This window comes from Microcebus murinus, chromosome 4 (genome assembly GCF_040939455.1).
Source record: "Microcebus murinus isolate Inina chromosome 4, M.murinus_Inina_mat1.0, whole genome shotgun sequence".
Lineage (NCBI taxonomy): Eukaryota > Metazoa > Chordata > Mammalia > Primates > Cheirogaleidae > Microcebus > Microcebus murinus.
Window position 1 is genome coordinate 104,158,700 of NC_134107.1, and position 144,179 is coordinate 104,302,878.

General features: G+C 37.9%; 5 protein-coding genes and 1 pseudogene across 15 annotated transcripts; 2 read left to right on the forward strand and 4 right to left on the reverse strand.

The window, feature by feature from the left end:
* Nucleotides 1-31,632: 31,632 nt before the first annotated feature.
* LOC105881600 (olfactory receptor 10D1B) lies at nucleotides 31,633-32,568 on the reverse strand. The gene has a single exon (XM_012783295.2). The coding sequence runs from the start codon at nucleotides 32,566-32,568 to the stop codon at nucleotides 31,633-31,635; it is 936 nt and encodes a 311-aa protein (XP_012638749.2).
* Nucleotides 32,569-41,283: 8,715 nt separating this feature from the next.
* LOC105881616 (von Willebrand factor A domain-containing protein 5A-like) lies at nucleotides 41,284-72,671 on the reverse strand. 11 transcript variants are annotated; one of them, XM_076002639.1, is made up of 20 exons: nucleotides 72,485-72,671; nucleotides 69,953-70,010; nucleotides 69,631-69,833; nucleotides 68,485-68,707; nucleotides 68,197-68,372; nucleotides 67,807-67,921; nucleotides 63,996-64,165; nucleotides 63,644-63,732; nucleotides 63,301-63,445; nucleotides 62,793-62,872; nucleotides 55,772-55,886; nucleotides 54,863-55,027; nucleotides 54,483-54,583; nucleotides 53,952-54,181; nucleotides 46,552-46,683; nucleotides 46,077-46,205; nucleotides 45,954-45,986; nucleotides 45,453-45,583; nucleotides 42,792-42,918; nucleotides 41,284-42,306 (listed from the first exon to the last, which is right to left on the reverse strand). In XM_076002639.1, exons 2-20 carry the CDS (start codon nucleotides 69,993-69,995, stop codon nucleotides 42,227-42,229), a joined length of 2,487 nt encoding a protein of 828 aa, XP_075858754.1. In that variant the 5' UTR covers nucleotides 69,996-70,010; nucleotides 72,485-72,671; the 3' UTR covers nucleotides 41,284-42,226. The 11 variants fall into 11 exon arrangements, 10 of the variants coding, with proteins under 10 accessions (XP_075858754.1, XP_075858749.1, XP_075858750.1 ...); XR_012919014.1 differs by lacking the exon at nucleotides 41,284-42,306 and adding an exon at nucleotides 43,042-43,176 and having other exon boundaries at nucleotides 42,848-42,918; XM_076002634.1 differs by lacking the exon at nucleotides 41,284-42,306 and having other exon boundaries at nucleotides 42,360-42,918.
* An 11,196-nt stretch (nucleotides 72,672-83,867) lies between these two features.
* On the forward strand, nucleotides 83,868-84,800 carry LOC105881587 (olfactory receptor 10N1-like). Its single transcript, XM_012783287.2, has one exon. The coding sequence runs from the start codon at nucleotides 83,868-83,870 to the stop codon at nucleotides 84,798-84,800; it is 933 nt and encodes a 310-aa protein (XP_012638741.1).
* An 11,249-nt stretch (nucleotides 84,801-96,049) lies between these two features.
* Nucleotides 96,050-96,985, forward strand: LOC142870507 (putative olfactory receptor 10D4). The gene has a single exon (XM_076001339.1). It carries the CDS (start codon nucleotides 96,050-96,052, stop codon nucleotides 96,983-96,985), a length of 936 nt encoding a protein of 311 aa, XP_075857454.1.
* Nucleotides 96,986-107,883: 10,898 nt separating this feature from the next.
* LOC105881590 (DENN domain-containing protein 1B-like) lies at nucleotides 107,884-110,204 on the reverse strand. The gene is given in 3 exon segments (XM_020286768.2): nucleotides 107,884-108,228; nucleotides 108,231-108,334; nucleotides 108,382-110,204. Coding segments are annotated over 3 exon segments (2,160 nt in total). The 5' UTR covers nucleotides 110,159-110,204; the 3' UTR covers nucleotides 107,884-107,949.
* An 11,635-nt stretch (nucleotides 110,205-121,839) lies between these two features.
* Nucleotides 121,840-122,661, reverse strand: LOC142870649 (large ribosomal subunit protein uL30 pseudogene; annotated as a pseudogene).
* Nucleotides 122,662-144,179: the final 21,518 nt, after the last annotated feature.

Sequence of the window (144,179 nt, forward strand, 5' to 3'; positions counted from 1 at the left end):
AGAATTTATTTATAGGCAATGACAACAAAAACAATACCCTTGTGGCAAATTAGGAACTAAAAAAAATGTTTTCTTTAACTTGATAAAGACGATACCTCTGTGACCTCCCCTGCCCCAAACTCCTATGGCAAACTTTGGACTTAGAGACATTTTAGATCCATTCCTTTTATGATGGGAAATAAAAAAAAAATCCTATTGATAAACCACCAGAGTGTGTTTCATATTCAGACTGTCAATAAAGCTCACAAAACACAATTGGTTTATCCAGCAAAATTTACCTAGAAATGATACAGGACAGGGAGTGTACGAGCTTCATCGTTAGCAGCATTACAGCAGCTTTGAAACTCAGAACCATATTTCTTTGTCTGCAGTCACCACACATATGAGACACTTTGGCCAGAAAAATTGGAGTTTTCTAGTGGACATTTATATGGCCTCTTTTAATTTTTTTTCCTTGGAACTCTTCTAGGAATTTTTATGATTTTATTATTTTTATTTTCCAATCGTCCAGGGCCACATGCCTCACAAAACAGCAGGACAATTATTCAGGGCCAAGGAGTCTGTACATATCGAGACATGACCAGGGGGATGAGAACCCAGTCCCACCTGCACTGTCACACATGCGTCACTCTTCATTCTATTTGTCATGTGGGTGTATACTTCATCCTTTCTCCACAGCTGAACTATCTTCAGGGAAGAGGACAACAGAATTCCCAACCACATTATGTTCTTCAGTTTTGGAATTTCCAGAATTCTCCTATCAGGAAGAGGATCTCAGGGGTTAGATTATTTGATAATAGAAGTTACAAAAGAAAATACAAATGATCAATAAAACTAGTATGCCTGTATCAAAACATCACATGTACTCTCTAAATATACACAACTATTATGGACACATAATAGTGAAAAAATAAAAGAAAATTCCCAGGAGTTCAATTGTTGAATCATATAGTAATTACATGCTTAGTTTGATAAGAAACTTCCAATTTGCCAGAGTGACTATACTATTTTAATTTCCATTAGAAATGTATAAGATTTTGTTTCTCTGTATTTTCACGAGCATTTGGTATTATCACAATTTTTTTTATACTGACCATTCTGTAAGTATGTAGAATGTGGTTTTAATTTGTAATTCTATATTGTTTAATTATGTTAAACATCTTTTCATGTCCTTATTTCCCATTCATATTTCCTTTTTTTTTTGCTTATTTTCCAATTGGATTGCTTATATTTTTTATTGTTTAATTTTGAAAATTTGTGATATATTTTCGATATAAGAACTTTGTCAGATATGTGGTTTACAATTTTTCTCTCAGTCTGTAGCTTATTTTTATCCTCTTAATAGTCTTTTGCAATGCAAACATTTTTAATTTTAATGAGTTAAAATTTGTGAGTTTTTTATTCACGTATATGTTTTTAATGTCAAGAAACTCTTTACTTCGTCCTAGCTCCTAATAATTTTTTTTTATTTCGGCATATTATGGGGGTACAGATTTTAAGGTTTCAATAAATGTCCATTCCCGTCACCCCCCACAAGTCTGAGTTTCCAGCATGACCATCCCCCAGATGGTGTACATCTCACTCATTATGTATGTATATACTCGCCCCCCTTACCCCTCCCACCTGCCCATTATCCTATTACTGTAGTACCTATATGTCCACTTAGGTGCTGCTCAGATAATACTAGTTTGCTGGTGAGTATATGTGGTGCTTGTTTTTCCATTCTTGGGATACTTCACTTAGTAGTATGGGTTCCAGCTCTAACCAGGAAAATATAAGATGTGCTATATCACCGTTGTTCCTTAGAGCTGAATAGTACTCCATGGTATACATATACCACATTTTATTAATCCATTCTTGGATTGATAGGCACCTGGGCTGTTTCTGCAGCCTTGCAATTATGAATTGTGCTGCTATAAACATTCGAGTGCAGGTATCTTTTATGTAGACTGTCATTGGATCATTTGGGTAGATGCCCAACAATGGGATTGCTGGATCAAATGGTAGATTCACTTGTATTGTATTGAGGTATGTCCATATTGCTTTCCACAGAGGCTGACCTAGTTAGCACTCCCACCAGCAGTGTAGGAGTGTTCCTCTCTCTCCGCATCCACGCCAGCATTTATTGTTTGGAGATTTTTTGATAAAGGCCATTCTCACTGGAGTTAAGTGATATCTCATTGTGGTTTTGATTTGTATTTTCCTGATGATCAGAGTGTTGAGCATTTTTTTATATGTTTGTCGGCCAGTCTTCTGTCTTCTTTAGAAAAGTTTCTGTTCAAGTCCTTTGCCCATTTTTTAATAGGGTTATTTGATATTTTCTTGCTGATTTTCGTGAGTTCTAAGTATATTCTAGTTATCAGCCCCTTATCGGATGTGTAGGATGCAAATATGTTCTCCCATTCTGTAGGTTGTCTGTTTACTTTCCTGACTATTACTTTGGCTGTGCAGAAGCTTTATACTTTGATCATGTCCCATTTATTTATTTTTGTTGCTGCTGTGATTGCCTTTGGGGACTTCTTCATAAACTCTTTGCGCAGGCCGATGTCTAGGAGACTGTTTCCAACTTTTTCCTCTAGAATTCTAATAGTTTCATACCTTAGGTTTAAGTCTGTTATCCAGCGTGAGTTGATTTTTGAGAGAAGTGAAAGGTGTGGGTCCTGCTTTAGCCTTCTACAAGTGGCTACCCAGTTTTCCCAGCACCATTTATTGAAAAGGGATTCTTTTCCCCAGCGTATGTTTTTGTCTGCTTTGTCAAAGATTAGATGGCTATTGAGGATGGTTTTATATCAGGATTCTCAGATCTGTTCCACTGGTCAATATTTCTATTTTTGTGCCAGTACCAGATTGATTTAATTACTGCAGCTTTGTAGTATAGTTTGATATCTGGCATATTGATACCTCCCATTTTGTTTTTGTTGCCTAGAATTGCTTTTGATATTTGGGGTCTTCTTTGGTTCCATATGAAGCGTAAAATTATTTTTTCTATATCTGTGAAGAATGCTGATGGGATTTTAATAGGTATTGCATTGAATCTGTAGATCAGTTTGGGTAGTATAGACATTTTAATGATGTTGAGTCTGCCGATCCACGAGCATGGTATGGATTTCCATCTGTTTACATCCTCTGCTATTTCCTTCCTCAGTGTTTCATAGTTTTCCCTGTAGAGGTCTTTTACCTCCTTGGTTAAGTATATTCCCAGGTATTTTAGTTTCTTTGTTGCTATTGTGAAGGGAATTGAGTCTTTGATTTGGTTCTCAATTAGATTGTTGTTGGCATATATGAAGGCCTCTGATTTCTGTGTATTGATTTTGTATCCTGAGACTTTACTAAATTCATTGATCAGTTCCAGGAGTTTCTTGGTTGAATCTTTGGGGTTTTCTAGATATAATATCATATCATCAGCAAACAGTGAAAGTTTGATCTCTTCTGCCCCTCTTTGGATACCTTAAATTCTACTTTCCTGTCTGATTGCTATAGCCAGGACTTCCAGCACTATGTTGAACAGAAGTGGAGATAGTGGGCAGCCTTGTCTGGTTCCAGTTCTAAGTGGGAATGCTTTCAATTTTTCCCCATTCAGTATGATGTTGGCTATGGGTCTGTCATATATTGCTCGTATCATTTTTAGGTATGTCCCTTCTATGCCTATTTTCTTAAGTGTTCGTATCATGAAAGGGTGTTGAATTTTGTCAAAAGCTTTTTCTGAATCTATTGAGAGAATCATGTGGTCTTTGTTTTTGCTTCTGTTTATGTGGTGAATTGCATTTATAGATTTACATATGTTGAACCATCCCTGCATTCCTGGGATGAAGCCCACTTGGTCGTGGTGGATTATTTTTTTGATAAGTGTCTGGATTCGGTTAGCTAAGATTTTGTTGAAAATTTTTGCATGTATATTCATTAGGGATATTGGTCTATAGTTTTCTTTTTTTGTTGCATCCTTTCCTGGTTTTGGTATTAGAGTAATATTCGCTTCCTAAAAGGTGTCGGGGAGGTTTTCGTTCTTCTCAATGTTGTGGAATAGTTTCTGTAGGATAGGTACTAGTTGTTCTTTGTAAGTGTGGTAAAATTCAGGTGTGAAACCATCTGGACCAGGACTTTTCTTTTTAGGGAGATTTTTAATTGCTATTTCTATTTCAGCAGTTGAGATTAGTCTGTTCAGGAAATCTATTTCTTCCTGGTTGATCCTAGGGAGGCTGTGTGTTTCTAGAAATTTGTCCATTTCCTCCACATATTCCTGTTTGTGTGCATAAAGATTTTTGTAGTATTCATAAATTATATCTTGTATCTCTTTGGGATCAGTTGTGATATCTCCTTTTTTGTTCCCAATGGAGTTTATTAGAGATTTCTCTTTTCTGCTTTTCATTAGCTTAGCCAATGTCATGTCAATTTTGTTTATTTTTTCAAAGAACCAACTTTTTGTTTTATTAATCTCCTGAATAGCTTCCCTGTTTTCAGTTTCATTTAGTTCTTATTTGATCTTGTTGTTTTCACTTCTCCTCTGGGTTTGGAGTTGGTCTGTTCTTTTTCCAGCTCTTTGAGTCGTTTCGTTAGATTGTCTATTTGTGATCTTTTTGACTTTTTTTTTTTTTTTTTTTTTGAGACAGAGTCTCGCTTTGTTGTCCAGGCTAGAGTGAGTGCCGTGGCGTCAGCCTAGCTCACAGCAACCTCAAACTACTGGGCTCAAGCGATCCTTCTGCCTCAGCCTCCCTAGTAGCTGGGACTACAGACATGCGCCACCATGCCCGGCTATTTTTTTTTTATATATATATCAGTTGGCCAATTAATTTCTTTCTATTTATAGTAGAGACAGGGTCTCGCTCTTGCTCAGGCTGGTTTTGAACTCCTGACCTTGAGCAATCCCCCCGCCTCGGCCTCCCAAGAGCTAGGATGACAGGCGTGAGCCACCGCGCCCGGCCTTTTTGACTTTTGATTGTAGGCATTTATGGAGATAAACTTTCCTCTCAGAACTGCTTTAGCTGTGTCCCAGAGGATTTGATAACTTGTCTTTCCATTGTCATTTTGTTCATAGAATTTTTTTATTTCCATCTTGATTTCTTCATTTATGAAGTAATCATTTAGTAGGAGGTTGTTTTATTTCCAAGTTTTTGTGTAGAAATGTGAGTTTCTGTTAGGGTTGATTTCTACTTTTGTTCCACTGTGATCTGAGAAGGTACATGGTATGATTTCTATTTTTTTAAATTTCTTGAGATTTTCTTTGTGTCCTAGGTTATGGTCAATCTTAGAGAATGTCCCGTGAGCTGATAAGACGAACGTATATTCAGTAGATTTTGAGTAGAATGTCCTGTAAATGTCAGTCAGGCCCAATTGTTCTAGAGTTTTGTTTAAGTCCATTATTTCTTTATTAATTTTCTGTTTGGAGGATCTATCTTGTGCCGTCAGTGGACTGTTGAAATCTCTGGTGATTATGGAGTTGCTATTAATCCATTTGCTTAGCTCCAGTAAGGTTTCCTTTATGAAACTGGGTGCACCTAAGTTGGGTGCATATATATTTAAAATTGTTATCTCTTCTTGTTGAAGTGTGCCCTTCACCATTATATAATGACCCTCTTTGTCTTTTACTACTTTTATTGGTTTAAAAACTAAATCGTCTTAAATTAGAACTGCCACACCAGCCTTATTTTGGCTTCCACTTGCCTGGAATACTGATCTCCACCCTTTTATTTTTAGTCTATATGCATCCTTGCAGGTTAGATGTGTTTCCTGAAGACAGCATATACTTGGCCTGTATTTTCTTATCCATTCAGCCAGCCTATGTCTCTTGAGTGGAGAGTTTAAGCCATTCACATTTATTGAGAAAATTGATAAGTAAGGTAGATTATTGTTCATTCTGTTGAGTTGGATGTTGTTGCTTTGATTTCTCTCTTGCGTCATTGTATTATCTGCCTTTAATCTTAGGGTTTTGGTTGTTTTTATATTCGTGAGTTTTTATTTTGGTGTTCCATCGTAATACTGTTTTGAGTACTTCTTATAGGGCTGGTCTTGTCTTGGCAAATTCTCTGAGCTTTTGCTTGTCTGAAAATGTCTTTATTTCTCCTTCATATACGAAGCTTAGTTTTTCAGGGAATAATATTCTAGGCTGGGCATTGTTTTGTTTCAGAAGAGTGAGAATGGGGCTCCAGTCTCTCCTTGCTTGTAAAGTCTCATTAGAGAAGTCTGGTGGTATTCGAATTGGTTTTCCCTTGTATGTTACTTGCTTCTTTTGTCTTACAGCTCTTAGAAGGGCCTCTTTAGTTGATATTTTGGTTAGTCTGATGACTACATGTCATGACATCTTCCTGTTTGCATTGAATCTCCCAGGGGTCCTCTGAGCTTCTTGAACTTGTATATTGAGATTTTGAGCAAGGCCTGGGAAATTTTCCTCTATTAGATCTTCAAATAGCTTGTCCAACCCTTTAGTGTTGTCTTCTTCCCCTTCTGATAACCCTATGACCCTCACATTAGGTTTCTTCACATAATCCCACATCTCTTGCAAGCTTTGCTCTTTTCTCTTGTGTCTCTGCTCTATCTCTGTGACTGATTTATTTAGTGGGAGGTTGTTATCTTCAATCTCCGAGATTCTTTCTTCTGTTTGATCTACCCTGTTCTTGAGACTTTCCACTGTATTTTGTAGTTCCCTGAATTGATTCTTCATTTCCCGGAGTTCAGTTAAACTTTTCTTCATTGTGTCTATTTTTTTAGTGAACTTTTGTTCTAGGTCCTGGAGGCTTTTTGTGGTTTCTTTGTGTTGGTTACTGAGTTGTTCTTGTAGGTCGGTGAGTGTTCTTATGATCCACGTACAAAATTCCTTTTCTGTCATTTTGGTTGCCTCGTTTTGGTTGCTGTTCATTTCTAGGGGGCTGGTGCTCCTCTCTGGGGGTGTGTTTTCTGTTTGGTTCTTCATATTTCCGGAGTTCCTTCACTGATTTCTTCCCATGTCGATCAGTTTTTTTTTTCTTTCCTTTAGGTTTTTGTTTGTGTATTCACATGCCTTGTTTGATTTCTGAGCCGATAGGTGGTGTCTGTGGGTGAGATTTTACCACTTCCTGTATAATGAGTCAGTAGGTGCAGTGAAAAGGGTGTGCAGAATGTCCTCCCTGTCAGTAGATGGCGCTTGATTGGAGGAACAGGCTACGCTGTTGTTTTTGTGTCCTCTTACCAGCTCTTGTTCCTGTAGAGAGGCACTCTAGTGCCTCAGGTGGTGGGTGGGGCCCTGGGACTTCCAGGTGTGTCCATTTCTTCCCTTCAGTGAGGGCTAGTCTAGGAGAGAGTCTGGGCAGAGCTGGGTTGGGTAAGCCTGTCCTCAGGCACCACCAATGTCATTAGCAGGGGTCAAAGTTCTGTTCTCTGCTTCCAGAAAAAGCTGTCAGGGAGGGGCTGGAATGGCCCCACTCAATCAGAATATCTCTGTGTGAGGGTGGGGCTGTCTGAGACCCACAGTCTGGAGGAGGCCTGGCTTCTTTCCACCCTCCCGAACTCTGCAGCTACTACTGGACATCTGCCAGCAGACCAGACCACACGCCACCAGGCCTCCCGGGACTATGATGCCAGTCGGGAGGTTCCCTGCGTAGGAATGCCACCTGGGTTGGGCGTATGGCCTCCTTTTGGGAGGAGGGTTGCCCTCTAGGACGCTAATCTGCCCCTGGAGGCACACACACCTCAGTAGACTGTTCACATATATCCTTTCTGTGCCCAGGGCAATGGGAGACCTCGGTGCATGGGATCTGGTCTGCAGGTCTGACCTCTGGGTCCCCGAGTTCAAACTGTATCCCCACCAGGGAGAGGAGTTCTGGTCCCAATTCACCCACAGGGAGCCCAAGCTGGGTCTATGTCTCTCAGCCTCTGAGTCGGCACTGTTCTCCTAGGAACACTGTGCCAGCAGCACCTGGGAGGGCGGGCGGGTAGGGAGCTCACAGTCTGAGTTCCCCTGAGTCAGCTGTAGGGTCCCAAAAAGGGAAGGTCCTGTTCCCTGGAGGTGCCTCTGGCTGGTGGCTATATTGTCTCTCTGGGCAGCCGAGGGTAGGGTCGGCGGAGGGGAGAGGGAGGCAATATGGCGCTTGCTGCGCTGCTCGGGTTTGTGCACACGAAGGTGCCACGAGGGAGTTGGGAGCCTGGTGCCGCATCCGCTACTGGCTTAGTGCTCACTGACGGTGGTCGTCTCTGGGCAGGTGTCCACAGGTCTCTCCACCCGCTGGGGAGCCCACCAGCAGTTCCAGATGCAGGGGAGGGGAAAGGTGACTGATCCACCTACACTTCCCGCTGGTCTCCAGGCTGCTCCGGCGGTCTCAGCTTCCAGTTCTCCTCCGCAGCCTCCTCCCATGGAGTCTCCCGTGGTCTCAGGTACCCCTTCTTCCGGCCCTTGTCCACTGTATGCTTGTCTTCTTACTTCTTTCTTCTAATTTCTGCTAGAATCTGTCTTTTCTGCAGAGACACTCTGTCTGGCGGTGTTTCTCATCCGCCATCTTTGGAGATCTCTACCGCTCCTAATAATTTTATTATATCATTTTAAAAGTTTTATAGTTCACATTTTATATTTAAGTCAATGATTTATTTTGAATTATTTTTTATATTTGGTAAGAGGTTCTGCGTGAGATTTATTTTGTTTTGTTTTATTTCATTTTGCCTATGGAAATCCAATTGTTCCAGTATCATTTGTTAAAATGGCCTTTGAAAAATTTTCAAAATCACTTGAGCATATTTGTGTAGGTATATTTTAGTGTTCTCTATTCTTTTCCATTGATCTTTGTCTCTATGCCTCTGCCAATACCACACTTTCTTGATTAATGTAGCTATTAAGTTTTCACAACAGAGTGAATCCTGCCACTGTAGTCTTCTCTTCAAAATTGTTTAAGTTATTCTAGTTTCTGTACCTTTTACATAAATTTTAGAATAAGTATGTCCTTATCTACATAAAAAGCATTTCTGGAATTTTGATGGAAACTGTATTATGCCCGTATATCAATTTAAGGAGGATTGACATCTTAACTATGTTGAGACCTCTTGCTCATGAACATAATATAATCTTTCCATTTATTAAAATTTTCTGTTATTTCTTTCCCTAGTGTTTTGTATTTTTCTGCATATAGATCAGTTGCTATATGTTATATACCTATTATTTAATGTGTTATAGTGATTATGAATGGTATTGTGTTTTCATTTGTATTGTTCATGTTTATTGTTAGTAATAGAAATGCAATTGATTCTTGTGTGCTGATCTTACACCCTGAGATCATGCTGAGCTCTTGTATTATTAGTTCTAGTTTTATTTTATTTTTTGTCAATACTATGTGATTTTCTATATAGGCAAACATGTCATCTTCAAAGAAAGACTCATTTCTTTCATTATAATCTGGATGCTTTTTATCTCCCTTTCTATCTTATTGCACTGGTTGGGAGTTCCATTATTATGTTCAATGGGAGTGGTGAGAATGGGCATCTCTGCATTGTTTTCTATCTTATGAAGAAAGTATTCTTCTATCATTAAGTATGAAACTACTTGTTGGTTTATTACAGATTCTATTTATAAAGTTGAAAAAGTTTCCAAGTTCTATTCCTATTTTGTTGAAAGGTTTTACCATGAATGGGTCTTGAGGTTTATCAAATGCTGTTTTTGCATCAACTGATAGATCACATGATTTTTCTGAGGTGATAATGCTGAGTTCTATAACTTCTGAGGTGAAAGAGTTTGTATTTATGAGCAAGAGTAGTGGTCATTTACCTAAGAAAACTGGGCACAAGCCATCTTGGGTACAAGGACCAGAGGAATGAGTACATTTCTGGGCATTATTAGCATGGATCCCAGGCAGATAATCCTACAGCATGGAACAGTTCTTGCTGTGTATACTTGGGATATTGTGGAGTGTTCCTTAGGGCACACTCACTGTGTCCCTCAACATACACCATGATACCACCTATTGCTGATCAATAATTCAACTCGTGTTCTAGTGGGACCCAGCCAGCATCAGAGTCCACTCTTAAGTAATTATCAACATTGCTATGAAAAGAGTGTTTTCAAATCCTTTATGACATGGGTAAGTAAATTATGGCTTGTGGTGCAAATCCTGCCCACCACCTGTTTTTATAAATAAAATTTTATTAGAACATGGCCTCACCCATTTGCTTATAGATTTTCTGTGGCTATTTTCATGCTACAATAGCAGAGTTGGGTATTTGTGACAGATTAAATGACCCACAATGCCTAAAATATTTACTATTTGAACCTTCAGAGATCTGGTATTTGGTACAGGAGATGAGGAAGATGTCACAGGTTTGTTTCCATTTGAATTGCTTCCCAGCTGTTTTTATGTCTCAAAGACCCTTACAACTGGCAAATGACAAAGAGACTGGAAGTGCTGAGGACTAATAAAGGCAGGGAAAGGCAAAAAAAGGAAACACAAAGAAAATGGAGAAAGCATAAAGAAAAAGATTGGGATGCATTCATAGTTTACATACAATTTTTACAACCATTTTCTAGTTAATCCTTAATACAATTCTGTAAGACAGGTGTTAATATTTTCATTTATTCAAGATGGATAAAAGACTTTAATGTAAGGCATGAACCATAAGAATTCTAGAAGAAAATGGGCCAGGTGTGGTGGCTCATGCCTATAATCTTAGTACTCTGGGAGGCTGAGGCAGGAGGATTACTTGATGTCAGAAGTTCAAGACCAGCCTGACCAACAGTGAGGCCCCATCTCTACTAAAAATAGAAAAAATTACCTAGGCATGGTGGCACACACCTCTAATCCCAGCTACTCAGGAGGCTGAGGAAGGAAAATTGCTTGAGCTCAGGAGTTGGAGGTTGCTGTGAGCTAGGCTGACACCACAACACACTAGCCCAGGTGACAGACTCTTTGAGACTCTGTCTCAAAAAAAAAAAAAGAGAATTCTAGAAGAAAATGCAGGAAAAACTCCCTAGATATTGGCTTAGGCAAAAAAAATTTATGACTAAGATTCCAATGGCAATTACAGCAACAACAAAAATATTAATAAATAAATGGGACTTGATTACATTAAAAAGCTTCTGCACAGCTAATGAAATAATCAACAGAGCAAATAGACAATCTACAGAATGGGAGAAAATATTTGCAAGCTATACATCCAATAAAGGGCTAATAATGAGAATGACAAAGAACATAAGCAAATCAGCAAGAAAAAACTAAACAACCCCATTAAAAAATGGGCAAAAGACATGAACAGAAGCTTTCCAAAAGATAGACAAATGGCCAACAAACAAGAAAAAAGGGTCAATATCAGTAATCATCAGGGAAATGCAAATTAAAACCACAATGAGATATCACATTACCCCAGTTAGAATGGTTTTTATTAAAAAGTCCAAAAACAATAGATGCTGGTGTGGATGTAGAGAAAAAGGAATGCTTATATACTTTTGTTAGGAGTGAAAATTAGTACAACTTCTATGGAAAACAATAGGGAGATTCCTCAAATAGCTAAAAGTAGACTTACCATTTGATCCAGCAATCCCATTACTGAGTGACTACCCAAAGGAAAAGAAGTCATTTTATCAAAAAGACACTTGATATGTTCATTGAATGTTTATTGCAGCACAATTCACAACTGCAAATATGTGGAATCAACCCAAGTGCCCATCAATTCATGAGTGGATTAACAAAATGTAGTATATGTATACCGTGGAATATTACTCAGCCACGAAAAAGGATGAACTAATGTCTTTGGCAACAATTTGGATGGAACTGGAGACCATTATCTTAAGTGAATTATCTCAAGAATGGAGAAACAAACACCACATGTACTCACTATTAAATGGGTATATACATACATAGTGAGTGAGATGTGCACCATCTGGGGGATGGTCATGATGGAGACTCAGACTTTTGGGGGGAGGGGGGGAAATGGGCATTTATTGAAACCTCAAAATCTGTACCCCCATAATATGCCAAAAGAAAAAAAAAAAAAAGAAAAAAAAAAAAAAAAAAAAAATTGGAACTAATCAATGAGCACACATGTGCACAGAGGGAAAAATGTAAATCATTAAATAAATAGATACAGTATAATAATTATATAGTTAAAGGTATTTGCATGGCATATTTTTTGAAATAATATTGAAGGTTTGAGGAAAGTCTTCCCAAAAGAGAAGTAAAGTATCCAGGGTCTATATTCTATGCAGTGAAAGGCCTTATATGAAGTAATAAAACTGTGGCTTTATTGAGGGATGCAAAATGATAAGCTTTGTGTTTGAGAGAGATGACTTTGGTAGATATATCTAGTATGTTTTAAAGGATGAATATTCTATAGCTGGAGAGACAATCTAAGCATATAAATCAATCATCCAAAAGAAGAAGAAATGATAAATTCGCATACACCTATGAAGTAGAATTTATGTCTTAGTAAATAATAGAAAAACTAGGTGGGTGACTGTGCTATTAAATGATATCTGGAATCAAGTGAATTATAGATTGAATAATTTTTTCAAGATAAATAATAATATTTCTTTTATACCCATTTATTTTGAGAAGTCTATAGTCCACCTGATTGGTGATGTCCAAAAAACAATTGGATAGGTGACTCTGAAACTAAACAGAGGACTTAGGGGTAGATATGTACCTAAAATCATGAAATTAAATCTGATTACTTCTTAAGTATATGAAGAAGAAGAAGAGTGCTGAAGAAAGAACATGAGAGAAGAGCTGAGAGCACTTGAGAAATGTGAAGATATCTGAACACCCCCTTCACTCCCTCCCCTCGCCAGTCCTCATATTATTCTGTGGCTCAGATGCAGTTAAATCAGTACATTTAAATAATTAAGTAATAACAGCTAATATTAACACTTATTTTGCCCTATGAGCTAAAAAGACACCATTTAAGCCTTTTTTAAAAATTAATTTGTTTGATTCTCTTAAAAACAAACTATAGTGAATACTATCATTCTCAATTTATAGAAGAGTAAACTGAGCAGTAGAAGGTTAAGTAATTTGCCCATGATTACCACACAGTAATTTCTGAAACCAAATAAAAATAGAAATCTGGTAAGATCTCAGAGTAAGAAAGAGTCATGTAGCTGCAGCTGCTCCATTTTAGAATTATAATTTTTTTCTGAGTTTTTTTAGAGCCTTACTCCAGATGCTAACTATCCAGGCATGTTGGAGGTAAACAAGCTTCATACAATTTTGTGAATGAGATTTCTCATTCACAATTGGATACAAACAATGTAGTGGTGTAGGAAGAATCAGCCTCATCTTAGAAATGCTGGAAAAACCAACATGAATGAAATTGTCCATGAGCACGTGTGTGGGAAGGAGGCTGTATGTTAGAATATGTATGTTGCACTCATGATTAGATTTTCTTTGGAATAACCAGGTCAGAGAGAATCCAGGACAGAAACACTGTAACAGGCCTTCTTGCGTTGCCTAAACTAATCCACTTTGCCCCCGACACAGCTCACAAATAGGGGATAAAAATTAGAGGGCAAAAAAACCCATCATAATGAGCATGAGAAGCATCTCATAGGAGTTAATGCCTTTGAGATTAATTAACCAAAAAAGTTTTCTTCCCAGTGATTTCCTTAGAGAGATCTTGAAGCTTGATGTAAGAGGTAAAAGTTTCTGTAAATGGGTTTGTTCTCAGGAGTTTTCCAGTATCTAATTTAAGAAACAGGGACCATTTTCTGAATGTTACCTAATGATGTTAATAGAGATGGCCGTGGAAAGCACATGCTGTGGTCAGTGGTGCACATCCTACATGGCACATGAGACATGTTGGAGCACAGCTGGGGCTGCAAGTGAGACAAACTCAGGGCTGAATGCTGGCAGGACTGAGTGTGTGATTTTCAGCAACTTGCTCATGCTTTCAGTCTCATTTTCTAATCTGTAAATTTGAGATAATAAAAATAAGTATTCACCTCATAGGGTTATTGTGAGAACTAAATGAGATAAAAATGTAAAGGATTAAGCACAGCACTTAGCACATGGTAAATGCTCTATAAACCTTAGCTAACCACAACAAAATTTCACATTTTCTTGGTTTCCCTAACAATTCCTGATGGTAGCTTTAGTTTATCCTGTTCCATCTAGAGTTATAATTAAATTAAATCTATCAATTTGCTCATCTAAGTCCAGTTCAATTTAATACAAACTTAAATTTACAATTGAAAAGACTACCACTCAGTATTGTTGATTCTGTTTAATTGCCTTGACAAATTCTTGATTTCTGGTAGTAGTTATAAGCATTAGTATTGTCATTTCTTATGTTTCCTGAGAATTTTAGACTAATTGGAAACAGGGTCTATTCTTCTGTGATTTTTATCCTATTAAGTCTTTGTTTATATCTATGTATAATTTGTTAACTTGCTCTAATTGCCAAATATACATTGACACAAACTGTTTGATTTTAATATCTGCTACTTTTGTGGGGTCATATGTTCAAGAGTTCAGCATTTCAGTGACTTGACATGGAAGAAAAGTAATTGTGAGAACTATAACAGAAACACAGTTCTATTCAATTTTGTTTCAATGTAACACACTGCATAAGTAAAATTAATATATAATGTATTTTATGTTCAATTTTCAATTCAATTCAAATGCTTTCTTATACACAGTATTCAATATGAGCTGTGATGATTACTGCTATGTGTGAATAGGCCAATGTGAATGGGCCACAGCATACCCAGATGTTTGGTCAAACATTCTGGTCATGTTTGTGAAGGTGTTTTTTTATGCGATTAACATTTGAATCAGTAGACAGAGTGAAGCAGATTGCCCTCCTTAATGTGGGTGGTCCCCATCCAATCAGTTGAAGGGCTGAATAGAACAAAAAGACTAAGTAGGAGAGAACTTTGGCGGCTTGACTGATTAAGCTGGAAGATGAATCTTCTCCTGCTGTCAGGCTGAAACTTACACCATTGACTCTCCTGCTTCTTTCTTTCTTTTAATTTGAGAGAGAGTCTCACTCTGTTGCCTGGGCTAGAGTGCTGTGGCATCAGCCTAGCTCACAACAACCTCAAACTACTAGGCTTAAGCAATCCTTCTGCCTCAGCATCCTGAGTAGCTTGGACTACAGGCATTTGCCACCATGCCCAGCTAATTTTTTTCTGTATATTTTTAGTTGTCCAGCTAATTTCTTTCTATTTTTAGTACTGATGGGATCTTGCTCTTGCTCAGGCTGGTCTTGAACTCCTGAGCTCAAATAATCCTCCCATCTCAATCTCCCAGAGTGCTGCTCTTCTGATTCTTTGTCCTTAAGACTCAGATTGAGGTTACACCATTAGCCATCAGTTCTCCTAGGTCTCTACTTGTGCGCGTGCACACACACACACACACACACACACACATACACCATAGCTATTAAGAGAATAATTCAAATATTTTTAGCATAAAGAAAAGACTAATATTTAAGGTAATGGATATCTCAAGTATACTAATTTGATCTTTACAAATTACATGAATGTACTAAATTATCATATACAAGTGTAGAATCCAAAATATGTACAACTATTATGTATTTTGAAATATACAATAAATTATTGTACACTATAGTCACTCCGATAATCTATTCAACACTAGGTCTTATTTCTTCTAACAAACTGTATATTTATACCCATCCTTCTCTTCATCCTCACTGGTCCAACCCTTCCCTGCCCCTGGTAACTATCTATAGACTGTCTGTCTTCATGAGATCCACTTTCATACCTCACACATATGAGTGAGAACATGTGATAGTTGTCTTTCTATTATTGGATTGTTTTACTTCACATATTGACCTCTAGTTTCATCCATGTTGTTGCAAATGATAGGGTTTTTTAATGGATGAATGATATTTCATTGTGTATATTTACCATGTTTTCTTTATCCATTCATCCATTGATGGGCACTTAGGTCGATTGCATATTTTGGTTATTGTGAATAGTGCTTTGTAGCACTATTCACTGTTGTGAATGTGAGTGTAGATATCTCTTTGATATATTGATTTTCTTTCTTTAGAATATATACCTAGGATGGAATTGCTGGATCATATGGTACTCTAATTTTAATTTTTTGAGGTACCTACATACAGTTTTTCATAGTGGCTGTACTAATTTATATTCCCACCAAAAGTGTATGAGGGTATTTTTTCTCCACATGATTGCCAGCATCCATTATTCCTAGTCTTTTTTTTTTTTTTTTTTTTTTTTTGAGACAGAGTCTCATTTTGTTGCCCAGGCTAGAGTGAGTGCCGTGGCATCAGCCGAGCTCACAGCGACCTCAATCTCTTGGGCTCCAGCGATCCTACTGCCTCAGCCTCCTGAGTAGCTGGGACTACAGGCATGAGCCACCATGCCCAGCTAATTTTTTGTATATATATTTTTTAGTTGGTCAATTAATTTCTTTCTATTTTTAGTAGAGACGGGGTCTTGCTCAGGCTGGTTTCGAACTCCTGACCTTGAGCAATCCGCCCACCTCGGCCTCCCAGAGTGCTAGGATTACAGGTGTGAGCCACCACGCCTGGCCTATTCCTAGTCTTTTTGATAAAAGCCATGTTAACCAGGATGAGATGATATCTCATTGTGGTTTTGATTTGCATTAATCTGATGCTTACTAATATTGAGCATTTTTGATATACCTATTGGCCATTTGTATGTCTTCCCTGGAGAAATGCCAATTCAGACCTTTTCCCCATTTTTTAAACAGAATATTTGGCTTTTGGTATTGAGTTGTTTGAGCCCCTTGCATATTCTGGTTATTATCATTCTGGTTATTATCCATTCTTGTCAGATGGATAGTTTGCAAATATTTTCTCCCATTCTGTGTTATCTCTTTACTTTGTTGATTATTTTCTTTGCTACACAGAAGCTTTTTAGCTTGATATAATCCCATATGTGTATTTTTGCCTTTGTGGTCTGTGGTTTTAAGGTCTTATACACACACAAAAATCATTGCCAGTACAATGTTCTGGAGTGTTTCCCTCAATGTTTTCTTCAAGTAGTTTCATAGTTTCAGGTCTTCATTTAAGTGTTTACTCCATTTTGATTTGATTTTTGTATATGACAAGAGATAAGGATCAGTTTTATTCTTCTGCATATGATTATCCTATTTTCCTAGCACCAGTTGCTGAAGTGATTGTCTTTTCCCCACTGTATATTCTTGCCACCTCAGAAAATGGGTTGCCTCTAAGTGCATACATTTATTTCTGGGTTCTCTATTCTCTTCCATTGATCTGTGTGTCTATTTTTATGTGAGTACCACACAGATTGGGTTACTATAATTTTGTGGTATATTTCAAAGTCGGGCAGTGTGATGCCTCCAGCTTTGATCTATTGATTTAGCTATTCAGGGTCTCTGTGGTTCCATATAAATTTTAGGATTATTTTTCTATTTCAGTGGACTGTCACTGGTATTTTGATAGGATTGCAATAAGTCTGTAAATTTCTTTGAGTAGAATTTTCATTTTAACAGTATTAATTCTTCCAGTTCTTGAGCATGGGATATCTTTTCATATATATTTTTTGTATGAGTGTGTTCCCTTCAATTTATTTTAGCAGTGTTTTATATCTTTTTTTGGATAGATCTTTCACTTCTTTAGTTAAATCGATCCCTAGATATTTTATAATCTTTGTAGCTATTGTAAATAAGATTGCTTTCTTGATTTCTTTTTCAGATTGTTTGCTGTTGTCATATATAAATGTTACTGATTTTTGTATATTGATTTTGGATCCTACAAGTTTGCTAAATTTACTTACCATTTCTAACAGTTTTTTTGGTGGGGATTTTAGGTTTGTCTAATATCACGTCCATAAACAGGACTAATTTGATTGCACTTTAGTTCTTTCTCTTGCCTCATTGCTCTGCACAGGACTTCCAGTATTATGTTAAATAAAAGTGATGAAAATGGGTGTCCTTATCTTGTTATAGATCTTAAAGGAAAGGCTTTCAATTTTCCCCAACTCAATATGATGTTAGCAGTGAGTTTGTCATATATGGCCTTTCTTATTTTGAGGTATGCACTGAAGTTGTTGAGGTCTTTTAGCAAACATAAATGTTGAATTTTATTGAATGCTTTTTCAGCACTTATTGAAATAATCATATGGTTTTTGTTCTTGGTTCTGCTAATATGATGTACCACATTTATTGATTTGCATACATTAAATCATCCTTGGTATGAACTCCACTTGATCATGGTGAATGACCTTTTTAATGTGCTCTTTAATTCAGTTTGCTAGGATTTTGCTGAGGATATTTGCATCTTGTTCATCAGTGATATTGTCTCTAGTTTTCTTTTTTTATTGTGTACTTGTCTGGTTTTGGCATCAGGGTAATGCTGGCCTAGTAGATTTAGTTTAAAAGTAGTCTCTCCTCTTCATTGTTTTTAAGAGTAGAATTGATATTAGTTTTTCCTTAAATGTTTGTTATTAGCCAACAGTGAAGTCCTGGGCTTTTCTTCGAAGGGAGAATTCTTATTATGGATCCAATCTCATTATTCATTGTTGGTTTGTTGAGATTTTCTATTTCTTCATGGTTCAATCTTGGTAGGTTGAATGTGTCCCAAAATTTATCCATTTCTTCTAGGTTTTCCAATTTGTTGGCATATAGTTACTTATAATTACTTATAATAATCTCAAATTATTCTTTGTATTTTGTGGTATCAGTTGTTATGTCTCTGTTTTCATTTCTGATTTTATTATCTGGGTCTTATTTCAAAATTTTTTCTTTTGTTAGTCTAGCTAAAAGTTTATTGATTTTATTTTTTATAAAATCAAGTTTTTATTTTATTGATCGCCTGTATTAGTTTTTAGTCTCAGTTTCATTTATTTCTGCTCTGATAGTTGTTATTTATTTCCTTCTACTAATTGGGGTCTAGTATGTTCTTATTTTTCTAGTTCCTTGAGGTACATTGTCAGATTGTTTATGTAAAGACTTTCAATTTTTTTGCTATATGTGTTTATTGCTATAAACTTGCCTCTTATTAGTGTTTTTCTGTATCCCATAGATTTTTATTTTTCTATTAATATTTCTATTTTCATTTGTTTAAAAATTTTTTTTAATTCATTTCTTTCTTCATTGACTTATTGATCATTCATGAGCATATTGCTTAATTTTCATATGTTTGTGTAGTTTCTGAGGTTCCTGCCATTCTATTTTTATTTCATTGTGGTCAGAAAAGGTGCTTAGTATGATTTCTACTTTTTTGCATTTGTTCAGACTTGTGTGTAGTCTATGATATGGTCTATTCTGGAGAATGTTTCATGTGCTAATGAAAAGAATATATATTTTACAGCAGTTAGGTAAAGTGTTCTTTAAATGTCAATTAGGCCTAGTAGGTCTAGTGTACAGTTTAACTCTAAAATTTCATGGTTGATCTTTTGTCTGGATGAACCACTCATTACTGAGAATAGGGTGTTAAAGTCCTCTACTATTGTTGTGTTACAGTCTATCTCTCCCTTTAGATCTTTGAATGTTTGTTTATATACTTTGGAGCTCCTGTGTTGAGTGCATAGATATTTACAATTGTTATATGCTTATGCTGAATTGACCTCTTTATCATTATACAGTGACTTTGTCTATTTTTACAGTCTTTGATTTGTAGTTGTCTCATCTGATATAACTACAGTTGTCTCATCTGATATAACTATATGCCAACAAATTGGAAAACCTAGAAGAAACTACTCCTACTTTTTTTTCACTTACATAGAATATGTTTTTCCATCCCTCTCCTTCACTTTCAGTCTATGTGTGTCTTTATAGGTGCAGTGGGTTTCTTGCAGTCAGCATATAGTTTGGTATTAATTCTTCATCCATTCAGCCACTGTATGCCTTTTTATTAAAGAATTGAATCCATTTACATTCAGCATTATTATTTATAAGTAAGGATTGCCACTTCATTGCTTATTTTGGTCATTTTGTAGCTCCTCTCTTCCTTTCTTCTTTTCTTACAGTCTTCCATTGTGGTTGAGTAATTTTCTCTGGTAGTATGTTTTAATTTATTGCTTTTTTTTAGTGACTCTATTATAAGTTTTTATATTGTGGTTATCATGAGGCTTACAAGAAATCTTATAGATATAATGGGTTATTTTGAAGAAATGATAACTTAGATCACAAAGAAAAGAATAGAAATAACAGAAAAAACAAAAAAATCCTCTACAATTTAACTCCATTGTCTCCACATTTTGACTTTATGTTTTCTCAACTTATATAGCTTTATATTGCCTGTCTCTCAACAGGTTTCTGTAGGTATTATTATTTTTGACAGATTTATCTTTTGGGCTTCATACTAGAGTTATAAGTGGATTGCATACTACAATTACAGCGTGAGAGTATTTTGAATATGTCTTTGTATGTAATTTTACCTAAGTGTTCTATTCCTTCAAATGTCTTCATTCTGTACATTAGTACTTTTTTTTTCAGAGTGAAGAACTGTCATTAGCACTTCTTAGAAGATGGATCTAATAGTAGTGAATTCTCTCAATTTTTTTTTTTTGTCTGGGAAAGACTTTATCTCCTCTTCACATTGAAGGATGGATTTGCTGGATACAGTATTTTTGGATGGTAGAGATTTTTCCCCCCAGCACTTTGAAAATGTCATTCCACTTACTCCTGACATGTATGGTTTCTGCTGAGAAGTCTATTGGAAGCTGATTTGGAGGTCCTTTGAATTCTTTTGATGCTTTTGGGATCCTCTCTTTGTTCTTCATCTTTGAGAGTTTTATTATTATATAACTTATATAGTCTTATTTGATGTACTCTGACCTTACTATACCAGGATATTTCTCTATTTCTTAAGTTTTGGAAAGGTTTTCATTATTATTTCTTTGAATAAGTTTTCTACCCCTTACTCTTGTCCAACTCTATCTTGAAAAGTAATATTCTTAGATTTGGTCTTTTGACATAGTTTCCTGTACCTTGTAGGGGGTCTTCATTTCCTATCATTTCTTTCCTCCCCCCGCCCCAACCCCGACTGTGTATTTTCAAATAGCCTGTCTTCAGATTCACTGATTCTTTCTTCTGCTTGATCCTTGCTGCTGTTGAGAACCTCTACTAAATTTTTCACTTCAGCTAATGTATTTCTCATTTCCCAGATTTCTGTTTGATTTTTAAAAAATATTTGAATCTGTTAAAGTTTTCTGATAGATATCTGAACTGATTTTCTGAGTTATAATGGAGATATTCGAGTTTCTTTAAGACTGTTATTTTCAATTGTTGGTCAGAGAGTTCACATATTACTGTCTCATTAGAGTTAGTCACTGGTTATTTGTCAATTTGAGATCATGTTTCCCTGTTTGTTGTTTCTTCTGGATATAGAGCTGTGTCTTTGCATTAAAGAATGAGTTATCCCATATCTTCCCTCAGGCTTGTTTGTTTTTACTTTTGGATATGTTTGCTTAGCTATTCTTTGACACTTACCTGTTGATTTTCTTTCTTTCTTTCTTTTTTCTCTCTAGGTCACTGCCTCCTTTTTGTCTTTACATAGTGTTTTAAGCCCAGGTTTGCCCCTGTTTTAGTTAACAATCAGGATGCCACTCATCACTAATGGGGGTGGTCCCAAAAAGGATATCTTAGAAGTATGGGAAGGTTGGCTATGGATTTGTGGCCAGAGGACCTGTGGAACATATCTCCTATAGTGTGGTGCTACTGAACGGCCACTCTGGTTTAGTGTCTCCTTTGGTCAAGTTATAGAGGAACATTTCCAAGGCTGGGAATGGTAGTCCTACCTTCTGCTTTATCTCTGGTTGTCCTCAGGGATGTTTCTCCCTTTAGGCATGCCCTATGCTTTCCATGTGTTGAGGCAGGGGTAAGTCTCCCGTCAGGGAACCCAAGGGGGTAGGAAAGCTGATTGTTCACTTCTATCTCACTTTTTCCAGAATAGAAACTGATGGGGTGGCAGTGGAGGGTTATCACACTTATGGAATACTGATTCTCTTACTTCCATATGAGTCTTACTGTCTACTTTTAGCATTTTCACTTCTCATTGGCCCTGGGCCCTGTCTTATCCTCATATCTGAGTTCTGGGATATTGCTGGTGATGATCTCAGTGCTGTATATTTGTTTTTGGTTTTCTGTGGGGTGCTGGAAGAAGTGAAACCAGGTTGCCTCTATACTGCCATTTTGGAACCAGCAATTTCTCTATTACTATTTATTTATTCATTTATACTATAAATTTATATAGAACTCAGGAAAATCAGCAAGAAAAAAATCAAACCCATCAATAAATGGGCAAAGGACATGAACACAAACTTTTCAAAAGAAGACAGACTAATGACCACAAAACATGAAAAAATGATCAATATCTCTAATCATCAGGGAAATGCAAATCAAAACTACAATGAGATATCACCTAACTCCAGTGAGAATGGCCTTTATCAAAAAGTCCCAAAACAGTAAATGTTGGCATGGATGCAGAGAGATAGGAACACTCATACACTGCTGGTGGAACTGCAAACTAGTACAACCTCTATGGAAAGTAATATGGAGATACTTCAAAGAGCTAAAAGTAGAATCCAGCAATCCCATTGTTGGGCATCTACCCAAAGGAAAAAAAGACATTCTATAAAAAAGAAACCTGGGTTGTTTCCACATCCTTGCAATAGTGAATTGTGCTGTCAAAAACATTCGAGTGCAGATATCTTTATAATAGAATGTCTTATGCTCTTTTGGGTAGATGCCTAATAGTGCTATTACTGGGTGGAATGGTATTTCTATTTTTAGCTGTTTGAGGTATCTCCAAATTCTTTTCCACAAAGGTTGCACCAATTTGCAGTCCCACCAGCAGTGTAAGAGTGTTCCTGTCTCGTCAATTCATGACTGGATAATTAAAATTTGGCATATGTTTATAACAGAATATTACTCAATTCTAAGAAATGACAGTGAGCTAACACCGCTTATATTATCCTGGATTGAGCTTAAGCCCATTATCCAAAGTGAGGTGACACAAGATCAGAAAAATGGGCTCCATATGTACTCGCCATCACATTGGTACTGACTGATTTTCAATATGGTGCTCAAAGGGTGGTGGTGTTCACCAGGGATTTGGGGGGTGGGGAGATAGATCCACACCTGAGAGATGCAGCGAACAGTGTGGAGGGAAAGGGCATACCTCTAACCTTTGGTAAGTAAAGGCAAAATTATAAAACCAAAAAACAAAAAACATTTATCGGGTGTCGGGCAGGTGGGGGTGAGGGGATGGGTTTATATATATACATTATAAGTGCATTGTGCATTGTCGGGGGCATGGGCATGCTTGAAGCTCTGACTTGAGGGGGGAGGGAAGGCAATAGCAGTGTACGTAACCTTAACATTTGTACCCCCTTATTATGCTGAAATAAAAATTTAAAAGTATATATATTAACAAATTCAGCATTTTTTAGAATTTTTCTGTTTTTATCTTCCATTAAAAGAAGATTAATATGCTATGCTAAGACACATTCCATTTTTATAGATTAAATAAAACAGAAACTATTAAGATATTTTCATTTCTTAGAGTACTTATTGAATACTAATGAAATTGAGAATTAATAGAATTGCTAGCTATTAAATAAAAATCTTTAACAAAGAAATTAAAAAAAAAACTTGCACTAGAATGTTTATAGCAGCACAATTCACAATTGCAACGACGTGGAAACAACCCAAGTGCCCATCAATACATGAGTGGATTAATAAAATGTGGTGTATGTATACCATGGAGTTCTACTCAGCCATAAATAAATAAATGGTGATATAGCACATCTTGTATTACCCTGGATAGATCTTGAGCCCATTCTACTAAGAGAAGTATCCCAAGAATGAAAAAACAAGCACCACTTGTACTCACCATCAAACTGGTATTAATTGATCAACACTTATGTACACATATAGTAGTAACATTCATCAAGTGTCGGGCAGGTGGGCGGGAAGGAAGGGATGTGTATATTCATATATATGGGTGTGAATGGGTGCAGTGCACACTATCTGGGGGATGGACAGAACTTGAAGCTCTGACTCAGGCATGGCAAAGGCAATATATGTAACCTAAACATTTATAACCCCCACAATATGTGGAAATAATTTTAAAAAAACAGAGAAGGAGGGAGGTAACATGTTAACCAATCTTTATTATATTCAAGATACAATGTTACATGGTTTAAAGAACTATCTAAATCAATCTTTACAATTCAATGAAGTAGACTTTAATATCTCTATTTTACCAATTAAAAGTAAAGCAAATCATATTAGTTAAGTAACTTGGTAAGATCATAAATCAAACCATGTCTGCCTGATTTCATTACTCTGTCAGCATAAACTCTTACTATTATTCTCAAAGTAGAGCATTAAACTTTTCCTGAAAGATGCTTAATAACACTTCATAAATGTATATCCTGAGGTCCTGACCATCAGTGAAATGTTCCCTAGAAATCATACTTTCATTTACTTTCAATGAAAGTTTGGACAATTCTAAACTGTGAGTGCTCATTTGTCTCCTTTTCTTTACATCCCTGCATCTAGTTAACTGGTATTCTTGAACGTCACTTTGCCAATCTTACTTAGACATCATGGGATGATAATTTATGCCATGATATAAAACTGAAACACAGAGAAATAAGAAATTATGCCTGAAATAGGAACATCTTACTAAAAGATGACTTCTTAGAGGGATGGGTATATACACACCTATTGGGTGTTGTGCACACTTTCTGGGGGATGGACATGCTTGAAGCTCTGACTCGGGTGGGGCAAAGACAAGCTACATAAACTAAACACTTGTACCCCCATAATATGCTGAAATAAAAAATTTTTTTAAAATGACACGCTTGAAGCTCTGGCATGTCAGGGTCAGGGAGGGGTTGCAGGGGCAATATATGTAACCCTAACAATATTTGTACCCCCATAATATGGGGAAATAAAAGGAAAAATTATTTTTAAAAAACTCTTATGTGGCACTGGGCTAGGTATATGCACTTTCTCACTTTAAGCCTGAAATTTTTTTTGTGTGTAGGTATTATTATAATCTGTATTTTATAGATTAAAAAAATGACTTGTCAGTTTGCATGTAGAAGGATGAGTAGAAGTTTGTGTAGGAGTGCAGTCAGGGAAGGGCATCCCAGGGTGGGGGAATAAAATTTATAAAGGCAGAGAATTGCAAATGAATCTATTTTAAAGGTTTTCTGAAGTCTTCTCCAAAATATGCACAGGATTAATCATTTCTGCCTTTGTTTCACTAGTCTACATTGTATGCATTTTTATTAAATATTTATGCCATATTATTGTAATCATTTCTATATTTGCTTCCTATCTTTAGCTTTAAGCTTCATGAGAATAAGATGTACAGATCTTTGTAACTCCAGTGCTTAACATCATAAGCAGTCAATAGATACTTGTTTATTGACAGAACAAGGCAATGAATGCATAAAAAAATGCAAAGTGGTATCTTTAAAGAATGGCAAGAATGAGAGAGATGGGTGAATTTATGGCTGTGACGAGACTAAAGATGTATATTGGGTCTGATTGTTAATTCTACAGATACTATAATAAGTAACAAGTTATTTTAATTCAACCTAATCGTAACAATTATTGAAAATCTTAACCATTTCGGTACCAGTGTCGACTATAGTCGATAGCCACGGATGAACGCGCACAGCCAAGCATCGACTTTAGCCGACAGCCATGATATGACTTTTCTAATTTTTCATTTATCAAAACAAAATTGTGAACATTTAAAAATAATGTAATGAAAACATATATGTATATGTTACGTATTCTGATTGACATTACAAGTAAAGCTGCCTGTAAAGTAAAACAAGCTTTCAGTGCTTTCTAGCTTTCCTCATCACACAAGAGCAAAACGGATTCGTCCTCAATGCACGGCACAAACTAAGGTGCAGACTGTGAGTGCCGGCTGTGGGCAAGGGTTCGGGGCTGGTGAGCGCTGTACCGAAGTGGTAGAAGCAAAGTAGTATTATGCAGTTTGCATTTTGGAAAAATACTACTTTAGAACATGAATTATGACTGTAACATTTTTTAGGACCTCTATGCACATCCTGTCTGTACACTCCAGAGGTCACCTTCAGAGAGTGTCTATGTGCTGAGGGAGCCCCATGTCCTCTGCCTGAAGAAAGTCTCTTGCCAGGGACATCTTTTTAGTCTACATATATGAAACAGACCAGAAGTGCCTGATGATTAATGTTCCCAAGAACACCCACCAGCCAATGCGAGGCAGGAGTTGGTATATAAATACCGCAGCTCCCTTTGCTCCCAGTGGTACAACTTGGAGGCTGTTATGCACCACCTTTCTGAGGATCCCCAGTGGGCTTGAGCCTCAGTTCTCCACAGTGGTGGACCATAGACAATTGTTTAATTGGCTGCCCTTTCCTGTCTCACCTTCCCACTAACTTATCATGCTTCCTGGGATCATCTTCCAGATAAACTGCTTATACCCAAATCTTTGTCTCAGTATATGCTATTAGGCAAATCCAAACTAAATAAAATGTTTGTTTTCTTTTTTTCTAGTAGAAGGAAATCTCGAGGAGAGGCTGGTGATGGTACTTTTGTGATAGATAGATAGATAGATAGATAGATAGATAGATAGATAGATAGATAGGAATAACTCACCAAAACATTTTGCTTATTTAAAAAGAAGAGTTCTTATATTTTGGAAGTTCATATTTATATATGAATAAAAACAACATCAGGAAATGTTTATATATTCATACACTGGAATACTACACTTTGGCAATATGTAAATAGCTTAGTTGGGCAAAAAGTCAGGCACAGAAAGATAAATACCATGTGTTTGCACTCACATGTGGGAGCTAAAAAAACATGAGCTAATAAAAGCAGAGAGTATTATTGTGATTATTATAGGATGGGAAGAGTAGGAGAGAGGGAAAGATGGGAAGAGGTTGGTTAACAGAAAATTACAGACTGATAGGAAGAATGAACTCTGGTGTTCTATAGCACCATGGGGTAAATGGGTTTAACAATAATTTATTGTATATTTGCAGAAAGCTAGAAGAGAGGACTTTGAATGTTCTCAACACAAAGAAACAATAAATCTTTAAGGTAATGACTATGCTACTTATACTGATTTTATTATTACACATTATATACATATAAATCATTTTGTATCCCATAAACATATATAATTATTACAAGTCAATTAAAAATAAAAGAAAAATACATCAAAAAAGTAATATTTAAGTGAAAAAAGCCAATTTCAGCGGCGTTACATTAGTAAAAGTTCAAAGTCTTGTGATATGGTGTTTAGTGACACCACAGTATGAGGTAAAACTCAAAGAAAAACAATGTAATAGTATACACAAAATTCAGGAAAATGATGGTTTCTAGGGAAAATCAAGGGAATGGAATCAGGCTGGGACCCACTGGGAACTCCCAAGGCACTAGCATTACTTTTTTCCTTGAACTGGGTAATGGGACACATGTGTTCAATGTCTCATAGTTCTTTATACTTTACATATTTCTCATTAAGACTATTTTTCTAATTGTTTCATATTTCATAAAAGCATATTTTTTAACAAAAGACATCCAATGGGACAATGAAGAGTAGCTTTCTGATGGTGTCATTATTATAGTATATTACTGATCCAAGAATTATTATAAAATAACATTTTAGATAACAAAATAAATAAATAACAGGCTAGATTGTTTTTCACAAGCTTAGCATTCCATTAACTATAGGTATTATTTCCTTTCTTACCCTAAATGAACTAATACAACATATATTAATGAATGCAATAATCCTACTCTCGAAGCTTGAATAATTATTTTCATAAAGATAAAGTCAATATTCTTAACCAAAACAGAAAAATTGCAAATTGCATGATTGAAAACTTTATTTCTGGCTGATAATTTATTCATTTCAATCAATTTGATTTAGAACAAATTGGTAGGGTTCCGGGGAAAGCAGGAAATAAACACAACAGGCCTCCACTCCTGTGAACATGCATTTGAAAACCCCTCTTCACAGTCTTCCCCATGTCGTGTCACTGACCATCATCATTAGTTGCACTTTTATTATCCATATCATAGGTTTCCACTTTGGATGCCCTCATCATAGCTGTGCTCTGTGCAGGTGCTGTAGGTAAAGCAAAACATATAAGTGAAATTCAGAAAAGGCATCAGTTTTGTAGCACATTCAGAAAGAAACAAAAAGGAATGATAACTGGAGAACACAGGGATATCTTGCAGAAATGTTGGAGGTGAATAGTGAACCCTTTAAAGAAATCAGAATCCACCTGGGGGCAGGTCTTAGATAGTCCTCTTAGGGTGTGCTTGAAGGCAATATCTCAGGAAAGGCTGCTGCTGGAGTCCACTCTACTGAAAACATCCTCCGAACCTCTGCTTCAACATTATTTTATCGTTTTTATTTCAGAATATTATGGGGGTACAAATATTTTGGTTACATGTAATGCCTTTGCCTCATCCAAGCCAGGGCTACAAGTGTGCTCTTTCCCCATACGGTGCACTCCGCATCCATTAGTTGTGAGTTTACCCACTCCAACCCTTCCCCACGTGACTGGCACCCAGTGAATATTATCACCATGTGAGCACCTTAGTGTTGATCAGTTAGTACCAATTTGGTGGCAAGTACATGTAGTGTTTGTTTTTCCATTCTTGTGATACCTCACTTCAAAGAATGGGTTCAAGCTCCATTCAGGATAATATAAGGGGTGCTAGTTCACCATTGCTTTAATAGTTGAGTAGTATTCCATGGTATACATATACCACATTTTATTAATCCACTCTTGTATTGATGGGCACTTGGGTTGTTTCCACATCTTTGCAATTGTGAATTGTGCTGCCATAAGCATTCGAGTGAAGATGTCTTTATTATAGAATGTCTTTTTTTCCCTTTGGATAGATGCCTAGTAGTGGGATTGCAGGATCAAATGGTATTTCTATCTTTAGGTCTTTGAGGTATCTCTAAATTACTTTCCACAAAGGTGGTACTAGTTTGCAGTCCTATCAGCAATGTAAGAGTGTTTCTATCTCTTCATATCCACACCAACATTTCTTGTTTTGGGACTTTTTGATAAAGGCCATTCTCACTGGAGTTAGGTGATATTTCATTGTGGTTTTGATTTGCATTTCCCTAATGATTAGAGATGTTGAGCACTTTTTTATATTTTTGCTGACCATTATTCTGTCTTCTTTTGAAAGTTTCTGTTCATGTCCTTTGCCCACTTTTTGATAGGGTTGTTTTATTTTTTCTTGTTGATTTTCTTAAGTTCTATATAGATTCTTGTTATCAGCTCTTTATTGGATGTGTAGAAAGAAAATATTTTCTCCCATCTGTAGGTTGCCTATTCACCCTAATGATAGTTTTCTTGGCTGTGTGGAAGCTTTTTAATTTGATCAGTTCCCATTTATTTATTTTTGTTGCTGCTGTGATTGCTTTGGGGGTCTTCATTCTTGTACTTCTCTGGCCTCCCTGGTCTTGAACTTGATTCTTTGCCTTGATCAACACCTGTGCATTAAACATTCTGCTGGATGGACTACCTGGTTTGAATTTCTCCTGTTGACGCCATTTTCAAGTCCTTCTTACACTGCCCCTGAAATTATGGAGCATAGAAAAGTTTCATCTCACCATCAAACCAACCTGGGCCTTCACACCCCTAGGTGAGGCCTGGAATTCTACACTCCTGCTTAGGTGTAAAGAAAGCTTGGACACTACCTGGAGACATGAGAGCTTCTAGCATCACTCATAACCTCTGGGACAAGCAGATGGGCCAATTTGTTTAAGGAGATAGGGACAGAGGCTTTTTTGTCCAATGCATTTCTCCAATCCAAGAACAAAGGTCTGACCTAGAGAAAAACCCTGAAAACAGAAGATATATTGAATTTTATTTTTCCTGCAAAGACATTCCCTTATAAATAGAAAATAGTTAAGATATATTTGCCCAAGAATTATCTCTCACCCCCATCCCCTCCAAAACAAAAGATTGAGAACTATGTTGCCTCTCCCTAGAAAACACTTCTCAGCCATTTTTCATCCGGAAAAAATAAACAACAGTGCATCCTCAGTGTTCACCTTCTTTTCTGTAAGCCCCTTCCTTTAGCCCAGAAAATTGTACTCCATACTTTCTGTTTTATTGTATATCTTGATCATGGTACTAATCATGTGATATCCTAGTTAGTTGTCTATTTCTCCAGCAAACTCTGACTTCCATTCAAGGGGGTCTTCCTCATCTTTGCATTCCCCAGCCCTAGCACAGAGTTATTCATCAAATGACATCTGAATGAGTGAAAACAACAAAAAAAGGAATCAGATTCCATTGTTTTTTCTTGCAACTTGTTCTGTTTTTACTGTCTGAGCAGCTACATCCAGGATGTCAAGATGTAAAAAAAGATCTTCAGAGCAGACTCAGAGAGGCTTGAGAAGTATTTGGGATACACCAAATTTGAACTTTGAGATGTACTTCCAGATTCACTATTAGGATTTTGTTTACTGAAAAATAAGAAAAAAATAGCATTTAGATGGTTTGTATGAGCTTAAGAGTAGTGAATAAGGAAAAGTTGGTCTCCCTTCCAGGAGCTGTGCAGGCTAACTCCAGTAACTGAGGCAAGGTTTCTGTTTTTTTTCTGGCAGGTTTCTTGGCTGCTCTCTGATTCTGAGAAGTGAGGACAACAGAAGAGTCCTGGTATCTGCCTCTGCCCCCTCCTCTTCCATCACCCCTCTTCCCAATGTCTTTTCCTCTTTACATCACTGTTAGAGCAAACTTCACAGCAACTACACTTCCCAAGCATGATAGGATTCTTAATGAATTCAGTCATGAAAATAACAGCTCACCATATTGAAATAGCACATTTCTCATTCTTAGCATATTTCAGCCAAAAAATAAAGAATTATAAGAAGGATGACCAAAGTCAAACTCTTTCTGTAAACAACAGAATTCAAGAACACACAACAATGACAGCTTGGACCTAGTACTTCCCCCTCGTTGTACTGGGCAAGACAATGCCAAGTCCAGACTTGCTAACACAGAATCACAGCACAGTCACTACTCCATGGATTCCCTCACCTACATTCTGCTCTGATTCACATGCTGCCTCTTCACAGCCAGAGCCTGTTCACAGGTCTAACCCTCGTGGGCAGGGTTTGGAAGTGATGCAGCCCTGTGGTACCTCTGCTTTGCCTATAAGGGACTTGCCTCAGGTCTTGGCCAGAAGTCTTTCTCTCTGTACATCTCTATGGTATAGAAGTAACAGGATGCCATTTGAAGGTATGGAGATGCACTTCTCCCACTTTTTCACAAACTCTGAGAACAATAGATGAGGGTTCATCCAATGCAGCCATTTGAGGATACAATAACACAGCCAAGTTAAAGATGTGTCATGATGGAGATAGGGAGAGGAGGAGGGGATGGAGGAGGATGAAGAAAATACATATTGAGAAGCGGAAGGTCCAGGTCATTCTGCCTACTGGGAACAGTCCAATCCCTCCATCTTGAGCAGTACCATGCCCTCAAGAGAACACAGGTCCCAGAGTCAGAAACCCAGCCCTAGAGTCTTCATTCCACCATTCACTCCTTACATGTCCTTAGACAAGTTACTTTAACTCTTCGAGTTTTAGTTCCAACATTGGAAAATGGAGATAATAATAATACCTGTGTTCTCAAGCTCAAAAATATTCGTGAGAATAAAAGTGTTTTCTATGCTACAAAATATGGTGGAAGTGTTAGTTACTTATCTGTCTCTACAACTGCTCAGGAAGGAAGACCAGTTGATACAGAACCTTCCTCAGTGATGATTTCACCTCCTTGTTCCTGAGGCTGTAGATCAAGGGGTTCAACATGGGGGTGACCAGGTTATTCAGGATCTGAACAGTTGCATCTAGCCAGGGGCTTGGGGTTGGCCTCAGGTATATGAGGACCACCGGCATGTAGAAAAGCAGGATGGCAGTGAGGTGGGCACTGCAGGTGGAGAAAGCATGACGTCGGCCCTCGGCAGAGCGGATCTGCAGGATGGAGCAGACGATGCGACTATAGGAGGTCAGAATGAGAAGGAAGCAGCTGAGGGGCATGAGGCCCACACTGATGAACCCCACCATCTCCAGGGCTGAGGTGTCTGCACAAGCCAGCTTCAGCATCACTGGGATATCGCAGAAGTAATAGTCCACCTCATTGGGGCCACAGTAGGGCAATTGGAAGGTGAGAGTGGTGAGAAAGGTGGCCTGAATGCAGCCAAAAAATGAGGTCCCCGTGGCTAGGATGGTGCACACTCTGTGGCTCATGATGATGGTGTAGCGCAGAGGGTAACATATGGCCACAAAGCGGTCATAGGCCATCACCGTGTAGAGGAAACACTCAGTACAGCCCAGGAAATGGTAGAAGAAGAGCTGGGACACGCAGCCTGCATAGGAGATGGTGCGGCTGTTCCCTGAGAGGTAGAACAGCATCTTGGGGGAACTGACAGAAGGGAAGAATATGTCAAAAACAGACAGCTTGCACAGGAAGAAGTACATGGGAGTATGAAGCCGAGTGGAAGAGACAATAGCAAGTAGGATCAGCAGGTTCCCCATAAGTGTGAAAATGTAGAAGGACAAAAAGAAAACAAAAAGCATTGTCTCCAGACCCTCTGTGTGTGGGATGCCCAGCAGGATAAATTCAGTCACCCCCGAGACATTCCTCATAGCTGTGAGGAAGTTCAGCCTTGAAACCCTGGGGACTCAAGACACCGAAGTCTAAACACCAATGTCAGATTATCAAGCTTTCTGTTGATGAGTGCAATGGGTATGTTTTTAACAAGCAACAACCTACCTTCTTTTGAAGAGCAAAAGTGAGATCTTTATAAAAATATTGGTAATAAATTCCTATTTCAGAATCACAATCTGTTCATCTCATGGAAGAAATGTTTTATAAAGGCAGATACTTGTATTCTATAGCAAGATTGGAAGTTTACAGGCATTCAGAGCCTTCTCAAATTAGAAACCTTTTTTATCATGGATTGATTCTCTTTGACCACATTCATATTTTAAACATTCATGTCTTTATGTAATAAACTTCCACTATTCATTACCCTTTGAGCAAAACAAGAGAATAAACAATTGTATTAGCAATAAGAACACTTAATATGAATCCTGGCTTTGCCTCTTATTAGCTACACAATTTAGAAAAAGTCTTTAATAGATATAGTTTCATTGCCCATGAAAATTATTGTAACATCAGCAACAAAAATATCCTGGTAGCATAGTAAAGTTTATGAAATATCTGTGAAAATGTCTGGCAAAACTATAAATCTTAATGAAAAAGTTTTTATGTATCTTAAACTTAGTTCTTTATGTGTCATCCTTTAATGTTTGCATTCTGTAATTATGGCAGATAAATGTTTTATTAAGTAACATTATTGAATAGACTTAGATCATATCCTCTTCAGATTACATCCTTCCAGACTTCTTGAGAGGTCTAAGATCCCCAATTCTATCAGATGATGGTGCTCTGGTTCTTCTGGTTCTTTTAATTTTTTTCTAAGTGGACTTAATGTGACTCTGAAATATTAAGCAAAAGAAATAATGGTGGTGAAGAAAACATCCGATTACTATGATGTAGTAAGAAATACAGTGTCCCAGGTAAAGAAAGGCAAAAAACAGCACTAATGAGTTAGGTTATACAAGAGCAAGGTATGGCACCTGGAAGGTACAGGGACCTCCTCATCTCATTACTTACTTAGTAATAATAATGTACATGTAATAATTATATATATACACACATATGTGTATATATGCATATACATGTGTGTATATATGTAACATATATATGTATATATACCATTTAACAAATATTTTCTGAGGTCTGGCTCGGCACTTTTAAATTTAGTTATTTTTAAATTTTTTAATAAAAAACTATTATAATATCATTACAATTCCCATCTACAGATGAGAAAGTGAAGCTTAGAAAAAATTAAGCAAGTTGCCCAAGGTTATAAAGCTATGTGACAGACCTGTTTCATTCCATTGTTGGTACCCTCAATCATTAGGAAAAATCTCCCTCTGCCTCTGCTTTTTTAGGCAGCCTGTTCCGCTGCTGACCATGATACCCTTCCAGGTGGGTTTACATAAAGTTTGCTTTATATTAAGGTGGGAAAAGTCTTCATGTCTTACTTCCTCCTCTTCATTTCCAGTCTTGACTTTAGAGAATGCATGGTTAACATCTCATTTAGAATATATAACAGGCTTTTTCCATCTCTTTGACACTAGACCATAGTATCCCAGCTACAGTCCAGGAGTTTTCAAGTTGTAGAGCCACATTCAACAGAGGATTTCAATCATAAGGTGTGGCAAGTGCCACTAGACAACATTTCTAAAGAGAATGAGCAAGCCAGAATGAGTCACATGTCTACCACCCTAGAATGGGGCAAACGTGAAGATAATAAAGAGAAAACAGTGACATTCTAGGGGAGAGATGCATCTGACAGTCTGCCCCTGGTTACTAATTCTAGCCACACTTGAATAGTCTTGCTGAGCAACTCAAATTCCTGGGGGCTCTTCACCTCCTCCCCTTGGCAGCAAAGGCTCTCGGAGATTCCTGGTTCTTGCCTATGATCAGATACCATGATATTCTGTGATTTTATATTCTTTTTTTTTATTTTTAAGTCCATTTCAGGAAGAAGTCCCCAAAGACCAGAAAGATCCCCATCTATGGATCCACTAATGTATAAGGAAGGGGAAGAGGCTAATGGTTTGACATGGGGAGAGGTTTGAATACTTACACAGTCACCTGGGAACATAGTCACATTTTCAAAGTATTATAACATGATATCACATTTATGGTTTCTGAGCAGAGTACCGCATGCTCCAGCCAAAGGAGCTTTAATTCTCCTATTTATAAAGAATCAAGTCTCTTAGGGTTTGTACAATCCACACATACACACACTCACCCTCCCTGGATTGCCTTTCTTGTACGTTTTTTTCAGATCCCCTTAAGCCCTACTTGGGACTCAGTGATAGCTCTGAGGGAGCAATTAGTTTTTCAACTTTATTCATCATCCAGTCATGAAACAATAGTAATGATGTCATCAGAAATAGATGCTCTGAAGTGGGACATATGTTCCTTCAAGATTGTTTGCATAGTAGAACAGACTCCAATTTTAACATTAGATCACCTGCAATGCTATCCCTTTGTCTGGTTACCTTTTACAACTTCAAGCCTTTGCTGATACCATTTGTCTCATCACTTTTTAAATTACCCATATATCCATGTGACTATATAGTTATCTCTAATAAACATCAATATTCAAGATAGAAACCTAACCAGTTAGTAATTCTTTATTACGCTTCTGGTATCATTATGTCCTCAGGCTATTACTCCTAAAGAAAAATATTCACATACTGGACACCCTCCTGGGAGAATTATCATTAGAAATAAAGGAGCTATAAAACATCTCAAAAGAAAAATAATCAACTAAATAACTTATATTTAGTTAACAATCCACTGTAAATAGCTTACCATATGCTGTGTCCTGATAAATCTTAAAATTCATTATCACATTTAATCTCCAAGAGAAATTTTATAAAGCAGGTGATATTATTTGACAAAGACACTGAAAAACAGATTAAATAGCTTAAAGATTACACAACTAAACTTTGACTCAAGCAGTACAAAAGCAATCCATGTAACTAAAACATTTATATCCACATAATATTCTCAAAAAAAAAAAATCACACGACTAGAAAGTAAATGAGCTGAGACTCTAATTTCAAAGCCAATGTCTTTAATCCTGTGCAATGATGAATTCCAGAGATTTAGGTCTTGAATCCAAAGAAGAGAAAGAGATATAATATGGTCTTCAAATACTTACAGAGCTGGTAGGTAGACTTAATCTGAGCTGTTTCAGGCAGAGACTTAAGAATCATTGGTAGATATAATAAATAGATTTATTTTCAATGTAGAAAGGAATTAATTATTAGAAAATGTACATTTATGAAATAAGCAACCTTATAATGTAATTACCACAACACTGGAAATATTCAGGAAGATACAGAGAAAATCATCTTTCAAGTATACCATTAAAAATATTCTCAAGTTGAATGAATAACTTGAGTTGAAGTTCTAATTGTGAAATTATTTAATTTTATTTTTACCATAAGACTTTTCAATGATACTGACCTAACACAATAAAAATGGAGTTTTATTTTATTTATTTTTTATTTTTTTTAATTTCAGGATATTATGAGGGTACAAACATTTCGGTTACATTTTATGTCTTTGCCTCACCCAAGCGAGGGTTAGAGGCATGCCCTTCTCCTCTACAACGCTCACCGCATCCTTACTTGTGAGTTTACCCCTCCAAACCTCCTAATCCCTAGAGAATATTACAATCATGTGAGCACCATAGTGTTGATCAGTTAGTGCCAATTTGATGGCGAGTACATGTGGAGCCTACTCTTCCGATCTTGTGATACTTCACTTCAGATAATGGGCTCAAGCTCAATCCAGGGAAATATAAAATGTGCTAGATCACTGTCGTTTCTCATAAGTGAGTAATATTCCATTGTATACTTAAATCGATGATGATAATTCAACTAACCATTATAGCAAAAGCAATTATGAATAGGTCCATACTAGTTACAAAATTTACAACAGTGTTACTATTACAATACCAAGAATGTTGTTAAAGTATTTTAAAAGAGGAAAAACACAGGTTGTGGAGGGAGCACAGATACTACTCAGACAGGGCCTCACAGGATGAAAGTGGCCTGTTGGGATGTCTTAGTAATTAGACCACAGTTTTAATAATAGCTCACATTTACTGTGTGTTTATTACATACTAGAATTTTGTTGAGGGCTCTGCATGTATTCTCTCTTTCAATTCTTACCAGAAATCTATAAGGCAGGTGATATCTCCCACATTTTTAATAGTAGAAAATTTAGTCTCAAAGAGTTTAAGCAACTTAACCAAGGTAACAAGTTGGTTAATAGTAGAAATATATCTCAAATCCAGAATGGTATGACTTCTCTGTTTGAGTTATTAAAAAAGTAAGCTTATTATTAGTTCTGATTTTCAAATATTCAAAACTAATATCACCTAACATTTGTAGTTTCCATAATTTTTCAATGCACTTTTATGTGGTTTTAATTAATTTTTAAGAACTACGTAAGGTGGCTCTTCTTAACCTTATTATATAGATAGATAGATGATAGATAGATAGATAGATAGATATGTTTTATTTCAGCATATTATGGGGGTACAAATGTTTAGGTTATGTGTATTGCCTTTCTCTCCCCTTCCCCCCAACCCAGAGTCAGAGCTTCAAGCGTGTCCATTCCCCAGACGGTACGCATTGCACTCATTATGTATGTATATACCCATCCTCTCCTCCCCCCTCCCATCTGCCTGATGCCTGATAAATGTTATTCCTATATGTCCACTTAGGTGTTGATCAGTTAATACCAATTTGCTGGTGAGTACATGTGGTGCTTATTTTTCCATTCTTGGGATACTTCACTTAGTAGAATGGGTTCCTGTTCTATCCAGGAAAATACAAGAGGTGCTATATCACTGTTGTTTCTTATAGCTGAATAGTACTCCATGGTATACATATACCACATTTTATTAATCCACTCATAGATTGATGAACACTTGAGTTGTTTCCACATGTTTGCAATTGTGAATTATGCTGCTATAAACATTCAAGTGCAGGTGTCTTTTTTATAGAGTGTCTCTTGTTCTTTTGGGTAGATGCCCAGTAATGGGGTCATTGGATCAAATGGTAGATCTACTTGTATCTCTTTAAGGTATCTCCATATTGCTTTCCACAGAGGTTGAACTAGTTTTCAGTCCCACCAGCAATGTAGGAGTGTTCCTATCTCTTCACATCCATGCCAACATTTATTGTTTTGAGATTTTTAATGAAGGCCATTCTCACTGCAGATAAGTGATGTCTCATTGTAGTCTTGATTTGCATTTCCCTGATGATTAGAGATGTTGAGCAATTTTTCATGTTTATTGGCCATTATTCTGTCTTCTTCTGGAAGTTTCTGTTCATGTCCTTTGCCCACTTTTCGATAGGGTTGTTTGATTTTTCCTTGCTGATTTTCCTGAGTTCTAAATTGATTCTAGTTATCAGCCCTTTATCGGATGTGTAGCTTGTGAAAATTTTCTCCCATTCTGTAGATTGTCTGTTTGCTCTCGTCACAGTTTCTTTGGCTGTGCAGAAGATTTTTAATTTTATCATTTATTTATTTTTGTTGATGGTGTGATTGCCTTTGGGGTATTCGTCATAAATTCTTTGCCTAGGCCAATGTCTAGAAGAGTATTTCCAACATTTCCCTCTAGAATTCTAATAGTTTCACACCTTAGATGTAAGTCTTTTACCCAGCGTGGGTTGATTTTTGTGAGAGGTGAAAGGCGTGGATCCTGTTTCAGTCTTCTACATGTGGCTATCCAGTTTACCCAGCACCATTTATTGAATAAGGATTTTCCCCCAGTGTATGTTTTTGTTTGCTTTGTCAAAGATTAGATGGCCATATGAGGATGGTTTTATATCTGGGTTCTCTGTTCTGTTCCACTGGTCAATGTCCCTGTTCTTGTGCCAATCACAAGCTGTTTTAATTACTATAGCCTTGTAGCATAGTTTGAAGTCTGATAAATTGATACCTACCATTTTATTTTTATTGCCTAGGTTTGCTTTTACTCTATGGGGTATTCTCTGGTTTCATATGAAGTGTAAAATTATTTTTTCTATATTTGTGAAAAACGATGGTATTTTAATAGGAATTGCATTGACTCTGTAGATCACTTTGGGTAGTATAGACATTTTAACAATGTTGATTCTGCCAACCCAGGAGCATGGTATGGTTTTCCACCTGTTTACGTCCTTTGCTATTTCCTTCCTCAAAATTCTTAATTAAAACCAAAGACAATGTCTTTCATAACGACATCTGCACTTGAATGTTTATGGCAGCACAATTCACAATTTCAAAGATGTGGAAACAACCCAAGTACCCATCAATACATGAGGGGATTAATAAAATGTGGTATATGTATACCATGGAATACTACTCAACCATAAGAAACAATGGTGAACTAGTACCTCTTATACTATCCTGTATAGAGCTTGAACCCATCCTTCAAAGTGAGGTATCACAAGAATGGAAAAACAAGCACCACATGTACTTGCCATCATATTGCTACTAACTGATCAATACTAAAGTTCTCACATGGTAGTAATACTCATTGGGTACCAACCATGTGGGAGGGGGTGGAGGGCTACATAAATTCATAACTAATGGAGGTGGAGTGCACCATATGGGGGAAGGACACACTTATAATCCTGGTTTGTGTGAGGCAAAGGCATTATATGTAACCAAAATGTTTGTACCCCCATAATATTCTGAAATTTACAAAAAAATAAAAAATAAAAAACCCAAGGCAAAAATCAGATGGGAAAAAGTTAAATAAATGCAACAATATAAAACAACTAATATGGTAGATATTAATCTAATTCTATCAATAATTACTTTAATTGTGAGTGGTATAGACTTATTTAAAGGCACTGATTGTCAGAATGGAGTAAAAAGAAAAACAAATGAAAAATGAAGACTTATATATTGTCTATAAGTGACCCACTTTAAATATAAAGACTCAGATAGTCTAAAAGTAAAGGGATGGAGAAAGATATGCATGCTAACACTAATAAGAAAAGAAAGCTGAAGTAGCAATGTTAATTTCAGACAAAGCCAACTTCAAAATAAAGAAAATCATCATGAATTAAAGTTGGCACTAAATAATGATAAAAAAGTCAATTTTTCAAGAAGCCATAAAAATCCTAATGTGTGTGCACCTAACAAGAGAACATCAAAATATGTGAGAAACAAACTTATAAAACAGAAAGGAGAAAATGGAATACTTAAAGTTAGTTCATTGCATGGGGTTTTTTGTGGTTGTCTTCTGGTCTATCAGATATTCCAGGAAGCAGGTGACCTGTTTTTAAGGAAGCAATGGCTGTGAGTTGGGAGACGTCCAGCAGATGCCAAATGACCTCCAGTGTGACTGGGTTGGAGTTGGGGAAGGTGGGCAATGGAATTTACTAATAAGCCTATGTAGTATGGGGTGCCCTCCACTGTAGCTCCTCGGCTCGGTTTGAGTGGAAGAATCTTGAGGCAACATTATCTGCCCTCCTTCCTGTGGCCAAGTTTGCAGCAGGTGGGAATGAGGGCAACCAATGGGAGATGAGAACAGCTTCTCTCCTGGGCTCCTTGCCCAGACCTTGATTTCTGAAAACACAGATGGATTTCTATATTTTCCTAAAACACAAAAGCACCAGACTTGAAAAGGGGTTTCAACAAATGTTCCGAAACATTATTTGCTGATTATGAAGACTGATACTTGCTTAGATTTGAGAAATTTACAGTTGGCACATTTCATTGTATGGGAGCTCAAATGGAGAAATAAAACCACACTAATTTAAAACTGTAGTTGGTTCTGTATTTTAAAGGAGAAAATTGATTTTGTGCAAGTGTGTTTTGATTTGTTACTGGTCTGTTTTCATTTTTGCTTTAGAAGGCTCTCCACTAAGCCTGCAAGCCGTGTCCCAGTCTGGGAGCTGAAGGATGAGAAGAAGAGAAAAACCATAGGTGTAACAATAAATGTTCTGCATAATGAGTGTAAAGTGACATCTTTTTGTGCAGAGGGTAGTTGTACAAGTTCCATGGTCCTTAGTAAATTGTATCTTGTTATATTACATAGATAGTGCCCACCTAGATGACAGACTTCAATATAAACCTATTTCATGAAAATACTAAAGCCCTTCTGAAATTGTAACTGCACACAAATTAGCTGGGGGCTTTATGTTAAAATGCAGGCTTTATTATAGTTCTTGGTGTTGCCTGAATTTCTGCATTTCTAACAAACTTCCAGGTGGTGCTACAGCTCTATTCCACGGATCACATTCAGGATAAACAAACCTGGAAGAAAGACCTGGGAGATTACACGCCTCTAGTACCAGTTCACTCCACAGCTTAAAGAAACTCAGGCCTAGACCTACTGTCTTAGTGAAAGGCACTAAGGCTCTTCTAGGAATTCCTGAGTATTCAATTTGACACTGATAATAGAGCTCTAGTTTAATCTTTAGTTTTACAGATGAGGGTAACCAGCTCCTCAGGGATTAAACCATTTGGTCATTATTACATAACTATTGAAATGTATGGGCAGGATTCTAGCAGCAGTCTTCTGCCCAGTGTGCTTTACTGGCTTCATGGAAGACAGGAAGTCGCCCTACAAGAAAGGGACAGGGACAGGACACGGTGTGAACAGTGGAGGCATCAGCAAAGCTGGGGCAGAAAACTAAGGATGATGAAACCGGCGTAGGTTCAATAAATAAATCTATGAAAGACCAGATACAACAAAGTGCAGAATTAGTAATTTAATATTGATATAACAGCTATTATGGAGGACCGCACATCAAACAGGGTCATTTGCACTTGGATACAGTATGTGAGACAAGGGTCTGGGGCGATCACGTGAGCTCCTTTCTTCCTCATGTGGTGAGGGATCCAGGTTCAGGTCTCAGGTAAAACTGCCATGATGCCCTCCTTTCCCTTTATTACACTAGGTCAGAGCCTGACTTAGAGGCCTCCCAGATTCAGGCAAGGACTAAGGAGTCCATTCCATAGCCCTTTAAGATGTTTAACGATTAAGGAGAAACATCGGTCTCCAATAGATGTCATTCAACCCAAGTCTCATAGGCAGGAAGGAAAGGCACGCAGGGGTGGAATTAATCAACAAGGTCCCCAGTAGTGCCAACTCTCGCAGTGGACTTCATGAGACTCTCTTTGTGATCTTGAAGTTACATCGATCCTGATGTTGGCTTTCTACCTCCCTCTAACTCCTCCTCCTAAGAATGGAAAACTTCAAAGCTTACCAGTATGGTTCTGATAAGTATATAAGATTGAAATTGAATAGACAAATATAATGCAGAGAATTGTCTAATTCATGCATTTCCTTACATCAATGCTGCTACCTTTAGGATGAAATCCTTGTCACCTATTTTTCACATTGTCACTTTGGAAAACCTGGGAGGAACATTACCGCATGTGAATGCTTTGAACTCCTCCAAGGAAGGGAGTAGGTTCTAGGACCACTGTCACTTGTCCGAGTGGACATGGTAAGGAAAGGAGGATCACATGCAAAGGGAACCTGGAACAAGAAAGCAAGGTGGGGTGGGCACCCTTTACTTTAATAGCAAGAAACTGTCAGGAGAGGTATAAACACAAAACCACATCACAGCAGAAGAGATGGTAAAGAAAGTGGCAGTAGCTAAGGAGAGGCACTTCTTTCCCTGGACGATATTCTCAGAAGGCAAAGACAGCAGGATCCACAGATGACTTCAGGAGGGCGTTAGCGGCTTTCACAAGTGCTTGCGTGGCGGAGCCTGCGGTGAGGGGAAACACGCGTCAGGGCTGAGGCATAGCAGGGAGAGTCCTCTGACCCTCCCTGACCATCTGCCCTGAGTCCTGCTTTTATCTTTCCTCAGTATCTCTGATTTTTCTCTTCTTACCACCCAGATTCTGCTTTAATCTTCTCTGGCCCCGGAAACACCCAACAGCAGTGAGATAAGGAGGAGTACGTGTGCTCTAGTCCAGTCTTGCACTCAGGACTGAGACAGCGAGGAGAATAAATGCCACTTGTCCTCCTTGCAGTTCACACTCCCCATCCACGTCCCTGTCCCTTTCTACTCACCTCCCCCTACACCCCCAATTTAAGATTCCACACTCATCCTGCCAAGGGAAGAACTAGCTGCAAGACCAGAATAAGCCTGCACCAGGGTGGTGGAGGAAGGTGACAGGGAGACTCTCTCTGGGAAGATAGCTGGTCTCCTAGAAGGGAAGGAGACGGGTCTCAGGATTGTGCTCCTACCTGCATGGATGCGAACCCAGGCCACAGCCTTCCTTTCCAGGAGGTCCCACTCACACTTCAAGTCGTTCACATTGGTATGCAGCCAGATCACCGCCAGGATCGTGGCCCAGCCTGAGGAATCCACAAGCTGTGCAATAGACAGAGAGTTCCTTGCAGCCCCCAAGTTGGAGAAGGAAGCCCCCCAGAGCATGCAAAAAGCTTCACTCCCTCTCCACTCACCATCCTTCAGACTGCTACTAAATGGAATTACCTGGTCTCTCTTTACCTCCATTGGGGCAACAATCCACTAAGTCTTAGAGTAGACAGGTCTCAAGTTTTAAATCCAGTGTAACCACCAGGACAGTGCTGGAAACCCCTAAAATACCTGGACAAGTATTACCCAGCTCTGGTAGGAGAAACACATACATAATCACTTTATAAAGTGCCTTAATATTTTTTTAAAAATTTGAACCCCCTCAACCCTGAACAAAATCATGAGAAAATATCAACCACATCTGTAAGAAAGAAAACTGATTCATACAGAAGTAAAATGATTTCCCAAAGTTAGCCTTCTAGCACTGATGGAGTGGAACCGAAGGTCAAAAATTGAGATTCTGGGCATGTTGTTCATATTTCGCAACACAAAATCTTAGCCACAGAGCAGAAAATTGTCTCCCATGAGTTTTCAGAGTCAACAGATAAAGGGAAATTCCTCCTTTGTATCATGACCTTTAAACTCTGGAAACAGCTATCATGTCCTCTCTGAGCACTCTTATTTCAGGTCAAAATTCTCAATTCCTTCCCTTCTTCCTTATAAGGACTGCTTATGTCAAAGCAGTAAGAATCTTCACACTTGTCATCCCAAATATCATAATGATTTTAAAAATATATCTCCTTAAATGGGCACACCTGGAGAGAATACTGTAGCTTTTCAACTAACTAATCCTGTCGCACTCTACTAATCCTGTTTCAAATATACTCATTTATATTGTTCGTAGTCATCTAAAACCTCCAATTTCCATGTGCAAGTGCTTGTAAGTTATTTTGCTTCTCTTCCGTACTTTTACTTTGGAACACAAAATAGTACCTGAATTGTGTTCCTACTAAGTTTTTTTTCTCATGGAAACTGCAATTCATAAGTCTTTTGGGCATTCTGATCCTCTTATCTAACACTTTATCTCCCAGTTTTGTCATCTACAAATAGGAGAGCCTTGATCTACATCTTCTTCTAAATCTTCACTGAAACTATGAACCTCCAGAGAATTCAGAGCCTGGTAGGTCTGAAATTCTGTTTCAAGTTTGAAATCAATTTATTATTCAGAGTTATGGGTTTTCAACTGGTTTGTACTTGGTCCATGTACTTAGTCAATATTTAAAAAAAAAATTCAAATCCTTATTGAAATTCAAATACTCCAGGTCTATTTCTTTGATTCACTAGCCTGGTTACTATGACAAAGAAGGAAATGTCAGCCTGACTTTTCTTGTCAGTGAATATAAACTAAAATTTCATGATCCTCGTATGCTCCTTCAAGTGTTTCTAAATTATTGTTTTAATTACTTGTTCTAGAACAGCATATTATAATAAAAACATAAGGGTAGGTACAGATGTAATTTTAGATTTCCTAGAAGCCACATTTAAAAATGTAACAATAAAGAGGTACAATTATTTTACTAATATGTTTTCTTTAATTCAATATATTAAAAATATCATTTTAATAGGCAATTGGTATAAAATAAATACTGATGAAATATTTTGTGTTTTTTTGATACTCTTGGAAATCAATATGTATTTTATATCATAGCACACTGCCACTCAATAAAAAATTTAGTTCCTCATTTGCATTAGCCACATTAAACAGTGCAATTATAGAATCTTTGAGGTATATTTAATTACTTTCCACATGTGGAACATTCAGAATGATTATTTGTCCTTCAGGTTTTTGCACCTACCTCATATTGAACAATTTCTCTATGACTATGAGAAGTTTTAGCATATCACTTTGAAATTCTGAAATGTAATTCATGTCAGCATATTTGAACACATTTGAATAACTAGATGGTCCCTATGAACACTTCACCTATCCCAACTTTAATGAACTTTTTCTAATATCTGGACTATTTCCTTTAGTATGAAGAGGACCAATAATGGCGTTATCACTTTGTGGTTTTGAAGACAAATAATCGTAGAATTGAACCTGGCTCTGCCACTGCCTGGCTGGATAAACCCACATGCATTATTACACCCCTCTAAGCTTCAGGGTATGTATAAATAGCAACACAAAGAGGATCTACTCTATTTAATTAATGTGAGAAATAAATAAGATCATGAATGTTAAAGGCTTAGCACAGTGCCTAGCACAGAGTAATTGCTCATAAAATATTAGTTATATAACTAAGATGATTGATAGGGAATATAATTAAAGTGGAAGAGTATTTTTGCTTTCCCTTTGCCATCCATTGCCACTAAACCATCAACTCCTATTAGCTAACCCATTAATTCCTTATTCTTTCTGCTCTTATATAAGTAGAAAAACCTTCAATCTCTATTGATTGCAAATTCATTTAGTCTATGGCCCCCTATATTCTCGTTCCTAAGGTGGGTCCTGACCCACTCCAATTCTCATTACTGACCTCTCTCCCTCAAAAACATACCTATTCCTTTTTTTGTCATTTGGATCTTACCTCGGTAGGGTGTACAGCTGTTATATCTTCCAAACTCATGTCTAGGGCCTTGGCCAGATCTTCATTCAGATCCCAAGAACCATTTGCATTTTGTAGGGCTATCAGCTGTATAAGATGATTCTCTCTATCGTCTTTGGGAGGAAAAAGAGAGAAGATGGGAAATTACAGAGCTACTGGCCCCTTAGCATACGCCAGAGAGGGTGCCAATTTCAGAGGCAGGCTATAGCGAGAGTGCCACAGAGAGAAAGCCAAAGACAGCATCCAGAAGAGCTTCAGACTCAACTTGTCAAAGGAAGATCAGTGCAGAGGGACGCAAAGAGGGTGGCACCAGAGTTCTGCAGGTGGAAGGCTCCGCCCGCAGGCTAGCTATGTGAGCAGAGATGGCAATGGGGTTTGGTCAACGAGGGGTCACCCCAACTCCACTGCATAGGCTTCAAGATCCTATATTAATGAAGCTAGCGGGACTGACCCTTATAAACATAGAGACTGAACAAATCTCACCTTCTGCCTGATGCTTTTCAAACAGATTACCTCCTAGGTAGAGAAAGACAAAAGACAGGAGAGCATTGAAGCTGAGTTCTTGAATCCCTATAGATCACAGCAGTGAACTGAGGCCCACCTCACCTGTATTGTGAGTTTCCAAGTTGTTCTTGTTGGTAGAAAAACAAGTTTTTTTCATCTTAAAGTAGGACTTTAGGAAAGGCATGCCTTTCTTCTTTGGGCTACAACTAGGAGCTTGGGCCGTGTCTAATCCTATATGTGTGACACAAATACTGGTGAGAAAAAGTACTTGTAGACATGATGCAGTAGCTCACACCTCTAATTCTAGCACTCTGGAAGGCCAGGCAGGAGGATCAATTGACTTCGAGACCAGGTTGAGCAAGAGTGAAACCCCATCTCTACTAAAAATAGAAAAAATGTAGGCGGGGATGGCGGTGCCTGTCTGTAGTCTCAACTACTTGGGAGGCTGACGCATGAGGATCCCTTGAGCCCAGGAGTTTGAGGTTGCTGTGAGCTAGGCTGATGCCATGGCACTCTAACCTGGGCAACAGAGTGAGACTCTGTCTCAAAAAAAAAAAGTACCTGTAAAGATGCTTACCTAAACCTTGCCGGCTATTTTCATTTATCCAACTTCTGCCCCGGCAACCTTCTTCCATGTATGTCATGCATTCATTATAAACAGGGAAGCACATACTCCTATTCCTTGGAGAACACATACTTTTGGGAAAAACTGAAAAATACCAGTACGAACATTAGGACTGCAGTGGGTAAAGGATGCAGTGGGCAAAGGATGCAGACAATTTCAGACATACCTTCCCATCCACATTGGCTTCAGTCACCACCCTTATTGGACCATTCTTATTTCATAATCCCAGCTCCTGCACCCACCCTCACCCTCTGAATTCTCTTCCTACTTTCTACTTTTGTCCTCTAGAACCCCTGACACAGGCTAAATAAACAATCTTTCGTGCATCATTAGTTTCAGGACAAGAGGTTCTCCCTTTTAAGTCTTAATTTAAAACCAATTCATATCTTCCTCCCAAAACTGTTCTCCCTCTCTCCCTCTCAAATGGTTGTTGCTCAATGTATCACACTCCAAGTACTCAGCTCCTAATGTCGGTTGCATCCAGACCATTACTCTTCCACCCTCAGCTGGGCTACCCTCCACATGTCCTCACTACTGTCACCTTCCATACTCTTTGTCCCTTCCCATCATCCACTAAAATTTCTGAAGGCTAGACTGTAGACTTCCACTGCCTTGCAAGGCCTGAATCACCTTGAGAAATTTCGGCACCCACATACATAGCCCATCCAACACCCTAATGCAAAGCTTCTTGACTTCCTCAAATATGATGACTCTCACTCCATTCTACTTCAGCCACTTCCTCCCAAGCCGTAACGACCTGGTTTTCATGAAGAATATTTCCACTTGGAAAAAATAAATTTGAAAAAATACGACCTTTAATATATAGTACCTGATTTTTCCAGCTTCTAAAGTCATGGACTCCTATTTTTCTGATCTTTGACCTCATCTTTACCACTAAGACCTTGATTCCACTTCTTTTCTTCCAGGTCTCAACCTCCTTCCATCTTATAGTTCCTTCTCTAGTAGGCCTAAATCTCAGGCCAAAGACTGTACCACTCTCTTATGAAGATTATCAATTCTATGTACCTAATTTCTGTTCATCACAACTTTCTGGCAAAACCCCACTGTTGAAATTAAGGCACACTCTAACCCCACCATTTTTATACCGAAGCTGCTGAATACACTGAAATGCATCACATAAACCACGATTCTCTTTAGTAGTTTGGTAAAGTATGCAAACGAAAGCGGACCGTGAACACTCCTTGACAAATGTGTCTGTTTCTCCCTGGGCCTTCCACTCTTCAATTGTCCCCAATGGCTGTTTCAAACCTTCTACTTTTCTTCAAATTCTCTCTTCTACCAATTTCAGTCTGTTATAGCCCATTAGCTAACCTTGATGTCTACTTCACTAAAACTATAGAAAAGTCATCAGAAAGAAACTCCAAAGACTTGCTCCTCAGGCTATGAGCTACAAATCTATCCTATAACATTTCTGCACCTCCTAACAATAGTGGGAGAATGGACTGGTCCTACTGAAGTGAATCCTTCAAGTGAGGTTCTGGATCTCATCCCCTCCCACCTCCTCAAACACCCTTCCCACTCAGATACACCCCCTGCCCCTCTCTATTGGCACCTTCCTATGAACACTGAGCCATTCTCAAAGCTCCCCCATTCTAATATTTTAAAGAGATATAACATACAAGAACCCACCTGAACCCTACAACACCTTCTATAGATATCACCCTCTATTCCCTCCACTTTTCAGCTTAACATTTGTAAAAAGTTCCCATGCAAGTTGCTTCTTATTTCCCACCTCTCATTTACTCTTTGGCATTTTATAATGTTCTCTCCTGACCACACTGACGAAACTGTTCTTCATAAGGTCAGCAAAGAGTTCTTTGATATAACTCAATATTCCCTTTCCAGTTTTTATTTTGACTTCTCTGTAACATCTCATACTTTGATAACTCCCTTTGTTATAACACAGTTTCCTTTAGTTTGAATATGCACTCCTTTTATTCCCACCTCATTGGTTCCTTTTTACTTCTTTTGTGGACCCCTCTGCTATCCACCCCTTACATACTGGGTGTTCTTCAGGGTTTCAACCTCAATCCCCTTTTCATCTCACTTTATACTTGCCCCCTAAATAATCTCATTCATTCCCATGACTTTAGTTATTACCTAGATGTTAACTACTGCCAAATGTGTATCTTCACCTCTGACATGACTTTGAACACTCAGTCTGTCTATACCCATTTCTACTTGACATGTCTCTGTGCATAATCTGTAGGCATCTCAAATCCAAAATGCTCTAAAAATAATTCAACATTTTACCCCCTATACTAACGCCTGTTTTTTTCCTCCCAACTTAAATAAATGATACTATAATCTACTCAGTTAGCCAACCAGAAGTCTGGGCATCATCCTCAATGACTTACCACCTTCACATTCAATCAATCCCTAAACTGACCCTCTTACAATCTGCAATACCTGTTTACTTCTTTTTTTATACTCATTGCTAGTACTTCAGTTTAAACCACTTCTTCCTCCTGGTTCAATACAATGCACTGCTATCTAGTCTCCCTAGAAACTTTGCTTCTTCTCAAACCATTCTCACATTGATATAGGTGTGATGATTATAACCCAGTTACCACATCAACCCCCTGCTGTAACTCATTCAATCTCCCTCAAAATATGGTTTAAACTGTTTCATGCAGTTAACTATAAAAATAAAGTTAATAACAGTATCTAACTTACAGATTTGTTGTGAGGCTTAATTAACTTAGTATATGGAAAGTACTTAGAAAAAGACCCCATAAGCTCATGCAAATTTTAGCTATCATTATTATCACCAGCATCATTCACCAGTCTCTTGGTCCTTCCTCATCATTCACCTAGGAATTTGAGACCTGGCCCATGGGGCTTCTTGCAAAGTCTTATGATTATCCTCAGTAAGTTCCATATCAAATGAATGATCATTCCTACAGTTTAACTCAACACCCCTAGACCTCTGTTTTCTTCTACCTTTCCTCATTCTCCAGTTGATCCTGTATGTTCCAGCCAAAGTGTAACACCTACATTGCTTGTATTAATGCTTATTCTTTCTTATTTATGCATCTTTTCAGATGCTGATCCTGATACCTAGAATGTTTTTGTTCCCTACTCCTTGAAGCATAATCTATCCAACTCTTAAGGTCTCAGTTTAGATGTCACCTATTTGGGGAAGATTTCTTTGATTATCACACCACCACTAACTGGGGCTGAAATCTCCCCTGGCTGGTCTCACATACCTTGAGCTTCCCCATGTTGTAGTCCTTGAAAATCCATTCATCTGTTTGCTGCCCTCCCTTTATGTTCACCCTTTACCACAGTCTATAAGCTTCTTGGGGACAGGAACTGCATTTTTAAATCACTGTATATCTCATAATAAGTACTATAATGTATAATAGGTATTAAAATAGTTAAATGTTTAAAGAAATAAATGTTGCATGAATGATATAAGACTCAACTTGAAGCCTGCCTCTAGAAATAATATATTTGCATATAGTTGTGGGGTTTTGTCAAGGGAATTTCTTTACCTGACCCAAATCCTCAAGTCCCCAATCTCTCTAATCAAGACAGCTTGTTTATGACAGATATACTCCTGGCACTTGGCACCCATTCCTTAACACTACCAGCTTATTCATCAGCCAACTGTGTGGTCGTTGACCATCTAATTATCAAGAAGGTTAATCAGGATGTCAGCAAGATAGCTGACTAGAGGTGACTAACAGTCACCCCCCACCAAAATAAAATGACGAAAACAACAAATAAATGATGACATTTGACTAGAGAATCTAAAGAGGAGTGCTGGAGTACAAACAGCAAAGGAGTGGCAAAACCCTGTGGGGCACAAACACTCAGGATGGCTGCATAGAGAAGGTAAGAAAACATCCTGCTTCTGCCACCCCCCCCCCAGTCTCCTAGTGAGGATCAGCTCAGAACCAGGAAGTATTCTCTATGCAGGGAAAAGGTATGCAGGAGGCCCCCCACACTTCCTGTTACCTCTACAGATGCCTACAGTCCTTAGAAGCCCTGAGCCCTGTTTAGGGAGCTTCCTAGAGTTCATATGGCTGCATTACTGCACAGAAGGACCTATGTTGTGCTGCCCATAACTCACATTGCTACATCACAGCATCAACTTGAAACTGAAGACACCTCTAGAGTGCATCCTGCTCCAGCGGCCAGTAGACACTGTGCTTTTCTACCCCTGAGGCTCTGCTGTGATGGCACCACACTAACACAGGGTGCTGCTGCATCTTCAACTGAGCTGCTGCATCTCCCTACTCTGTGAAAACAAGCTGCCTAGGAAGTAGCAGAAAAACTAAACAGAACAATAAAGAGGAGAGAATACTTCCAAACTCATTTTACAAGGCTAGCATTACCCTAATACTAAAACCATTCAAGGACACAACAAAAAAAGACAACTATAGGTCAGTGTTCCTGATAAACATAGCTGCTAAATCATCAACAAAATAGTAGCAAACCAGAATCAAAAACACATTCAAATCATCATTCACCATGATCAACTGGGATTCATCTCAGGGATACAAGATTGGTTTGACATACACAATTCAATAAGTGTAATGACATGAACAGAATGAAGGACAAAAACCATATGACCATTTCAGTAGATGCATAAAAAGTATTTGACAAAATTTAACATCTCTTGATGATTAAACTCTTAACAAATTATGTAGAGATGACATGTATCTCAATATAATAAAGACCATCTATGACAATCTGGCAGCAAATATTATACTGAACAGGGAAAAGTTGTAAGCTTTTCCTGTAAGTTCAGAAATAAGATAAGGATGACTACTTGTATTCAGCATAGTACTGAAAGTCCTAGCCAGAGCAATTAGGCATGAAAAAGAAATGTAAGTCATCCCAATTAGAGAGGAAGAAGTTAAATTGTCCCTGTTTGCAGATGACATGATCTTATATATAGAAAACCCAGAAGACTCCACCAAAAAATTATTAAATGTAATGAATGAATTCAGTAAAGTTGCAGGATCCAAAATCAACATACCAAAATCCATAGTGTTTCTATACACCAATAACAATGTGAAAAATAAATCAAGAAAGTAATCCACTCATAATGGCTACAAAATAATTAAAATACTTAGGAGGAAATGTCACCAAAAAGGTGAAAGGTCTCTCTATTAAAAACTATAAAATACTGATGTAAGAAATTGAAGAAGACAAAAGTAAATGGAAAGAGATCCTGTGTGCATGGATTGGAAGAATAAATATTGTTAAATGGCCATACTACCTAAAGTGATCTACAGATTCAATATAATCCCTATCAAAATACCAATGACATTCTTCACAGAAATTTTTAAAAAAACCTATAATTTGTATAGGACCATAAAACACCCAAATTACCAAAGCAACATTGAGCAAACAAAACAAAATAAAACAACAACAACAACAACAAAACAGTCTAGAAGCATCATCCTACCAGACTTCAAAATATTCTACAAATATTAGTAACTACAAATATCTAGTAACCAAAACACACACATAGAACAATGGAGCAGAATGGAAAGCCCAGGAGTAACTCTATACACCTACAACCAGCTAATTTTTGAGAAAGTTGTTGAGAACACACAATGGGTAAATGACAGTCTCTACAATAAGTGGTGTTAAGAAAACTGGATATACACATGCAGAAGAATACAATTAGACCCTTATTCCACATCATATACAAAAGCTAACTCAAAATAGATAAAAGACTTAAATGTAAGATTTGAAACTAGGAAACTACTAGAGAAAAACATAAGGGAAAATCTCCATGACATGGGTGTAGGCAATACATTTTTGGATATGGCCTCAAAAGCACAGGCAACAAAAATAAAAATAGACAAATAAGTTTCATCAAACTAGGAAGTCTCTGCATAGGAAAGAAAACAATCAACAGAGTGAAAGGACAACCTACAGAATGGATGAAAATACTTGCAGAACAAATGTGCAATAAGGGGTTATTAATATATCCAAAATGTACATGGAACTTAACTCAATAGTAAGAAAAAAAAACTTTAATTAAAAAATGAACAAGAGACTTGAATAGACATTTCTCAAAAGAGGACATACAAATGGCCAACAGGTATCTGAAAAAATCTTCAACATTATCATCAGGAAAATGCAAATCAAACCCACAATGAGATATCACTTCACACCTGTTAGACTCAAAGAAACAAAAGATAACAAATGTTGGTGTAGATATGGAGAAAATGGAACTCTTGTACACTGTGTGTGGAAATGTAAATTAGTATAGCCATTATGGAAAACATTATGAAGGTTCTTCAAAATATTAAAAACAGAATAATCACATGATCAAGTAATCCCTACTGGATATATAGCCAAAGACCTTAAATCAGTATGTTGAAGAGATTTCTGCACTACCATGTTTATTGTAGTCCTGTTCACAATAGCCAATACCTGGAATCAACCTAGGTATCCATCACTAAATAAATGGATATCAAAAATGTGGAATATATACACAATGGACCACTAATCAGCCATCAAACACAATGAAATTCTATCATTTGAACCATATGGATGAACCTGGAGAACATTATGTTAAATGAAATAAGCCAGGCACAGAAAGACAAACACTGCATGATTTCATTTATTCAAGGAATCTAAAAAAGCTGATCTCATGGAAGGACAGTAGAAGTGTGGTTACCAAAGGCATGGTAATTACAGAGTAGGGGAATGGGAAGATTTTGGTCCAAGGATATAAAATTACAGGTAGATAGAAGGACAAAATGTCTAGAATAGCCAAATATAAACAGATAGAATAGGCAAATATAGAGAGACAGAAAGCAGGTAAGTGATTGCCTGTGATGGGAGAAGTGGTAAGTGGGGTGCAGGAGAGGAAAGATGGGGGTCAGGAAGAGAAATGGAACATGATTGTTAACAGTAATGGACTTTCTCTCTTAGGTGATGAAAATGTTCTAAAATTGTATTGATTGAGGTGATGGTTGCATGACATGTTAAAATCCTTTGGATTGTATACTTTAAGTGGGTGAATTGTATGATATGTGAATTATATCTCAATAATACTGCTTTTAAGAAAAAGAAATCCACTTCACATTTTGAGAGTTTGATTACTCAATGTTTATGTGCACTTTCTGTCTTAATGTTTGGGTTTTTCTCTTGGATTATTTAAAACCTACTTGCCAATGGGATACATTGTAGTTCCCTAGGACAGAAAAGTTTAACACTAGCCAGAAATCCTATATGTGGAAGGACAAGAAAAACAAGGCAAGTTAAGAATGTATCACCACCTTTTCCTTTAAACAGTGTGCTCAGATATTCAGGACCATTTATTTATTCCATATGAGTTTGGATGAGATAAAACTCACCTTGGGAATGTGGCCGCAGAAATGGCCTTGGAATGTCCATATATGTCAGGGGCCCCTGCACTGGCTTGTTGAGCTCCTTGTTGACAGCAATGAAAGCTGTGAAGGAGCTTATGACTCCAGACTCAAGGCTGATGTTCAATACCTCGCTTTTATGACTTGCTGGAGTCTCTGTGAGGCCCATGTCCTTGGTCTGGATAAAGGACTTGGCAGCAAGGCGGTGAATGGTGAGGCTGAAAGAAAAAAAAAATTCCTGAACCTAAAGGAAAATCATCCACATGCCAGTTGCTCTGAGCTCTTAAAAGTTAGGAATAGCAGAGGGATGAAAAAGTCAGATAAGAAGAGATAAGACTTGGGTGGCTTAGAAATAAAAAGTGATTGTAGGGAAACATTGAGCCCAAATCCAACCTCCAAGGATGGCAGGAGAGGGGGAGGGGAGACAGAAAGAGAGAGAGAGAGAAAGGAACAGGGAGAAGAGAGGAAGGGGAAAAGGGTGGGATGGAAGAAAATAGCAAAAGAAAACAGAATTCTCACTTGGCATCAGGCTTGGGTTGCAGAGAAAATGTCACCTTATCCTCAAAACTCTTGCCCTGCAATGCATACTTGAGGCATACTTTTCCTGTTGTCTCTGCTGGCTACAAATTAGAGAAAAGTAAAAGTGATGGAAGGAAGAAATCTCCAAGAAAATGATTAGAACAGGGGCAGCTCCCTAAGACAATACATTAAAATATCAGACTAAGAATCAGGTAGCCCAGGAAACCAGAGCCCCAGATGATGAGGAAGGGTGTAGGCTGGCTCTACCTACAAGCGCAATCTCTTCCTGTCATCCAAATCCACCCACCAGCTTTAAAGACATTGTCAGCACAGTATGGTAGCTATTCCAACTAAAGGAAGGAAAAAGAATGGGAACTCACTGGCATCACCCCAGTCAATTGAGCGTAGATGATTAACCTCTGACCCTTAAAGATGACAGTTGGTTCTGGGGAAAGTATTTTAACAGACAGACCAGGAGGCAAATCCCAGCTCACAGAGACGTCCCCTACCACGGGCTGCAGAGAATGTTTCAGGGTCCTAAGAGCCTAATGGAAGAAATGGAACAGAACGAGCAGAAACAATGAGAGCTACTGTTCACTGAGTGCGTATCACGTAGAAGGTGCTATGCTGTGTAACACACGGCATGCCTTCTTCTTAATGCTGTACTAGGAGACGGGCATTATTTCTCTTGCTTTACTTATAAAGCTGAAAGATTTAATAACATCAATGTGAATGAAGAAAATGTTTGAGAGACAAGGCCCCTGGAGAAGGGCATTAGACAAGAGACAGCATCAAGTGGAAAACAGGAGCTCTGAAATTTAACCAGATGTCTTCTCCTCGTGCAGACTGATCAAATGGAATCGCCAATTTACCACTTCTTCCAATCTCTTAGACATATCACAGTTGTTCCTTCTCTTCTTTGTACCCTTGCATGGAGGACGGATATAGTACCTCTTTCGATCCTAAAGTGCAGACCTAGGACCACAATCATGACAGCCAAAGCTCTTAGTTTCTGTCTCTGGTCTTCAATACACAGGCCCCAATCTCTTTCGGCATCTCTTTCCTGGGCTTTCAGCTACATATAGACCAGATACCATTTCTGCAGATGGTACAGGGGCCCCCTTTACATGAGGCCAAAAGTACCCACAGTAGGTACATAGTGCAAGGCCTTGGGGATACAAAAAGGCATCCCAGAGGCAAGCTGCTGCCCCTTGGCCTTGTGCAGTTGCCCCTCCCTGTTCCACATGTTGTCTGGAGTGTTACCTCTGGACACACAGCCCTTCTCTCACCTTGGATTGCATCCTGTCCTTCCCTGTGATGAATTCTGAAGTGCCCCCTGAGGCCAGGGCAATGCCTTTTATGAGGCTGGTGGAGGCACCTTCTCCAATACCAAAGGAGAAACATCTGCAATTGTAAAAGTATAAAGGTTAGAGACAGGAACTAAAGAGTGAAGTTATAAAATTGACACGTGATAGTAAAAAATGCATCAAGAGATAATCTGCTTTCTTGATAAAAGTATAATAGCTATCATTTATTGAGCATGTTCTACCTTTTAGGAGCTATAAAAATACCTTAAATTAATAATACAATCTAATCATCACTAGACTCCTAATAGGCAGGCTTCTACTTCAATTTGTAGATAAGGAACTGAGGCCCAGAGAATTTAAGAAATCTGTCCAAGATCACACACCTGCTAATGATAGCGATGGCACTGGAGCACAGACCCGTGCGACTACAAGATCCCCCAGAAACATGAAGGAAACGAGATAAACTATCACCAATGCCCGCCTATCATTGTTCTGGTGCCATGTCTGCCCTGGCAAGGCCGTCCTTAGAGTGGGGAAGCGTGCCTCCTCTTCTTCTAACTGGGGAGTTCTCACCCTGCCTTAGTCCCAGTGTACCAAATAGCTTCTTAACCACAATTTAGTCTCCTAAATAGGAGTATCTATAAAGAAAGCATACATTGGTAATACTAAAACAAGAATTTTTAGAAGGCATGACAGAGATAGCTTTCATTTTAAATTAATACACTAAAAGTGTAGCTTATGTAGCAGTCTCTTTTGAGATAGGTTAGTGTGAGTCATCATTTCCAAGTCTAGTGATGTCAGCATTACGATTAATGCATTACACATTCATAAAGCTAAGGACCAGACTGCAGTGATCTGTTATAATACTCCCTAAATACTACAGTCTGCCAACATATTGAAACCACCACCTTCTAATTTCTGTCTAAGATGGTCTTTGAACTGTACCCTGTTATAAAGTACTTTTATGTACCTTTTATAATTTTTGTATAGAGCCAAAATTAAACAATACTTCTTAGTGGCTAACTGTATGCCTAGAACTCCCTAAAATGCTAGATGTGGGTGATAATAAAAATAATAATTACAATAATAGCTACATTTCCTATAGCCCTTATTTTCTGTCAAGTGCAGTTCCTAATACTTTACATAGGTATACTCTGTTGAGCCTCACAGTAACTCTCTAAGGCAAGTACTATTAGTATTCCCATTTTCAAGTGACAAAACTAAAGCTTAGAGAGCTTAGTTGATTTGTCCAAACAGCCAGCAAGCAGAACGATAACTTAAATATATTGTTCCAGACTTAAAATATAACACCCCTGGAAAGTTCTGCTTACAGCAATGCCAGAATGAGTTGTTTGAAGACAGCAGAGAACTAGAAAAGCTGTACACAATATTTTTAATAATTTGTTTGCAAGCATCAAAGGGATACCAAGATAAACAAATCTACGAGCTGAGACCTGGGAGAGGAGGGAGGGCAAGAGAAATGCTCCTAGCATCTGGTGTCCCTTTACCCTTTGAAGCAAGTGCCAACTACAAAACGGACAGCTGAAAAGCTAAGCAGTTTCACATAGGTGGAAGGAAAAAAAGTAGCAATTTGGCCTTCCAAAAAGGAGGTGCCCTTGTAAATACATCAAGTTTTTGAATAGAACCCCATACTACACACTAAAGATAGAGGTGATCAGAAATAAACCAACCCTTGCAATGACTGAAGTTTATTAGACCCTAACGGCATTAAAATGATCTGCTCCTAGTCTATCAATCCATCAGAAGCAAAGAATAAATCCTCTCAGAGGGAACATATAGATGCTCAAAGAATTGCTATAATATTTTTATGATATATCTGACAACTAACCAAAAAATAGAAAATCCCCAAATATTGGGAACTTAGGTACTTACTTATGAATTATACAGGCCTAAGAAAGAAAACATAATAATAACCAGAAAATATTCTTAAGTGAATGTCAATGGCAAAATGGAATATCCAAATTTAGAATTCAGCGTAAATCTATAGCTCTGAATACACACATTACAAAAGAAAGTCTAAAAATCAACTATCAAGCATGCATTTCAAGTTGTAAAAAAAGAATACTCAATAAACTTCAGGAATGTAAAAGAAAGAAAATAATAAAGTCAGGAACAGATATTCATGGAACAGAAAACACTCAAATGATGGAAAGTATCAACAAACCTAAAAGTGTTATTTTGAAAAGATCATTAAAATTGATAAACATCTAGGTAGGACAAGGAAAGAAACAGAAAAGGAACAAATAACTCACATCAGGATTGAAGAGCTAACATCACTACAGATTCTATAAAATTTAATAACAGTATTAGGCAACATCATGGACAATCTAATGCAAACAAATTTGAAAATTTGGATAAAATATACAAACTTTCATGAAACACAAGAATACATAATACTAAAAGCAATGAAAAAATAAAATCTCACAAAAAACTCTCCAGGCCCAGCTGGCTTCACTGGCAAATTCTAATCATTTAAGAAAGGAAATCTTTTAGAGAACAGGAAAAAAGGCAAATTTTGCAGCTTATTTTATGATACTAGAATAACAATGATATCAAAACCTGACAATATGTAATAAGAAAAGAAAACATAAGTCAATATTTCCCATAAAAAGATATTCAAAATCCTCCTCCAAAAATTATTAGCCATCTGAATCAAAACTATTTGACACAGGTTAATATATCACAACTACTTTGGGTTTACTTCAGAAATTCAAAGTTTGTCTAACATTAAAAATAATCATTATGTCATATATTAAAAGAATAAAAGATCTGAAAAGATACATAAAAAGCTTTTGATAAAATTTGACAATTAATTATTCAAAAACAAGATAAAAAGAGAGAAAAGAATTCTAAAGCCAGAAATGAAAAAGAATTTTCTTAACCTGATAAAAATATTAAAAAATTTTTAAAAATTTGGAAAGAAAAATAAAATATTTCCTTTGCAAACATGAATATCCATAGAAAATCTGTAGATTTGCAAACGTAATTGAATTAATATATAAATTAATCAAGGTCATTAAATACAAGGTCAACGTAACAAAAAGCTATTGAAATCAATTTCTTTATAGACATAAACATCTAATAAATAAAATGATTACAAAAAATACTATGTAAAAGATTAGTAGCATCAAACACCCAGGGAAAAAACTGAATTAAAAAAATTGATAAAGACCTGCACACAAAGAGTTATAAAACATCACAGAGAGATTTTGTGTGCACAGAAGTCTCACCTTATCTGCAGTTTCAGATTTGACAGTTTCAGTTACCTGTGGTCAACCACAGTCCAAAAATACTAAATGGAAAATTCCAGAAGTAGACAATTCATAAGTTTTAAATTACACACTGTTCTGCATAGTGTGATGAAATCTTGTGCCCTTCTGCTCTGTCCCACTTGGGACGTGAATCTTCCCTTTGTCCAGCGACTGTGTGCTGTCTACCCTCCCCACTACTAAGTCAGTCACTTGGTAGTGGGCTCAGTTGTCAGATTGACAGTCACAGTATGGCAGTGCTCGTGTTCAAGCCACCCTTATTTTACTTAATTGTTCTATTTTATTATTAGTTATTATTAATCTCTTGCCGTGCCTAATTTATAAATTAACCTTTATCATAGGCACATACGTATAAGAAAAAAACAGTATATATAGGGTACAGTACTAGCCACTGTTTCAGGGTCTTGGAACAAATACCCCGTGGATAAGGATGAACTACTTGTTTATAGACTAAGGAAATGAATAAATTTACTGACTTTGTGAGAAACTGGGCTTCTCATAATGGAGAAAAGATGACATAAATACGGAAAAAAAAAAGAAAGAATGTTATGTTGTTACCTTTGAAATAGGGGCATGAATAAAATTTAAGTTTTTTTTAAACATTTGCCAGTTCCATCTGCTGAAAATGCCTAGAATCAATAACAGCCTGATAGTAAGAAGCACACCGAGCACTCGAACGCTGATTTCTAGTTATCATTGTCACGAAAAGCAACCGAGCTTCCTGTAGAAAACAGCAGACTGCAGGGCTGGGAAGGACAAGTGAGTCTAGGCCACCGTGTGGCAGAAGACAGGCAGTACGCATAAAGCAAAGATGCACGAAACAGACACGGGAGGATGTTAAAAGGCTCTCACTGGCCAATCCTGGAAATTTTGAGAATCTAAATGAACAAGTTGACAATAATGAAAGAATCTGAGAAGACATATTGATACAACACAAGGAAAGGAAGGAGGGAGGGAAGAGAAAAAGCTTTTCTTTACAGGAGGTCAACTAAGAAATGTGGGGAAGCCAACAGAATTTTAAAAATCACCATTTTGTAACTAGGAGAGTAATCACTGACTTGGGCAGTAACCCCCAGAGAATGCTGGAACTACAGAGTAACCATTCTGCTGAGAACAAGGAGGCTACACAATTTTAAAGTTGCCTGTTGGACACTTGCCTAAGTGGCCAAACTTAACATCACCAAGAGGGACGTTACTTTTCAAATATTTCTGCCCAAATGTTCACCATTACCCTAAATGTGAATCTAAACAGTCATACAAACACAAATGGAGGCTCTACACTCTTTCAAAATGTGAGTGTCATGACAGAGAATGCAAAGCTGAGGAACTGTTCCGGAGTAAAGAAGACTAAAGAGACAAAATGACCAAATAAAATATTCGTTCTTGGATTTGTCCCCAGACCAGACAGAAAAACAGACAAAAAACTACAAAGGATATAGAAAACTATAAAAGATGTAAAGAATAAGTGGCAAATATAGCCTACATTAAGATAATGGTATTATGTGAACCTTAAATGTCCTTAACTGAGTGTTCTTATGGTGATTTAGCAGAGTGTCCTTATTCCTAGAAGATGAGCACATAAGTATTTATATAAAAGCATTACAGTATCTGTGACTTTCTCTCAAATGTTTCAGACAAAAAATAACAGGCGAAGCAAATGTGATAAAGGGTTGACAACTCATAGACCTGGGTAAAGGGTACACTGAGTGTCTATTGTTCTATTCTTGCAACTCTTCAAAGGTTTAAATTTTCTAAATAAAATATTGGAAATAACATTTCAAGAAATAAAGAAAGACCAAAATAAATGCAAAGATATGTAAATAACTGGAATCCTCAATATAGTAAATAACAAATCTTCCTAAAATTGATCTAATAAACTCAATGCAATTCTACGTAATTTCCCAACAGGTTTCCTTTTGTGGTAAAAACTGATAAGCTAATTCTAAAATACAAACGCTAAGAGCCCAGTAAAACTAAGACAATCTTAAAAATGAACTAAGTTGAGGACTTACTCTATTGGAAATTGAGATTATTCATAAAGCTATATTAATTTATATGATTTATAATTTATATGATTTTATACAGGCACATGTCTGTATAAAAAAACCAATGCAATGGAACAGAAGACCAAGAAAAAACCCACATACATATATATATAGGTGCTCATTTGTGATAAAGATAGCACTGCACATCAGTGAAGAAAGGACAAATTTTTCCATAAATGGTAGAGTCAATTTGATATCCACAGGTGACAAAACAAAAAAATGAAACCTGACCCCTACATCACACAATACACCAAAATAAACTGCAGGTGAATTCTAGATCTAATCGTAAAAGAAAAAATAAAACTTCTAGAAAACAACAAAATAAAAAACCTTCACTACCTTAGGTAGGGAAAGACTTTTGAATAGGATACAAAAAACACTAACCATAAGGAAAAGACTAAAAAATTTGAACTATATTAAAATTAAGAACAGCTATTATTAAAATACATTTTGAGGGTAAAAAAATAAGCTATAGACTAAGAAAATATATTTTTAGACCATATAGTCAAGAAAGAGCTTGTATCCAGACCGCAGAATGAACTACAGATCAATGTAATATAAATAAATAATTAATAAATAAAAATAGGAAAAAGACTTGAAAGCACATCACAAAAGATAACACCCAAATGTCCTACAAATATGAAACAGTGCTCAACTTCATTCATCATCAGAAAAATATAAATTAAAACCATACTAAGATATCACTATACATGCACAAAGTTGGCTAAAATTTAAAGACAAATAATACTAACTTTTGGATAGAAAATGAGGCAATTAGAATCCTCCTACAATGCTGAGGTGAATCAAGTTAGTACAATAGCTTACAGAACTGGTTGCCATTCCCCAGAAATTTCACAATTCTGTTTACTCAAAGAAATGTATATGTATATAAATATTTCTACATGCATACACATGTGTGTCTGCAAAAAATACCTATACAAGAACACAAGAATGTTCATAGCAGTATTATTTTTAATAGCCAAACCAAAGTCCATCAGCATTAGCATCATAGATATGTTATGGTATAGTCATTCTACAGAACACCACACACCAATAATAATTAACTATGGCTACATAAAAAATATGTATGAATCTCTCAACATAATTCTGGGAGAAAGGAAAGAAACAATATACACAGAAACAAAAACATACTGGATAACTCACTTATTTTCATTCAAAACCCAGCGCAAACAGCCATGGTGTTACAGGAAAGGAGAGCTCTATGTGTGTAGTGACTGTAACAGGGCATGATGTAAAAGGCTAGATGCGGAGAGGTCTTCGTTACATTCCAGTGTTGGATCTGTGTGGCGATTACACAAGTGTGTTCACTGTGGTAATTCATCTAGCTGTATACAGATGATCTGTGTGTATCCTGTGTATTATTCTGACACAAATGTTTACAGTAGGAAAAAATATTAACATCTTACTATTCGATTCTTGTTCCATTGTGGTTTAGAAAGAATGAGGGACAATGATTTTTCTGTGTTGATGTTATCTGGAAAATTACTTTTGATTTTTGTAGACAGTAATAAATTGTCAGCTGATACAACTAAAATTCTGGAACCATTGTGTCCTCTGCAAGGAATATCAACACTGGTATCATGTAACACCAGATGACATGTGGCACTACTTGGATCCAAGCACCCAGAAATCACGACCTCTTCCTACCTGTGTTTCTGCCTGTTGATTTTAACTTCTTTAATTACAGTGAACGTGTCACTAACTTCTCCATCTGTGAAGACAAAAAGCTGCACAAAGAAAGAAAATACTCGTCAAGCTTCTATCAAGTTCATTTTAAGATACCAGAATTTGCCTTTGAAAAACTCAACTATTTCAATCTAAAAGCGCTGACGCCTCTTCAAACAGCCACGAGATCCCTAATCTTCCACTGTCACTAGCCCCACATTACCACATGGTCTGATCAGAACCCTGGGGATTTTCAGCACCTCCCCCGACTAGCTTCACTTAAGCTTTTGTGGCAATCCATAAAAGAACTTCCATTGCTTATCATCGCATGGAATTATAGAAAAAGAAAAACGCCTCTTGTCTTTTTTTTTTTTTTCTCTTTACTATATGATAGAAGACTCTGGATTACCAATCATATTTCAACAATTTGATTCTCTAGCTGAGATTTCACTCTCTGTGTCCCTTCAGTTAGCTCTGTCCCAATTCTTACCTGTAGGGGGTGGCCTGGGATGGAGGGTGCCTTGTAAATGTTCTGGAGTGGTGCCAAGATTTCAGTGCCCCCTAGGTCTGCCTGAATACGCTTCACTCTCCCCAGTGCCTCCTTCATTGTTTGCTGAGTGTACTTCACACTTTCCCTGAGAAAAACAAACACACCCAGTCACAGGATGGCGCTGGACATTGTCCAGTGTTGAGTCCCTGAACTGGATACCCCCGTCAAAAGACAATCTTACCTGAAATTCCCAAAGCCAAATGCTGTGGTAGTTCCTTTAACAACCTAGGCCCTTTCTTTAAAGTATCATTTTGGACTCTCTATGGCCTTTCCAGATACTTACTGAAAGAATGCCTCATAGGTAGAGCCGAATCCATAGATGTTGAAATAACAGCCTACAGGTAAACTCTTCAGCAGCAAAATCAGTGTTTTCTGAAGGTAAGAGAGTATGAGGGGACAGAGTGAGAGAGGATCCTCTCACACCCACAGACCCTGCCATTCTAACTCTTGAGGGTGTGGGCCATCACCCCGCCTTTGTGCCTCCTGACATTCCAAGGCCAGCCTCACGGTGGTCTTTCAACTGGCTGTTGCTCAGATGAAAACAGACCTACAGTTCTGAATGCACCATAATTTAACCCGTCAGATTCATCCTCCCTTGAGCATGTGACTCAGAAAAAGAAATATACTAGTTTTACCTTGGCTGCCTCTATACGTGGCTGAGATTTACTCTGGCTACTCAAGGGGCTCTCCATACTTCCTGAGCGGTCCATGAGGAAGATAAATTCTCCACAGGTATTTGGTGACTTGTCTTCTGGGATATTTGGATAGAAACTCACCATTGCAGATGGATCTCCCAAGAAACACCCTACACAGAAAGGATACAAAAACTGTAAGACAAAAAAGAACTTAAAAATCCTAATGTCCCCAAGAATCAATGGTAGTAAATTTAATAGAAGCTGAGAAAATGCAAATGTATAATGCTGTGTTTGATCCTTATACCATATCTGTTTGCAAAGGGTATGACTTGAGTTATAAATATTTAAAGGAGACAAAATCAGAATAGACAAGAAAGACAAGAAAGTGAGTAGAGGTTAGCGTGCACAAGCAATAATTAAAATATTGCCCCTGAATGCAAGTTTCAGCGCAGCGAGGCAAATAAGTAAGACACATTAGGTTAACATGTTTCAGCATTTGCAAAAAGAATCAGACAAGTTTTTCTGCAGAGGCGAACCTTTTCTTCAAATCAAATCAATGGAGGAGAATTTATCACATGGGGTCCTTGTTTAAGTCTTTAATTACAGCTTTGAAAAAGTGATACATGAACAATTTTTAGAATGACAATTTGCAAGAGTTGAGTATAGCAAGTGTTATACACACCAAGGTGAGTCTGCCTGCTTTGGATATGAGGCAGGCAGACTTCATATCCACTGATGGTCTCCAGGAGAAAGAGAAGCACTGGGATCTGGATTGGATTCTAATGGCATTATCCAAACAACAAAGTGGCAGTGACCACTGGAGTCCAGACTTTGTGGCTAAGTTGTCAAAGTCAGAGCCGTGACTTTATTTTTAGGAGCAAGTGAGAGCTGTGCAGGAATTGAAATGATGTGGTTGAGATAGATATGAAAGGAAAATGGCTGGGTCTATCACCTCTAGTTTTACAGTTCAGATAATATAAAATTAAATTCAATCATCTTATCTTTACAAAGTGTCTTAAGGATTATAGGGTTTACTCTCAGTAGCCCTGAGATTCAGTATGACCACAAGACAGGGCTCAGTTTAATCTCTTACCCGTGGGGTACTCTAATAACCAAATGGTTTCTAAATAAAATGGGTGTGACCCAGCAAATATCTAATGGAACACTAGTTCAAACGTGGCATTTACTTAATCCAGATGTCTGGATATTTGACAGAATAGTAGAATTTTTTTGATGGGCAAGGTAGATTCCTTTTCATGCTGAGAGAGAGCTGGTTATAACAGAGCTGGCGTTATACTCAGGAGTTGGGAAGGTTGCCATGAGTGTGATGAGTTAATGTACCTAAACTGTTTAGAATAACACCAGATAAATAGGAAGCACAATACGTGGATTATCTACTGTAATTTTGGCCTGGCTCAACCTATTTGTACTACCACGAGTCTCGGCTTCCTTTGTGTTTAAGGAGGCATTTCAAACCTTAGCTCCTCCGCTTGCTGGCCTCAGTGTCCTCATGTGAAGAATCACGGTAGTGACACCTGCCTCAACATCACTGTGAGGTCACGTGGTATAATATACTTAAGGAGCTCAGTCTAGTGCTCAACTTAGATTAGGCTCTTAGTCACAATTTTATAAAAGTTATTTCTAAATTTTATGTTTATACAATTATTTTATTAAATCATGAATTTAATTTTAAAAGAAATCACATTTTAAACATACTAAGTATGTCTGTTCTAAGTTTGTAAAAATAAGGCACTGTGTTTTCCTCATGTAGTGCCATGTTTCATTTGGCAGAACTCTACATGGTTTTAATGAGCCAAGCTGCCACTTAAGGTTGTCAGTTGCTTCCTTGTGTGGCTGAGAACAGCAAGTCATGCTGACCAAATATATGTCTTGGGAAGCAAGACTCGAGTGGCCCAGCTGGAAGGAATTCCCAAGACTGACACGGGCTACCTCTGATGTCCCCCTATGGCCTGCAGAACTGGTCGTGGGGAACAGGGGAGAAAATCTGCAGAGGGGCAAGGAAACTTCTTAGCAGGAAAAGGACTGAGATCTCTATCTTACCTTTTGAGATCCAATATGATGAAACTTTCTCTGCCGTAAATAATCCTTTAAAATAATGCTGACTAAAGATAAGGTTACTGTTACAGGAATATTTTGTGGGCACCCAAGGAGATACCGACAGGCAAGGAAAAAACAGGTAACTAATGTAAAAAGACAGAGCATGGAACTTCATGGAAGAGGAGCTGGTTATAGCAAACCTGGTTGAGGCGTGGACCCCTCTAATGTCCTTAGCATGGACAGCTGCCCCTGAAGAAGAATGGTTGAACAAGTGAGGGCAAACTAAAGAGTCCCAATTTGTGAGCACAAATATGCATCCACTTGGGCCAAACATTAAGGATGAGAGAGTGGGATGGCCCGCTGAAAACCAACTACCGGGAATGTGTTCCTAGCAGCTATAGTTGTAGAGCGAGAGCCTAACCAAGCCACATCACTTTAACAATCACTATTAACAATGACTGTGAACAAGGAGGCTTCCACTCCATCCTGTGCAACATGCTTTGTAAGTGGCAGTATCCCTCCAGTCCTGCTTCGTGGTCCCTGAAATCCACTGGCGTGGCGGCCCAGGAAGGCCCCAGGAGCAAAACAGATCAACATGGGATACAACAATTTTAATTATAAGAAAAAATACATATATATTTTTAAAAATACATTAAAAATAAGAAACATTACAATTAAAAATAAGAGACATTAAAATAAAGTGAGAAAGTAGGACAGGATAAAAAAGTTTAGATATGGATGATGGCGATGGCTGTACAAGATGAATGTACTTAAGGCCACAGAACTGTACACTTAAAATATCTAAAATGGTTAATTCTGTTATGCGTATTTTACCACAATAAGAAAACAACTCCAGGTGACACTACATGTGTGATGAATCAATCGATAAAAGTTATTTATTACAGAAAGAAATCAAGGAACTAAACAGTCTTAATCTAATCATAATTACTACTTGCATACTTCCTGTGTTTTTAAATGTTTTTCCTAATGCATAAGTTGTTTTATTGTGGTAATTAGCCTGTATAACTTACTTTTCTTTTACTTAACATTCTTTGGAGGTCTTGTTTCCAAATTATTTCAAGTATACCTTGAAAAGTACATTTAGCCACTTAAAAACATGATTGTTTACTACTATTTTATATCATTAAAATGTCAGGGGACAGCTCAGTTCATATTTTTACCTATATTTAGGTTTATTTCCTTAGGTAAGATCCCCCAAATGGACATAACCAAAATGAACACAGATTTGAATCATAGGGCCAAATTTCTCCTCAAAAAGTTGATACCAAATCATTTTGCTTCAAGCAATCTATGACAGTGCCAAATTCATCATAATTTAAACCATGAGGGATTATCAGATTTGGAAATCTTTGATAATTTGAAAGGTGAAAATGCCATATGATTACTATTATTTGCATTTCAAATGAAATAGAATTTCATTGCAATTTCCATTATAAGACTGATCACTGTCCCACATGCTTATAAACTGGCTGTGTTTTCTTCTGTGAATTATTTGTTTCAATCCTTTGCCCAATTTTCTACTGATCTTGTTAAGTTTGCCTACATGTCATGACTACATGATATTCAATAAACCTAACCATTTTTGCATGCCATAGTGTAAGCTATTTGAATGTTTATGTGGGTATGTTTTACCTGCTACTCGAAAGGAGAAAAAAGTGAGAGTAATTTGAGGATAACTCCAAGACAGGAATTTACGCTCTAGAAGGTGACTACAAAAGGAGAAAGAAAATACCTGGCTTCATTTTCGGCAGCCCCATCTCCACAGCTACGCTGGGGGCATGCACCTCATTGTAGTAAATCAGGAGTTCCACGTCCCGATCATACTTGTGTCCCTCAGCCAGGGAGACCTGAGTTGGGGACAGGCAAAGGAGCCACATTAGAAATATCACTGTTTGCTTCCTGGAGCTGATGTCAGAGCTGGGGGCTACAGGCTTCTTCCTTGAGTGAACACTGTCAGGAGCAGAAGCGAGAATGGAGAGAAGGCTCTGGACGTTAAACAGGGATAAGGAAGGAGCATCAACCGACTCTCTCTGGGTTAACATTTGAGATAAACTGGGTGAGGACCAAGCCAAGACCCAAGGAACAGGAGTACTGGCAACAGTAGTACTCTCTCATTAATTACCTGAGCAGAAGTCTTATCATCTCCAAGGTACTCAGTAGGACTCAAGGGGCAATTGGATTGGATTTTCTCAATGCCATGCTGGGAAGTGATGGTGGCGACCATACTGAGTGTGTAGGGCACGTCCTTCAAAGGGACTATAGGAATCTTCCTATTAAGGCAGCTGTCCTGAGAACATCCTACAAAAAGTTACCGTAGTTGTGTTTTCCTTGCCAAACCTTTTTAGCACACCCACACACAACCTTAAGGGGATTTCCCCATGACCAGCATTGAGAGGGGAGAGGGACTCACCAGACAGCTGGTATCTAGGGTTCAGGACAGTTGGGAGCACGAAGCGCAGGGCACCATCTGCTTCCAGGGACAGCTCCTGCACATACCTCAGGGTGAGTGCCACCTTCGCCCCAGGTTGGAGGTTCCCCACATTGCAAGAGAAGACATCCCTGGAGCTCACGTCCTCCTCTAATAAGAAGGCCTGGTGCCCCTGGGAAATGGCATTCTCATAGTTTGTGTGGGCCTAAGGAGAACAGGGTGAGGGTGGAAAAGAAAGGTAACATCAAAGGTGCCATGGTTGATGCAGCCACAAGTAGGGCAGAAAGCAACCTGAGGGGGAGGGACTCTGATGGGTCTTGTCAAGTTCACAGCTGTACTTTGAATGTCTCTGATTGATCCCCCCCCCCCAAGTGACTTTAGGAAAACAGCAGTCAGAATGGAGTGGAGGAAAGAGCTTGCAACATCAGCATGTTTTGTGAAGTTGCATTTGACAGGTATCCTAAATGTTAGGGACAGGTGCAGGTTGCCAGCCCTAACCACAGAAAAACAAGAGGAAAGCAAAACGGAGGAGACCAATATGCAGTTAGAAGCCAAATAGCAATGTCAATAATTGGCATTTAGGGACGTTTTCCTGGCCAGGAGCATGAGCAGAATCTAGGAGCTCATGTCTAAAGGTGACCTTTTCCCCTGTAACATATATTAACATAGTAAAAATCACACCCATCAGTGCCATGGCAGTTTGCAATGTCATGGGAACCCCTGGAAGTTACCCTATAAGGATAAAAATAGGGAGGGTCCTTAATTCTAAGAACTCTGTACCCTTTTCCCAGGACAGTAATGAATAGTCCACCACCCCCACCACCCCACCACCCCCGTAGCATATCATAAGGCATAGACATCAAAGTAGGTTCTTCTCCACTCTTGGAGCCGGACCCATTTCCCCTCAGGAAATGTACTTTCACTTTCTATTCTATGCTGACAAGCCTGCAATAAAAGCTGCTTGTGCAGAGACGCTAGTGTCTGTCATCTCTCTGTAGCACCATCTGGCTTGTAATTCCTTCAAGCCAGGAGCCAAAGAATCAGGGCAACAACTCTAAAAACTCAAGCCTGACACTAAAGACGATGCACCAATAAGAAGAGAGGAGCTAACGTACTCATCCCTAGTACCTTCGCCTTGTCCTGTAATTCTGCTACAACTCTCTTCCCATCCACCAAGGCTTCGAAGCTGTAGACAGCAGAGTCTTCATCCATGGGGAAGATAAAGGCGGCCTCCAAAGGAACTTTCTGCTCATTCTCATAGTTGAGGGTTGCAGACACACTGGTCACAAACTCATTAATGGACAAGCTCACAGAGACACTCTTAAGTGGCACTGGGGACAGACCAGAATTCAAGAGTTCAACAAGCTTTAACGGAATGCCTCCTGCAGGCCAAGCCTTGTGCTAGGTGCCAAAGATACAACGGCAAGTGAGAGTCACAAATTGGGCTTACCTGGCTCCTGTTTGTCACTGAGTAGGCCACAGGGGGTCACCATGGTGATGCAGAGTTTCTGCAGAAAAGACACATCACAAACAGAGTGACATGTTGGGAGCTGTCCATTCCAACACCAGTACCTTATGCGCTTCTGTCTGGAATAAGAATACGTTCAAAGGGCTAATGTTTGCACTAAGAAGGAACCCGGAAAGAAGGGGGCAAAGATTCCAAAAGTAAGGCTCCTCCCAAAGGCCAGTCCCGAGTGGGGAAGCTATCAGATTCACTAGTCCCCACTAAACAGGAAATTGTTTAAACACCCGAGGCCGGTTCAAACACTGATCCCACTTTTCAAAAACTGTAACACACACCACTTCTTATACCACTGAATAGGCGTCATTAACCAACCCCTCTGAACTCAGAATTCTCTTTCTAAATTGAGAACCACAACACCTATATGTCATATATGAATTAATTTATATGAAGTCCCTAGAACAGTGACTGGCCCATAGGAGGCATTTAATCAATGAGGACAAACATCTGTATCGTTCCTATTACTGTAGTTACTGTTGTTCCCCATAAACCTCTGCTCTAATTCCCTTAGGACTATGCTGTTCAGAGACCTGTGTGTGAGAAGGTGAGTGATCCAAGATGGTCTCCTGCCACTTTGATCGCTTACCCTGTGACTTTTCTTTTGGAGCTCATAATTGAAGCCACTGTTTGTTTTCTCTGTCCAGGATATTTTCATATATATAAATATTATACATGTACATGTCTTCTATTTTAAATCAAGCTGTCCTAAACATATCTCCCAAATTTTATTATAATCCTGGACAACCATTTCATGTGATATGGTAACAGATAAATTTTATGTGTCGAGGTTATAACTTACATTATGATTCCTTTATTGCAACAGTCTACAGGTGGGTTTGTTTGGCCCCTAATGCCACAGGATGATGCTCTGGAACAATTCTGAGCCGGATCATTTGCCAGCTTGCCGCTCCATGTTTTAAGACATTACCTGACCTGCAACCCTTGGCCCCAATACGGGGGCTTTTCACTGAAAATAGACCGTAATGAGCTAAAATGGCCCTGCGTAGCACAAAGAGGATGCCAAAGAAAAATGAAATTAATATATTTATCCAGAGGCCCAGGGATAGATGAGTCACTGCAAACCTTAGGCCTCTCTGAGCAAACAAGAAGCCAGAAAAACACCGGCTTTTGAGAAAGGCAGCTTTCCTTCCTACCACAACCCACCCTCAAGGATTCTGAAGCTTCAGACAGGATATTCCTGCGCCCCTACTCTCATCCCAATCACCACTTGAAACATCCCACCCACCCTATCCAAGTCAACGTCCACGCTGATCACCCATCTGATGACGAGGGTGTTTCTCATGCACTTTGCCCCATCTCCACACATCAGCACCCATTAATCAGGCTTTTCATTTCATGTTTGTTTTTATTTGGAGCCACTGGATAAAAACTGAGTGTGGCAATGTGGCACGCAATTTGACAGCGACACAGGGGACAGTGGCAGGCGGGAGGTAAAGAGAGGATGCTCAGGAAAAGGGCTTCCATGCAGACCCTTGACTGCAGCAAGTTCTCTGGTGAACGGGCTGGGGGACCGGAGGGAAGAATTGCTAATAACAGCAGCAGGGACCTTAAAGCAGGAGAATCAACAGGAGTAAAACAGCTGAATAACTGTCCGGGAAACCAAAGCTCTCAGGCTGGGCCAAGCCTGTCCGTGAGTGGAAGACAAAGTAGCAGAGGAAGAAACAGCCTTCATTTCCTCATTCTAACCCTAGAACCAATCCCTCACTGAGGGAAACTTGCTCTTCTACACTTTTACCCAGCCCTTCCCTGTGCAAAGTGAGTCTGCATCAGAAATAGTACTGGGCCTCAGGGTGGCACTTCAGCAGGGCACCTAGAAATGCGTAGGTAAACGCTGGCCACAGGGGCTGAACAAGGTCAAAGCCTTGAATCTGAGGAGGCTGGGAGAATAGAGGGCTTCTCCCTGAGCCAGGTGGCTGCTTTTTAGGTGGCCCCTCAGGAATGCAGAGTCCCAGCCCTGAGCTGCTCTGGTGCAGGCTGGGTGGAGCGGGTGGCACAGCCTGCCTGAGCCTGCTCCCTACTGCAGGGGAGAATTGGACAACCTGGAATCTGGCCAAGAAAGAGATCTGGGATGCAGGGTGGGGCTTGGACAAAATGAGAGTAATTTAATCTTTCAATTTTCAATCTTAGATTTTTTAATGTCCTGGTAATTACAGAAGGGACAGAAGGGTTTATGGGCTGCAATTGCCTGGGTGGGTGAAGGCTTGTGACCACATTTCTGCAGCATAAACTTACATAAAATTGAGAAAATAACATCAATTGTCCATATTAAAGGAAGAAAGGAGGAGAAAGAAAAAGGTAAAGTAAAAGAGAATGAACATAGGAGAGGGGCCTTGAGATCAGGAGAAGGCTAAATCCCCCTCCAGCCCACACAAGATTCCCCTAAATTGCCAAAGGGGCAGAGAACCCCCCGGGTTCACACACCAGGACTAAATTCCTCACCTGTTGGACTTGCAGTTACAAGAAGCCCCTATGGGTTTCAGATCTGGGATAGAAGTTAGAATGTGCAGATTTTAGTCCGCAGGTGCAGGTGCAGGGGGTGGCAACCAGCCCCAGGATAAGCTGTGGGGTCGCCTACCTTCTCCAGAAGTCCGGGACTGCTCTGAGTCACTGGAAAATGAAAACAACAGCAGTCAAAACTTCCAGGAAGACCCGCCCCCTTCTAGGGACCGGTTATAAAGTAGCAGTTACATAAGTAAGGGACCGATAGAAAATTCCTAAACAAATACAGGCAGTGCCTGGGCTACAGAGATGTGTTCCTGAGAATGTCTTTAGGTCGGATTTGTACGTAACTGCGGATCCCTGATGAACAGCACATACAGGGCAGTAATAATAATAACACTGTAATGGCTCGCATGCGGTGATAACAATACAGCGGAATGCTGTAATAATAATAATACCTCCGTGCTGTAATAACAAGGTACAGAAACTGTTGTGCTCTTTCTTTTCATTCAGACAAACAGAACATAAAAACAAGGTCATACAAAAAGTTTAGATGGAAGCAGGAGAAATTTCAAAGAAGAATATTAAAGATTAACACTGACCCAGTGTTGCATCAATGTCTTACTTACTGGAAGGGGCATTTCTGAGGCTAAAGGAAGGCAGGTGGCATTAATCAGAAGAGCATGACGAAGATGGTGCTGGAGAATCAGGGTTGGGGTCTGTTGCTGGGGAGGGGAGCTCACCACTGCACCCCAAAGGCAGCTAGGGCTGTCTGCGCAGCTTTTGCTTTCTTTAATCAAAAATGGGCTTGTAGCAGCTGATGTTTTCGCTAACTGCAAGGTAAGCCTCTGAAAACCCTCGAAGTTAGAATCTGGCTCCTCAGGTTCAGCAGATCCTGCTTCAATGAGAGGAAGAGCTTCAGCTAATTCTTTTCTCAGATAGTTTATTGTCTTTGGATCTTCTGATTCTTCACATTCTTGTGTTTGTGTCGGTTCCTTCTCTATGTATCTATGGAACACCTCAAATCAGGACATCTGTAACCCGGGTACGACCTGTAATCAAACCTTTGCTTTTCTCTGGATCGGTGGAAATTTCTTCAACATTGGAACGTTTGCTTTTGTCCTTTGATCCTTGCTAAGGATCAATCAGAGGATAGGCAAAGGGAAGGGAAACTGAAAATGCCACAAGAGGAAGAACATCGATGAGACAGTAAAAACTACATATTTTTGTGATATTAATAGAATCACTTACCAAGGGCTTACAGTGTGCTGGGCCCTGCTAATAAAACTTCATGGCGTTATGTCATTGGCTCCTTACCTCTGATTGGAGTCATTTGTCCCAAAGCTGTGCCCTCCCCACAGCACTGGGGGAAGACGAGCAGCCGGGCTCAGACACAGACTTCTGCTTTCCTGAGAGAACGTGGGTCACGCAGGGCCACAGCTCCCCGTCCTGGGTCAGCGGTATCAGGGGATTAGCATTATTTCATCAGGATCCTGAAGTCACTTGTTTGGGGTGACAATGTGAGTAACTGAAAATATCTGTGCTCATCTTCCTGGCCAAAGGACACTAGAAGCAGCCAAATTTCCCTTACCTTCTCTATTTCAAAATGACTTATTAAATCCGGGGCTTAAAGAAGGAGCCATATTGCTATCAGAAATCTGTCTATGGTAAAGAATATATGACATGCATGAAAGATTCAGCCTGATTTTGGTCTGTGTGATACGTTTCTGGTGGCAATTTTACTCTCCCTGATTTACCTGTTCTCTCACCTGTGAAATGGGGATAATGCTATATCTACATCCCTGGGTTAAGATCTAGTTGATCTTAATGGATGTGAAAGTAGTATAAGTATATATATGTGTGTGTGTGTGATATATATATATATATCTCCGCACTTAGGCATATACAGTATACATACATGCATATATAGTACAACACGATATAAGCACAAATTGTATTTTCATGGCCTGAGAAACATGTTTTTTACCTGTACCAAACTAATTGTAAGAGGGAATGATCCTTTTTTTCAGGGTAGAAATCATGTCTGGTTTGTTTTTTGTGGCTGTACCTTCTTTCCATTGACTGAAGTATCTGGGAAATGTCCCCTTGTTTTTTATGCTAATAAGAACGCTAAGTTTAGCAAGTCTGTGGCCATTCAGAACAAAGACATTTCCCAGCCTCCCTTAAAGCTGGTGTGACCTTGCGACTCAGTTCTGGCCCAGGAGATGAAGAAATGACACCTGCAACGCTGCGCCAGACCCCTTCACTCCACCCTCTTCCTGCTCGCTGGTGGGAATGTAGATATATTCTGAGCTTTCCTGGACCATGAAGATTAGGGGAAAATCCCTTAAAATGGAGAAGCAACAAGATAGAAAGATCCTGAATCTCTGAGACTGTCAAGGAGCAGAGCCTCTGTATCCTCACAGACTACTACCAGAGAGAGTAATGAATTTCTCCTTGGTTTATATCCTCTCTAGGGCTCTGTGCCACACGATCCTTATCCTACCTAATACACCTGATTGTGATCAATAAAAAAAGTGTTAAAGAGACTGTCTTCTTTTGCATAGAAAAGCACATTTGGATAAAATGAAAAGAGAGATCTGTGTATCATGAGAATAATATCAATTCATCTCAGCAGCCCCCAGTGTATACACATGTGCCTTAAACTATGCCAGTGTGTGTGGATCATAGATTGCCACTTATTTTTCCACAGTTCTTCTGGGGTCATTTCCCTTCCTGAAATAAGGGCTGTTTGTCTTACCACAGAGAGTGCTTAGCACTGGTTCAGAACAGACTGTCAATGAATTGTTTTGCTCATCCTCCCATTTCTCTTACTCTTTCTTCAATGGTCTCTATCTTTATTATCAAGGAGTCTCATTTAAGTCTCCTGTTCTATTTGTTCTCTCTCCTCTGGCGTTTCCATAGCAATTCATCTAACACTCCCTGTGGTTTTATCACACTTGAGCCCTTTATGTCCTCTTAAATCCTGTACACCTTAAAGAAAAAAAATTCCAAAATGCATAAAATTAAATGATTAATGAATAAATACATATAAATGCCAGTGGTTGTATATACCCTTATGTCTTATAATTGTTATTCACCATAGATATTATAAAATAGATTTCAAAATAATCAAATGAACAGATGCTCAGACATGTGCACAAGCCTCATAAACATTTATTACCTGGTGATAACAATTATACTTAATAGGCATCATTTTCATATGATCACTGATAACTTGGAAATTTAGTATTTGAAAAAATCACACACAAACTGGGCTCACCAGAAACTTATCATATATAAATGAATAGGTAGGGTAGATTTACATATGTATATATACACACCTACACATATACATATATATACTCTGTATATATTTTTCTTCATATATATATGTGTGTGTGTAAATATATAGATATTTATATTTCCTTTCTGAAACCAATGCTAAGTATTTTACGATATATCAAACTGCATTAACTGCAGACAGGAATAATGCCTGTCATCATAAAGCCACTTAGTTGTTTGTCAGAAATTTCTTAGAAGATGCTGACTTTTGCTTAAGAGTAGCAAATTTCATTCATTGCAAACAAATATGCTTCTGACAAACCAAAAGCATAAATAAGTGCCAAAGGAGATAGGCAGGATGAAGCCTAAACATCTAAATCTCTGAGGACTAGTAAAAGACATACCTTGCTCTTCCAGAGGGTCAGAAAACTGTAGAGAAAACTAGGAACCAGGTACCAATATATGAAGATCAACTTGATTCTATCACAAAATTAAGTCTGTGAGCTTTAAATTCAAGCAGTTCGGATCTCGATTCCTACTTCTAGTTCTTAATAGTTGCGTAGTCATGAGAAAACAATTTACTTTGAGTCTGTCATCATTTGTCAAATTGCCTAATAATACGTACCCTGTACATATGCTGTAATAATTAAGTGAAATAAGATTTTTTTGAGGCATCTATAACAAGTAGACACTCTGAATGTTAGTTCCACTTTCCCTTTGTTGGGTTTGCCAGCTGAATCCTAAGAATCTGGAAAACCATATGTCATTTATATTTCTATATAAAACAGGCTATTTTTGTGAAAAGGATTCTGAGATTTTCTACACTTTTTCTACATCTAGTAATATTAGTTTTGGTTTGGTTGCTTTTTCTACTTGCCATCTTTTTGCCTGTGATTACTATAGTTAAGCAAAATGAAACCACCAAAAAAAAAATTAAAAAAAAAAAAGAACCCTCATCTTAAAATTAGGAAGAAAAGTAAGGAAAGTATAAGGGGGATGGGGAAAAGGAGTCTGACAATGAAGTGAAGATGTCATAATGCATCCAATTTCCAGAAATAATAAATATCACAGGAGCACACAGCGTGTCTGGAAGTTTATAAGCATTATCTTATTTAGCCTTGACAATCACCCTATGAAATACTGTTCTAACTCCATTTTCCAAATTACAATACTAAGGTTCAGTGAGAACTGCTGACCTGCTCAAGGACATGTAGCTCATGAGAAACAGGCTTGTTCTTCACACCTGAACCTTCTGGCTCCAAGGTGGGTACTCTTCATTACATCACAATTTCTTCCACAGCCCTAAGAGACAAGGGGAGAGCAATAAACTGGAGAAATTGCAAATTTGGCAGGCCAAATCCCTGAGGTGCATAGAAGAAAGAAAATGTCGCTGGAATATATACCCCAAACAGAAAAATGGGTCAAGAGAAATCCACAGCTCTTTAATTCCCAATTCCTCTAAAGATTACCTTGATGACTACGTCCTATTTCCTGACTCCTGAACTCTCTCACCACCTGACATTTAATTGCTCCCTGTGCTCAGAGGGCTCCTGCTCTCTGAGTCTCAGGATATATCACGAGGGAAGCTCCAGAGGGACTATGAGACCATTTATAGTCTCCACAGAGGGGGGAGATATTTTCATTTCTGCTAAGGTGAGGAAACCATCCTAGGTGATAAGGCAGCAGTTAAGGTTACAGTTAAGGCTGTGACACAGCCTCTCTCTCTGTTATCCTGAAAGAAAATCAAAAAGACCATCTGGGGGCCACAGCAAGAGAACCCAAACCCAATTCCCTGGCATCTAGAGAGAAGAAAAATTTAGGATGGAGAGTCCCAAGCTCTACAGAAGAAACTGAAAATAAAAGAAGGGAAAAAACTTTTGTTTTCCTTACTTAAGCCAGTCACGATCCTTTCAACTATGTAAGTGTTCAGAACTTCTCGTTTTTCTCAATTTTTACTTTTACCCTCATTCCGGAGACCTGAGTAGCAAGGACTGTTGGCAGAAAACACCATGAAGGGCTTCCTTCTCATTCTGTGTGATGACCAGGGTCCTTTCCTCCATCCACTCCCTCACAGGGCATGCAGGAGTGCATTTCTCTAGTCTTTTCTTCATTCTTTGCTAATTAATTCAGCATCCTGTCATGTCCCAAGCCCCACAGTTACTTAAGATTGAAAATGAGTTGGGTATATTCCTTGACATGGAGGAAATACATTTCTATGACATAGAGAAAATAATAATCTTTATAAGACAATGTTAGGTCAAAGACATTCTCCTGATTCGCTTCCTAATTCTCTGAAGTATATACATACTCCTTCATAAATGGTTCCTCCCCTTCTTTCCCTAAAATGTAGTGTTTGTCAAGGTTTGGCCCCTAGTCCTATTTTGCCGTGATCTTACCCTGTCTCTGCTAGTGCTCTAACTCAGGCTTAAGACATCAACTGTCATCTCCATGCAGGTGGCTTCTGAAATTCTTTACCATGGAACTCTCTACAGTGAATATAATAATAATGAACCATAATATAGCATCTAATTGTGTATCAAAATCTTTCATAAACATAATCATCGTATTTGGTATTGACTTCAATTCCTTGAGAGAAATATTATCTCAGTTAATGAAAAACAAATGTTTAGTACCACATGCCAAGTATAATTATAAGAACATCCTACATTTTCAAAAAGCACAATTGTAGTGTGGATGTCAAAATACAGATATGTGAGACACAAATGAGGGGCCTGTGACTAAGGAGACCATGCAGTGGTGGGGCAGAAGCTTTCCTATTTTACCCCTCTTGTCCTGCCTTAATTATTAATCATGTTCCCTTTTACTAAGTTGGAATGATAAATTTTAACTGATTACTTGAAGTTCAGGATATTGATGCAGGGAATGCTCTCTGCTACTATAAACATGAGAATCTGAGATTCAGAGATCATAAATTATGAACCCATAGTCACACCACCAAAAATCAGAACTTGAACTTAAGTTTTTAGATCTCTAACTTTTAATATGTCATGATGTCTCTTTCCTAGACAAATGTTTAGATTTGACTTGAATCTTCTAGAAAAGCCGTATCCATTTCTATCATGAGTGCAACCCTAAATTACTATTTAAATTATCATTCTCAGTTCCATGTGTCTTTGATGTCTATGTGTCTGTCTGAATATGGATCTAGAAATGGTGAGGGACTTAAATGTTTATGATTTTTTAAAAAATAATATTTGGAGTTACAGGGACAAAATTTAAATTTTTTTTTATTTCAGCATATTATGGGAGTACAAATGTTTAGGCTGCATGTGTTGCCCTTCCCCCTACTTCCTCCACCCAGACAGAGATTCAAGCATGTCCATCCCCCAGATGGTGGGCATCGCGCTCATTATGTATGTATATCCATCCCCTCCCATCTGGCTGACACCCAATAAATGTTATTCCAATATGTGCTCTTAGGAACTGATCAGTGAAACTAGTTTGCTGGTGAGTACATGTGATACTTATTTTTCCATTTTGGGGATACTTCACTTAGTAGAATGGGTTCCTGCTCTATCCAGGAAAATACAAGAGGTGCTGTATCACCATTCTTTCTTAAAGCTGAATAGTACTCCATGGTATACATATACCACATTTTATTAATCCACTCATGTATTGAAGGGCACTTGGGTTGTTTCCACATCTTTGCAATTGGGAATTGTGCTGCTATAAACATTCAAGTGCAGATGTGTTTTTTATAGAATGTCTTTTGTTCTTTTGGGTAGATGCCCAGTAATGGGATTGCTGGATCAAATGGTAGATCTACTTGTATCTCTTTAAGGTATCTCCATATTGGTTTCCACAGAGGTTGTACTAGTTTGCAGTCCCACTAGCAGTGTATGAGTATTCCTATCACTCTGCATCTAGGCCAACGTTTATTGTTTTGGGACTTTTTGATAAAGGTCATTCTCACTGGAGATAAGTGATACCTCATTGTAGTTTTGATTTGCATTTCCCCAATGATTAGAGATGTTGAGCATTTTTTCTTATGTTCCTTGAATTGATAAATGAATTCAGTGAAGTCTCAGGATACAAAATCAACACACACAAATCAGAGGCATTCATATACACCAATAACAGTTAAATTGAGAACCAAATCAAAGACTCAATTCCCTTCACAATAGCAACAAAGAAAATAAAGTACCTAGGAATATTTATTTAACTAAGGAGGTAAAAGACTTCTACAGGGTGAACTATGAAACACTGAGGAAGGAAATAGCAGAGGACATAAGCAGGTGGAAAACCATACTATGCTTGTGGATCAGCAGAATCAACATTGTTAAAATGTCTACACTATCCAAAGTGATCTACAGAGTCAATGCAATCCCTATGAAAATACCAACATCATTTTTCACAGATATAGAAAAAATAATATTACGCTTCGTAGGGAACCAGAGAAGACCCTGTATAGCAAAAGCAATCCTAGGCAATAAAAACAAAATGGGAGGTATCAATCTACCAGACTTCAAACTATACTACAAGGCTATAGTAATTAAAATAGCTTGGACAAAATTTTAAAATTTTGATTAATAAAATCTTAGTCTGAAATGATGCTATTTTCATCAGATATTTCTCATAGGTTTTCTTTGTTTTGAATTTTTTCCTACAGAAAAAAAATCATGTTTATACAATACTGCTTTAGAATCAGTAGCAATGCGACTGGTTTCACCTCCTGTACCACTGGTACCATGTATTAGAATATTCATATTTTACTGTGTTTTGAAAGGCTGGGAAGAGCACTTGCATGTGGGGTGTGGGGCGTGCCGTAGGCACTCAAGCCATGGTTCCTGATCTTTTCCATTGCGCATGTTATTTTTTATACCTCAGCATAATCCATTGGAGACCTCCATGGTACTCAGCAGTACGTTCTAACCATCTCCCCAAAGCCATGTTATTTAGCATTAGCTATGCTCGTGCTGATATTACAGGAGTGTTTTCACCTTTGCCCAAAGGACAAAATAACAGTTGCTGGGCACCTGCAATATGTCAGGCACCATATTGCACGCCCCAGACTGCATTATCCTGGTTAATCAATGAAACCCCTTAGACTGTTAACACTTTCCCTATTATAGGGACAAGAAACTAAAGGCATAGCAGTCGCAAAATTAGTAAACAAGAGCCTATATTTAAAACCCAGTCTATCTGGCTTAAAAAGTATGTCTTTCTTATCACCATTCCCCCATTGACTCCTCTTCTCCACAGAGAGAGTAACAGAATTAATCCCTATATTTTCCAAGGTTACATCAGGAATATCATCATATTTATTCTTTATAGCAATTCTGTGAGGTAAACAATAATGTTAATCAAAAGTAAACGTGTACTGTGTACTCACTACATACCAAGCGCAATTATAGGAACATCTTGTATTTTCAGTAATATTTTTCTATTTACTTGATCTTGATTTCCAACACCTAACATTTCCTTTTTCTATTTATCCCCCTACATTTTTATGGTTTAAATGTCACATATTTATTTTACTTTTTTTCTGTACTATGTTATTAAAATTATTTTCCTAGTACTATGTTAGAATGCATATAGAGCAGTTATTCTTTTTGCATTCTCAGTTCATTGAGCCTAACTGAACTGGCTCAGAACCTACCTAAATGCCTGTGTAAACAGATGACAAATCCAGAGAATAGGGTTCACCAGTGGCCATGCACTCTTTCTTCAACAACTTCAGCACAACTACAAACTGACTTCTCGTCCAGATGATCCCTCACGGGAAGCAGACAAAAGCATCCTGGAGGACAAAAAGTGAAAATATTGACTTTCCTTCAACAGGAAACCCCAAAGGATCCAAAGATTCAAAGAACCCAATACAATGAATGGAATCTCTATAGACTTAATACCATAGACAATAATAAAGGAAATCAATTTCATTAATATATTGTGATAACACTTTTAGATCTAATTGTCATATAAACTTAGATATATAGAGTACTTATGGTATGTGAATAATTTTTCCTATTTAAGATATCATTACACTAATTCCTTTTCACATCTGCTTCTTTTTGTTACAAAACTTTCCACTAATCATGATTTTCTCTTTTATCTTCTCTTCAGGGAGGCCCATTTTTCCTCCTTAACTCTCTACCTGCATCTACCAGGTATGTTTTTTCCTCCAGCAAGAGGTATTTATGATTACTAGCAATTTTAAAGATGTTCAAGGCTCATTTTATCCTCCCTAGCTCAGGAATGAGATACTCTGCGTTTCAGTGAATATCTAAATTCCTTTTATTAGGCATGGAATCTGAAGCCATAAGAAGGCTCACTACAACCATTGCTTTCTAGGGATAATAAAAAAGGCTTAAAGTAGTCTAAGGACAAAAGGAATAATCTCAGAGCTTTCAAAAATTTCAAATAAGCACATTTATTGGGTGCTCCTATTTCCTTGATCCTAAAGATACAGTGATGAACAAAAATAGACATCATCTCTTCATAAAATTTGTAGCCAGTATATTCATACATTTAATGTCCAACTTTTCATTCATTTATTCTCCTAACAGATATTTAAATGCTAGATATTCATAGGCACTTTGATAAATGCTACAGGTTCAATGACAAATTATATTTACTCTCAGATATCTTGTAGTCTAATGGCACCTGAACTTAATTCCATCAGCATTTCTTGTACGTGTGTATATATATGTGTCTGTGTATACATATATATATATATATGTATAGTATTTATCTATCTTACCACTTCCAGTTTTTTGGAGAATAAAATGATCAATCAATCACCATTACTTATAAAAAGAGAATCAGAGAAACTGACCAGGACTTGTGAATAGAAATCAGGGCAATTATAATTGGACAATTTTCATATACTTTGGGTCTCAAAATAAAAGTCATGAAAGTAAAAACAGCAAGTGAAAGCATCCTGTCTTCTTGGGTAATTCACAGGAACCTCTATTCAAGCACTGTGGCAGCTGACCACAGCACAACCCAGTGGCAGTTACATATTCTAGGCATATCCAGTTACCTGACTTTTTCCCTTAAGATAAAACAAATTGTGAAATTCACAGAAAAAGAGAGCAGAAAAGTGGTTGTCATGGTCAGGAGAGAGAAGGAAATGGGGAGTTACTAATCAATAGGTATAAAGTTTCAGTAATACAAGATGAATATGTTCTATAGATATGCTGTACACCACTGTGCCTACGGTTAACAATACTGTATTCTACACTTAAAAAATCTGTGAAGAGATAGAGTAGATCTCATGTTAAGGGCTCTTACCACAGAAAAATAAAAATAAAAATTTTTATAATGCAGAGAACACATGCAAAAAATTGCAGAATTGAAATATTTTAGTTTCATTTTGCTAGGGCCTCAAAAACCCCATTTGTTAGTAAAGATTAAATATCCCATATTTCCATCTTTATATATAATGTGACTTCACTAAAACCTAAAAGCTAAGATGCAATATACATTTTAGCTGCTAATCTCTAAACAATTTAAAATTCACGGATAATAACCAAATTAGTCACTGTTAATTTTTTTCAGACAAATGAATATTTCCAAACAAAATACTAAAACTTCAATGTATATCCAATTCAATTGATAGTAATACAACCCAAATATTAATGCTCATTGTATTGTATCTCAATCCATTGTTCTTATCAAAAGTGTGGGTTACCAAATTGATCTTTGATGAATAACTAGGGTATTTGATCACATCTTTGAGTAACTGTAGAAATGTTCTGGAAAGGAATCAGGAGGATCAGATTTGCAGGTTGGTCTATTTTAGGGCATACACTGTTGTGTACATTCATTATATTCATCTCTTCAGTGCTGAGATCATTGTTCTCTTAGCCTATCTAGCATTTCACCATATTAATGTTTCCTTTTGCTTTGTATCCGTATTCATGAAGGAATATATCTCAAGATGTGAAGAACTACATATGCTTCACTAGTCCCTAAATGTCTTTGGGAGAATTCCTAACTCTTAATTTCAACATTATCTGTATGCTTAAACAAAGATGGGTGCCAATGAATATATTGGTACTGTACCTACCACAATCAGCCTCCACATTCATGTCTTCAAGTCTTTTGTGAATACCCAGACCACCGTTCCACCAACATGAGGAACCACACATTGCTGAATGAGTTCATTCTACTGGGAATACCGCAGACAGAAGGACTGGAGCCTGTGCTCTTTGTTATCTTCTCATTCATCTACCTCTTCACCCTGCTTGGAAATTCACTCATTCTTCTAGCCATCGTTTCTTCCTCCACCCTTCATACCCCCATGTATTTCTTCTTGGGACTCCTGTCTATTTTTGACATGTCGTTTCCATCTGTAACCTGTCCCAAGATGCTATTCTATCTCTCTGGCCAGAGCCGAATCATTTCTTTCAAAGGATGTGCTGCACAGCTCTTCTCCTATCATTTTCTGGGTTCTACTGAAGGCTGCCTCTATTCTGTAATGGCTTATGACCGCTTTGTTGCCATCTGTCACCCACTGAGGTACATGCTCATCATGAAACCTGGAGTCTGTGTGGGTTTGGTGATGGCAGCGGGGTTGGTGGGTTGTCTTCAGGCCACCATCTTGACCTCCTTTACCTTCCAGTTGTCCTACTGTGGCCCCAATCAGGTGGAATATTTTTTCTGTGACATTCCTGCTGTCTTACCCCTGGCTTGCACTGACAGTGCCCTGGCACAGAGAGTGGGTTCCATAAATGTTGGCCTCCTGGCTTTCATGCTTCTGTTTAGTGTTTGTGTCTCCTACGCTCGCATTGGGATTGCCATATTGAGAATCCGTTCGGCAGAGGGCAGGCAGAAAGCGTTCTCCACCTGCAGTGCACACCTCACTGCAATCCTGTGTGCCTACGGACCAGTAATCATCATCTATCTGCAGCCCACACCCAAGCCCTTGCTTGGTGCCGTGGTGCAAATATTAAATAATATTGTCTCACCCATGCTGAACTCCTTAATATACTCTTTAAGGAACAAGGAAGTGAAAAGGTCCCTAAAGAAGGTGTTCCAAAATGTTATACTTACTATTGGGGAATAATCTATGGATTTTATGATGCATTTTATAATGAAATGTATTGCCTCTTAAAATCATCCTCCTATTTTCTCCTCTTAAATAAATAAGTGCATAATAGAAAATGCTTCCTCTGAAAGCATTGCATTTTGTTTCCTAATAAGATTTCCTGTGTTTGTGTGCCTCTGTAGTCACTGAGACCCTATGAATAACTCAAAGAATTAATATTATTCTTTGTGCCTTAATTCTGGGCAAGAAATCCACAGGACATAGCAAACAGCTGGAGAGAGATTTCTTGTTCCTATGATAGACAGCCAATTTCACCTGGTTGAAGACAGAGAGGATTTTTGGCAGTCCAAAAAATACCCTTCAGTAGTCCCTCTCTGTGCCAAGTCAACATTCATCTCTCTTTTTTTTCTTCTTTTATTTCAGCATAATAAGGGGATATAAATGTTAAGGTTCCATACATTGCTCTTGCCTTCCCTCCCCCCTTGAGTCAGAGCTTCAAGCATGTCTGTGCCCCTGACAATGCACAATGCACTTGTAATGTATATATATAAACTCATCCTCTCCCCCCAACCCGCCCGACACTCGATAAATGTTTTTTGTTTTTGTTTTTTTGTATAACATTTTGGTTAGAATTTATAATTTTGCCTTTACTTAGCAAAGGTTAGAGGTATGCCCTTCCCCTCCACCCTGTTCAGCGCGTCTCTCAGATGTGGATCTATTTACTCAACATAGTGCTCGAAGTCATTTCTTTGCTACACTTAGAAGGTAATTGTTCCTCTTTTCTCCCTATAAGCATTTCAGTTCTTTGGTCTTGTTAAGAGGAGTGTTAACTGCCATTTCCAGAGCATGGTCTGTCTTTTATGCATTATGATAAACATTTCACATATATAATCTCATGTAATCTTCATATCACCCTGGAAAGTGATATGAAGATTTCACTTTATACTTCTACATGTACTTTCTACATTTTGTAGAAAAGAGTTTGAGAATTACAGAATTTAAGTAAAGAATCCAAGGTTACATATTAAGCAGAAAATTGGACCTCAAACCCAGATCTAGTTAACTCCAAATGCCCTGCTCCTAACCCCTGCTCCTTGCGGCTGCCCTAAATGACCCACTTGGCAATTTACTCAGCTTCATTATCTCTCTTCAGAGCTCATAATACAAAGAAGTTTTTCACTGAATAACTAGTAAAATAAGCACTGATACAGACTATGTTTGTATGCAAGTGGCCCTCCATATCCATGGGTTCCCCCTTAATGAATTCAACCAACCACAGAACAAAAATATCCAGGGAATAAATGCTACAAAGTTCCAAAAAGCAAAACTTGAACTTGCCCCACATGAGTACTACTCTGAAGCCTCTTGAATGAAGTGATGTGTAGGCATTATATTTGTATTATAAGAAATCTAGAGATTGTTTAAAGTATATGGGAGGATACACATAGGTTATATGCAAATACTATACCATTTTAAATAAGGGACTTGAGCATCCTTGGATTCTGATATCTACGGGGATCCTGGACTAATCCCCTGAGGATGTCGAGAAATGGCTGTATGGACTTTACTAATATTTTAATTTATTCTGTCCTGGTACCCATTGTTCCCACCTGTAGTTGTTGGTAGCACTAAGATACAGCAATAAGTGTTTTGCCTTTGTAACACATGAAGTTATGGTAAAGCCAAGCTGAGGCCAAAACCCTCTTAACTCCTCCTACTGTGTTATGGTTTTCCTACTGTACCATGGTGCCACTCTTTAGTGTAAAGTCAGCAGGGAAGCCTTCCCATGCAGTGTTGCTGAAGATGGCCTAATTATGGAGTTCAACCAACGCGCTTATTTTGTTCTCCCATCAAGGTACATTTTCCAACTTGGCTTCTAACAAGACTGGAGTTGATAACTATTTCTCAATTTTCTCAGAATCCAAGGAGAAAGAAGGGGTACTATTTACCTGGGATCCCAAAGACACACCAGCTGTTAGTTTTCATGACATTTTTGTTATGTGTAGTTTTTGTGTTCCATTTTTGCTTCCAAGAGTTTTCATCCTATTTGAAACCATTAAAAGAAAACAAGAAATTGAAAATATAAAATTAAAAAAAAAAAGTTGCTTCCCTTACAAAAATCACGAGGTAAATAGGACAAAAGGAAGGTCAATCAAGCATAGGTAAATGGCCTGAGGTGCTAAGTGAGGATTCTATGGCCCCTCTTAACTTGACTGGCAAAAGCTGAAGATCTCACAGAGTAGTATTCCCATGCTTTGGAGACATCTATCCTAGATGATATGTTAGATCCAAGCAACTGTAGTAATAACATCAGTTTGCCTTTCTATTAATGCTGGATGTTGGTGGGAGAACCTACATGCCACGATATCTGGTAAAGTCTGGATAGTGTTTAGGGACAGATACTCACCACATGGGTACTTACCTATTCAATGAATTTCTCTTCCAGACAATGGACAGCTGCATAAGGGTAGGGATTACGTGTGTCCTATTCACTGTTATATCCACAGGACATAGCCCAGTGACATAGTGAGCTTCCAGTGTAGGGCTGTTGAATGAATGAATAAATACCACTTAGCCATTCAATTATAATGTAATTGCATATTGATTAGCATAGAGGAACATGAGTGAAGTAATTAGGATACAGGATACATTAACATGCCCTAATTGAAGTATATATCCTCATTTAAGCAGAATTGAAGATATATGAAAGCCAGAAGCTGAATGACCACTTTTTTTGGTCCTTTCTAAATCAGTGTTGCAATGACTCATATTGCCAAAAATTTTATTAGACAATTTAAATCTTTTCTGTATTTCAAATCATCTAACATAAGATTTTATTTAAAACACACATGCACACGTACATACATAAACGTAATTATGTACACCACATCTTAAAACACACATGAATACCACATCTTAAAATCTGACCCCATCAACAACAAAAAAGCAAATAACCTGATTGAAAAATGAGTAAAGGACTTAAATATATATTTCTCCAAGGAAGATATACAAATGACCAGCAAGCATTTAAAAAGATGTTAAACATCACTAATCATTATGGAAATGCAAATCAAAAACACAATAAGATAACACTGCACACCCATTAAGATGGCTACTATTAAAAAACCCAGGAAATAGTAAGTACTGGCTATGATGGGAGAAATTGGAAGCTTAGACACTATTAATGGGAATGTAAAAAGGTGTAACATTGTGTTTTCTCAAAAAAAAATTAAAAATAGAATTACCATTTGATTCAGCAATTCTACTTCTGTGGATATGTAAAAAGGACCTAAAGCAGGGTCTTGAAGAGATACATGTGCACCAATGTTCAAAGCAGCATTATTCAGAATAGCCAAGAGATGCAAGCAACCCAAGTGCCCATCCACAATGAATGGATAAACGAAATGTGATATACACACAGCAGAGTATTATTATTCAGACTTAGGAAGAAGTTCTGACACCTACTACAACATGGATGAACCTGGAGGACATTGTGCAATGTGAAATAAACCAGTCACAAAATGACAAATGTTGTATAAATCCAGTTATATGAGGTAGCTAGAGTGCTCACATTCATAGAAGAAGAAAGAGGAATGTTGTTGCCAGGGGTTGGGGATGTTGGAAGGGAATTGAGGGTGGGGGGTGTTGTTTAGTGGGTTTAGAGTTTCAGATCTGCAAGATGAAAAAGTTCTGGAGATTAGCTGAGCAGCAACCTAAATATGCTTAACACTACTGAACTGCACATTTCAAAATGGTTAACAAGTTAAATTTTATGCTTTGTGTATTTTACCACAATTTAAAGAAAAAGGCTGCTTATCCAATCTTCACATATTCTATGGTTTTTGACTTTACCAATTCTCTCCTTTTTCTTATAACTACATCTACTGTTGAGCTCTCTCAAATCACTGTTTATACCTGTTCAGCATGGACACAGAAAGAGTGAGAAATGTCACCCAAGGTAGTATTTCAGGAGATATACCCTGAATAATAATGAGTTACCATGTATTCAATCCTTACTCCTAACCAGGCATTGTGTAACTTCTTGCATATATTATCTAATTAATCTACATCAGAGTCCTGTGAGATCATTTTCTAGAAGATGAAACAAGGTTTAGGGATGTTAGGTAATTTTCCATAAGTCATTTATTTTATGGATATATACTGAATTCCATCTCAGATCTGCACATAGCTATACACAAAACAGCAACTTAGCTGAACTGTAAAAATAAATATTTGACCTTCCACACCACCAAAAAAAAATCTTATCCCAACTTTTTTTTTCTTTCAATAATTCTGATCTATGAGATGAATTCTACATTATTTCTTATTTCTGTCTTCAAGTCCTCCAAAAGTCTCTTCTCTTAGCTAACGTTGGCTTTAATTTATCCTCATCAGTTTTCTTTCTCTAACCCTTCTTTTTGTTTTCTACAAGTCACTCTTTCTTTTCTATTTTTCATTAACCTTTCCCTCCTAGCTTCTCCAATTCGTCCCTTATCAATTCACTAATTCTATAAAAGAAAGATCTATGGAATCTACCAGTCAAAGACAGAATTCCATAGCAGTTGAAAGCACTAAAAAGATTGTGAATTCTTATATCTTATTTTCTTCATCCCCATAGAAATGTGTCTGTACATAAATGGACAATTAAAATGATGTATGTACCCAAATGTTAAAAATGAAAAATCTAATTTTGGGGAATTTTTTCTTTCCTTAATTATACTTTTTGTGTTATTTTTATTATTTTGCAATGAGTTTGTAACTTTTTTTAAAAAAGCTATATTCAAGAGGGATAAAAGGACATCTCAATATGGGATCAAATGAGGCTGATTATCTAAACCAGAAAGTTTTAAAGGGGAAAGAAATCCAGAGTAATTCCTTAGGAGAAAAAACTAGACAATCATTTCTGAATCTCATGCTATAGTATTTATTATGCTAGAATTTGTGAGGCATTAGAGATTATGCCTAAACTCATTTGTAAGAAAACATTCTAATCGCACAGAGTGGGTTCTATTATTCTCGTTCTCATTTGTCACCCTCCTCTGCTGGTCCTGATCTGTGTGTTCCCAGAAGACATTGTGTGGGGGCTTTTCCTGATAATTAGAATCCAAGTGTGCTACTTAATGCACATTCGGTACAGAGACTTAAAAAGCAAAAAAGGAATTTCTGTTTTGGTATCATCACATGGAGATAAAGTAGGGCCTCAATCTACACACATTCCTAGTAGTATTTCTTTGACCTACGGACTATATTTTCTCTTTTTTCCTGACCAAGTACCTCAAAATCCCATAGCCCATGATCCTCCTTATCTGTCTCCCTGAACGTGCGTTTGCTTCCCCCAGGTGCTCTCCCCACGGGAGCTAGGATTGCCTCTCCTATTCTCTCGCTCTCCTACAAAATACTGAAACACAGTTCTGCTTAAAACTGCCGTAAAGTTTTAGAACCTTCTAATATAGAGACCACAATCTTTAAAGTGACCAACAGAGCCCTGAGGCGTAGTTTGCTTTTCTGCCTCTCAAGATTTATCTCAAGTTTTTTCCTCTCTTTCCTCGGGTTCTTCAAATATTCTAGGATTCTTTCCAACAAAGTCTTTGCACAAGCTATTACCCCACCTAAAAAGTTTTTTGGTTTTTTTTTTTTGCCTTCATCTTTCCTGCATTCTTACTCTTCTGATCTCAGCTGGAATAACCTTTTTTGTATTCCTCCCAGGGAAGTCCACCCCTACCTTTAAGAAACGTCACCCAGCCACACAAATCATGATGTAAATATGTACTCACTGACACGAAAGAGGAATATGAGTAGGGCACAAATATTCTCCTGTTATAACTTTTCAATCTGTTGAATTTCTCTTCCTAGCACTTACCACATTAACTAATTATAATTTGTAGGTATGATTATTTGATTAATGCCTCTCTTCTACTAAAGTAAGCTCATTGGGGCAGAGACCACAGCTAATTCCTATTCATCAGGACATGGCAGTTTGGGACCATCATGGTAGCTGCTAATAAGTGTTTGACCTCACAAATGTTAAATTGACTTCACTGAAACCTCTAATTCATTCACATGATTTTCTCTCCTCTTGGTAGCTTTCTTGGCTTTACTCAGTTATGGAGTTCAGATTTCTTAACCATTCGTAAAATTAGTTCCAAATTGCTCAAACCCTTCTCTCCATCATGTCTCCCTGCCCAGTCTTCAGTGGGCTCATCCGCCTGCTGCACTCATGCACGCACCCTGCTAGGCTTTTCCAGAGAAAAATCACAAGCCAGGCAGTTTTGCAACACTACAAATTCATTATCGCCTCCCTCAAGCATCTGCTAGCAACTTGATTACTTTTCTTTCATGGTATTTCTCCCATTCCCTGTTGGAATGACTACTGACATGGCTTTAGGGCCTAAGACTTCTACTCAGCTCCTAGGTTCTGACTCACAAAGAATGAAAACAGGAATCACCAGCAAGTGGGGTATGAAAAGACCAGCAAGATCTCCACATTCCCCATCACAGAGCTCGCTGGTACGGTGAGTGGAAATACGGCTTAACCTGAGCCCAAGTGGAGACTCTTCTTTCTTGGTTGAATTGGAGGCCATAGAACCTGTACTGTAGTACAGGAGCTACCTGATTTATCTACCTGTTACAGGAGGGAAAGCTGACACAGGAGAGAGAGGGAGAGTAACTTTCTCCCCCCACTAGTTCTCCTTATTCTGTACCCTTCTCTGTCCAACACAGAGAGCCTAGATCAATACCCCTCCATCACCTAGTTTTCCACATGATCCTTGTTACTGAGCACAGGGCTGTATGCATCGCAAGCCTTCGTGAATACGATAGCCTTTAATAAATTAAATTTCCTAAAGCGTAAAGTGTTTTTTGCATGATAACTTCCTTAATAAACATTCATCTGGTAGAGAAAATAGAAATCCTGAGTACATAATTTTGCTGCATAAAATGTAAATAAAAGACAAATTTAAGAACCTATATTTCTTTGAAATCAGTATGATTATGAGATGCCTGCACTCCCATGCGTACTGCAGCCAAGACATGGACACAGCCTTGGTGCCCATCAGCGGATGAATAGATAAGGAAAATGTGGTGTATATACACAATGGAATAGTATTCAGCCTTTAAAAAGAAAGAAATCCTCTCACTTGTGACAACATAGATGAACCTGGAGGACACTATGCAAAGTCAAATACACCAGGCACAGAAAGACAAATACCACATGACCTCGCTTGTATGTGGAATCTAAAACAGTTGAACTCATAGAAGAAAAAGAATAGAATGACAGTTACCAGGGATGGTGGGGAGATATAAAATTTCAGTTAGACAGGAGGAGTAAGTTCAAGAGATCTACTGTACAACATGGTGACTATAGTTAACAATGTATTGAATACCTGAAAGTGGCTAAGAGAGTGGATTTTAAGTGTTCTCACAACAAAAAATAAGTATGTGAGATAATACATACATTAATTAGCATGATTTAGCCATTCCACAATGTATATGTATTTCAGAACATGTTGCACACCATAAAAATGTACAATTTTTATTTGGCAGTTAAAATAAATATAACTTCTTTATAATTTTACTAAATGTAAATACTTGACATGCTCAAGACATATGGAATCTACATTTAGCACAAAGACCTAATCAAACATCGAACATTTGCTTAAAAATGAAGATAAAATACAACTTGCAATTACATCTTTTTTACTTATGATAATTCTGGAACATCTTTACACTTTCTGGAGGAAAAGAAATATGAGCAAAACCAAGAATATGTTTGAGTTATTTTATTAAAGTATGCCCTATTGTGATCTTGCCACTATTTATTCTGTAGCAGCTATTGCCGCTGAGAACATTTGACCTTTTCAAAATGTATTTTCATGAGTATTTTCACTATGATCATCACACTAATTGAGCACATGCCTCTTTAATTCTAAAAAATTCCGGTTGAACATCTAAAATAGTCCATGACATTTATCTTCTCTGAATAAATTTTTACCAGACCAAGGTAAACTTAATGGGATTTTACTTTCTATTTATAGGTTTATTTATCATCGTTTCTATTTGTACAAAATATTTTTTCAAGTCATGCTTCAAAACGTTAAAGATAATCAAGGATAAATAGGATGACAGAATTAACTTTTGTATCTTTTTTTTTTTTTTTTTTTTGAGACAGAGTCTCGCTTTGTTGCCCAGGCTAGAGTGAGTGCCGTGGCGTCAGCCTAGCTCACAGCAACCTCAATCTCAAACAATCCTTCTGCCTCAGCCTTCCAAGTAGCTGGGACTACAGGCATGCGCCACCATACCCAGCTAATTTTTTCTCTATATATTAGTTGGCCAGTTAATTTCTTTCTATTTATAGTAGAGACGGGGTCTCGCTCTTACTCAGGCTGGTTTCGAACTCCTGACCTTGAGCAATCCGCCCACATCGGCCTCCCAGAGTGCTAGGATTACAGGTGTGAGCCACTGCTCCTGGCCAACTTTTGTATCCTTTTATCATTAATTAGATGTGCAACAAAATCCTTGCTTAATTTTTACATAAAAATTCCATATGTATTTGGAATGGTGTAACTACCTAACATTCCCCAAACACTGAAACTACACAATTGGAAACTGTTAGATCTGAAGCTGAGAGGGAGACACGAAGCCTCACGTGGAGCAAAATGCTGTTTGTTTTAAGCATCTGGGTGCAGAGGGGTGGAGGCCAAAAGAACATCCACCATGAGGGAGGGGAAAGCCTTGGGTTTTATAGAGGGTTTTTCAGGGAGGGGGGATGAGTGACACCTGCAGAGATAGGGGAGGGGGCAGTAGCTTCCTCCTTATCAGGGGGGATAGGAATGCCAGCGCTGCTGCTAGATTTACAACCTTTGGACTCTCCAGGCTCCTGGGCTATTGTTTTACAAGCCGAAGTTTTCCATTTACCACATTCTGTCCTATACATACTTTTTGGGTTCCCACTCTAAGTAAACCTAATAGAAACTTTATGGTCAAAAGTCCTAAAGAAGAGGCCAACTCTCAATTCCTTCCAGAGTAAGTGTCATGATTTGGGGCAAGTTATTTGACTTTTTTGAACCTTACTTTCCTTTTCTGTAGAAAACTTCATCACAGTTTTGAGGTTTAAATAAGACAGTAAATATTCTTTTTCTTCCAGATAGATTATAAGTTTTTTTAAGCAGAGGGACTATGTCTGATTTACCTCCTCCTGCCCCCAACTTTCTATCTCTCCTGGCAAATAATTAATGCCTGACATATAATGGCACTCAATATTTATTGAAATAAATGAATTTCATGTATGCATAAATAAGTGAGTGCACTCAGTGAGGAATTTGCTATTCTACTCCCCCAGTATTTGTTGAGTATTCAATGCATTTATCTTGGAAGCTTTAATAGATGCCAAGTAGTATAGGACAGATACTTTGAGAGATAGCTTAAAATTATTTTTGTCCTCTTAGCACATTTCTTCCCTCTTTCTCCTGGCAATAGTCTCTCTCCACTTCCTCTACCCTTTGGAGAACTGCCCATCTCCATCCCACTGTATCCTGTCCCTGGTCACAGGGGTAGACATGTGAATCAGCCAAGGAAATCAGATTTGAATCTTGATCCAAGGCTAAAGCATGTGATGGGGGACCAGAGGCTGCTCGATAAATTCTTACAGCAATGTCCCTGGGGCTGCCCCAGTCCCTGCCCTTGCTGGGCCTAGTTTTTCATGGTTTCTTTGATTCTCTGAGCTACCCCCATTACTATTGCTTGCAATAAGCCAACACTGTTGGTACCATATAGTAAAATCAGGTTTCATTTAGGCATAAAAACATTACATACACATGAAAAATCAGTAAATATAAAAATATACACATAAATATGTGTGATGTATGTGTCAAATGCATTTTTTAAAAAATTGCTATTCCACTGAAGTATATTTTACAAAGGAAATTATAATAATCAGATTCTCTCTCTCTCTCACTCTCTCATTTATTTCTAAGGTCCAATTATAGCAAGTATAGCAGTTAATTGCTCCCTTGCTCACTAGGTTCTTAACTTGGAGTATTAATACCCAAAGGAAGACCAAAGCTTTTAAAAATCTCCTGTGTTTGGGAATTGTTGCAGTTCCTGGAGTGAGACAGGAAATCACTATAAGGAAGCTAAAGCACATTTAAATTTGTGACATTCTATTTTAAAGTAACCAAAAACGAAGAATTCAGGATACCTACATGCAGGCTGATGGGAACTGAGGCGGGGGAAGCTCCTTCCTGCTGCTGGGGAAGGAAGGGAACACGACACTCACTAGCACCAGCCAGTTATGTTCCTTGTTTTCCAGGTAAGTGCTCAAATGTTGCCCTTCACTTTTATCTGGGCTCCCACTCCCTCCCTCCCCTCACAATCACCAGGAAAAAAATTGTTTACAGACAAATCATTAGATGTAAATAAATAGAGACAGAGATAGGGTCTTAGGTACTAGAATACATAGGTTGATCTCACTTTAGAGATCTCACTGTATTGGAAAAGTTAAAAGAAGAAGAAAAATGTATCAAATTTTTTAAAAATATGAAACTTGGAAAGGAGATTTTACTACTCCTACCTCTGTACCTTCCACTGCCACAAAATTTGGGTGTTGCTTAACTTGGGTCTGGTTAGACAAGTACAGACTTTAGAGACTGCACTGAGGCTACTAGCTATTCGTGTATAGTAAGATATGGTGACTCCAAAGAATAAAGGCCTGGTAATTTTTGTTCATTAAGAGCCATCCAAGACCCTTCTTTTGGCTAGTTTCTCATTGTCGATCCTCATATCCAAGGAGACAATGGGGGATGCTTTATATTTCATATGTGTGTTTCACATAATCATAAATAAATTCCAGAGAGTTGATGTAAACAACTTGTCTTAGATGAATATGAAAAATTTGGAAGAGACCTGGTTTGTTATATAGACATTAAGTATTTAGGTTCGTCCCTTTAGAATCACAAAGTAGCATTTGGAATCAATGCAATTTAATAGTGTATTCAAAGAATGGAAGATAACAGACTGACTAGTTATGAGAGGCTTCTTGGTGAGATTATTAACGAGAGGCATTTGCAATTAGAACCTGCACTGCAGAAAGATCCAGTGCAGGATGAAGCAGGCAGATCAAGACAATTCTCCCAGGAAGCACCACTCTGTAAATATCCAGATCTTCTGCTGTTTTCTCATTTCACTGATCTGAATATGGCTAATTTACATGCATAATAATTTAACCATACATTTCTTTTCACAGTCACCCAAGAATTGATTCTTCCATAAAAATGAGAAATCTCACAGTGGTGACTGAGTTCATCCTGCTGGGAATCCCTGAGACAGAGGGCCTAGAGACGGCCCTTTCGTTCCTGTTCTCCTCGTTGTATTTATGCACACTCTTGGGAAATGTGCTCATCCTTACAACTATCATCTCCTCCTCTCGGCTTCACGTGCCCATGTATTTTTTCTTAGGAAACCTCTCCATCTTTGATCTGGGTTTCTCTTCGACAACTGCTCCTGAGATGCTCTTCTACCTTTCGGGGAACAGCCACACCATCTCGTACGCAGGCTGCGTGTCCCAGCTCTTCTTCTACCATTTCCTGGGCTGTACTGAGTGTTTCCTCTACACGGTGATGGCCTGCGACCGCTTTGTTGCCATATGTTTTCCTTTGAGATACACGGTCATCATGAACCACAGGGTGTGCTCCATCTTGGCCACGGGGACCTGGATGGGTGGCTGTGTCCACGCCATTGTCCTAACCTCCCTCACCTTCCAGTTACCCTACTGTGGCTCGAACAAGGTGGGCTATTACTTCTGTGATATCCCTGCAGTGTTACCTCTGGCCTGTGAGGACACGTCTTTAGTGCAGAGGGTAAGTTTAACAAATGTTGGTCTTTTGTCCCTCATTTGCTTGTTTCTCATTCTTTTTTCCTACACTTGCATTGGGATCTCCATATCAAAAATTCGCTCAGCAGAGGGCAGGCAACGAGCCTTCTCCACCTGCAGTGCTCACATCACTGCAGTTCTTTGTGCTTATGGGCCAGTGATCATCATCTACCTACAACCCAATCCCAGTCCCTTGCTTGGTGCTATAGTTCAGATATTGAATAATCTTGTAACCCCAACGTTGAACCCACTGATCTATAGCCTGAGGAATAAGGATGTAAAATCAGCCCTGAAGAATGTGTTTTCCAAGAGAAGCTTCACTCTGAAAAATAAATGAGAAAATTTAAATCTGTGCTTGAAAAAGTTTGATTCTCCATTTCCTAAGAAAAATTGTTATCTGCAGCTTCCAAGACATATTGAAATGGAATGTACTTCAAACCAATCTACCACTTAACATTGCTGTTTTAAAATATGTCTGTTTTCATATGCCCCCCAGGCTTTAGAATGGATATCATTCTTAGGGTCACTTGGCAGACATTGCACTGTGTGGATTTTCTTCCAACATCTGTAGCCCCTCCACCACACCCCCCCAAAATTTTCTTAGCTCTTTAAACTTTGAAAGAGTTAAGAGAATACAGTTTCTTTCTCATAGTCTGAATGAAAAGTGCATTCATCTATATTTACAGGAAAGTGAGAAGGAAAGGCAAAAAATTCAAGAAATCCTACCTTACTACAGATTATAATCTCCAATTTTCTTCCAATCAATAACAAAGCTCAAAATTATTTAAGTAATGTTCAAGATAATATCTTTATAGCATGCAGTCCTGTGTGATTTTAAGATTTTGCTAGTATATAGATTCCTTTGGTATCTAGATATTCCCTTGCATTATTGGACCCCTGAAAGGCTATTTAAAAAAGGCTTGGAAAAAAAAGGAATGTTGATTTATCTCTGTCTCTATCATGTTAACATTTTCATTTAAATTCAGGTAACAATAATAAAGTTGCCTCCCTATGGGAAAGTATATGCTTACTTCTTTTTCATAATAAGATCTATAAACATCTATGCATCTTATTTTGCTTATTCTAATCCCTGTGTTTCATAATGCTGAGGGAAATAAATAGGTAAATTTTATTTATATAAATGATGTTAAATTTTATAATGAACATATTCTCATTACTTTTTTTCTGATTTTGTTTTTTTCTTTATTTTTATATTTTGCCTACCAGTTATTTATGACTTTTATTGTAAGCCACATTAAGTCCTTTTGGGAAAGAAATAGAGGATAAATAATACAAAGAAAGGAAGGAAGGAAGGAAGGAAGGAAGGAAGGAAGGAAGGAAGGAAGGAAGGAAGGAAGGAAGGAAGGAGAGAAGAGGAGGAAGGAAGGAAGGGATGGAAAAAAGAAAAGAAAAGACAAGACAAGACAAGAAAAGAAAAGAAAAGGAGAAAAAGAAAAAGTAATCTGTATTTTAGAAGTAAAACACAACTCTATAATGGAAAAATTATTATTACCTTCCTTTTCTTACCTTCAATTCTTGTCTATCAACACAGGTGATTGAACATCAGTTCTCCAGGTGGAAATTATAAGCCATCACCCTGAGCACACAGTGAACTATTAGAACATATTAACTGGGCCCCAGTGACAGTACATTCCAGTGACAAATGCTTTGTTATATAAGAATCTCTACTGTGCGATGCTGTAAATGTACTTCAGAAGCAACCAGCTAGTCACTCTACTAGAAATAAAATAAGTACTAATCCAATTTCAGAAAAACTTAGTGACACTGAAGTTACTTTCAAATAAGTAACGATTGAATTGGAATATTAAGCATGTCAACATTAAAGGATAAAATGCAAATATTAATAATAACTTAGTTTTCCCTTATCTCTTTAACATAAACATCAAAAAATGCCATAACTATCCATTATAGAAACGTTGTTATAATTGTATATGTTCTGTTAACTAGGAAACACAACAATCACTCCATCCTTGAACACCCATATTTCCTTTCCCACTCTTCCCTTTTTGGCAGGCAAATGCTGAAACTGTATTTCATAACCTCCATTCTTCCATTCTTTGAACATGCAAATGTGCACATGTACGCGTGTACATATGAACACACTGTTGTTCTAATTATTTTACCACTCGTCAGAAACAGATGACAATACTACAAAATAATAACACTTGTAAGGTTACAATGGTTTAGAAAATCTCTTTGAATTTTTCACGGCAATTTTCCTCCAATGTGCATTAAAATGTAATTCCACCTAGTCCTATCTTTCTCCTCTCTCCCAGTTGCTTCGCTTTTCACCCAAGGGTCCAGTTTACAGGCTAAGAGCCTTCCTAATAATGATTTTTTGGGGAGAGAGGAGTACTTGGTAATTCTGTAAATATCATATTTCTCCTGAAATTTTTACCTGCTAGTTTTAGCATCCATGAGTGATTCTTGCCTGAATGTATTATTATGATATTTACCAAATAATGATTTTCCAATTGAACCATTCTTACTACACTAATTGGTTTTCTACCATATGGATGATCTTTCCCTCTCCCCCTATTTATTTATTACAAAGTGACACTCTATAACATGCTGGATAAAGCATATGATACCTATCTTATTGCTCTGTCAGCTGAAATCATGGGCTAAAATGATCACACTGGGACATTATCTCTCATTAAGGGAGGAGTGTCTCTTTTTATGAGAGGAGACATAAAAAAATATCAAAGGAAGATGCTTCCATGGGACTAGATCACTTCTAAGTTCCCATCCGACTCTGAAATACTAATTCTGTGATTTCATATGGCTGTCTCATAACTGTAGACCCACTTATTTGGTTGGAGAAATGAGCATTTGGATAGAGAAAAGAAAGGCAAATGGGAGATTATAATGGAACAAAAAGAAATATTTGTTTCTTAGAATAACTTCTTTGTTCAGTTAGCCAACAAATAAAAACAGTTCCTCTTTCACTTGCTTGTTGCCAGCTAGTTGTGTAACAGAGGGAGTGGTCTGAAAAAGGTAGAATGTTTTATGAGTTGTCACTTTAAACACCCCACCCCCAACACTTACTCTTCTGGGGATTAAAACCTGCCCAAGGTCAGTAATCAGAGGGGCAGTGGAGTGTTCTTTGTTCTTTGTACTGCAGGAGATGGCTCAAAGAAATTGTCTAGGCAGAGGTCATGAGATTCCCTTCACCATAGTCCAAAGCTGAAAACTCACTTTAAAAGCTCTGTATTTCTCCTTATAGGGAGGATGTTGGTACTTTAAGACAAGAGTCTTCCATCCTCCTCATCTGCTGGCAAATTAATAAACTTCTCTTTCCTTTTCAAACCACTTGTCTTCATTCATTCATTTTGCAGCCAGGAAAAGTACCAAAATTTGGTAACTGCTGCAAATATTAGATATGAAATACTAGGCAAGTATATCAGTCAAACAAATAACAAGATTTATTTGTTTTAAGGATATAGAAGAGAAGTGGCACAATCATACTATACTACAGAGAGATCAGAAATATTTTTCAAGAATGAAGATGCAAGTTCCCTGGACCTAAATCTCACAGTTCAACATAAAGTTATTCATGATAATATAGAAATGAATAAATTTACATCAGAGCCTCTGGAAACATTATAAACTCCCCTCAGACCGCACATTAGAATATAAAGCTCAATCATTCCTATACGTATTGTAAAAAGGAAATCAAAGTCTCAGATTCACCTCCTCACCTCCTTATGTAAAAGAGGAGGTAAAAGCCTCAGGCACCTGTGAAGAACAGGTCCCACATATCATTCATTAAGGGAATTTCTTGCTAACCTTCCATAAGCAAGGACATGCAAATTATATCTATGTCTAGCACCTAAAACTAAAGCCTGTCCAATTCTATATTAATAATGAATTACAAGTGTATCTTACAGGTTATAGAACAGGAGATAAGAAAGAATCAGACATTCTTTCACCTACCCAGTGACATCTATGTAATTGATGCTTCCCCCACTCCCTTATTTTATGTCAAATGTAGATTTCTTAGACCTCATAGGAATGTAACCACTTCTTCATCAACTGCACCACCTCAATCCCCACTGCACCCTACCCTCCACCCCACTTATTCTTTCTGTACATCATTAAAGTGTTAAAGGTTCCAACCTCTCCTTCGGAAAAACAGCCACAGTTTGCCTGCAGTTAGTGTCTTTCCTGGGAGCATCCTCCAAAATCTTGGCTTAATAACTTTCATTGATTGAGTTTTTGTCTGTCATTTATTTAGCTTCACAATATGTGCTACCAACTATCTCACCCCAGGGAAGATCAATCTCAGCACAATCATCAATCTCAGCACAATATTATAGGATAGAGCACAATGTATAAAATACCCAATGCTGTTTTTTGTTTTTTTTTTGAAGTTTGACTGTGACCAATTGTATTTCATAACTGCATTGTTGGGTACCTTAGGGTAATAGTCATCCAAAATGTATTTTTGCATATTTCTCAAATTCCCAAAGCAATACTCTTATACACAATGTCTTGCCCCTAGTAGTCAGCTTTGGAGATGATTCCTACTGTAGCCTTAAGGATGCAAGAACAATGAAGCAAATCTCAATGCTGGGCAGGTGTTTATAGGTATCTGCTACCAAGCTGAGCAAAAAAAAGCTCAGGATTTCCGTCCTTCTAAACACAGTTCTTCATCTAAAGCAAAAGAAATAAGCTTTGAAAAAGTTTGATTTTGAAACCCCTCTGTGGCTTTTATGCAAAAAAGCTTTATGCATTTTAAGTTACAGAACTCATGCAGTTCGTATTTGCTGCTGTTTTAGGCACTGCTGAAAGCACTGATGTGTAACAGATTGAAGAAACCTCATTTTTGGTATGTGATTATCGAATGGTTCTCAAAAATAACCTTATGGGACTTGCATTACCTGAAGGATGGCAACTTGACATGTGATGCATTTAACATGCACAGTTTCCTCATTTTGTCTCGACCTAAATGTCATATAATCAAGCAGAGGGTGTATTTGTTAATGCGCCTCAACACGTCTTTAATCTGAGAACTACAATAACAAAGAGATGGACTTACAGGTTCATCATATCAAAGAGGTAATCATTTGTGATTCTGCAATATTTTAAGGTTAGAAAATCGTATATCTTCAATCACTTCACTTAACCAAAATGTGGCTTGGAAAAAAAACCATAAACCATAGCTTTCTGGATGTAAAGCATTCTGTTAACACTGCTGCTCAGTACCTTGCTTTATTTTTTTGGTATGTTTGTGTATTGCATCCAGAGCTACAGGTTTTGACAGTGCTTTTCTGCCTCATTCAAGTACAATAAAAGTAGAAATCTATAGAAGCTCTAAAGTTAAACAAACTGTACATCATACAAAAAATTAACTTAATTTACAGTCAAAAAGTATTGGCAATGCCCTTTATAAATCTTAGCAAAGATTCATCACAAAGGATGTCACAACCCACACGTGTGGTCATCAGCTTACAAACATCATTTTGATTTGTGTGGTGCAGAACTGAGTGTCTTAAGTGTACACACATGGAATCAGCAATTTGTACCATATACATTTCCTTTAGAGTAACAGTGCTGTCAACACTAATCTAAGGTACAGGATTTTCTTATTGCATATTCATTGTTGCTGAGGCAGTTAGTTATGATACAATAACAAATATCCATAATCATTTTAAATAAACAAGAACATTTCTCCTGCCAACAAGATAAAGAAATACATTGTTTTCTGAAATCACAAAGAACATTGCTACATACGGTTTTAGGCAAATACTGAAAAACATGACCTTAAGGCATCTGCCGGGAAAGCAGATGTGCATACTTGTATGAACTAAATGACGCAAGAAAAAATATTGCACAAAATCCTATTATTTTCAAAATAAAATGCCTCTAAATGTACATAATTCTTTATTTCTTCACCAAATCATAAGGTTAACTGGTTTGCTCAAAACCATTCTGCCTCTTAAATAAGCTTTAAGAAACATACACTAACAATATCACTGGGCTTGACATAGGGAAGAATGTACCAGTACTGACGCAGGGTCTGTGAAACTATTTCTTACAATGAGAAGTGATCAGAGAAAACTAGATTTGGGAATTCATTTTATATTCTTAAATATTCTGATTTACACATATCTTCTCAGGTTTGGGTCGTTTATGCATACCAAACAAAATGGAATTCATATTAGAAAATTTATTCATCAAAATCTTGTCCTGAAAATCCAAATTTTCTAGAAGAGAATGAAGGTCTACTGATTGTGAGAATATTTAGTTTTCTCCTCTCGATCAGGAGTTTACTTCTACACCTTATTTAAGAAACAACTAAGTCATTATCATTCCTGGATCCTAGTAATAGGATATTAACAGAGAGCCCTAATAACAGCACTGCCATAGACAGTTTTAACTTAAAAGGGAGTGGCAGTTTCTAGAGAATGCTGTTGTCAAAATTAAAGATAGTAAAAACTGGATTCCGATCAACGTGCATCCACCTCCTCAGTTTTATTCCTACACTGGGTGAAGTGGCCACATGCGCTGAAAGGAGCTTCATCCCCTTATAGAGAGCCCGGTGCTGTCTGGTTATCTGGTAGATTTTCAGATAAACAAAGACACTCGGAGCATCTGAATGGTGCTGGGAAAACTGGATAGCCACCTGTAGAAGGCTAAAACAGGACCCACACCTTTCACCTCTCACAAAAACCAACTCATGCTGGATAACAGACTTAAACCTAAGATATGAAACTATTAGAACTCTAGAGGAAAAAGTTGGAAACACTCTCCTAGACATTGGCCTGGGCAAAGAGTTTATGAAGAAGTCCCCAAAGGCAATCACAGCAGCAACAAAAATAAATAAATGGGACATGATCAAACTACAAAGCTTCTGCACAGCCAAAGAAATAGTCATGAAAGTAAACAGACAACCTACAGAATGGGAGAAAAGTTTTGCATCCTATGCATCCGATAAGGGACTGATAACTAGAATATACTTAGAACTCACGAAAATTAGGAAGAAAAAATCAAATAACCCCATTAAAAAGTGGGCAAAGGACTTGAACAGAAATTTTTCTAATGAAGACAGAAGAATGGCCAACAAACATATGAAGAAATGCTCAACATCTCTAATCATCAGGGAAATGCAAATCAAAACCACAATGAGATATCACTTAACCCCAGTGAGAATGGCCTTTATCAAAAAATCTCCAAACAATAAATGCTGGCGTGATTGCGGAGAGAGAGGAACACTCCTACACTGCTGGTGGGACTGCAAACTAGTTCAACCTCTGTGGAAAGCAATATGGAGATACCTTAAAGCGACACAAGTGAATCTACCATTTGATCCAGCAATCCCATTGCTGGGCATCTACCCAAATGATCCAGTGACACTCTACAAAAAAGACACCTGCACTCGAATGTTTATAGCAGCACAATTCATAATTGCAAGGCTGTGGAAACAGCCCAAGTGCCCATCAATCCAAGAATGGATTAATAAAATGTGGTATATGTATACCATGGAGTACTATTCAGCTCTAAGAAACAATGGTGATATAGCACATCTTATATTTTCCTGGTTAGAGCTGGAACCCATACTACTAAGTGAAGTATCCCAAGAATGGAAAAACAAGCACCAGATATATTCTCCAGCAAACTGGTATTAACTGAGTAGCACCTAAGTGGACACATAGGTACTACAGTAATAGGGTATTGGGCAGGTGGGAGGGGGGCGGGTATATACATACATAATGAGTGAGATGTGCACCATCTGGGGGATGGTCATGATGGAGACTCAGACTTTTGGGGGGAGGGGGGAAATGGGCATTTATTGAAACCTTAAAATCTGTACCCCCGTAATATGCCAAAAAAAAAAAAAGTGGATACCTTAGCAGCATTATCATACTTAGCATAATAATTGAGAAAGTTAATAAGGTTAGAAATGGTACCATTCTTAGAGTATGCTTACAGTTAAGCAGCCATAAAAATAAACTTTTTTTTTCACTGTTAGAATCCTGGGCTAACAACTTCTAAGCAGAGTATACTGTTGCTGTTGTTGTTACTATTTTTAACAGATTGGCAATTCCTTTGCCTTTAATTGGTTCCTTCAGAGCAAGGACTGTGTCAATTATTTTACTTCCCCTCGTGCTCAGTTATTGCACCTTGCATATGAGTGACACAAAAGTCAGTAACTATTTTCTAAATGAAGGAGCCAGTAATTTTTAATCAAGAAAATAATCGTGCTGTATTTGGTGCTGTTCTAAGATGTGCCAAAATGGGTAGCTATCAAAATATACCACTTAGCAACATTTCCACTTAAAACAAGAGCCCCTAATCTACACACTACTCCTTTGTCTGAAATGCAACAGCTAGGGGCAGAAGGATAAAGGTGGGAGTCATGACTCGGCTTTGGGGCCATATAAAAGACTACGTCCCACAGCCACAAGTCTTATTAGTTTACACAGTTCTGTTGTAGAACAGGTATTGCTTCCTTGAAAAATAATTTCAAACAGCAGAGGAGCTTTTAAATATTTGGTTTAGTTACAGTAGAAAATATGGGCATTGCAGAAAATAAGATAACACTTTCATTTATTTCAGAACTCACCCGAATTTCACTTCATTCTCACTATGACCACCATAGTACCGGGGAGTCTAATTTAAGAGAAGTCTTCGAACACTCAAAATTTTAATGACTTGAATTATCAATACTTGCTAGTTAGTATTCTGGATTTTGTTTTTGAAGAATAACATGGAGAGTTTATTTTTGCTTTTGTTTTTAACACGGAATACAACAGCAAATTTTGCATGTTAAAATAAGGCACAGATCACTTTAAAATACCTTGAGACAATCATGTTCTCTGTGAGTGGCTAAGTATCCTCGAACAACAGTGTTACAGCCAAAGCCAAACGTCTTGTGAGGTGACAAAGATAGAAAAAGAATTTAGATTTCTGAAGCCATGATATTTATTATGTAAATGGGCTGAAACTCAAATTTGGCCTACGCTACTCAACGTTATCTCATTCTCCAGAGTGTGAGTTCTGAAATAAAAAAAAAAACCCACTTCATTTCCAAATTCATATTAAAAGGCTGCTTTACATTCTTTTCACAAATTATGAAGATTATTTGGCAAGCAGATTAACAACCAGAGTAACCTTTTTTCCTCCTTGTTTCAAAACAGTTCTTTTGATATATGGGCTACTTCTGTTATATGTTTCAGTAAAGTAAGTTGGAATTTTGTAACGATCATATAAAAAGCAAAATTTGACAAGAGCTTTGTTTTCTGTGTTAAAATAAGGATTTTTTTTTTTTTACTTAATATATAAAGTCTATCCTTGTAAGGAAAACAAGATTCATCTTTCTTCATAATCATGAATGAATAACTATCTCAAATAAAACATTCATTTAGATCTTGAAATGTAGATTTTAAAAAACTTGGTCATTTTCTTTAAAGTATTTAGACTGACCTCAATACATATTTTTAAGTAATGTTTTTAACAAAACCCCCTTCTAAGATTTTAAATGAAGTTATATTCTTTCAGCAAATATTTTAGAATACAGTCTTTTTGGGGCTTCTTGGATGGCTTCTCAAACATGTTTTCCAAAAAGATAATTTTAAAAAAATAATCAGATGGGGGGGTGTATGCAGTAGACATGCTGAACATACATACTGATGACAAATGAACCATAACATCACTGTTTTTTCCCTAACCATACCTGTCAATCTAGTGTATCATGAAGTGACCAGTACCTGAGTCCCGCTCAGATGAATTCCAAAGACTATAGTGAATTTGAAAGGAAGAGACAGATTTCCAATGCAGGAGAATTCCAAATAATTCATGTAGACGCTCCTCTGCCCTAAAGGAGGGGAGGATAGCTCCTCAGGGAATCACAGCAACTTCCTTCTGGAAACTGCCGTATGGAAGAGGGAGGGAGGGAGGAAGGAAGAGTAACTTCAGGTGCAGAAACCCAACAGACGCCAGCTCAGCCGGGTCACCGAGGCACTCCAACACTCACAGTCACGTTGACAGCACGTGCCTTTGACATGACCTGGTATACCCAGCACTTTGCTCTGTGATCCTCCTCCCCAAAACCCACAGTCCCAGTCTCACCCTGAGCAAAGTACCAGAAAATCTCCACAGGGGGACCCTACACAGCATCTGATGGCCTCAACTGCCACTAGAATCCAGGACAGTCTGAGAAGCCACCACCGTCAAGAGGAGCCCGATGCAACACAACAACTTAAGGCACCCCTGGATGGGATCTAGGGACAGAAAACAGCCACCAGGGAACAACAGACTGTGACCCAGGTATGAACTATTGTCAATACTGGCTCATTGGTTGTGACAAACGTCCACACGAATGCACAGTGATGGTAACAGAGAAACAACAGTGATGTGTGGGAACTCTATGCACTATCTTTGTCATTTTCCTATGAATTATTTTTAAAAGGTAAATTTGAGATAATGACATGAAACATTTTGATAGAGAATTATTAGTTGAAGAAAAAAAAAGGAAAATCTTTGCCAGGACAGTTTGTTGCGTTTGGCTTTCGCAGGGTAGATGCCTGGACAGCAGAAGCAGACAGAGAGACCGGGAAATGCTCAAAGTGTCTCACCTGTAAACAGAAGTCATTAACTTCACATTATAATTCAGCACTTCATATATTTCACTGAATACAAGGTAAATGTATACCTTTATATTTTTTGGAGAACATGGCTACAATGCCCTCATATAAGCAAATTAAGTATTTCTACAAAAGAGCTTTTTAATCTTGAAAAAAATGACTTTTGACCTTGATTTGATGAATAGAAAGTCATTATTGCTCCAAACACCAATAACTCATCCTTCAGATTTCACGTGTAATTTCATAAATTATGTTAAGTATGCTTAGCACAGCTTTAAGATTAAGGCAATTAGTGGGTTGACAGTTTCATCAGTTTCAGGCTAGTTTTGATCAGTTCATGCTCAACCAGGTTAGTGCAGTAGCGACTGGTTAGGTGCATGGCTTACTATGCATACATAGTTTAATAGAATGAATGGCAGTAAGCACCAAATACTAGGAGATCATATGTTCAATACATACATGTACATACAGACTAGTACCTGATTTAAAGAGCACAGTAGAATAATCTGCTTCATATTTAAAAATCAACGGATAACATATATCCATGAAATGAACAAGTGGGAGAAACATTTGTTCCCAACGGAAAAAAAATTAAATAGTAGTAAGAGGTGTCATTCCTACAAATAATTCTGTTTATTGTTCGGATCACAGGGAATCCTGAAACGTCTCTGCAGAAGCTGGGATGTGAGACTCAGGCTTGGTTTCCACTCGTGCTTTCTTCTGAAAAGTTCGGGCTCTGCTGGAAGTCGGACGCCCTGTGGCCCAGCGACGCGACCTCGTGCGGCAGTCCGGGGGCTGCCGGAGGCTCTTGGGCTTCTTTTTCCCACGGAACGAAAGTCGAGGGATGCCGCCCGGGGCGGGGTAAGAGTGGATCGTCGGAGGTCTGGCTTAGTGTCTCCTCCTCTTCTATCTTTCCTTCATCAGTCGAGGAACCTCCAGGGGCCGCGAGGTGGACGTCCGCTCCCGACGCCGCCCCGGCAGGGCCACCCCCGCGTCCGCGCTGGGCGGCTTCTCGCTGCTCTCCTCCCGCAGGATGGAGAGGGACTCGGCCGGCCCGCTGGAGGACACCCGGCCCGCTGGAGGACACCCGGCCCGCTGGAGGACACCCGGCCCGCTGGAGGACACCCGCTTGCGGGGGCCGGGGGCAGGTGCCGGCCGTGAGGGGCGCAGTCGTCCTGGCCCAGGTGCCACTCGGCCTGGCCGCCAGAGCCGCCGCCCAGCAGGGCCAGGTTGCTCTCGCTGGGGGCGTTGGATTTATTCGTAGGTTTGCAATCAATATCATCCATGGATCTAAAAACGTCCAAGCTCCTCGCGGCTGCCAGCTTCCCCTGGTCCGAGCTGTGTGTGCTCAGGGTACCCAGGATCTCTCCCAGCAAGTCCATCCCTCCTGAGCACGGCGTCTTCACTCCGGTTTCCACAGAGTCGTCACTTTCATAGAAATAGGCAGAAGCTTCTTCGCCGTCTTCCGAAGACACCCTGCTTGCTCGTTCGCCGTCCTCGTCATCCTCGTTGTCCAGAGCACCATCGAGGCTCTGACGAGGTCTTTTTCAGCGGGCCTGGGCAAGCCTGAGCTTTTCGTTTCCTCCCTTTTCGTTATGCAGCATGTAGACTGGGGTGTGCTGCACAGAACCAGGGCAGGTCCCATAATCTTCTTCATTTTCCTTGTGTTTTAACTTACTCCTCACTTCCTTCAGCCCCAGCTTTGCATGACTTTTTGCAAATTTATACGCTGTCCGCACAGCAGGAGTGGCTTTGGTCACTGCTGTGTTGAACAGTGCTCCTCCTTTCTTGACTGTGTGCACCCACTGCTGATAGGACCTCGGGTTCCCTCCACAAAAGCCCCCTGAAGTGATCTCTTCTTCAAATACATCAGAGAAACCTCTTCCTGCATTTAGCTTTGCCAGTCGACCATCAATAAACTGCTTAAAAAGTTGGAGGTTAACTGCAGTTCCCAAGAATTGCTTCATCACACTTGAGCGGTGCTTGACGCAACTCTCTTCGCAGAAAGTGACGGGCTCACCGGGTTTGTGTCTCAATGCATCTCTGTAGGATCCAGACAAAGCAGCCTGCGCCCTAAGAAAGGCCCTGGCTACTCCATCACCCGTAGCTGTAGACTGCTTCTTCAGTTTATTTTTCAAGGCCGAGACCACATCACTGGGTAGGTTGTGCAAGTCGTTAAACGGTGACTCTAAAGTGTTTGCATCAACATTTAACATGACCGCATCTTCTGATGATTTGTTTTTCACTCTCTCTGTGATGCTGGAGTGTATTCCAATCAGGTATGGCATCGGGGCACAGCGGTAGTGCAGCAGGTGGGGAGGGAGCACGGGGATGTAGATGCGCTGCCAGTACATCAGGCACAGCAGAGCCGCAGACCCGTGCAGACACGCGGTTGAAGCGCTCAGTTTGCCGGAGGTGACGAGGACGCGCCGCTCGTGCGCCATGCGGGCCTGCAGCGGCAGCACGGTGCCCGCGTCCACCGCCACAAAGTGCTCCGCGAGGTTCCCACTCTCGGGCATTGTTGGGAGCCCAGTCGCATCAGGGGCGATGAAGTAGGAATGCACACTCAAATTGGCAGGAGTGTTTGCCTTTGGTACTGGGTGGGGATAGAGTGCTTTGAGAGTTTCATTCAAATCATTGTCCAGTTCCTTAGCCAAGTAATCTGCCAGAGTATTCAGCAGCTCGTAATACACTGCAAACCATGGCAGGTAACTAAGGATGCATAAACAAATTTTGCCTCCTGATGTGAGTCTGCAGAATCCAGATCTCTGCTTACTTTCAATGTCTGTCAGTACAAAGGTAAAGTGCTGTCCAACTTGGTTTTGAGACACCCTTTTAACGTCAAAAGGGAAACAGAACTTTGGCACGCTCTGTAGTACTTCCTTCATTTTCAGAGGCATGACATTGCACTTTCAATACCAAGTCAAAGGTTCTTTCTGGATTGGCCTTGGTCCTGCGGTCCACGGTTGCACGTCGGAGCGGAGCGCGGCCGCCGCCAGCCAGCCAGCCCGCCGGGAGGCCGGCTCCTCACAGCCCTACGGCGGCTCCCTGTCGGCCGCCAGGCGCTTCCCCGCAGCCCCCGCGCCCCGCCCCCGCCTCTGTGACAGCAGCGGCGCGGCCGCCGCCCCCGCTGGCCGCTCAGCCCGGGTGCCTCCTGCAGACCAGGAAGTCGGCAGGGCAGCGGCCGGGCAGGGGCGCGGGGACGCGCCGGCTGCTCCCCAATGCTGTTTTTGAATTTCATATTTTCTTTCTTTTTTTAAATTTTGGAGTATTATGGGGGCACAAATGCTTTGGTTACATAAATTACCTTTGCACTACCCGACAAGCATGCCCATTCCCCAGACAGCATGCACTGCATCTTTTAGGTGTGGATTTACTCATCCCCTCCTCCCTCTCCCACTTGTCTGACACTCTATGAATGTTATTTCCCATATTTGCACATTAGCATTAATCAATTAGTACCAATATAAATGGTGAGTGTATGTGTTATTTGCTTTTCTATTCTGTGTTACTTTTCTTAGAATAATGGACTCCAGCCCCATCCAGGATGATATAATAGGTAGTTCACTATTTTTTATGGCTGAATAGTACTCCATGGGATACATATACCAAATTTTATTAATTTGCTTATGTATTGATTGGCACTTGGGTTGTTTCCATATCTTTGCATTTGTGAACTGTGCTGCTATAAACATTTGAGTGCAGCTGTCTTTTTTATAGAATGTCTTTTTTCCTTTGGGTAGATGCCCATGAGATTGCTGGATCAAATACCAGTTCTATTTTTAGTTCTTTGAGGTTTCTCCACACTACTTTCCGCAGAGGTTGTACTAGTTTGCAGTCCCACCAGTGGTGTGAATGTTCCTGTCTCTGCACATCCATGTCAATATTTGTTGTGTTGGAACTTTTTAATGAAAGAACTCTACAGGGAGAACTACACAACACTGAGGAGGGAGATAGCAAAGGATATAAACAGAAAATCATATGGACAATCATATCGTGCTCATGGATCAACAGAATCAATATTCTTAAAATGTCTATACTACCCAAAGTGACCTACATATTCAATGCAATCCCTATTAAAATACCAACATCATTCTTTACACATCTAGAAAAAATAATTCTACGCTTCTTATGGAACCAGAGAAGACCCCATATAGCAAAAGCGACCTTAAGAAAACAGAACAAATTGGGAGGCATCAGTCTACCAGATTTCATACTATACTACGGGCCATAGTAACCCAAACAGCATGGTACAAACACAAGAACAGAGACATAGACCAATGGAACAGGACAGAAAGCCCTGATATAAAACAATCCTCATATTGTCATCTGATCTTTGACAAAGCAGACAAATACACACACTGGGGGAAAGAACCCCTATTCAATTAATGGTGCTGGGGAAACTGGATAGCCACATGTAGAAGACTAAAACAGGAAGCGCATCTTTCACCTCTCTCCTCTCACAAAATAAACTCATGATGGATAATGTACTTAAACCTAAGGCATGAAATCATAAGAATTCTAGAAGAAAATATTGGAAAAACTCTTATAGACATCAGCCTAGGCAAATAATTTATGAAGAAGACCCCACAAGCAATCACAGCAACAACAAAAAGAAATACATGGGACCTGATCAAATTAAAAAGCTCTTGCACAGCCAAAGAAACTATCATGAGAACAGACAACTTACAGAATGGGAGAAAATATTTGCATGCTACATATCTGATAAAGGGCTGTTAACAAGAATGCACAGGAAAATCAGAAAGAAAAAAATCAAACAACCCCATTAAACAGTGGGTAAAGGAAATGAACAGAAACTTTTCAAAAGAAGATAGACTAGTAGCCAAGAAACTTATGAGAAAAAAATGCTCAGCATGCCTAATCATCATGGAAATGCAAATCGAAACCACAATGTGGTATCATTTAATTACAGTGAGAACAGTTTTTATCAAAAAGTTCCAAAACAACAAATGTTGGCATGGAATTTCATATTTTCAAAACATAATTGTCCTGTACTCTGTACTAGCCAGAAGCCCTGAAGTCAAATGGCCTGATACCAGAACACTTTTATAACATAATTGGTCTGCCCATTAAAATCTTATTATTAAATCTTCATGGTTTTCCCTAAACTATCATCTGTGAGCACATGGTATGAAATAACTTTGTCTAAAACTCACCTAAGCATCCAAGAAACAGTTACATGGCAAACCTCTAAACAGTTTTGGAACATTTATAGAGTATGGAAACTGAGTAATATGTGATACAATCAAACAAAGAGCAAATCACCTCTGTAGAATGAAGGAGATTTTAATTGGGGAGAGTGCAAAGCCATAAACATTTTGCTTGCAGAGTTATAAATGTGGGCTAACCTGATTATAAGGTGAGTTAGAATGACTATACTTCATATATAATTGGTGTGACAGAAACACACGGCTCAAAAAGAATGAAAATTAGTAGGTTAAGCATATACTGGGCTGTGTGTTATTATTCAGTACACATTTATTGACCTATAGCTAGGATCTGGGGGTACGGAAGTGAATAAAATGAACATGGGCCCTACCTTTATGAAACTTACACCAAAGGAAGAAGGGAGCCTTGAGTAAAACCTGGAGACTGTGATGTCACCACTGTAAATTTCTGAATATTTCAAACAACAGGAATTTCTGAAATTTGTCTACCAAAGATAGAAAGATGTATCTATAGGTGAATTGTTTCCCTGGATATGGCAGCTTAATGCCACATGAAGTTCTTCATAAGATGCTACTCACAATTGAATTCTAAATCCAGACTCAGCGTGTGGCCTCTAGGCAACCTGCACAGACTGATGAGCACCCTGACAGAGCTGATATCAAGATTTTCTCCTTTCTCTCACATTGCCTCTGTCTACACTCCTACCTCCCAGAACCACTAGTTGTCTCACATAATTTTTGTAATAGCAATTGTGTTGATATTATATCATGTACACTGTTTGGCTAGGAATTTGCTTTTGTTCTTAATTTTTTAGGTACTGGGCTGGTATTATGAAAGTTGTACCTTTTCACTTGGGAAAGTGGAAATTAATTAAGAGCCTTCATGTTGGAGCAATTCAAATTTGGAAGCACTAAAGGAGCCTCACCCAATTTCATCAGTAGAGAACTTAGAGATTGGCCATATAAAAAGGAATTTTGACCACCAAATAAGGCACTCGTCCTTACAATAAGACAAAATGAAATTGTGGAGGAGAAGTTTTGGACTTCTAATTGTTTGGACTTTCATATACAACAAAAGCATACTTCATATTTGTATTTTAATGTCTTTCTGAAATTTTAATAAGAAGAAAAACTTATATTCAGAGCTGATATTCATATGCAGTTTAATTTTGTTGGTATTATTTTGTATATTTTAACACTGTTGTGAGTGTTCATTTTATAGCTTCTGTTGAGCTGCACTGAATATCATGACTAGACATAATTTGGGGTGAGAAATGGATTAGAGAATGCATTTTGGCTGAGAGTGAAGTGCACTCTTGATATTAAATCAATTTATGCTGTTTTCTAGAGAGAGCCCATTAGGATAGACTGCTGGATGGATGATTCAGGCAGTTCTCTCTAGTTGCCTGGAAATAAGCTGGCTAAAGTCGATCAGCTTCCTGCTTTCTCCCCTGCAGAGGGGGAGGGCAAGTGAAGATGCTGCGGGTTCCAAGGTTTTAGGAGAAGAGAGAGAAAGAGAATATTCTCTTGCATTTTTAATCCAGCTTTATCATCAATAAAACTAACATTTTATTTTGATCCTCAGTTGGATCCTTATGTTTATTCTCAGAGATGAGGAAGTTGGCAGAAAGGTGATTGATTAGGCTCCCTCAGTATACATTGTTACATTATTCTATTGTCAGGATTAGGATTGTTAGGATACTTCACAAAGCCCGAGTTGCTTACAAGTGAATGGATGGATTGATGAAATTGGAGTTGATAACTTTATTTAAATTTCTTCCTAGCCTGAGCCTAACATATACAAAGAACTATCAAAATCTTCTCCAAGTGCCTGCCAAGCTAAGTTCTGTGCTGAACACACTACAAAGAGAGTAATACTCTATTGATCATCACAGCCTTTTGATGAGACCCAAGATAAGATACTACCCAGGGGAAATTAGCATCTCTCCTCTTCTCTTCCATATTTACAGTAATGACCTTACCACATGCTCAGATGCCCAAGTCAGAACCTAAGAGCGCACCTTCACCTTTTCATACTCCCATTCTGCAGATCATCCATTAGGTTCCTCTACTCTATTTCTTAAATGTTTTTTTCCCCATTATCATCTACTCTTCCTCCTTTGCCACCACCCCATCCCACAGCCTGATCACACACTGATAGCCTCTAAAAAGGAATTCCAGTCACTACTCTGACCTGTGTCCAGCCGCCTGTCCACGCTGACTGGTACCACCTTTTCATAATACCATCTGAGAACGTTGCTCGCCCATGGCTCTCTGTGGCCCATCTCCACAGGCTGTTTATTTTGAGAGACCTTTATATTAATCAAAAATTTCCTCTCATCAATATCCTGTATTGACTCTTCTTTAAAACAGGAAATCACATGGTAATATCTGAGTGTGTTCTACTGTGAATGGCTAAGAGCTGGCAACTGTATTTTATTATCCTGATATTTTATTATCCTTATCTTTTTAATCATTAAAATATGTACCATACCCTCTTGAGAAACGTTATATTGGGGACTATTGTTTGTTCCTTTGGACTTCACACCATGTATTTTTTTTTCTTGAAAAATATCTCTCTGTTTGACATGAGTTTGTCTTCAACGATTGCTTTACCCTCAGGGCAGAGACAGGCTGTCCATTTTCAGCGTTCTTCTATCCATGTTTTCTTCTCCTTTGCCTATGCTTCCCCAAGAGTCTCTTATACACAATGACACAAGGCCACCAGCTTGTTGCCACTGGTCAGCCACTGGACTATCTGATCACCACGATGCACCAGCTGCATATACTGCTCACCAAGGCATGCTGGAGAGGCTGCTGGCTATGTGTCAAGCTCCTGACCCTCATTTTACAGTTACCCTAATCCAGTGCCAAACAGTTCTGGCCATCAATCCCATAAAATACCCAAAGTTAACTTGTGACATACCCAAACACATCGTAAGCCCAGAGGGTAGGTATTTTTTTCACCCTCTTCTTTTTCCATTATTTCCGTATCTTATATTTGCAATAAAATTGCCATACCAAAAATTGTCTCAGCAGAGGCATGCATGAAGCTTTCCCACCAGACTGCAAATCTTTGTGGCCATGAATAGAAGCTTAGCCCCAGAGACTTCTGTGATTCTGTGATTCAGCTGATGAATTTGCGTGACCCTTTTGTTGAACTCCATGATCTCTAGCCTGAAATACAAAGGTGTGAAACAAGCTCCAAATAAAATATTTAAAGGACAAACTTTATTCATAAAAATAAGTGAGAAACTTCAGAACTTCTAGAGGAATCTTGAATATCTTTCATTAGCAGCTTTCAAAAACCTATGCTTTAAATAGTACTGTCTTTAATTTCATGTCCTAGTGTGAAAATAAGCTAGTGCCTATGCTTTAAAAGGACATACAGCTTCTTTTTTTAAAAAATTGTACATATTTATTGCTTACAACATGATGTTTTGAAATATGTATACATTGTAGAATGGCTAAATCAAGCTAATTATCATATGTATTGCCTCACATAGTTATCATATTTTCACAGTGAGAATACTTAAAATCTACTCTCATAACAAATACACTGCATTGTTACTGTTGTCAGGTTTTGTATAGTAGAGCTCTTGAACTTATTCCTCCTCACTGAAATTTTGTAGCCTTTGATCAACATCTCCCAAACCTTCTCCCCCAAACCCTAATTATATTATTGATGATCCTAGAATACTGCCTTTCTTTCTACCACTCCTCTGTCACCATTCTTGGTGGCCTCAGTGTTCACGTTGATAATCTTTTTGCCACCCTTGAGAGGCCTTAATCTCCTCAGTTCTATCTTCAACGCTTTTGCTCCTCTCTCTTATTCTTATCTGGGAAAACCCCCACCCTTGTTAAATTCTACTCTATGCCAATTATGTGCCTGCATGGACTTGATCATTATATTCAATTTAAGTTTCTGACCACACACTTAAATGAGCCCTCAATGCTGCACAGTAATCATTCTATATTCCTGTAATCATTTTGCTCTTCTCTCCAAGACAACAATCTTGCATCTTTTTCACTCCCTTAATCTCAGCCAATGACCTATATACTTATTTCATTTTTTAAAAAAAGAGCACTCAGAGGTAAATGTGCTTCTCCCATCTGCCTGCATCTGTACTATATACCTTACCTCCCCGCATGGGACAATGCATGAATGTTCTGTGCACACACATAAGGCTAACTCCTCCACAAATGGTCTTGACCCTCTATCCTCTGCTGCTTTTAGGACTTTGCTTTTGAATTTATCTTCTCTGTCTTGCATCATTAGGTCTCCCCTCCCCCAACTGAGATTTCTTTAAACAAACAGGCTTCAATATACTCTGTCTTTAACCAATAAACAAACAAGAAAATCTCCTGACCTTAATTTCCCCTGAAGCTACGATTTCTCTGAACCTATTTAATAAAGTATTTTTCAGAGTGTTTTCTGTAGTTTCCATTGTTTATCTTCCATAAAAAGGACATACAGCTTCTTATGTGCATAGCAGATATTTAATCTCTATTTCTTATTTGATTTGCCTCCAAACTAAACAACTTTTGGTTCTTTTCTGATTTACATGAACAGAGCATGGGAAGAGAGCCTATATCCCTGCAAAACATTCACTAAAAATCATTATCTCCCTTATGTTAGAATACTAAATTTCAACCATTTTTTAGAAGAGACTTTACTAAAAATTAGGCCTTTTCTCGTTCCTGTACATAAAGCAAAAGTTAAGGGGAGTTGCTGAGTAAGGCGGGGTTCCTTTTCTGGAATAAAGCTAAACTATATAGAAAAAAATTCACCTTGATTGGCATAATAGGACAGCATCTCTTTATGTTCATATGGTGAGAATTATCTTAGATTATCTCCTATCCAGTTCTTTTCTATTATTAAGAGCAAAATTCAGGGAATATTGTTTAAAGAAAATGTTGTTTTTGGTTTTTCTTAATGCATGCTGACTTCTGCTACTGAAATGTGGCCACTGGCGCCTGATGATTTAGTTATATGCATACAAAACAGCCAGTGGGAGGCAATTAAGAAGTGCATGACTCACTGTTAACCCTGTTTATTTTTATGTACAATAAAGAGGAGGAATTGAAAGGGAAAATGTAGAAAAGAAATTAAATGAGTGAGATGTGCACCATCTGGGGGATGGTCATGCTGGAAACTCAGACTTGTGGTGGGGAGGGGGGGAAAGGGCATTTAATGAAACCTTAAAATTTGTACCCCCATAATATGCCGAAATAAAAAAAAATGAAAGTGATCGTGTTCTGCCTAGTAATGCAAAATACTTATTCCATTGTGAGGGAGGCAATCTTGCAAATTATCATAGTTTGAAATACATGGTTCCCCTCATCCACATAGACTGTGCTGATTCTGAAAATGAATGTTTTCCCACAGGAGATTTGTGTGGTTAAACAGGTAGCTTATAGACACTAAAGTAAGCAAAGAGGAACATTTGAAACAAACTAGTAGAAGTCAGTGAGTACTGCTGGTGGCGGGGTGATGAACGTTGGGATAAGACTCCTAACAATGGGAAGGGGTTAGGCTTTCAAGAAATTTCATTCCTAGTTATAGGACAGAGTTAGAAGAAGGATTTTCAGAAAGATGTGGGCATGAAGGGAATGACTCAGGATTAAGGACTACAGACATCCGATAGGTGGAGACTCCTCTGCAATGGGTTTAACTTCTTAGGTGAATTTCTCTTGTACCATAAAAAGAAACTAATATTGAAGTGTATATTTTATATGTTATAATTCTCTTTACCCCATCCATTGAAACATCTGGTATATCTTCACAAGCCGTGGGTGATATTGTAAAGAACAAAGGAAACGAAACAGGAAGGGGAAGTGTGGCCTGTTTCCCTAGGAGGAGGGGCCGTAGTAGCTGGCCTGTCAAACTCCCCTCCAGGCCCCCGAGATGTCCAGACAGATCACACTGGTTGCATGAAGAACCCACTGAGCCCATCATGAACGAGGCACGCTTGTAAGGTTGCCGGGTTCTGTTCAACGTTCTGGGGATTCTCAGAGCAACTGAAGCTGGTTGTTGAGATTCTTTATCATATGATGGAGTTAATGTGATTCAGCTGCAGCAAGACAGAGCGGCCCACACGCCCATGAAGGATCCGCATGATTAATAAGGGATGCCAGCTTCCTTGTGCCAAGGAATCCTCACACCTTCTCTCTCCTCTTTCACAGTGGGGGCTGGGGGCTGTGCCTGGGCCATTGTACAAATTCTCACCAGGAGCGCACACGCTGCCCAGCTGTGCTTCCTATCCTGCACCAACGTTGGCCTGAAGCTATGCAAGCTCAGTATTGATTAAGAGTGTCTGTGAGTTTGTTTATCTGACTGTGACATCCTTTGAGCTCTAATGGTGCCATCTCACCCACGTTGTCTGCTCCACAGATAACCCATGTTGAAAGAGAAACAGTCTCTCCGGGCTCTGTGCCCAGGAGTTCCAGGTGTTGAAATGGTCAGAGGGCCCTAACAGCTCAGCAGCAGCAGGAAGGACACACAGTCCTGAGGGGACAGCTTGCAGCACGACAATTGAGAGGAACTATTAGATAAAGCCTTTCCTTTCCCAATATGTGCCTGCAGAAGATGACAAGACAAGGCAGAGGGAAGGTAAATGTTTAAGTTAGGCTTTGTCCTAAGGCACACAGAGCTACAAAGCAAGAGAGCTTCAGGATTAGACTTTCTATGCTCTCCATTCTCTTTCTCTCTATCACCCAATCAAAAGACTGTCAGTAGAGTTTCTCAGTGTAGACTACATTGTATCTGCTTAAGGAAGGGTAAAAAATAAGATCCTGTTGTTAATGACACTTACTGGGTCAACAGTAGAAAATCACCAAGAACCTAATTATTTGAGGAAAATCCATTTAGGAACAAAACCAGATAGCAGTCAGAAATGAAAACTTTCTTAACCATAAGTGACATAAAGGACACAAAAAGTCCTCAGTGATAAGTGATAATAAGATGGAAAGTGAGATATCTTGTCAAATATTGAATGTTGAATTGAAATGCAGGCCAGTTTCCTCTTATCTCTTTAAGGCACACATTGCATTATCTCAAAGCTCTGTGACCAAACACAGTTGTTATGTTTTCTATAATCTTTCTTGGGTCCCAAGCTGGCCTCCTGATAGCTTGTGTCTACTTCTTGATCCTGGCATTGCTTGCTGTACACCCGTTATAATTATTTGAAGGACCTGTAGAATCAACCTGCTATCTACTTTTATTCCCAACTCTCACTTTTCACTTTTTCTCACTCTGGCTTTATTCTCTTTGGGGAGAGAATCTGAAAAAGGCACACATTTCCCAGGTATTTATGTTCATGTGAGTCATACCCACTACCTCCTTTTAATCCCAAAGAATTTACCACTGGTCATTACTGGGTGTTAGAAAAGTAAGAGTATCAAAACCTTATGAGGTTACAAGGTAAAAAACAAAACTGGGGCTTCTGAGTCTAGAAGAGTAAGTTTTATACATTCTGAAACTTTGATCTCTTTCTCTAAACACAGAGAAATTATAGAAAAAAATGTAATACATACATAGCTATAATTGAAAACATGAAGAAATAATTATTGTGATTTTATTTTATATATATTATTTTATATATATGTTTTTGTCCACGGTTTCTAACTCATAAGTCCCATAGTCCCTGTTAGTCCTTTGTTATAATGTTGGGGCACTTTAGGCCTCAGAATCAGGCCTCAGAGAACAGAATCTCTCTCTGGCTTTTTCTTGCCCTCCTTTCACCAGCCCAAGGCAGGACTCTGATATTTTCCTGCCTTTCTGATTGTGGATCCTAAGACCCTCATTCCAGAGAGGAACCTGCCCCCTACCCTGCAGGACAGAATGCTGCACAGAGAGGCCAGGAAGAGTCTCCACAGACAGTCCTTGCTGGGTTTCTTCACTCAGTCTACCAGTGTTAGATCATACCCTTCTTGTCCAATCACATTTGACACAGCTGTCTGTGTTTTAATCATGCTTATCCAATGAAGTCTGCAGGAAAGGAGGAGGGACAGGGATCTCCTGGACAGATGAACTCCTGGAGCTTCCTGGAGGCTGGAGTGCCCGGGAGGGGGCATGGAGGCTTTGCACTCCTCCCCTTGTCCTTACCGTATGCATCTCTTTATCTGCACCCTTGTCATATGCCTTATAATCATCTGGTAAACACAAGTAAGTTGTTTTCCTGAGTTCTGTGGGTGCTCTAGCAAGCTAATTGAACCAAAAAAGGGGATCATGGGAACCCCAACTTGAAACCAGTCAGTCGGAAGTTCCAGGGATCCAGACTGGTGTCTGAAGCACGGGGCTGCTAGTGTCAGAACTGAATTGGAGGACATCCAGCTGGTGTCCATAGCAGAACTGATTGTTTATTTTGGTGTATGGGGAAGAGCCCCCATGCACTTGGTTACATAAGTCTTCTGTGTTAACGATCATGGTTGCTGTTGAGGGAAAGAATAGGATAAAAACACATTGAGTGTTATTTTTTCCATTCTCAGACTATGAACAACAAAAAAACCAAATTCAGGATCAGGGCCCCGGTAGCACTCATTTGAGGCTGAAAACCAAAGCTGTTCAACAATACTGGGGCCAGAACTACGCTGGCAAAGCAAGCTGCAGGCCAGAGCCACACCTCGCAAGGGCCGGGTTAGCACTACTGAATCGTCAATCTCCAGGGGGGACTCGCAGCTGAGAACTTCACAGGATTCTCAAACTTTACAGGATTATTATCAAAGATTCAAGAAAACCAACCATCTTAAAAGACATGCAACAAACTCAAATATCAGAAGAATTTATAGCTGCACCCCTGCCTCAAACCAGTGGTTGGGAGGGTCAGGAGAATGTCCTTTGTTCTTTGTGCTACAGGAGATGACTCAGGGGAACTGCCAGGCGGATGCCCAGTCCTGGAAGGTGGAGGTCACAGGATTGTTTTCAGGATTGTCTTTGGTAGAGATGGGACAAGGTGGGACGATGGGATGATCAGACTCATTAACTGTAGTTGAATGACAATGGCCCAGAACTGAAAACCCTATCTTTAAAGTTCTGTATTTCTGGCATTGTAAGACAAGAGTCAATGGCATTTTAAGACAGGAGTCTTCATCCTCCTCATTTGCTGGCAAATTAATAAACTCCTCTTTCCTTCTCATCAACCTACTAGTCCTCGTTCTTCTGATGCAGCCTCCAGGACAAGTGCTGAGATTATTTAGCTCTGAAAACCACTCAGAGGTAGGAGACAAAATTGTTTTTAAAACATTGATAATTTTCAGCATTTTCTTGTAGGTGTTATTTCCTAATTTTATGAAATTCTAGAGCTAGATGTAGTATTGTTTCTCCATCCTGCAATTCCAATCTTATATGGTCCCTTGGAAGTCTTTCTTTTTTTTTTTTTTTTCAATTTGAAAGCAGTCACTGTTTATTAACTGACCAGATTACAAAAATAATCATGGTAGACACCTTAGTTCATTCTTCTGATAAGCCTATTGATCTGGTCCTCCCTGTTGCCAGCATCTCCACCTTCTACAAAATGGGTTGTCTTTTTCTTCATTCCACCCCGTGGAGATGATAACTTGAAGGGCCACAGGAAATTATTTGCTTCTTTGAAGCGTTTCCCAACAGTATAGATCTCATGAATCAGATCCTCCATGCAGATGATGCCATATTTACCAAGAGATCGAGCAATCAAATCGTTATCTGTCAACGCAATTCGTTTCTTATTGATTTTGCCATAACCACGCTTGTAGATTAGTTCATTTACTGACTTTAGGTTTGGGTACCCCCATGCAATATATGGTTCTACAATCCTCAGCATGTTAATTGAAGCCTTGTTGAGCTTAACAAAGGTTCCATTGAAGATCTGCCGAAGGCGAAGAAGCTGCAACACCTTTCGGACCTTTGGGCTCACACCATTGATACCACGGATCCTGATGACAAATGCCAATTTGGGTTCTGCAGGTACATAAAAGTTGCCTGCTTTTCTTGCCATCCTAGCCATTCGAATCTCAGTTCTGTACATCTGCCTGTATTCCTTGTGATAATGCTTAGCTTTTTCATAGATAAGCTTCCTCCTTGCCTTTCGAAGCATCTTTTGGGCAAACTTCTTTCTCAGGCGTTTGATCTTCAGCTCCGCGAAATTTCTTCGCTTTTTCTTAAGGGTTTCTGGCATAACAGGAACCTTCTTTTTCTTCTCTTCTGCGCCCTCCATGGTTCCAGCCGGAAAAGAGGCGGAAGTCTTTCTTTTTATTATTCATAGTATTTTGAGAGCTCATTAAGTTTGTCTCTCTTTCATCGAGTCCTGTCATGTAGGCTCAGTAGATTCCAATTACATAAGGTGAGAATAATTACTAGAAGATTCAGTTGAGAGAATTATGTTTTCTTCTTTTCTAAACTATTTAATGTTTTATATTGGAATGTGCTAATGTTGAATTTGTAAAGATAGCCAATTAATAAAGGAAAATACAGAGAACTTTTTTAATCCATTGAAAATCCCTCTATTCAGAAATAACCACTGATGACAATTGAGAAGTCACTTTTCCACCAAAGACATACATATATGCCTCCCACAAATTTATACAAGTGAAGTAATGTTATAGTAATCATTCTATACTCTAATTTTCCTTTTCTCCCAATTTTTTCCACATCAATAAATATAGACAGCCATCTTAATTTGAACTGCTATAAAAATCTATTTTATGAATGCATCAGAATGTACTTATTAATAGAAATATTTTTTCTTAAGAATTTACAATAATGAATGCTCTCCTTAAACTACCCTCTTAACTAAGACACTTATTTCATATACATATTTCCTCCATACGTGAATAATCTCAGTTTCCCTGCTTTAGAAAGGCAAAGTAACATGGCTATACTCTTACATCTTTTCCCAGAATATTTTCACATCATTGCAAAAGGAAAACCTCTTTTTTATTATTTCTGGTGGTCATAAAGTTTGGGAGTGAGATTTCAAGAAAAGCAGAGAAGAAAGAAAGCTCAAATTTAGAAACCAAGTATTTAAAATAGGAGTATTTAAAGTAGTACCTGAAAGAAAGGAGATTACTGATTATCTTTGAATCAAAATAAAATCTTAAGCTCCACCAGCTGACTGAATGGATCCCCTCTTGGCCAAGGTGGCCCCAGAAATACCCTAAAGCTGAGTTGCTGGCCATGAGAAGAGAGGTCAGACATGCCTTGTCATGTTCTCCTCCCTTTTTGGAGGTGTCTTTTGTAACTCATTAACAGGCCTAAGGCTATGCAAGACAAAACATAAATCACACCTGCAGGGCATCAGTTTACTTAACAGATCCCTTGAGTCTAAATATATGTCCAGTATATGTCTGTGGCTTATCTCTGATTAACAGACTTCCTTAACTTAAAACATTCCAAGCCTTTAGACAAAGCTTCATTTCTTTCACCAATTACAAAGTCAAAGAGTCTTTAAATCCACCTATAACTTGCAATTCACTGCTTCAAGATATTCTGCCTTTTTGGACAAACCAATGTATGCCTTCCACATACTGATTTATGACTTTATGTGTAATTATGGTCTCCCTGAAATGTATAAAACCAAACTGTAACCCAACCATGGCGAGACCACTTGCTCAAGGCTTCTTGGGGTTGGCTCTCAGGGCCATGGTGGCACATATTCAGCTCAGAATAAACCTCTTTAAATTATTTTACAGAGTTTGGGTTCTTTCCCATTGATGTACCCTTGCCCATAGGTGTACTCATTTAAGAAGAAAATGTGGAGATGGGGGGGGGAAGCAGGCAGTGGGAGATTTGTTTACACAGTTACTCATGTTCTTCCAAGAGGGAAAGGAGAAGGGATTGTGAGGCCCAGTAGTCACTTATTATGACTTGTGTAGATATAAAAGGGACAAAGACTTCCACACCCTTTGTTTAAAGAAGAAACACATTGGTCTGGTAGATTGATATTAACTTTATAATAAAAGGAGAGGAGGAAAAGAATTCTATCACCTAAAAATTCTCTGGAGTATTTATACTTCCAGAAAAATGCAAAGTTATGTGTGAATGCTGAAACTAAGGCAGTGAATTATGAACTAAAGCAACCAGATAGCAAAACACATTTTAGGGATGCAAAGTTAAGTTTCAAAAGACATAGAGCAATTTTTCTAATCCAGGTGGGTAATGGGATTCCCCCTTTACCTCCCCTCCCTCAAGGTTCACTGAAAGATCAACTCACAATTAGGCAGGTTGGTAAGAGAGATCAAAAATTTATTTCCATGCACATGAAGAGAATCACAGAGAGATTACCCAATATCCCGGTGGGGCACAGAAGTTTATATACCCTCCTTTTAGGGAGGAGGAGATGAAGAGTATAGGCAATTCTTTTGAGGGGCAATAAATCATTACTAAGGAGAATAAATAAATACTTGGGAGAATGAACAGATGGGGAAAACACATTGGCTTGTAAATGATTTTCTTTAGAAGTTAAATTAACCTTAGAGACAGATATTATTACTAAAATGGGTTGGGCCAGGCCTGGTTGCTTTCTTCATCATCTTTCCTGGAATATATATTGAGAAAACAGGCAGGGGAAGAAAAGACAATTGTTCTTCTTTATGAGTCTGTCAGGTTTTTATGTAGATACAGGGAAAGCCCCTTCCAATGCCTGTTGATTTCCAAGGGCCTTTAATTCAAAATACTCTTTATACAATGAGTCATATTTTGGGGTGAAATTCCATGAGCTCCTTCAGTGACATGGAAGTATCCATTAAAAGCAACTTTTATGAGAACAATTTTATAAAAAGAAAAAAGAAATCAGAAGTGCAACATGGTATATTTTCTCAAGCCTCAAAGTTTTGTGAGTGTTTTTATTTAACATTTTATCAAAAGAGGTCTGACAATTCTGAGTGGTATCTATTGCTACCATTATAGGGGAAGTTGAAACCGTTTGTCCCTTTCATTTTTCTAAAATTTCTGTAACTACAAATTGTTAATACAAAAAGTAAAATTTTTAAGGTTAAATTTTGGAATTTAGTAAGGTAGCACAGAAAGAACATTACAAATTTAAATATAAAAATGAAAAGAGCAGGAAAAATTTTAACAAATTCAAAATGAAGACTATAATAGCATATTTTTACTTGCGACCAAGAATTTAAATGCAGAACAAAATAAGTTGTTTCTCACCTCTATCTGTAAGGTTTGTGGTGGCAAAAGAAGCAGGCAGAAAGAGAGAGAGTGGGGCCAAACATCGTGGCTTTATTGAGTGCTCCTGGGTGAGGTTCGTGGGTCCCAAGAGAGGTGGGGGCCCGAGCAGTCACACCACCCAGGCTGGCTTTTATAGGAGAGTTGGGCGTTATTTTTTGGCAGTCTCTGGGGGCTGCGGGGTGTGTCAGGGCAGGATGCTTTGCATCCGGACATCTTCCTGCTTTGTCCTGGCTGACAGGATGTGTTTAGGACAGCTTCAGCAAGAGCTGCAGTTTCAGCTAGGCTGCAAGGGAGGGGGAGGCAAGGGGGAGGGAGGCCGGCCACCAGCCCTACACTATCAATTTAAAGTCTACTTATCATTTTTGGCTTGGAGAAGAGAAGAGAAAATACCATGTCAGAGATATTTTAGGAAAAGCAAAAATATATATATATATATATATATATATATATATATATATATATGTTACAAGAATATACAAGAGAGAAAAAGGAAAGGTTGTGTAAATGGTAGGAACAATTCAGTTTTTTCTTGTGACATTAAATAAGACAAAAGAACATGTTTCTCTCTTTCCTTGTGCACCATAAAATTTTCAGTCAGATTTAGTATAAATTTTATTAATCTTTAGGTCAAGGAATCATCATAATATCCTCTAGCTAGGAAATTTCCTTTATTCTGTTTTGTTTTGTTCAAACTAAAACTTGGATCATGTTATGATAGCTCAATTTCCTATGCTAAAATTAATCCTTAGTACTTCTTAATAAAGGAAATCAAGCCCCTTCCCATGATGAAAAAAATGTCCAATTCTCTTCTGCATTAGCTGAGAGGGGGGAATAGTGAAGGTGTGAGCAAAGACGTCACATGCTTTAGCATCATTGGCTCTTTTGCAGTCTGTAAACATAATGCAGGGCCTGTGACCTTTGCCAGCCACATTTCCATCATGACTTTCTCTCTTGCCTGAATTACGTCACGTATCCGACGTCTGCTGTTACACACACAGAGCTGTGCATCTACTGGCACCAAAATTAAAAATCATAGTAATTGACTGGCTATTTGAAGCTGTTTCCTTAGAAAGAGGTTAGCATATGGTGGTGCTAGCAGAAATAATGAGCATCGCTGACCTGTCTCACAGTTTTAATAATTATTTCAGCTATTCTTTACCCTTACAATTCAGTCGCAGGATCTTTACTGCTACCTAATCATTATGGAGATGAGTCTAGTTGTCGATGCCCCAATCGCGCCATCTGCTGGCCAATATCTGGCATTTCACCTTGATTCAGAGCCCTATCTCAAGGGCAGGATTTCAAAATCAAGAGTATTAATACAAGAAATGGAAATCATTGCTCTACCTTTCTCTTCTTGAATAATATCAGATGATTCCCTTCTACTCTGCTCCCCAAACAAGGTAGAACCCTGGCACGGAGCCAGTTCCTTTAATATGTAGACCCACCACCACCACTCAGGATACCTGAGCTGGGGTCAAGGAACAGGGAAAAGCTACTTGACACAACCTCAGATTCAGCTGTGACACAGAGCTAAATGTGTACATGGGACCCAGTGAGTTCTGGCACTGATAATGCAACCCTGGGATTGGGGGAATGTGGCTAGACAAGGTTTTGGTTTCTCCCACTGTTTCATGTAAGGTCTCAGACTTTGGTCTGTGAACTGAAAGAAATGTGTGAAGGTGTGTACTGTGTACTTTTGCACTGTGAGCAATTCAATTTATTAACCATTTCGGTACTGGCGTCAACTATAGTCGATAGCCACAGATGAATGTACACAGCCTCGCCTCGACTTTAGCATTAATAACAAAACTTGACTTTTCTAATTTTTCATTTATCAAAATAAAATTGTGAACATTTAAAAATAATGTAATGAAAACATATATGTATATGTTACCTATTCTGATTTACATTACAAGTAAAGCTGCCTGTAAAGTAAAACAAGCTTTCAGTGCTTTAAAGCTTTCCTCATCCACAAGAGCAAAACGGACTCGTCGTCAATGCACAGCACAAACTATCGTGTGGACTATGAGTGCCGGCTGTGGGCAAGGTTTCGCTTCCGGTGTGCGCTGTACCGGAAGTGGTTAAGGATAAGATTGATAGTGATTATTGGACCTGAAAAAAATGTGAAATGGAAAAGCAAAACAAAGTTGGATGGTTATGTATAGATACAATTAATTCCACTTAATTTAGAAATGTATTTAGCAACTTAGACTCTTCAGGTACAGAGTTCTAATGTAGCTCTCTGTCCACAAGGAGCTCAGAGATTAGTGTTTATGTGAATGTGGACTAGGGAAGGTTTTTCAACAAATTTCAAATTGCTATTTTAAGTTCGACAATAATTATGTACTAGACACAGTGACAGAAAACAACAAGAAACTAATGCAGTTAGGCTGGATTAGGGAAAATTTCTCAGCATAGAAGATAATCGAGTGTGCTACTAAGAATGGGAATGATAGAAAGTTGTCTCTTTTTGAGAGTCTACCATAGGCCTGATAGTATATAAGATACCTGGTGCAAATTATCTCATTTAACTTTTACAACAACCAGAAGTCTATGAATTATCATGCCTGTTTTACAGATGGTGAAACTAAGACTGAGAGTGATGAAGTTAGAATTTGCAGCCACAATGTCTGGTCTTCAAACCTCATTTGACTTTCCTACCTTGTCTATCGATGAGAGCCTAAAAAGGGAAGTGAAGTATATTTATGGAAAAATAGAGAGACACAAACTATAAAATAGCTAATTCAGAGTTTTAGTATTTTGAAATGGCTGAAGTTTGTGTATGAAAGGAGTGATCACGCATGAGAACAGAGAGAAATACAGGACTCTCTTCTACTAAGGGCTTTAAACACATTTGCATTGGTCAGAGTTTTCTTTGTGGTAAGTATGTGAACAGCTGGCAGAAAGCATGTTTTTTAAAAATATTAGGCTGAGGGCATTGAGGGGATGGGACAGAGGGTACTGGGCCCATAAACCTATGCCTAATACATAGAAACTGGAACCAAGGGAGTTACATATTCAAAGTTGAATAGAGAAGAAGGTGAAGTCAGGAGAAAACAGTGAAAAACAAGAAACTTATGAGCAGGAGATGTCAAGGAGGTAGAGGAGAAAGTCTAGTGAGAGAACGGAATGACAGATCTGGAAGACAAGGTGGTAGTCAGAGTGGGATGCTCACGTTTGAAACTTCAGACTGGGGCAGGGAAGAGTGATGGCAGGATCTAGGGAACGGCCCTGGGTGGGGGATCCTGAAATGAAGTAGAGGGAAAGCACGTGGGTGAGAGCTTTGAGGCTCGGGTGATTCATGGGTCATTGCTGAAGACTCTGAACTCACCTAAGGTTGGAATAGGCTTGGGTTGGAGGAGTAATGTTCTCTTGCTCCAGATATTTCAGTGAATATTCACGCATCATTGTGAAAGTAGCTGACTTGAAGGGATTAGTATAGAAGAGGTGCGTGGCCTTCCACAGGAGAAAAGGTTTTGCTGAAGACTAGGAGTCATGAACTAGAGAAGCTCAAACCTGACTCTGTAAGTGGGGCATGGATAATAGATTTACTTTTTCTATTATGTTAGTCACAATAATTTAAAAAAGTGGTAAACTTTACATAAACATCTGCATTTCTGGGATATTTGAAAAATCAGAGGTATTAATACTATCAATAATTATCTTGCCTAGCAATATCACATCCAATTTTTTGCTACATACAGAATTTTCAGATACAATAAATACAAATTCTGCTAAAAGGAAGAATCTTTTAGTTAAAGTAGAAAGTGTAAATAACATTCTAAAAGGTAGGTATGTATGAATCTTTATTTATAAAAAAATACTAGAATTATATTAGTCCAATATGGAATAGGTTATGCCATGATAACAAGTAAATTCAAAATTTTAGTGGATAAGCACAGCAAAGATTTATTTCTTGGTCATGAAAAGTTTTACATGGAATGGGAAACTGCTCCAGTGGCTTCCAGAGTCCCCAGGTCAGAGGGAGAGGGGAGAGGAAGGTCACTCAGGCTGCTCTGAGCAGCCATCTCCTCCAGAGTGCTTTGCAGCACCTCAGGCCACACCCCACCCGCCGGAACCCAGTAGTAAGATTCTGATGCAGCTATGGAGGACTCAGACATACCCTCTTCACCTGGGTCCAAGGAAACACAACAGGATTTGGTATATATAGACAGCATTGCCTTTGTCCCAAGAGCTTTTGCAGAAGATAATAGGAAGGATTAAGAAAGAGGATATTAGTGCATGGGAGAATCCCTGTGGAAGAAGCACAGAGCAGTTTGAACATGTGAGTATGGAAGAAGGTGCAGAACTTAGGGATGGAGTTAGGGGAGGGCTTGTATTTAAGGTGGTGACTGATACTAACCAGGATGAGAGCTATTGTAGGATTAAAGGGACTAAGGATTTATGCAGATGCAAACAGGCGATATTAGACTCCTGATAAAACTAGAATAAAATAGGCTGATAAGTACTGAAGTTAACAGAAGCTGAAATCTCTGCGATGTCATACTTCAGGTGCTTCTCAAAGGTGGAAACTTCCCATTTCATGTATAAATATTATACTATGAGCTTCTGAGTACTGTTGGCTTAAAAAAACACATTCATTTTATATTCAGCTACTGGTTCAGCTTATGATTTAAAAAGAAAATAAGAAGAAACTTGTATTACTGCTAAACAGTGGCAAATGGTTGAGATTCTTATCTCACAAATTGACACAAATTGAGAAAGGGTAATTAGGCTAGTTTGTATCATGTGGCTCCTCCAGTTCCATTTTAATCAAAATAAACTATGCTGAATTTAATTTCGTTTATTGCATTTAATTCATTGATATGTTAAAACACAAATAATGCAAAAATACTATTTTGTAAAAGAAATAAATAACTTTTTTCATTTTCTTTAAGTGAGTACTGTATACTGTACACAGGGCATCTGGTGGTGACTTCAGGGAGACTACCCTCTAAATATTAATAATAGCAAGCTTTCTACACTCTGACATCTTTCTCCCCAAAACTAACATGGAATAAATCAAAAAGTGAGACTCTACTAAAAGGAAATACATTTTATAATAACATGTTTCTATTTGGGGAAGTTATGAGTTGATTTGATAACAGACTGACCATGTCTTATACAATATCACCTACTTAAAATTCCTATAAGGATGTTCAAAACCTGTAATAATATCAGAAATCAATAATATATAAATAATTTTGGGGAAAAAAGGGTCTGGGGGAAATTTCCAGTGATAGGAATGCAGAAAGAGAGACAAAGAGATATTGAAAGAGAGAAAATCATGACAGAAGCATGAATAGACCTCTGGTCAAACATGCAAGTTAAGGAGGAAGAAAGAGTAAGGAAGAAAAACCTATCATTTACCCCTGAAATCCATCCTTACTCCCCACCCCCACTGTGCCCTCTTCTCATTCTTTTCACCAATGTCTCTTTCTACAGCCATTTGGGGACAGCAGCTCCTTATATATAACACAGCTAGAAGCTGGAGACAGAGGGGGGAAAGGAGGTGGCCCCTTAGCCATATAAGACAAACAAAGAGAAAACATCTGTCAATAATGTACTGTGAGTAATAAAGGTGAGAAAGACCTGGTCTCTAGTAAAAGGAAAAAGAGTCACAGAGATAATAGGTTTAGAGAAAAAACAATTGGTTAAAAAAATGCTCACTTAGAAATACAATTATGTGGAGACATTGAGATTGTGCTGATTTTTGTTAATAATAACACTCCACTGAAAACACTGTTTGTTTTCTGGAGAGCTGTGTAAGCTGTCTTATTGCTAAATTGCAATATAAGAAATAGTCATGTTTTGTAAGTCAGCTGTCAACAAATTTATTTCTGTTTTATATTGTTTATCATATTTTTATGTAGTTTGAAATGTTTAAATGTTGGAATATCATGATTAAAAAATATAAATTTGTGGTGCATTTTAATAATAAAATTTAAAGGCTTTTCCCCCTCAATACTGTTAAAGGTTTATATACTCCAAATTACCTTTTATATTAATTTAGGAAGCTAAAGCCATTGAAGACTGTAGTATTGGTATATTGGTAAATGATAAAGCAATAGGCAAGAAACAAGTTGTGGAGTTTTTATACATTTAATTATAAAGCTTAAATTGGTTTTAAAAATTTGGTACAAGTCTGTTTCTTATCCTGGCATATATGGACGATGACATGATCATGTATTGATCATGTATTAGGATACAGAAAATCTTTAACCAATTCCAAAACTTAAAACACTTTATCTGTGTTTTCTAATCACTAAGGAATAAAATACTCATTTTTTGAAGTTAAAAAAATCTAAAACTCCTAAAATTAACCATTTGGATAAAAATATTATAAATGCTTTTATAATGTGATACAAAGAAAAAGACCCAGCAGGACAGGGAGGTGGACAAATATCAATGACATTGGGAGAAATAAATAGCCAAGATTAAATAGCCAAGAAATAAATAGCCAACCAGACATCTTTTACCTCAAAATCAAACATCAAGAGAACTGATAAATAAATTCAAAAGTTTTTCTTTCAGGAAAGAAATGAATAAAGGCAAATTTTCACAAATCTAATTATGTAAAAATGGAAAAAAAAAACCGCAAGAGAGAATATGATAACAGATACAAAGAAAAAAAATTAATGTCCTTATTCTGACAAATTTAAGAACCCAAATTAATCTCCTGAATATGCTTGTTAGAAGTGCAGATTTTTGGTTCTTTCTTTGGACTTCGCACTTCAGAATCTTGAAGAATGACACTCTGAAAACTAATTTTTTTTTTATTTTTTTATTTCGGCATATTATGGGGGTACAGATTTTAAGGTTTCAATAAATGCCCATTTCTCCCCCTTCCCCCACAAGTCTGAGTCTCCAGCATGACCATCCCCCAGATGGTGCACATCTCACTCATTATGTATGTATATACCCGCCCCCTCCTCCCCCCTGCCCAATACCCTATTACTGCAGTACCTATGTGACCACTTAGGTGCTGTTCAGTTAATACCAATTTGCTGGTGAGTATATGTGGTGCTTGTTTTTCCATTCTTGGGAAACTTCACTTAATAGTATGGGTTCCAGCTCTAACCAGGAAAATATAAGATGTGCTATATCACCATTGTTTCTTAGAGCTGAATAGTACTCCATAGTATACATATACCACATTTTATTAACTCATTCTTGGATTGATAGGCACTTGGGCTGTTTCCACAGCCTTGCAATTATGAATTGTGCTGCTATAAACATTCGAGTGCAGGTGTCTTATTTGTAGAGTGTCATTGGATCTTTTGGGTAGATGCCCAGCAATGGGATTGCTGGATCAAATGGTAGATTCACTTGTATCGCTTTAAGGTATCTCCATATTACTTTCCACAGAGGTTGAACTAATTTGCAGTCCCACCAGAAGTGTAGGAGTATAGAATTTTTTTTATTTCCATCTTGATTTCTTCATTTATGAAGTAATCATTTAGTAGGAGGTTGTTTAATTTCCACGTTTTTGTGTAGAAATGTGAGTTTCTCTTAGGGTTGATTTCTACTTTTATTCCACTGTGATCTGAGAAGGTACATGGTATGATTTCTATTTTTTTTAATTTCTTGAGATTTACTTTGTGTCCTAGGATATGGTCAATCTTAGAGAATGTCCCTTGAGCTGATGAGAAGAACGTATATTCAGTGGATTTTGGGTAGAATGTCCTGTAGATGTCAGTCAGACCCAATTGTTCCAGGGTTTTGTTTAAGTCCATTATTTCTTTATTAATGTTCTGTTTGGAGAATCTGTCTTGTGCCGTCAGTGGGGTGTTGAAACCTCCGGTGATTATGGAGTTGCTATTAATCCATTTGCTTAGATCCAGTAAGGTTTGCTTTATGAAACTGGGTGCACCTAAGTTGGGTGCATATATATTTAAAATTGTTATCTCTTCTTGTTGAAGTGTGCCCTTCACCATTATATAATGACCCTCTTTGTCTTTCACTACTTTTGTTGGTTTAAAAACTAAATCATCTGAAATTAGAACTGCCACGCCAGCCTTCTTTTGGCTTCCACTTGCCTGGAGTACTGATCTCCACCCTTTTACTTTTAGTCTATATGCATCCTTGCAGGTTAGATGTGTTTCCTGAAGACAGCGTATACTTGGCGTGTATTTTCTTATCCATTCAGCCAGCCTATGTCTCTTGAGTGGAGAGTTTAAGCCATTCACATTTATTGAGAGAACTGATAGGTAAGGTAGATTACTGTTCATTTTGTTGGGTTGGATGTTGTTGCTTTGATTTCTCTCTTGAGCCATTGTATTTTCTGGCCTTTAATCTTTGGGTTTTGGTTGTTTTTATATTCATGAGTTTTTATTATGGTGTTCTGTGCGTAACACTGTTTTGAGTACTTCTTGTAGGGCTGGTCTTGTCTTGGTGAATTCTCTGAGCCTTTGCTTTTCTGAGAATGTCTTTATTTCTCCTTCATATATGAAGCTTAGTTTTGCAGGGAATAAGATTCTAGGCTGGGCATTGTTCTGTTTCAGAAGAGTGAGAATGGGGCCCCAGTCTCTCCTTGCTTGTAAAGTCTCAGTAGAGAAGTCTGGTGTTATTCAAATTGGCTTTCCCTTGTATGTCACTTGCTTCTTTCATCTTACAGCTCTTAGAAGGGCCTCTTTAGTTGATATTTTGGTTAGTCTGATGACTGCATGTCGTGACGTCTTCCTGTTTGCATTGAATCTCCCAGGGGTCCTCTGAGCTTCTTGAACTTGTATATCGAGATTTTGAGCAAGGCCTGGGAAATTTTCCTCTATTAGATCTTCAAATAGCTTGTCCAACCCTTGAGTGTTGTCTTCTTCCCCTTCTGGTAACCCTATGACCCTCACATTAGGTTTCTTCACATAATCCCACATCTCTTGTAGGCTTTGCTCTTTTCTCTTGTTTCTCTGCTGTATCTCTGTGACTGTTTTATTTAGTTGGAGGATGTTATCTTCAATCTCTGAGATTCTTTCTTCTGTTTGATCTACCCTGTTCTTGAGACTTTCCACTGTATTTTGTAGTTCCCTGAATTGATTCTTCATTTCCAGGAGTTTGGTTAAACTTTTCTTCATTGTGTCTATTTTTAGTCAACTTTTCTTCTAGGTCCTGGAGGCTTTTTGTGGTTTGTGTTGGTTATTGATTTGTTGTTGCAGGTCGGTGAGTGTTCTTATGATCCACATACGAAATTCCTCTTCTGTCATTTTGGTTGCCTGATTTTGGTTGGTGTCTGTTTCTAGGGGGCTGGTGCTCCTCTTTGGGGGTGTGTTTTCCATTTGGTTCTTCATATTTCTGGAGTTCCTTCGCTGATTTCTTCCCATGTCAATCAGTTTTTGTTTCTTTCCTTTAGGTTTTTGTTTGGGTATTCACATGCCTTGTTTAGTTTCTGAGCCATTTGGTGGTGTCTGTGGGTGAGATTCGACCACTCCCTGTATAATGAGTCAGTGGGTGCCGTGAAAAGGCTGTGCAGGATGCCGTCCCTGTCAGTAGGTGGCGCTTGCTTGGAGGAACAGGCTATGCTGTGAAAACTACATTTTTAATTAGCAATCTCTAAGCTCACAGACTCAACGTGATTTAATGTAACTTAAATATGAAAGCCACTAATTTAAATAAAATGGACATTTTCATTAGAAATATGTTAATCATGAGAGCAATTCAAGAAGAAATCGAAAATCAGAATGGATTAAGGTTCATGAAAAAATTGAAAAGTATTTTTCAAGAATTACTTATAAAAATCACATTAGAACCAGATGACTTTATAGGCTATTTCAAGAAACGGGTAATTTTCTTGTAGTTTTTTGCTAGCGCATACAAAGTTTAATTAGTATGTTTATCTAATTCATTTTATAAAGGCAACAACTCTGAGACTAAAATTAATTCCAAAAACATATCATTTAATCTGTAATTAAAAATAGATACAACTCTCTGAAAAGAGTTCAAGAAATTAAATCCAAGTAAATACTAAAAAGTCCAACTCCAATAACTATTTAGTTATTTCTAGCAATTTACCAATAGAGTAATATTGCTAATGCATTAAAATATTAAATAAGACAAAAGTTTAATTATAAAGAGAAACAAATTAAATTTTCACCTGTAATCAAGTACCTAAATTTTTTTGGTAATTTAATGAGTTTATTTTTTAAAAAGCCTGAAAACTTGTTATTAAATATTCATCAGAGAAGAGTTATAAGAATTCCCTAGTATATAAGCAATAGGGAAAGAGAAAAAAAAGACCAATGTTAGATTATATAAAAAAAGATTTCTACACATAACATGTCATTAAAGAAAGAAAAGGATAAATTAAAAAGTGAATGAAAATGTAACGCATATGAGAAGTTAACATTTTAAATTTATGAAGAACATAAAATAACAAAGTCTGAAGATCCTATTAAACATTGACAAAAGTCAATAACTGATTTTACACTAAAGAAGATATTCAAATAAATAAAACATATATTACTTCATTTGAAACAAAAACAATCATTTTAACAACAAATTATTAATTTAACAAATTTTATGATGGTATTTTCCATAAGGAAGGAGAACATCTATTTTTAGGAGTGGCTCTAACATTTCCATAAAATATTTTGGCTGCATGCATAAAAACAAACAAACAAACAAAAAACTCATGTTCTTTGACTCAGTAATACCACAAGCTAAAAATATAATTGAAAGGTGGAAAATCTTTTAGCACAAATATGGTAGGGTTTCTGTAAGGTTATGGCTAATGGTGAAACACTTAGAATCAAATTAAAACTTAGTAATATAGGAATCATTCTGATGATTGTATTAATTGATAAAATGGAATATCATGCAGCTTTAAAACTCTTCTTACTAATATTTTGTGGTGATGATGAGTTTCTGGCATGAGAGCTTGAAGAGCTCTGTGAACCCGACACTGATCAAAATCATATTATTAATAGCAAAGAACCATTTAAAGTCTCTGAAAATGGTCCTATGTATATACAGCAAATAAAGAAGTATTTATTTAAGAAAATCTCCTATAATTTGGTAATAATAGAGAGTTTGTGGTATTTGAACTGAGATCTGTTCCCTACCATTCTTGTCCAGCCCAGCAACCTGGAGAATCTACTCCAGACTGACACAGCCAAGAACACAGGGCTCCCTTTCTCTCCAGATCCCTGCCAGAGGGCTATCTTCCCAGGAGGGGTAGACGTCAGCATTTCTTATCCTTCCTCCAGCTACCTGTTGCTGAAGCTAAGTTTCAGGGTAGTGTGGTCAAATGTAGGGGCTCCCTTTTTTGCCTATTCTCCAGTGGTGGGATGGAGGCTCTACTTTGGGTGTGACACTATGAGAATACTGGGCCCCTGACTGCCTTTCCCCAGCCCATAAGATGATGATTTCAACCAAAAGAAGTAAACTGAGAAAACCTGAGGCTACTAACCATTCCCCACCCCCACTGAGTGCTCTGCTCCTAACGTAGGGGTGTCACTCAGAAAGTATACTATTGTCCCCACTCCCAGCTCCAGAGTCTAGGCTCAGGGATTATGTAGGGCTGGTGTGGGGAAGCAGAAAACCTAGGAAAGATATAGCTAGAAGTAGGATGCATAAATCAGGGCAAATCTCAATCACTGACCTCCTGAACTATTATTTCAAAGGACCCCAAATATAATTGGATTGGTCTGCAGAACAATTTAGGCCCTTGTTGAAAACAATACAACCATTAGGCAGTGGAACTGAACAGCTGGGTGTGGCCAGGAAAAGAGACAATTAAGGTGAGCTCTGCCAAAAACACTGTCATCTGAGTATGCCGGTAGACATACTCAAGGCTGTGCCTCATACTGAGGCTTGACGCTGCAGAGGAACAATTAGACCTCACTAAAATTATTCAGCCAGTCACTAAACAAATAAATAAACAAATAATAGCATGCCCTGGAGGTAGGTGGGAACCAGTATCCAGAGTTGTTAAAATATATTATCTAAAATGTCTAGTTTTCAAAAAAATATTATTAGACATAGAAAGAAATAGGAAAATGTGGCCTTTACATCAAGAAAAGCATGTAAAAACAACAACAACAATAACAAAACACCTGCCTGTGAGATCAACCAGATATCAGATTTTAATAGACAAAGGCTTCAAAGTAGCTATCATTGATGTGTTCAAAGAACTAAAAGAACCCATGACCAAAGAAGCACGGGAAGTTCACACCAAATAGAGAATATTAGTAAGGAGACAGAGATTATCTGATGCCCAAGTGAAAATTCTGGAATTATAAAGAACAATAACTGAAATGAAAAATGTATTAGAGGGGCTCAAAGTAGATTTGAACTGGCAAAAGAAAGAATTAGCAGATGTGAAGATAAATTAACAGAGTATGAAACCAAAACACAGAGAAAAATAATAAAGAAAATGAACAGAGACTCATAGAACTGTAGAATACCATTCAGTACACCAACCCAACATATGTTTAATGGGAATGCCAGAAGTGATAGGAGGGAGAGAGAGAAAGAGAAAGCACATGAGAGCAAGAGAAGCATTAAAAATATTAGAAGAAATAATAGCTAAAAGCATACTAAATTTATGGAAAAACAACACTCCGCATATTGAGAAAACTCAATGAATTTCAAGTAGAATAAACACAAAGAAAATCCGCAAATGCACCATAGTAAAAATACTGAAAGCCAAACACAGGGAAAAATTGTGGAAGGCATCAAGAGAAAACGTTCTCCTCATCACTCATGAGGTAACTCCAATACAATTAGCTTTTTATGAGAAACAATGGAGGCCAGAAAGTGGTGGGATAATCATCATTCAAGTGCTCAAAGAAAGAAAAAATTTAACCAAGATCTTATATACAGCAAAGCTTTCAAAAATGAAGCTGAAATAGACACTCTAAGGTAAACAAAAATTGAGAGAATTTGTCTCCAGCAGATCTACCTTACAAGAAAGAATAAATAAAGTTCTTCTGGCTGAAAACAAGTGACCCCCAGATGGCAGTCTGAATCCACATGCAAAACAAAGAGCCCAGAAAAGGTAATCATGTAATTATAAAGGATAGTATAAATGCATATTTTTGTCCTCTTTCTTAAGTGATTTAAAAGTAGTTGTATAAAATAATATGTATGTAAAGTATTATTGGCCATATAACATATATAAATGTAATATACTTGCCAATAATAGTAAAAAGGAGGTGGGGTGGGAGCAAAGCTGTATTGGGCAAAGGAAATGACTCCATGTGGTAATTTGAATCCACAGAAAGAAATGAAGAGAACCAGAAATAATAATCAAGAAGTTTATTATAACAAAACTATAAATACATACTTGTTTTCCTTTCTTCTCTCAACTTCTTTTAAAAAACATAAAATTATATGGAATAATAATTATAACAATGTATTGTTGAATTATACAATTAATATATATAATATGTATAACAATAGTAACACAAAAGGGGGGAAGGAAAAGAGTTATATAGGAGTGGTGTTTCTACATTTCTCTGGAAGTATGTTATTATAAATCTGAAGATGATTGTGATAAGTTAAGATATAACATGGCAAGCCCTAGAGCAACCATTAAACAATATACCTTATATAAAAACATATAGTAAAATATAATTAAGAAAATTAAAATGCTACATTTGAAATTAATGTGAAAAGTAAAGAAGAAATAGAATAACCAAAAAACATGGCATGAGACATATAGAAAACAAAAAGTAAAATGGTAAATCCAACTATATTAATAATACTCAATGTGAATGGATTAAAAATTCAAATAAAAGGCAAAGCTTATCAAACTGGACAAAAAATTGTGATCCAACTACATACTGTCTATAGGAGACACAATTTAGACAAAGATACAAGTAGAATCAAAGCAAAAGCGTGGAAAAAGATATAGCATGCAAACAGTAATCAGTGGAAAGCTGAAGTGGCTATAATATATGATAGACAAAATTGACTTTAAAACAAAAAAGATTATCAGAGCTAAAGAGAGGGTTTTTTTAGTGGTAAAGGGAATCAATCTATCAAGAAGATATAACAATTATAATCATGTGCATCTAATAATAGAATAGCAAAATATATGAAGCAAAAACTGGCAGGCAGAAATAAAGGTGGAAATAGACAATTCAACAACACTCAACTTTTAATAATGGATAAAATGACTAGGCAGAAGATCAACAAGGAAATAGAAGACTTAACACCATAAATCAACTTGAACAAACAGATATGTATAAAACACTACACCCCACAACACAGAGTACAGATTCTCCTCAAGTTCACTTAGAATACTCTCCAGAATAGACCACATGCAAATCTATAACACAAACCTCAAGAAGTTTAAAAGAATCGAGATTATCCAAACTATGTTCCCAAACACAAAGAAAGAAAATTAGATACTGATAACAAAGGGAAATTTGAGAAATTCATAAATATATGGAATTAAAGAGTGCGCAATAAATACCAACGGATCAAAGAAGAAATCAAAAGGGAAATTAGAAAAAAGAAATAAAGAGCAACATCCCAAAACGTATGTGATGCTGCTAAAGCATGCTTAGAAGGAAATTGGTACTTTGAATGCCTATTATACAAAGACCTAAATCAATAACTTAAACTTCCACCTTAAAACAATGAAAAAGAAGAGCAAACTAAATCTAGAGTAAGAAGAAGGAAGAAAGCAATAAAGATTAGAGTGGAAATTAATGAGAAAGAGAGAGAATAAAAAAATTGAAAAATTAATAAAACCAAAAACTGGTTATTTAAAAGAATCAACAAAATTGACAAACCTTCAGCTAGATTAATAAAAAAAAGAAAGAAGACCCAAGTTACTCAAATCAGAAATGAAAAAGGGAAATTACTACCAACCTTACAGAAATAAAAAGGATTGTAAAACAACAGTATGAGCAATGGTATTTTAACAAAAGAGATCACTTGATGAAATGGAAAATGCTTAGAAAGACACAAAGCTACCCAAACTGATTCAAGAAGAAATAGGCAATCTGAATAGATCTATAAAAAATAAAGATATTGAATTAGTAATCAAGAAACCTCCCATGAATAAAAGCCCAGACCCACATGGCTTCACCACTAAATTCTAAAAGTATATTTAAAGAATTAATAGCAATTCTTTAAAAACTCTTCCAAAAAAAAGCAGAAACTCTACTCAACTTATTTTATGAAACCAGGATTACTTGATACCAAAAGCAAAGATAGCACAACAAAGAAAGAAAATAACTGCATGCCAATATTTCTTATGAACATGGATGCAAAAATTTTCAACAAAATCTTTGCAAACTGAACCTATCAAGGTATTATACACTACAACCAAGTGGAGATTTGTCTCAGGTATGCAAGTTTGGTTGACTCAAAAATCACTTAATATAACACATCATATCAAAAACAAACAAAAACCCGACAAAAACCACATGATCATCTCAATAGACAAAAAAAATTATTTGACAAAATCAACACCCTTTCATGATAAAAATATTCAACAAACTAGGAGTAAAAGGCAACTTCTTCAATATGATCAATGGCATCTGTGAAAAATCCACAGAGCCAACATCATAAGTAATGGTGAAAGACTAGCTGTTTTACCCTTAAGTGAGGGACAACATTAGGATATTTGCCATCAGTACTTCTATTCAACATTGTCCTAGAATTTCTAGCCAAAGCAATTAGGGAAGGAAGAAAAAAAGAAAAGACTAAAACAACTGAAAGGTATCCACATAGAAAAGGAAGAAGTACAACTATCTCTATTTGCAGATCACATGGTTATGCATATAGAAAATGCTAAAGAACTCACTAAAAACCTATTAGAACTAATAAAGGAGATCAGCAAGATAGTATACAAGATCCATATATGAAAAACAATCTCTATATACTGGCAATGAAAAATATTAAAAGAAAATTAAGAAAATAATTCCATTTGTTTTTTTAGCACACAAAAGAATAAATACCCAGGAATAAATTTAACAAAAAAAAGTAAAATACTTGCAACCTGTAAACTATAAAATGTTGCTGAAAAAACTAAAGAAGATACGAATGAATGGAAAAATATGCCCTGTTCATGGTTTAGAAGACTTAATGTTGTTGAGATGACAATTCTCCTCAAATTGATCTACAGATTCAATGCAACCCCTATCAGAATACCAGCTATCTTCTTTGTAGAAATTGACAAGCTGATTCTAAAGTTTGTATGGAATTACAGGACCCACCAGAACAATCTTGAAATGAAGTAGAAAGTAAGAGGAGTCACACTTCCCGATTTCAAAACTTACTAAAAACCATAGTAATCAAGACACTGTGGCACTGGCATATGGACAGACTACAGGTCAATGAAATAGAACTGAGACTCTAGAACTAAATCAACCTATGTATATCTATGGCAAACAGATTTTCAACCAGGGAGCCAAGGCCATTCAATGATACTGGTACAACTAAATACTCACACACAAAAGAGTGAATTTAGATCCCTCCCTCATATTGTTTATAAAAATTAACTAAAAATGGATCATAAATCTAAAATATAAGAACTAAACTATAAAATTCTTAGATGAAAATATGGGTAAATCTTTATGACCTCAGATTTGGCAATGATTTCTTAGATATGACACCAAAAGCACAAACAAAAGAAAATATAGATAAATTGGATCCTAGCAAAATTTTAAACTTTTGTGCATAAAGGGAACTATCAAAAAGGTGAGAAGATAGCTCATAGCATGAGAGAAAATATTTACAAATCACATAATTGATAAGTGTATAGTATCTAAGAATGGATATTCTTACAAGGCAACCATAAAAAGACAAACAGACTAATTAAAAAATGGACAAAGAACTTGAATAGATGTTTTTACCCAGAGAAAACATACAAATGGCCAAAAAGCATGTGAAATGATCCTCAGCATCATTAGTCATCATGGAAATTCAAATCAAAACCACAATGATATACTATATCTCAACCACTAGAATGGCTATAATAAAAAAAAAAGAAAACAGAAAATAAAAATGTTGGCCAGGATCTGGTAATATTGGAACTCTTTACCTTCTTGATAGGAATGTAAAATTGTGCAGCTGATATGGAAAATAGTTTGATGATTCTCAAAATGTCAAATATAGAATATGACCCAGTAATTCCACTACTAAGTGTATACCCAAAAGAAATTAAAATAAGTGTTTAAACAAAAACATGAACAAAAAATGTTACTGTCAGTGCTATTTACAATACCCCCCAAAAGAAACAACCCAAATATCTATCAACTAATGAATGTATAAACAAATTGTAAAATATCCATACAGTGAAATATTACTTAGCTCTAAAAAATGCTACAACATAGATTAACCTGGGAAATATTATGCAAAGTTAAAGAAGCCAGTGATAAAAGACCACATATAATGTTATATTATTCAACTTTTATCAAATGTTCACAAAAGGTAAGTCTGGAGATACAAAAAGTAGAGTAGTGTTTGCCTGCTGGGAGTAATGGGAGAATAGAGAGACAATAGTTAAAGGGTACAGAACAACTTTTAATGGTGATGACAAAATTCTAAAATTGACTGTGATGGTGATGGTATCTATCTGTAAATATAATAAAAAACATTGAATTCTACACTTTAAATTGGTGAGTTTTTTGATATGTGAATTAGATCTCAAAGCTGTTTAAAAAATTGTAGCAATTGAAAATGCTTGATACACCATTAAAATAATAAAATATATACAAAATATGACCATAACAATGTACATCTCTTACATATACATATATATATGTAGATACACATATAAACATAGTTACAGATAACATATAGATGAAACAATTCTAAACAAGAAGTCAGAAACTCTAGTTCCAACTTACTCACTATTGGAAAAGGTAGGAAAAAATACCAAAATGTTAATGGTGGTTGTCTTATAGTGGTGAGATTAGTGAGTAGTTTCTATTCACTTTACTTCTTTGCCGTTTCCTAGTTTTCTTCAAAGGTATTTACATGAGAAAAATATTATATAGGGAAGTCCAGGAATTCTGGAATTCAAATTCAGCCCTTGACTGAATGAAAGGAAACTTGTAATGCTTCTTATAGAATTCAAATAATTGTCGTAAAGAAAGAATATGCTTCCTTGAGAGTAGAGACTGTGCCAATATGTCTTGGTAGATGTAGAGACACCACCTGGTGTCTAAAACGGAAGAGAATTTCTTGATATCAGACTTGAACACGTCACCCATCAAAATACAGGGTAAAAATTTGTAAAAATCAATGGAGCAAATTTCATGAACTATAGATTTGTTCCATACAAATCGAAAAGAAGTGCCTAAAATTAGGTTACAATCCTGACAACACAGAGGCAGCATTGGCACAAAATTAAGAAAGACCCCTTGGTTCACATCCTAGCTCAGCGACTTACTAACTCTGTGACACTGCAGAAGTGTCTTAGGCTCTCAGTACCTTAATTTTTTCCTCTGTAAATTGGTTTAATAATATTATCTACTTCATATGGTTAGTATGATAATTATATATGTCAGTATCAATAAAGTGCATAGAATAGTGTCTGGCACAGAGTAAGCACTGTAAAGGAGTTTGTTGAATAAAACATTGAATAAATAGATAGACATAAATCATTCCAGAATTTATTCA

Excerpts from the sequence above, each read along its gene's own strand:
- LOC105881587 (XM_012783287.2), top strand. The coding sequence starts at position 83,868 with ATGAGGAACCACACATTGCTGAATGAGTTCATTCTACTGGGAATACCG.
- LOC105881600 (XM_012783295.2), bottom strand. The coding sequence starts at position 32,568 with ATGAGGAATGTCTCGGGGGTGACTGAATTTATCCTGCTGGGCATCCCA.
- LOC105881616 (XM_076002634.1), bottom strand. The coding sequence starts at position 69,995 with ATGGTGACCCCCTGTGGCCTACTCAGTGACAAACAGGAGCCAG. Across the intron at positions 67,922-68,196 it reads ATGATAAGACTTCTGCTCAG|GTCTCCCTGGCTGAGGGACA; the intron begins GTAATTAATGAG and ends TCCCCAACTCAG. Across the intron at positions 45,987-46,076 it reads CTTGGAAACTCACAATACAG|GAGGTAATCTGTTTGAAAAG; the intron begins GTGAGGTGGGCC and ends TTCTCTACCTAG.
- LOC142870507 (XM_076001339.1), top strand. The coding sequence starts at position 96,050 with ATGAGAAATCTCACAGTGGTGACTGAGTTCATCCTGCTGGGAATCCCT.